A 144,179-nucleotide genomic window follows, 5' to 3' on the forward strand; every position below is an offset into this window, starting at 1 on the left:
CTGTCCTTTCCATTCTGTCTAATTGTTTTCTCTGGAATCCGTCTCATTCTTGTCACCCTAATCATCATCACAATCCATTAGGACTTGCCTGAGTAATGGCCACAACTCAGCAGTTCTCACTGGACTACTCATCTGTACCTTTATGGATACAAGAAGGATCTTTCAGGAATACAAATATAGTCATCACACAACATTCCTGCATTTAACATAAATTTATGGGAACTTACCTGGTGGTGCAGCAGTTAACACTTTGCCTTCTAATGCAGGGGATGCAGTTTTGATCCCTGGTTGTTGGGGAGCTGAGATCTCACATGCTTTGGGGCCCAAAAACCAAAAAAAAAAAAAAAAAAAAAGAGCAGAGAAGCAATAAAATAGATCTATAGTTTCTTATTACCTATAGCAATGTTCGGAGAAGGCAATGGCACCCCACTCCAGTACTCTTGCCTGAAAAATCCCATGGATGGAGGAGCCTGGTAGGCTGCAGTCCATGGAGTCGCGAAGAGTCAGACCCGACTCAGCGACTTCACTTTCACTTTTCACTTTCATGCATTGGAGAAGGAAATGGCAACCCACTCCAGTGTTCTTGTCTGGAGAATCCGGGGGACGGAGGAGCCTGGTGGGCTGCCATCTATGGGGTCGCACAGAGTCGGACACGACTGAAGTGACTTAGCAGCAGCAGTATAGCAATGTTGCCTGTTAAGCATAAACTTCATAAGTCTCACCCCAGATCAACTGGGTTAGCAATTATTTCAGAAACCACTCCCCAGCATGGTGTCACACACCTTGCATAATCTGGTTCCCATTTCACCTGTCATTACTCTTCTCCTTGCACCATAACACAGGCTATATTACAAACAGTTTCAATTTCCTAAGGATGATGCTGGGTCATGGGCTCATGTTGTTACCTCTGTAAGGAATGCCTTTATGCCCACCTTTGGAAAACTGAACCAATTCCCACTGTGCTGAGGGCTTATCCCCTAAAGCTTCTCTGTGAACGCCTTTCTGGTAGCATGTGGCACATAAACTAGTTATGATCTGTTTACCATACAGCTTTCCCCACTAGAAAGGAAATTGTGGGAGGACAGGGCTTTACCTAGACTTCTACCCATATGTTCCTAGCACCTAGCATATCCCTTGGCACACAGAAGATGTTCAGCAATGTTTATTAAATACATGTCCCCATCAGTGCAAGCCCCCTTCTTCTCTTTGCTGAGAAGGACAGCAAATCTCACACATATTTCAAATAAACACATCTTGCAAATGCAGTCGTTTTTTTTTTTTTTGCCCCTTTTATGCCCCTTTTATTTGAGACTCATTTTCTCTCTTGGCCTTTGGAAAGCCACAGAGCCTGATGCCAACATCAGCACTTGTTCTGGCTGGCATCCCTAAGCTGATACGTGATCAATGACTATGTGATCTTATGGGTAACACCATATCTAATTACCATGACAACAGCAGGATTACAAACTGGCATGGGATTCTGATTTATTGTTAATATCTCAATATTTAATTTTAAACAGAAGAAAGCACCATAGAACTTTAAATGAAATTTTATGTGATTTATATGGAGAAAGAGTATCAGTCAGATGAGTTATTTGTCATTGCTAATGAAAATAACTCAACCATTAATAATTATGGTAAAAGCTGTTAGATTTATGTGCTAGAGTCATTATTAAGAACTTTGAAATAGTCACAAATGGGGAGAAAGATTGACACTTAAATTTACTAAAAGTATTAATCTATTAAAGCCATTGACAGTTTATGCCCACCAGATAACTTTAGGAAATTTTTTAGTCTTTTTTTTTTTTTTAGCTAATAAATAGATGCCTGTAAAATTTTACAAATAATATAGGATAGAACATTAAGATATATTATCTTATAATTTAACATGCATAGAGTTGAATGGTAAATTAGATTCCAAAACTTTCACCAAAATAAGAATGAAGTATTACATATAATTTGATTATGGTGGCTTGACTCAATGTAAACCAGGAATCAATTTTAAAAAGGTGTTTGAGAATTTTCATCATGAATAAAATGTCAACTGTGCTGTCTTAGAATTTCAGTACTTGTAAAAGCTCCAAACTCAGTTATAAAAAATTTATGGTGAATCATAGTTCTGGCACTGTGTTTAAATATTTAAATGAAGTTTGGTAAAATAATTATTAAACTATTGTCAACTAATTTTGATGAAAACAGAGGCTTTTGGGGGCATTTTTCAAGGTACTGCTTATGGTCAATGTTATGGTCAGTACATGTATACCTATGTATCTATATATCACACATATATATATATATATGTATGCATAATCTATTATATGTATATATGCATGTATAGTCGCTTCAGTCATGTCCGACTTTTTGTGACCCTGCAGACTGTAGCCTACCAGGCTTCTCTGTCCATGGGATTCTCCAGACTAGAACACTGAAAATGGTTGCCATGCCCTCCTCCGGGGCATCTTCCCAACCCAGGAATCGAACCTGTCTCTGTTACATCTCCTGCATTGGCAGGCCAGTTCTTTACCACTAGCGCCACCTGAGAAGCCCTAATACGGTCATTTTTATCATTCTTTTTTGAAGACAAGCTATGAGCTTTTACCCTCCTCATAATATACGAATGTTTAACTAATGTGGAATGTTGGCTATTACATTTTTAAAGGCTGGTTAAACAAAAGAAAGCCTTAATATTGTCTCATGCAGATAACAATAATACAGGGCTTGCAGAGAAAGATCTTCATTTGCTGCAACCTGCTGAATAAGGAATCGAACCTCTGTGCTTCAAGAGTGCAAGTATTTTTACACAAAGTCTGCTGTAAAGATGTACAAATCATTCTACTCCAGGAAAGAGGCTGAAATTGGTATCATGCAAAGAAAGCCAAGATACAGATGGAAATGCAGAGGCAGTATTTTGTGTGCCAATTACCTTTTTCATCCTCATTTCTAGATATAAAGATTAAGGACAAATTTGTTTCAAGTCATTGTGAAGCAACAATTGCTTGAAAATGAAAGTGAAATTGAAGTCACTCAGTCGTGTCCAACTCTTGGCGACCCCATGGACGGTAGCCTACCAGGCTCAGAGGTCCATGGGATTTTCCAGGCAAGAATACTGGAGTGGGCAGCCATTTCCTTCTCCAGGGGATCTTCCCAACCCAGGGATCAAACCCTGGTCTCCTGCATTGCAGACAGACGCTTTACCATCTGAGCCACTAGAGAAGCCCCAACAATTGCTTACCCAGATATAAATAGAAAAATGTTAGAATACTAGTCTGAATGCTTCTGTAATATTCCAACACTAACTCTTTCCAAGCAGTGCTCAAAACCTCTATGTGTAACTTGATTTAAATGAAATCACATGACTACCACTGACCAAATCTTTGAACTGAAGTGTTGAGAGTAAATTTGTCTTCACCTTAGTCAATTGTAATTGAGAGGGTCTTATACCAGCAGTGCTGAACACCATTCTCAGACTTCCCACTGACCTCAGTGAAAACTCTGTTTAGTTTTTCTAATGTGCTGGAGAGATAACACAGGAGCCATCTAGCACTGACAGTGTTGATTAGTAGCAGCAAATACTGATATGAATGAATTTTGAAATTATGACAATAATGGTATTATGGTAATTGTTGTATACAATTTGGGGTTTGTCTTTGTATCCCAGAAGTTTAATATATGATGTTAATATGCTGCCTCAACCTCAGTCTTGAATTTGGCTGAATATTGATTTAAATACTCAAACAGACATTTTATCAAAATATCTAGTATTCTTTCTCCCCTTGCAACAGTTCCCTGAAATGTGCAAATATAGAAGTAAGAAAGCTGAATAATACTTTCAAATCAGCTCACCAGCCCTGTGCTCCTGACAATACTGTTAAATAGATTCTGTAAGTGACACAACATAAGGAACCCAATTAACCAAGGGAGGCTTGAGGCTATTGTCTCTTCTTCATCTCCTCCCACTCCATCCCATGTGTACTTCTCTGCTTTTTCCTTTCCTAAATCACTCTAATAAACTTCATATTTCTCTTGTTTTCAATTAAAATTTAACTATTAAATATTGCATGCAGATTGCAAATAATTTGGAAATATAACTTTTTTACGGTTTTATTTCTATTTCGTATAACCCTCACCTGTTTTGGGAAGTGCTTAACTACATATCATTAAACATACAGACCCATAGATCAGAGTTCTGAATGTTTGTATATTTTAGCTTTTTATTTTCAGCTTGTATAAAATTATCAACATAAATATTTCTCAATTCTTTTAATGTCTGTATACTTTTCCAATACTCACATATTTAAATATTATCTACTTTTAGACATTTGTTTTATTTATGATTACTTTTATCAACTAGATAATGCTGTCAAGAACTTCTTTTTGCCAAAAATAATAAAACAAACAAGTAGAAACTCAAAATAGAAACTATTTAAAACAAACAAGTAGAAACTTAAAATAGAAACTATTTCTAAATTTTCTCTTAGATTTAGAGCAATGAAAGGATAATCAAAGGATACAAATTTTTGAAATTATATTTATGTTTACTCTCATTTTGTTTACCATCATATATGCAACCAATAGTATATTAGAATGCACAGCTCATTAATCTTCAACATTAAAAAAAATCTTGTTTCCTGTTACTATTCCTTCTCTTGTTTTCTTCTGTCTCTCCCTCATGTTTCAGATCACAATTAATTTAGGCCTTGCAAATTTATCTCATGTTTTTCATGGCTATACCAGGCAGTTAGACTTTTAATGAGGGATAAAATATACATCACATGTTGCACTAGTCTAGATTCTCCTGACAGTGAGAGAGAGAGAGACTTATTTTAAAGAACTGACTAATGTGATTATAGAAGCTAGTAAATTAAAATCATCAGGGCAGACGGACATACTGGATGGTATGAAATCATGTTGCAGCTCAAGTCTGAAGACATTCTGGAGGCAGCATTCTCTCTTCCCCAAGCATTTCAGTCTTTATCTCTTGCCAGCATCAACTGATTAGACCCACCCCATAAACTCCGTTATAGAATGTATTCTATTTGAGTCAATCTACTGATGTAAATATTATTTCCAATCACAGTGACATTCATAGTGGTGTTTGACCAAACATCTGGGTATTATGGCCTACTCAAGTTGGCATATAAAATTAGCCATTATAAATATTCCAAAAGATCAAACAAAATATAAAATTAAAAAAAAAACTATAATTCAACTGCATTACTAAGAAAAATATCTTAGATATTTTTTTGAGAGAAGAATTTGCAAACTTGGCTATTGGGACATAATAAGTATTAGCAGCTACCGCCTGTAGAATCCCAGGGACAGGGGAGCCTGGTGGGCTACCGTCTATGGGGTTGCACAGAGTCGGACACGACTGAAGTGACTTAGCAACAATAGCAACAAATGTTAAAGATGCTCTATCCTAGAAGTGTCCTTACAGACCAACTTGTTCCGAAGGACAATCTGAGGTCTTCACCTAAAGTTTGTCTCAGAAGACAATAAAATCAATTGATTAACTGAGGGTCAGGAGTATTAAGGTGGCTGGATGATTTAATGGGGGTCAAGAGACTTAAAAAGATAAGATTGATTTAATGGGGTTCATGAGATTTAAGGTTGTTTGATTTAATTGGGGTGATGAGACTTAAGGGGGCTTGTTGATGTAATGGGGTTCCCATGATTTAGGGAGCCTGATTCATTCACTGAAGTCATGTGATTTAAGGGTGCTAATTGAATTAATGGAGAAGTCAAGGGACTTACTAAAGCTGACTGATTTAGGGTCTGGAGAATTAAGAGGCTCCATAATTTAATGGGGGTCAGGATACTTAAGAGATTTGATTGGTTTCATGGGGTTCAGAAGATGTGAAGAGGATGATTGATTTAATGGGTGTAAGAAAAATAAACTTTGTCTTAAATCTTAATGAAATTGAGCGACATTCTAATGACATCTACTGCCATAAAACCTTTGACCCTTCCTCCTGGGGCTCTTTGGGCCAGAAATGTAACATATTGACTTCAGGATCCTCAGAATAAATACAAGTTTCTCACATCTACCTCTTGGACTTCTCATGAACATTATGTCATAGAAACCAGATAAAGCATCTACTATAGTACCTGGCACAGAGTAGGTATTCAACAAACTGTATTTCCCTACCCCTCAGTGTTATTACTCTAAAAACATCGTACCTTAAAATTAAGTTGGAGGCAAACAAGATTCCCCTGTGGCTCAGCTGGTAAAGAAGCCACCTGCAATGTGGGAGACCTGGGTTCCATCCCTGGGTTGGGAAGATCCCCTGGAGAAGGGAAAGGCTATCCACTCCAGTATTCTGGCCTGGAGAATTCCATGCACTGTGTAGTCCATGAGGTTGCAAAGAGTCGGACACGACTGAGCAACTTCTACTTTCACTTCATTTTCACTTTCAAGCAAGATGATTATTCATAAAACTTGGGCTGAGTAAGTTTTCCCCTGCTTTGTCTTTACCCTCCTATGCTCAAATTAAATGATTAGAGAAATATATTCCCAAGAAATAGTAAATAGATTTACTATTTTATATAACAGTAAATAGTAAATGGATGAGATGTCTATATCATTCCTTACAACAAAAGTGGAATAAATGGGAAGCTATGTACTTTTTGTTAAAATATTTATTTTTTGTAATGCAGCTAATAACCGGCTACTGTTTAAGCTAACTCTTAACATATATATATATATACACTGATACATATGTATATACATATATAAATGTATATATATATATATATATATATATATAAACTGGTGAATGCATATCATAAATACTGTCATTGTTGTTCAGTCACCCAGTCATTTCCAACTCCTTGCGACCTCATGGAGTGCAGCATGCTAGGCCCCTCTATTCCTCACCATCTCCTGGAGTTTTCCCAGCTTCATGTCCATTGCATCAGTGATTCCATCCAGTAATCTCATCCTCTGATGCCCTCTTCTCATTCTGCCCTCAATCTTCCCCAGCATCAGGGACCTTTCACCTTTCCAGTGACTCGGCTGTTCACATCAGGTGACCAAAATACTGGAGCTTCAGCTTCAGCATCAGTCCTTCTAACAAATATTCAGGGCTGATTTCCTTTGGGACTGACTGGTTTGATCTCCTTTCTGTCCAAGGAACTCTCGGGAGTCTTCTCCAGAGCCACAGTTTAAAGGCGTCAATTCTTTGGTGCTGTGCCTTCTTTATGGTCCAGCTCTCACAACCATATGTAACCAGTGGGAAAACCACAGCCTTGACTATATTGACCTGTCATTATCCCATATCTTAATGGGATCACATAGTAATTATATTAAATTAGCTGTAGTAAATCTGTCTCTAGCTTGGAACATCATCCTAAATACATTTTGCTAATGCTCCTTTAGCAGTAGAAGGCCATTATCAGGGGACCAATGGTTTAATAATGGTGTGAACAGGGTAAATGGAAGTAATTGAAGAGCAAATCTTTTCATTGAAAAAGACAGTTCAGTATTTGACTTGAAGAACAAAAGTTATGCTTTGTTTATATACCCTATATTTACTGAAATGTTTTACTTTTTGCCTCATGAAGCAACTTCTACAAGTTATTGATAAACAGGGAACACTGAAGCCATCCAGATATTGTCCAAATATACTTTAGAATATATTTGATTTTTAAAAACTGCTTGCTGGCAAGTTAATAAGGGTAAGAAAATCTTGCATGTCGCATAGGTGCTTGGAGACCAGGTTGCTAATCTATTAAATTGGTACTCTAACAGAGCATGATTTTACTGAGGCTTAGTCAAGAGTGGGACTCATGGAATTTTAGGTTTCCATTATTAAATATTACTCTAAAAAATAAAAATCAAGTTTGACTTTCGCTGGTGGAGAAAAGAAAAAGTGTAATCATATTTAGCTATTGGTGTTACTAAAATTTAAAACAGATAAACAATTAGATAACTAGATAGATATTCATTGGAAGGACTGATACTGAAGCTGAAGCTCCAATACTTTGACCATGTGATGTGAAGAGCTGCCTCACTGAAAAAGACCCTGATACTTGGAAAGGTTACGGGCCCAAGGAGAAAGGGGTGACAGAGGGTGAGATGGTTGAATAGCATCACTGAATCAACAGACATGAATTTTAACAAAGAGATAGTGAAGGATAGGGAAGACTGGTGTGCTGCAGTTCATGGGATCACAGAGAGTCTTACATATCTTAGTGACTGAACAACAGCAAAATAGATAGATAGTAGAATGCATGCTGTTGGACAAAAGCAAACAAAAAATAAAAAAAAAAGGTTTATAGGCTATAGAGGTGTTATATGTCAGAAATCTGTAATAGACAGTCCAAGAAATTCCCTGATAAAGAGAAAGTAGCAAGGAGGCAATAGCAGCATCAGAGTCTCGTCCAAATTAGGAATGAACACAGATTAGACTTTGGAAAGGAAAGCTGGTGAATCAGGTACCAGGTGGCAAAGAAGCAAAGAAACAGAGGATGCTATAAGCTGGAGTGTAAGATAAGTATGAAATGATCTAAAGATCTAAAAAATGTGTGTAAATTATAAGGCAGTATGTGTTTCCATGCCTAGTCCTGTACAAGCATATAGTAGGTGCTTGTTTTAGATTTCAGGTCTCTTAAGTGTCTCATCTGCTTTCCTGGTGTTTGGCCATTTCTCAGCGCAGTCTGCAGTAAATGAGCTTGTATCCTCTGCGTTCCTACCATCTAAAGACAAAGGGCCTGAACTTCTGGCTTTTCCCATCAATTCCTTTTGTTTGTTTATCTTTTAGCGGTATTTTATTTTTATTGGAGGATGATTATTTTACAATTTTGTGAATATTTCTGCCAAATATCAAGATGAATCAACCATAGGTATACTATGTCCCCTCCCTTTTAAACCTCCCTCCCACCTCTCTCACCATCCTATCCCTCTAGGTTGTCACAGAGGACTGGCTTTAGGTTCTTTGTGTCATACTGCAAATTCCCACTGGCTATCCGCTTTACATATGGTAATGTGTATGTTTCAATGCTACTCCCTCAAATAATCCCATTTTCTCTCTCCCCTACTATGTCCAAAAGTCTGTTTTCTATGTCTGCATCTCCATTGCTACCCTGCAGATAGGTTCATCAGTACCATTTTTCTAGATTCCATATACATGTGTTAATATATGATACTTGTCTTTCTCTTTCTGAGTTACTTCACTTTGTATAATAGGCTCTAGGTTAGTCCGCCTCATTAGAACTGACTCAAATGCATTGCTTTTTATAACTGAATAAGATACAGTAGTTATGGTATACACAATTGAATATTATTCAGCTGTAAAAAGGAATGCATTTGAGTCAGCCCCACTAATTCTTCAGAAGAATTAGCAGGGCTGACTTCTCAGTGCCTGAGAAGCCATGTGACAACACTTAGAAATATGTTTATGTGTGTGGGTATTGGGCAGTATAGTCAGGAAACAAGAGGAAGCCCATGGATAAATTTGCTCTCCAATGTTCCCTCCATTGGATGCATCGTAAGCTTGATTTTCCAAATGCCATGTGTGTCTCTTGGTGAAATAATGACTTGCTTCAAGGCACAACATCTTGTTTGTTTGTTTTCTGTTATCTCTGACTTTACTTACCTTTTACCTCATTCTTGCTAATCTAGGATTGTCCTTTACAATAATGTGTTAGCACATAAGTTTTGCTTTGAGCTGTGTTTTCTATAGAACCTAGACTAACACAAAGTTCAAGAAGTAGGTCTAGAAAACACATCTTGGGATGATTTTGGAGTTGGATTACCTACTTAACTGAGATTAATGAGAGCACATTGTTGGTGGTCACCAGAGTAATGATTATCCAGGCATTTGGTAGCATCTAAGTTACTAAAGCTTTCACCTGTGGTTAATTGGGATGAGAAGCAAGTGAAGGGCCATTCACTGGGTGAACAACTAACTGTGATGTTTAAACAACATAGGATAATGTATATTTATCAACCTCTTTGAGACAGTGTCAGAATCTTGTAAAAGGAAATTGGCGGGCTTAACATGATTACTTGCCAATTTAAAACACACTCTGAAAGGCAGAGGTTTTTGATGGCAGCCTTTAAAAAGGTCCTATTTTATTTCATCTTCAGGAAACATAGAAGCTAAAAATCAAGTCCAGACTTTTACTTTAAAGGTAACAGAAAAGACAAACCAATGGACCTTCAACTTATCTCCTATATCAAAAGCAAAACTCTGATAGGAAAGAGTGAAAAACTTAGACCATGGGAACATTTTAGCCAATGAGCCTGACTTTGTTGAGAAGTGTAAATTGCACAACATCATAAGCTTTAGTTTATGCATAGGCTTATGAAACCATCACCACAGTCAAGAATATTGAAAGAAAACATCTTCAAATATTTCCTCCTTCTGTGATGCTTGGCTCCTGCCCCTTCCCCTTGTAATCAGTAATCTGCTTTCTGTCACTACAGATAAGACTGCATTTTCAGCAATTCTATAAAAATACAGTGAAATATTATGAACCTTTTGTCAGGCTTTTTTACTTAGTGTAAGTAGGTTGAGATTCAGCCGTATTTTTTATGTGTATCAATAATTCATTCCATTTTATTGTGGTGGTTTAGTCACTAAGTCATGTCCAACTTCTGTGATGCCATGGATTGTAGCCTTCCAGGTTCCTCTGACCATGGGATTTCCCAGGCAAGAATACTGGAGTAGGTTGCCATTTCCTTCTCCAGGGTGGTCTTTCTGACCCAGGGACTGAACCCTGGTCTCCTGCATTGCATTGCGTTTTATTGCTGAGTAGTTGCTTCCCTGGTGGCTCAAACAGTAAAGAATATGCCCACAAAGCAGGAGACCCAGGTTCAATCCCAGGGTTGGGAAGACCCCCTGTAGGAGGGAATAGCAACCCACTCTAGTATCCCTGCATGGAAAATCCCATGGATAGAGAAACCTGGCAAGCTACAGTCTATGGGGTCGCAAAGAGTTGTACATGACAGACCAACTATCACAGGATACTTTCTCTTGTACAGATAAGCCACAACATGTTTATTCATTCACAGCTTGTTGGATGCTTGCATTATTTCCAGGTTGGGGCTATTATTATAAATAAAATGTGATGAAAACTAATGTGCAAGTCATTGTATGGACACATGCTTTTATTTTTTCTTAAATAAGTGCCAGGTAATAGAAAGATTGGGCAATATAGTAGGAGTATTTTTAAACATTTAAGAAGTTAGAAATCTAGTTTTGAAAGTAGTTAAATCATTTCTCTTATTCTCATTATCAGTTTATGAGAATGCCAGGTTTTTTACACATTTGCCAAAACTTGGTAGAGTCAATTCTTAATTTTAGATATTCTAGAGTGTAATGGTATATCACTGTTATTGTGATTTGAATTTGAATTTCCTTAATGATCATGATGTTGAATTTTTATGTAGTTATTCATACAGCTATGAATATGACTTAAGAGTATCTTCTTTGATGAAAAATCTATTAAAGTCTTTTGGCCATTTGTTTTCTTATTACTGAATTTTGAGAGTTTTTCATATATTCTGGATACAAGTCATTTATTGGATATATGATTTGTAGATATTTTCACACCCAGTCTGTTGCTTATCATTTCTTTCTGTTACAAGTGTATTTTGAAGAACAAAATTTCTTTATTGTGGTCAATCCAAACTATTTTTTTTCTTTAATAGATAACTCTTTACTAAAGCCAAGATTACAAACATTCACTCCTATATTTTCTTATAGAGTTATTATAATTTTAGATTTTCATTTAAGACTGTGATCTATTTTAGCTAATTTTGATGTGTGCTCAAGATAGTGAAGGACAGGGGACTCAGGCGTGCTGCAATCCATGGGGTTGCAAAGAGTTGAACATGAATTATCAACTAATCACTAACAACAACAACAACATTAAGGGCCATGTTTATTTTTTCATGGAGTCTCCAAGTGTTCTAAATCTGCAGAAAAGATACTAATCGACAGAAAGCTATTTTTTTTTGTTAACAGTTGATTGTGTAGAATATTTCTGCATCTTCCATTCTGTTCCAGCAATCTATTTGTCTATCTTTATGTCAATACTACACTGTATTTTTATTGCTTTGTAATAAGTGTTAAAGTGTGTTATTTACTCAGTCGTGTCCAACTCTTTGCAACCCCATGGACTGCAGCCTATTAGGCTCCATTGTCCATGAAATCCTCCAGGCAAGAATATTGGAGTGGGTAGTCATTCCTTTCTCCAGGATATCTTCCTGACCCAAGGTTTGAATCCAGGTCTCCTGCAATGCAAGTAGATCCTTTACTGTCTAAGCCACCAGGGTAGCCCAATGTAGTTCTTCTAAACTTGTTATTTTTTATTACAATATTTCATGTTCTTTATATTCTTTAAGAATTTTGGAATCAGCTTCTTAGTTCTTATAACAAAATTCCTACTGCAACATGGAAAGTTATTATGTTGAAACTACAGACACACTTGAAGAGATATGACATCTTAAAAAATAGTCTTCCAATTCATAGAAATAGATTATCTCTTCACTTATCTATCTTCTTTAATTTCTCTCAGTAATATGTTTTAGTTATAACTGTATAGTTCTTAACCATGCATTATCAGGTTTATACGTGCATTGTCAGGTTCACTGGACTTCCCAGGTGACTCAGTGGTAAAGAATCTGCCTGCCAAGGCAGAAGACTCAGGAGACATGGGTTCAGTCTCTGGGCCAGGAACATGCCCTGGAGAAGGTAATGGCAAACAACTCCAGTAATCTTTCCTGAAAAATCCCATGAACAGAAGAGCCTGGTGGTCTATAGTCTGTGGGGTTGCAAAGAGTTGAACACGACTTGAGTGACTGAGGATGAACACATCAGATTTGTTATTAATTATTTAATAGTTTAATGCTTTGGAAATTCTCTGATTTTTATTTCAATTTCTGGTTGTTTTATTATATAAAAATACAATTGTTTTTCATGTTTGATGATCTAGTATCCTGTCTGCCTGCTAAACTCAATTCCAGTAGTACTTTTTTATGGAATCCATAGGATTTTCTACATAATGATCACATTATCTATGAGCAAGAACAGTCTTGCATCTTTCTGATTTGAAAGCTTTTAATTATTTTTCTTGCCTTGCAATAACAACTATAATCCTTGGCCCTAAGTTAAAGCTGTGAGAAGTGACATTTGTGCCTTTCTACTGATATTAGAGAAATAGCATTTACTCTCTCACCACTAAGTATAATGTCAAACTGCAGACTTTTTACAAAAGCCCTACCAGGTTGAGGGAATTTTCTTCTGTTTATAGTTTTGAAACATTTTTTATTAGTAGTGGATGATAAATGGTATCAAATATTTTTCCTGCATTTATTGAGGTGTTTTGTTAATGTCATGAATTACAGTGCAATGTTTTTAATGTTAAATTGATCTAGCAGCTCCAGAATAAGCCTCAGTTGGTGATGGTATATTTTATTTTTCAAAATAATTATATTCAATTAGATGAAATTTGTCAAGAATTTTTTAATGCGTGTCCTTCAATATTTTCAACTGTGGCTTTGATATTTATATGTACTTTATTTTTATTTATAAGGCTTTTGTCTTGCTTTAGTATCAGAATCATACTGACCTCATAGTAAAAATTGAGAAGTCCTCCTTATTTATTTTTTGGAAAAATTTCCATGATACTACAATTAATTATTCCCTAAAGTTTTAGTAGAATTACATAGTGAAACCATGTGACCTTTAAGTTTTCTTTGTTGGAAAGTTCTATCTATGCACTCAATTTCTTTAATATATTTGGAACACTTTAGCTGTCTCTTCCTGGGTAAACTTTAGTGGCTAATACCTTTCAAAAAATCTGATCCTTTCATGCAAATTGTCAAAGTTATTAGCATAAAAATATTCAGAATTCTCAAGAAAGTGGGCACAAAGCGAACATATCTTAATATAATACAGGCCATGTATGACAAACACACAGCTAACATAACCAAAAGTGAAAAGCTGAAAACTTTTACTTTAAGATCAGGAACAAGAGAAGGATGCTAGTCTCACCTCTTTTTTATTCAATATATTTGGAAGTCTATTCAGAACAATTAGGTAAGAAAAGGAAATAAAAGCTCTCAAATTAGAAAGAGTAAAACTGTCAATATTTGCATATGACATAATATGTGAAAAACCCTAAAGACTCAACAAGAACTAATAAGTGAATTCTGTTAGTTTGAAGGATACAAAATTAATATACAAAAAATCAGCTGAAATTCTATACACTAGTAACAAATTATAAGAAAGAGAATTTAAGGAAATAATTACATTTATATTTGCATCAATAATAATAAAGCACTTAAGAATAAATTTAACCAAAGAAATAAAGGAAGGAGTGTGTAAAGGCTATATATTGTCACCCGGCTTATTTAAATTATATGCAGAGTACATCATGAGAAACACTGGGCTGGATGAAGCATAAGCTGGAATCAGGTGTGCCAGGAGAAATATCAATAACCTCAGATATGCAGATGACACCACCCTTATGGCAGAAAGTGAAGAAGAACTAAAGAGCCTCTTGATGAAAGTGAAAGAGGAGAGTGAAAAAGTTGGCTTAAAAATCAACACTCAGAAAACTAAGCTCATGGTATCTGGTCCCATCACTTCATGGCAAATAGATGAGGAAACAGTGGAAATAGTGACAGACTTTATTTTGCAGGGCTCCCAAATCACTGCAGATGGTGACTGCAGCCATGAAATTAAAGGCACTTACTCCTTGGATGTAAAGTTATGACCAACCTAGACAGCATATTAAAAAGCAGAGACATTACTTTGCCAACAAAAGTCTGTCTAGTCAAAACTATGGTTTTTCCAGTGGTCAAGTATGGATGTGAGAGTTGGATTATAAAGAAAGCTGAGCACTGAAGAATTGATGCTTTTGAACTGTGGTATGGAGAAAATGCTTGAGAGTCCTTTGGACTGCAAAGAGATCCAACCAATCCATCCTAAAGGAGATCGGTCCTGGGTGTTCATTGAAAGGACTGATATTGAAGCTGAAACCCCAATAATTTGGCCACTTTATACGAAAAACTGACTCATTTGAAAAGACCCTCATACTGGGAATGAAGATGGGAGGAAAGGGGATGACAAAGGATGAGATGGTTGGATGGCATCACCGACTCACTGGACATGAGTCTGAGTAAACTCTAGGAGCTGGTGATGGACAGGGAGGCCTGGCATGCTGCAGTCCATGGGGTTGCAAAAAGTCGGACACAACTGAGCGACTGAACTGAATTGAACTGAACTGAAACATGTGTAGGGCATGTACACTGAGAAGTATAAGACAGTGGTGAAAAAAAAAATTGAAGGGGACACAAATGGAAAAATATTCAATGCGCATGGAATAATTAAGTAATAATTAATTGTTAAAATGTTTATACTACCCAAAGTAGTCTAGCAATCTTAAAATTTCTATGGGCACACAATCTTGATAAAGAACACTGAAGCTGGAGGCGTCACTCTTCCTGATTTTAAAATATATTGCAAAGCTATAGCAATCAAAATAGTACAGTGCTAGCATAAAAGCAGACATATTGATTAATGGAACACAGTAGAAGGCCCAGAAATAATCCCAAACATATCTGATCAAATAATTTATGACAGATGAGCCAGGAAAATACTGGGGGAAAGGATAATCTTTTTGATAAATGATGTTATGACAACTAGAGAGTCTTAGGCAAAAGAATGAACCCAACCACTATCTTATACCACACACAAAAATAAACACAAAGTGAATTAAATATTTGAATGTAAGACCAGAAACCATGACTCTTAAAGAAAAATATAGGCAATAATCTCCTTTACATCAGTCTTTGCACAACTTTTTGGATATGACAGCAAAAGTAAAGGCAGCAGCAACAAAAATTAAATAAAGTGAAAGAAAGAACTCAGACGTGAGGTAGCTCCTCTCGGCCGCTCCTATGCCATTGCAACCTGGCACTCTTGGCTGCCGCCATTGACCTCAGACATGGGGTAGCTCCTCTCTACCACTGGCTATCTGCAGAGAACTTACAAATAGCTGTGAAAAGAAAAGAAATGAAAAGCAAAGGAGAAAAGGAAAGATATAAGCCTCTGAATGCAGAGTTCCAAAGAATAGCAAGGAGAGATAAAAAAGCCTTCCTCAGAGATCAATGCAAAGAAATAGAGGAAAACAACAGAATGGGAAAGACTAGAGAGCTCTTCAAGAAAATTAGAGATACCAAGGGAACATTTCCTGCAAAGATGGGCTCGATAAAGGACAGAAATGGTACGGACCTAACAGAAGCAGAAGATATTAAGAAGAGGTGGCAAGAATACATAGAACTATACAAAAAAGATCTTCAAGACCAAGATAGTCATGATATTGTGATCACTCACCTAGAGCCAGACATCCTGGAATGTGAAGTCAAGTGGGCTTAGAAAGCATCACTATGAACAAAGCTAGTGGAGGTGATGGAATTCTGAAAGATGATGCTGTGAAAGTGCTGCACTCAATATGCCAGCAAATTTGGAAAACTCAGCAGTGGCCACAGGACTGGAAAAGGTCCGTTTTCATTCCAAGCCCAAAGAAAGGCAATGCCAAAGAATGCTCAAACTACCACACGATTGCACTCATCTCACACACTGGTAAAGTAATGCTCAAAATTCTGCAAGCCAGGCTTCAGCAATACGTGAACCATGAACTTCCAGATGTTGAATCTGGTTTTAGAAAAGGCAGAGGAACCAGAGATCAAATTGCAAACATCCGCTGGATCATGGAAAAAGCAAGAGAGTTCCAGAAAAACATCTATTTCTGCTTTATTGACTATGCCAAAGCCTTTGACTCTGTGGACCACAATAAACTGTGGAACATTCTTCAAGAGATGGGAATACCAGACCACCTGACCTACCTCTTGAGAAACCTATATGCAGGCTATATAAGACCCTAACTATAAGCAATAGTTAGAACTGGACATGGAACAACAGACTGGTTCTAAATAGGAAAAGGAGTACGTCAAGGCTGTATATTGTCACCCTGCTGATTTAACTTATATGCAAATTATATCATGAGAAACGCTGGGTTGGAAGAAGCACAAGCTGGAATCAAGATTGCCGGGAGAAATATCAATAACTTCAGATATGCAGATGACACCACCTTTATGGCAGAAAGTGAAGAGGAACTAAAAAGCCTCTTGATGAAAGTGAAAGAGGAGAGTGAAAAAGTTGGCTTAAAGCTCAACATTCAGAAAACGAAGATCATGGCATCCGGTCCCATCACTTCACGGCAAATAGATGGGGAAACAATGTCAAACTTTATCTTGGGGGGCTCCAAAAAATCACTAAAGATGGTGATTGCAGCCATGAAATGAAAAGACGCTTACTCCTTGGAAGGAAAATTATGACCAACCCAGATAGAATATTCAAAAGCAGAGACATTATTTTGCCAACAAAGGTCCATCTAGTCAAGGCCATGGTTTTTCCAGTGGTCATGTATGGATGTAAAAATTGGACTGTGAAGAAAGCTGAGTGCCAAAGAATTGATGCTTTTGACCTGTGGTGTTGGAGAAGATTCTTGTGATTCCCTTGGACTGCAAGGAGATCCAACCAGTCCATTCTGAAGGAGATCAGCCCTGGGTGTTCTTTGGAAGGACTGATGCTAAAGCTGAAACTCCAATACTTTGGCCACCTCGTGAAAAGAGTTGAGTCATTGGAAAATCTCTGATGCTAGGAGGGATTGGGGGCAGGTGGAGAAGGGGACGACAGAGGATGAGATGGCTGGATGGCATTACTGACTCAATGGACGTGAGTCTGAGTGAACTCCGGGAGTTGGTGATGGACAGGGAGGCCTGGCGTGCTGTGATTCATGTGGTCGCAAAGAGTCAGACATGACTGAGCGACTGAACTGAACTGAAAGAAAGAACTGTCATGAAGACTGATGTAAAGGAAATTATTGCCTATATTTTTCTATAAACCTCTGGACACCAAAGGAAACTGTGTATGAAATGAACAAGCAAACCTATGGAAAGGGAAAAATATTTGCAAGTCATGTATGATAAGGAACTGATATCTCAAATATATACAGAACTCAAAACTCAATAGCAAAAGAGCAAACAGCACAATTAAAAAGTGGGCAGAGGATCTAAACAGACATTCTTCCAAAGAAGATACGCAGATGGAAAACAGACACATGAAAACGTGTTCAACATCACTAATTAGGGAAATCCAAATCACAGTGAGATAACACTTTACACCTATTAGAATGACTATTATCAAAAAAACGAAATAAATAATAAGTGTTGCAAGGATGTGGAGAAAAGGGAACGCTTTTACACTGCTGGTAGGAATGTAAATTGATGCAGCCACTATGGAAAACATTATGGAGAATCTTTTAGAAAATAAAAATAAAACTACCATATAATATAGCAATTTCACTTTTTAGTGTTTATCCAGTGGGGGATAAAAAAGCACTAACTTGAAAATATATATGAAACCTCATTTTATTGCAGTGTTATTTACAACAGTCAAAACATGGAAGCAGCATAAGCATATATTGATGGATTTTTAAATAAAAAATGTAGTACATATACAGTGGAATATAATCAGCCATAAAAAGAAGGAAATAGCCATTTTCAACAACATGGATGGACCTTTAAAGTATTATGCTAGGTGTAAGGAGTCAGACAGAGAAAGACAAACACTATATGATCTCAATTTTACATGGAATCTAAAAATAAAAGCAATAAAATAGAATCTCAGATTCTTTACCACTGTGCTATCTGGTTAAATCCAGGAGACCTGGTTTGATCCCTGGGCCATACATAAATATCCCCTGGAGGAGGGAATGGTTACCCACTCCAGTATTCTTATCCAGAGAATTCCATGGTCAGAGGAGCCTGGAAGGCTACAGTCCATGAGGTGGCCAAGACTTGGACAGACTGAAGTTCTATTATTAGATACATAAACATTGTATTTGCTCTTCAAAAACTGAATCTTTCATCATTATGAAGTTACCTTCTTTTACCCTACTGGTATATTTTCCTCTATAATGTCTGACATTAATATATCTATATATCTTTTTTTGTTCATGTTAAAAATAACATGGAATATCTTTTTTCACCTCTTTGCATTTTTCTATTTGTGCCCTCATATTTTTTAAATTACTTTACAATATCTTATTAGTTTTGCCATACATCACCATGAATCCACCACGGGTGTACACGTGTTCCCCATCCTGAACCCCCCTCCCATCTCCCTCCCCGTACCATCCCTCTGGGTCATCCCAGTGCACCAGCCCCGAGCATCCTGTATCCTGCATCGAACCTGGACTGGCGATTCATTTCATATATGATATTATACATGTTTCAATTCCATTCTCCCAAATTATCCCACCCTCTCCCTCTCCCACAGAGTCCAAAAGACTGTTCTATACATCTGTGTCTCTTTTGCTGTCTCACATACATATTTAAAGTGAATTTCAAGTAAACAGTATATGGATTTTATCAAATCTGACAATCTTTATCTTTTGTTTAATTTTCTCTATCTGTGATGTTAAGTAGAACAGCTACCCATACTGGTCTTAAAGGCATGTCCCTGAGAGGGAGCATCCTTCTGCAGTCTGTGTGTGCCCATGACTTTGGTTTGTGAGCTGGATCTGAAGTGAACATGGATCATGTCTTCTCCCAGAATATGTTGGCAGCTACCATCTTAGTGGAGGTAGGACTGGGGATGGAATGGCTAGAGCCAGAGCTGGGTGTGAGCTGGGGCTTGTCTGTGTTCTATGCCAGTCTTACCTTATTAGAGGCAGGGGCAAGACCAAGGTGTTCTGGTAAAAACTCTGAGGGTCAGTTCCAAGCTGGCCCTTTTTTTCTCAGTGTGCACAGCTCCCCCACTAACATCACCTCTGCTCTAGTGGAGATTAGCACCAGAGCAACAGGAGCTAGAGCCCACACCCAGTATGGGCTGTGGTGCACACTGGGATGTCCCAGTAAGCCACTCAGAGCCCCATGTAGTTACCAATCTGCTGCCTCCCATGTTTGTGCTGACTCATGCACTAGGCTGGCCCTGGAATTTGGTTAGAAGCCTAGGCAGTTTTCAGTATACTGAGTTCATGGGCACACTGGTGATTGCTGCCTTTGTCCTGTTAAGAGGCACAGTTGGGTTTGAGCTGATTCTTCTCTCTTAAGTGTTCTAAGTGTGCACACTCTCTTTTGTAATGGCCTCTCTGCTCCAGAGGAGAGCTGTACAGGATCAAGTGAGGCTGAAGAAGATAGGAGCCAGTGCAGGCTATGAGCTGGGATGGTCATAGCAAACCAGCCAAGGCACCTGGCAATTTTCAAACTGCTTTATCTGCCTCGTCCCCAGGAGTAACTGAGTGTTGCATGTGATCTTTAAAAGAAAAATTCTCAGTTTCTTATAACCCTCTGGTATGTCCTACTGGTTTTCAATAGATAAGGGGATTCATCTTCCTGGTTTTTGGACCCCAAGGGTGTGGGTGTCTAATATATGGCTTGAACTGCTCACTTCTTGGGAGGACCACTGAGCCATGTAATGCTGCTCTCTTTCTGTATTGCCTGCTAGGGGCATGGGTCCCAATCTGATTGCTTCTCCTCTTTGCTTACCAGACCCCATGTGATTCTTTCTTACAGTGTTATAGAAGAGCTTTTCTGCCAATCTCCAGGTTGTTTTCAGCAAGAGGGTTGCTCCATCGGTAGATGTATTCTGAACATACTCATAGAAGGAGGCAAGCACAGCACCCTCCTACTCTACTACCTAGAGTTCCATTCTGAAACCTCTAGCTTTCTTCTAACTCACAATTTAACTTTGCTTTGTTAAATGTGATGTTTTTGTTCTCCACTAAATTTATTTCTTTGATTATTTTCACTTTCATATATGTATTAATTCTATTTAGTTGCTATTGTTTCTAAGGCTTTAGGGATTCTTGAATAGCTTCATATTAATATATTTTAAATATTCATTTATTAAATATTCCAGATTGTTTTACTAATATGTCAGGATCTTGTAATAGTCTATCTAATAAAACCTAATGTTATATATTTGTATAGGATTGTTTCTTAGATAATTGGCAACTATTTTCTCGTTTGAATTTCTCATCATTGGAGGTCTTCCTGTTGGAATACCATAGCGCATGGGTTGTATTTCTCTACAAAGTTACTTTTGCATCTACGAGGCATTACAGACTTGTCATAAGTGCAGAACTTCCTTATAATATTAACAATTTGGCATAGGTATTCCTCAAACTTCTGTGTAGTGAATATTACATGATAAATACAATTGCCTTCTACATTTTTTTTGCTTTAATTTATTAGTATATAATTTTGGATTGTATCAATGTATAAATTGATTTGTCAATTGACTGTACTAAGGTAAAATAAATATGCAATACTACTATTATTATTGACCTTTTAAATGTTTATTCAAACACTGGTAGATTTTTTCTTACTCTATTAATTTGAATTAAAAATATTTAGATGAAGACATAATGACTGTCCTAAATAAAACACATATACACTTAACTATATTCACCCAAATTAATACACATAAGCACACATAATCCAATATGGTAAAGGCAATGCTAGTCATTAAATATTAATGATGAAAAAGTGTGTTATAGATAATAGGGTAAATAATTTATTACTGCTTAGGGAATTCTTCCAAATGGAGGACAATACTGGATCATTAAAATTGACCAATACTTAGTTGGTGGTAATTTTACTTTTAAAAAATCAGCCTTAAAGGCAAGATTAAATGATCTAGGAAGGAAAGTTATGACCAACTTAGACAGCATATTAAAAAGAAGAGATATTACTTTACCAACAATGGTTAGTCTAGTCAAGGCTATGGTTTTTCCAATGGTCATGTATAGATGTGAAAGTTGGACTGTGAAGAAAGCTGAGGCCCGAAGAATTGATGCTTTTGAACTGTGGTGTTGGAGAAGACTCTTGAGAGTCCCTTGGACTGCAAGGAGATCCAACCAGTCCATCCTAAAGGAGATCAGTCCTGAATATTCATTGGAAGGACTGATGTTGAAGCTGAAACTCCAATACTTTGGCCACCTGATGCAAAGAGCTGACTCATTTGAAAAGACCCTGATGCTGGGAAAGACTGAGGGCAGGAGGAGAAGGGGATGACAGAGGATGAGATGGTTGGATGGCATCACCAACTCATGGTGTTGCATCACCATGCATCACCAACTAGACATGGGTTTGGGTGGACTCCAGCAGTTGGTGATGAACAGGGAGGCCTGGAGTGCTGTGGTTTATGGGGACGCAGAGTCAGACACGACTGAGCGACTGAACTGAACTGAACCTTATTGAAGCCTACCTACTAGACAATGTGTAGACTCTGAGATAAAAAGTCTATTCTCTCCTTTACACTATATGTTCAAATAGTTTTTGAATAATGACGGCTTTTTAAAAATGTGTATTAATTGAGGTATAATTGATATACATTTACATATTGTAGTGCAATCACTATGATAACATTAGCTAACATTTCTAGTTCATCATGTAATTATTGTTTATTTTCTGTGGTGGAAATAATTAAGATCTAGTCTATTGGAGATTTTGAGGTTTATAATACAGTATTTTTGTTTATAATCACTACATTGTGCTTTAGATCTTCAGGACTTATTTATCTATTAGTTTCTAGTTTTACCTTTAAACAAAAATTCCTCAATTCCCCCACTTCCAGCTCTTGGGAACCTCTCTTCTACTCTTTGTTTTACATGTTTATCTTTTATAGATTTCACATATAAATGATACCAGACAATATTTGTACTTTCCTGTCTGACTTATCTTACTTAGCATAATTCCCTCAAGGTCCATCAAGTGTGAAAATGAAAGTGTTAGTCATTGAGTCGTGTCCAACTCTTTGCAACCCTGTGGACTGCAGCCTGCCAATCTCCTCTGTCCTTGGAATGCTCCAGGAAAGAATATTGAAATGGGTTACCATTCCCTTCTCCAGGGACTTTTCCCAACACAGGGATTTAACCGAGGTATCCTGCATTGCAGGCAGATTTTTTCAATCTGAGCCACAAGAGAAGATGTTGTCACAAATATCAGGATTTCCTTCTATCTTGTGGCTGAAAAATACTCCATTGTAATATAAATGCCATGTGTTTCTTATCAATTCATCCACTGACACTTAGATTGTTTCATGTCTTGATATTTTTAATAATGGTGCAATAAACATGGAAGTGCAAGTCTTTGATGCCTTGTTTTCATTTCCTTTGAACTTCTATCCAGAAGTGGAATTGCTGGATCACATGATAGCCCTAATTTAATTTTTTTGAATAACTGCCATAACTTTTCGATAGTGGCTGTACCAATTTACATCATTAGGGCATCAAAATACATCTTGTTTATATGTATTTCATATTATTCAACTTTACTGAATTCCTTGATTAATTCTAACAGTTTCTTGGTTGAATTTTAGAATTTTCTACATATAAAAATTCTCTGCAAATAATGAGAATTTTACTTTCTCCTTTCTGATTTGGATGTCCCTTATTAATTTGTCTTTCCAAATCCCTTTAACTAGAAATTCAGTATGTTGTTGAATAAGAGTACTAACAGTGGGTATGCTTGACGTTTTCCTGATCTGAGAGAAAACCTTTTATTTTTTTCTGTGAATTATAACTGGGTTTTTTACATATGGTTTTTATTATGTTGAAGTATATGTCTTCTATGTGCAGTTTGTTAAGGATTTTATCTTAAAAAGATATACTTTGTCAAATTCTTCTTCATGATAATTATATGAATTTTATTTTTCATTCTATTACTGTGGTATGTCTGTCACATTTATTAATTTGCTTATGTAAACCATTTTTATATTCCAGTGATACATTCTACTTAGTCATGATGTGAAAGTGAAGTGAAAGTTGCTCAGTTGTGTCTGACTCTTTGCGACCCCATGGACTGTAGCCTACCAGGCTCCTCTGTCCATGGGATTTTCCAGGCATTAGTACTGGAGTGGATTGCCATTTCCTTTTCCAGGGGATCTTCCTGACCCAGGGATCAAACCCAGGTCTCCCACATTGTAGACAGACGCCTAACCGTCTGAGCCACCAGGGAAGAACCCTTTAAATGTATTGTTTAATTCAGCTTGATAATACTTTGCATCCATGGTAGTCAGATATATTAGTATACAGTTCTCTTTTCTTGTAATATATGTATTTGGTTTTGGTATTAGGGCAATGCTGGCCTTGAAGAATGAATTCAGAAACATTCCTTCCTCTTCATGTGTTTGAAATAGTTTGAGAAAGATAGACATTAAGTCTTCTTTAAGTGTTTGGCAGAAGATATCAGTGAAGCCACCTGGTCCTGGGTTTTCTCTCTTAGAAGGTATTTAATTACTGATTAGTCTCCTCACTTGTTATTGGTCTATTCAGATTTTCTATTTATTTTTTAGTTCAGTCTTGATAGATATGCATTTTTAGGAATTTATTCACTTCTTCTAGGTTATCCATTTTTTGGCATATAATCACACATGTAGTCTTTCATGATTTCATATATTTTCTTAATTTCAGTTGTAATATCCCTTTCATTTATGTTTATTTATTTAGGTCTTCTTTTTTTTTTCATCTTTGTTAGTCTAGTTAAAGGTTTTTCAATTTTGTTTATCTTAAAAAGAAACAGGCCTCAGTTTAGTTGATTTTTCTATTGTTTTTCTGATGGCTCTTTCACTTATTTCTGCTCTAATTTTTTATATTTCTTCCCTTCTGCTAGCTTTTTGCCTAGTTTTTCTCCAATTTCTAGTTCCTGGAAATGTAAAGTAGGAATTTTTAAAGATATTTTATTTTTCTCAATATATGTACTTTTTGCTATAGTGGTGGTGAATTTAGCTTTAACTTGGGATCAATTATCCTATTTCATGCATTTTTACATGCTATATATGGAGACAGAAAAAAGAGTGCATGTAAAGTAGGCACATATAAAAATGAGAACTGCTTTTACCACCAACATTTTTAATAATGGATTTAAATATGTATACAAGTGATATATTTCCTTCACAATTAATAAAATTGAGTAATTTTTAAGATTTTTTAGGATAAAATATATGCAGATTATATACATTTTTCCTGTTCTTTTTATACAATCTAGTATTCTTAATTTCTGAAACTGCCTAATTCTCCCTATTTTTCTCAGGACAGCATGAAAACTCTTCAGTATAAATTTAGAATAATTATTGAATACTTCTCAGATGCAAAACAAGCTGCTGCTAGAACACAAGTATATATTGCTCCTGACTCTTATCTCTATGGCCATTTCATACCCTTTGTTGATAAGTGAGAATGTGTGAGCCTGTGGGTAGGGATGTACATTGCATAAATTTTTATTGAATTCAAAAGTTTTTATGAATTTAGGAAATATTATTAGGTGACAGTAGAAGATTAACTGAAAAAAGTAATTAAGACTAGCCATGAATCAGAAATAGCTAGTAAAATTGGAAGATAAAAGTGAAAAAAAAAATGTGGTGATAAATAATGGTGAAACTTGAAAATTTTGAACTTAATTGCTAGAGAAACACACACACACACACACACACACACACACACAATAAAATTGACTCTTCAAGCAACCAAGATTCCTAATGGAAATATCTTATTTGAGGCATCACAAAATTGGAAACCATAAAATTTGTCCTGTCCATCAAAATGAACCAGTTTAATGGAGAAATGTACACATGATTCAATGCCTCTATTTACTGGAGAAGAGACAGGCAAGAATCTGAAATAATGCTCTAAATAATACTCTAACTATAGAATTATTTTTCTAATAAGTTCAGTCATTGTTGCACATACTTCATATTTTTATCTTCACTTAAATCAGTTCTGCCCCAAATATGACATGAGGAAAGACACTGAACATTAGTCATTAATGTGCAATGATTTATAGCAAATGGTTTTTAATACCCCTACAATTACTAAAAATCCTCTTTTATTTCATTTTTATAATTTTATGAAGAGAGCTAGAAAATCATAATGGAATTGCTTGTCTGGGTTATTTCCAAATTTAAAAATATAGTTTCTTTAATATTAACTTTCTTAAATTCTCTATATTTTACATCTTCAGTGTAAAAATAAAAGCAGAAAGAAAATATCATTGTGAAATTGCTTTTAATTTAATATTTATGAGATAAAATGTTATAGGAATAGTATGTTCCCATAGACCAACATTGCACAATTATATATTCATTTTCTTTGGGGTAAAATATTTCTTGAACTTCTTCATCTTTATGATGAACTAGGTTTCCTGGATTGTATATTTATTCAGTAAAACAGCAACTGTTTGAGAAACTTCATTCTAAGATACCTTCAAATCTTCACCCTTATCAACTCAGTTCAGTACTATAATAAATATTGACTTCAATTATGAGTAATGCAAGTGCATGTAACAGATAAAAATCTCACTCTACAAACAAAAAAAAGCAAATTTCTTAGTCTAAATTTTAATTTCTCTTTAGACCATCTTTAGACCACTCTTGCTCTTTGGGGTTAATCAAAATACAAAGAGTCTTCTTTTACCTAAGAGGTAAAGAGGCTTCCTGCAGAGGGGTAGGGCTTGACCCTGCAAGAGGCATGCAGTCCTTTTTTGTCATCTACCTTCCATGATATATCCTGAGATGTATAGTGTTCCCATCAGACTTCCATTGTCAGTTCACAGATAACCTTTCCTGAGTCCTTCTTCATTTCACTGTCACGTCTCCTCAGGTCTGAATTTCTTCAAGCAACATTTGCTTTTGCCCTTGGTGGCTACATGGAGTTTTTCTGGTGCTCCCTTGCTGCTCTGGGATCATCAGAAATGCTTAGAGGCATTTCTGCTCATTTACCTAGCCCATCCTTTCTCAACCAGGATTCCACAATCCAACTGTAATACATATCAATAAATGACTTGAGTAACTAGTTTCTCAATTTTCCAAGACTTCTATATAGTTAGTACAATTCTAGATATGTAGGACATTAAAGCTTAGTTCTCCAGTGGAATCAACTATTTCTAGACTCTTCAGGGATGTACTAGCATTTTCAAACCTAACTGGAAACAGCCTGACCAGTGATAAGAGGAGTGTACAGAGCCCCTACTCAGACCATCAGTAGCTAAATCCCCCTGGTGTTCCTTTGAATTTACCCCCTACACTCAACCAAAATACCATATGTAGTAGGGAAATCTTGCTTTGGTTCATTATTTATACATTCAAAGCTCTCTTCAATGTTTAAGTCTAAACTCGAACATGACAAGCCAACAACTTGACATTTTCTTGTATTTTTGTTCTGCTGCACAATTTTTTTTTCCTGTTACAAATGAATGCAAAATTCCAGGTCAATCAAATAGGATTAAGGATAATGATAACAGCAGAGAAACAGAGGGGGTTATGGAGTAGACAGTAAAGGTTAATATTTCAAAATTATTTCTAGACTACAGAGATAACACAAAGGTGAAGAGAAAGCACTCATTCTCATGAGTTCACAAGCTAGAAGAAATCATATAATTTAGTTAAGTGGCCCACATAGATTATTTTTAATTGCAATATGCAGGAAAGGAAAACAACTAATACCCATTGACCTCAGATCATTAGAATAACTTTTATGTTTGGTATGGTGTTTCTACTTGTTAGATTTTATAACCAGTATTTTATAAACAAGGAGACCAACATTCAGAGAGGTTAAGTGATTGAGATAATAAAGCTAGTTAGTGATAGGGACCGGTGCATAACACAGGTTGTTAGTCTTTCATATTTTATATGTAAATACAGAAAATATTTATATATGCTAAGGAAATCAGAACTTCAAAAATAAATGCTTAATCAACATTAGTAGCAGATTCAAAGATTGTCACGTGGGACAAAATACTTGGATTCCTTCCATGCCATCTATCAGTTTGTGCTGACTGACAGTGATTGACAGGAGGACACCAAGTTTTTTATGCAAAAAAGTAAGTAAAATAAAAGTTTCGATAATATAAATAAAAGATATAAAATGAACAAATCAGAGAGAGCAGAGTAAGTAGTGGCATATACCCATAGGTGTACTTGCCTTCTAAAAATGCCTCTAATAAATGTGAGTTTGTCATTAATGAGTGATAGAATTGTCTGGGTATCTCTTTACCCCTACTTTCCTCCTGCATTTTTGGAGTTTCAGGCTTTTTTTTTTTTTTTTTAAACACCAGATCTGAGCAATAACTGAAACTCATTTATGAGAGTATGCTGCCTAATGGAACAGACAGACTAGTTTCCCAGGGATAGCAAGATTGGTACTCATTGTTGCTTACAACATACTCCTGCAGTGCACCTAGCAAGTGGTCACTCAGGCTGTCCTAAATCACTGCCAAGGGAGAGAATTCATTTAATCTCTGGATCATTTTTTATTGAAAAATATTTTTGATATTCAACTGAAACCTATTTCCATATGATTTTACTGCATAGAGCCTGAAATGGGGACTACTGAGCAGCTATAATTTTTCAACAGTTCACAACATTATGGAGGATTCACATATGGACACAAGCTTAACAACCATCAATCTAAAACAGTAGATTTTAACCTTGATTGCACATTCTAATTACCTGGGGAGTTAAAAATGATGGTGTCTGGTCCCACTTCAAGAAATACAGATTTAATTGATTTGTGGTATTATCAGGACATCTGGATATTTAAAAAATCCCCCAGCCAATTCTAATGTGCAGCCCATATGGTAATTACTGATCTAGAAGAATAAATGAACAGTTTGTCCTTCAGTCCTATCCTCCAAAATACTGGGTTTCCCCCCAAAATTAATATTTTATTCACTCTTTTTCCACTACAAATTGGATCCAGTGTACCAGATCAAGTGAAATGAGATTCAATATTCTGATTGGATAGTAAGAATAATAAATTATAATAACCATTTTCCTCAATATGTAATACTGAAATTGATACATGACCCATCTACTTAATATAAATGTTCTTATATTTCAAGTCTCCTCTTTCTAGGCCTTTGGTAGAATTGTTACACTGAAAACTGGCTTTGTTTCTTGGCAGGTGTCAAGCCAATAGACACAACTGAAGCTGCACAACATGGACTGGACTTAAACCCATAGGCTGGAACTTGAACCCACTGTCTTTTAGTTGACATTACTCACCAGTCTCAGGACTTCATGAAGCTCAGATTCTTTATGTCACAACACAGAAAGAGTTTAGTAAGAGGCAAAGTGATAGGTAAGAAATGGATTTATTTAAGAGAGATGCACATTCCATAGACAGAATACAGTCCATCTCTAAAAGCAAGAGACCATGAAATGTGGGGTGGTTAGTTCTTAGGAACTGTGTAATTTCATGGGTTAATGAGTGGGAGGATTATTCTAATGATTTTGGGGAAGGAGTGAGGATTTCTTGGGATTGGGCCACCACCCATCGTTTGGCCTTTTATGGTTGGCCTCAGAACTGTTATGGAACCTGAGGGTATGTCATTTAGCATGCTAATGAGAGTTAACCACCACTGATGATTTAATCATGCATATGTAATAGAACTTCCACAAAAGTCATGAATGATTCAGTATTCTGAGAGCTCTGGATTGGTAAACACATGCACATGCTCTAAGAGTGGAATACTCCAAATTCAATGGGCACAGGAAGTTTCTGCCCTTGAAGTCCTTCCAGATCTTGGCCTTTGTGCCTCTTCTTCTGCTCTTTTTTTTTTATCCTTTATGGTAATTTTCATAATTAACTGAGATTAATAAGTAAACTAGAAAATTATTCTAGAAAATTTTTATTAGAATAAAATTTTTATAATTATTTTATAAAAGTATTATCCCAAGGAAGATGTATGGGAACCCCTGATCTGTTGGTTAGAGACACACATGCTGGGACTTGCAACTGGCATCTGAAGTAGAAGGCAGTTTTGCAGCACTGAGCCTAGAGGTTTTCCAAACTTATTCTTTCATCCTTTGTCCTTAATGAGAACTTTGTGAATCAGAGCCCCAAGCGAACTAGCTAGTACATTCAGCCTGAAAAAGAAATCAAACTTTTTTTTCACTGTAATACATTTAATCTATATCAATCATTTTGCAGATGGAACTTCTAGGTTAGAAGAGTATTATTTTATTGAATAGATTCTTATTTGTGTAAACATTGCACCATTAAACAATCTATCAGGCTACTCAATCTATTCACTGAGCCATTCAGCTTGACTTATCTGTCTTCTTTGCAAAGATATCATGAGACATTGTATTAAGTATTTTCCTGAAGTCCAGATCTAAAATTTCCCTTGCTTGAGTAATCTATGGGTCCCCTCAGAGAAAGAAACAAGCTTAAGTCTTTTCAATGAACTCCCATTAAGCCCCACTGATCAATATTTTTTTTTTTTAATGTAAATGGCTTCCAAACACTGCGATTTGGGAAAGTCCCCAGGTGGCAATATTGTAGTCAACTGAGGAATTTACTCACTGTACAGATTTCTAGTCTGTATCTCAGGGAAACTATTTCAATAGATCAGGGGTTACTTGGGGCTATATATGTTTCACAAGATCAAGCTTTGATGAAAGTTTAATGTGAACCAGATATGGGTGATAGATTTTGGTCAATGGTTGAATTATGCTGGCATATTGGAATCAACTGTTTACTCTTTTTTATCTACACAGGACTGTTGTATCACTGGAGGCTCTGGTATACAACTGGGTACAATAAATGTTGAAAGGAAATTTGGCAAACAATGAATGGTCATTTGAAAAATTTTCTCAGGTATCTCTGAAATCATCTTTCCTTGTTCACTAAGGACAAATGTTCTGAGTACTTAGAAACTAAACATCAGCTTAATAGAGTAATTAAATTAATAAAGGTTCTTAGGTATAAATGAAAAAGTATCATTGATTATATGAAAGAAAGATTTACATTATGGTATTTTGCAACTGATAGAATTTCTAATGAGTTATGGAATAAAGATTGGATACTAACTAGGCAAGAACAGTGTGAATAGCAAAAATGCTCTTCCACATTTTGGGACTTTGCTATTAAAAATGCTTCCTATCACTAACTCTGGATACATATGGTGCTAGGGGACCATAAGTAGAAACTCTACCATAACTGACCCAGAAAATGCTGTCTCTAGCCTAGATCTAGTAACACTGTTTCTGACACAAAGCCAAGCTACTCACTTTCCCCCTCTAAGTCTGCAGAGTATAATCTATAGGATTTAGATACAAAAGAATGCATAGCTATGTATTTCTTTCTCTGTAGTCCCTATAGCACAAAAATGAATACTGGAGAAGGCAATGCTTGAGTCAGTTTGTAGTGTCAATCCCATCAACCTGGGTCATAGAATAGTGTCTTAGATTGAAATCAAATAGATCACTTTAACATGTTGTATCTACTTTCAAAGATTGATTGCATGCATTCAGACTTTCAGTGTGTGTCTCAGTCTTCAAGATGCCTTAATATCTCAGTTTCCTAATTTTTTAAATCTCATATTCCTTGGATTATCCAATCATCTTTGTAATCAAGGAAACTCAAGTTGGAGAACTAAATAAAACAAAAACCTTAGTCTTTGTTCCTCCACAGTAAGGAAGTTTTCATGTGCTAATTTTTAAATATACATTCACTTACATATGTCAAATTGCATATAATTAGAACAGCAATCAGGATCCTAGAGGCTTGACAGAGTTGTCTCAGTTATTATTAACTCCAAAATCTTAATTATTTTTCTGATTTACATGGTAGGCTTCTTCTAATATAAGAAATAATTTTCTTGCTTAATAAATCTATTAAGTTGATGATTAAAGCTTCATGTGGGTCAAAATCAGCCCACAAGTGAGTGATTCAATACTTTGTTCATTATAAAAATAAAATCTTTAATAAACACATATGAAAGCAAATATGACTATTCTATTCAGAACTAAATACATAAATAGCTACACTAAAGTAAATAGGGCCACTGCTCTTTGGTCCTGGAATTGAAAATGGTAACAGGATGATGCAAATAAAGTGTGAGGTTTCCATGACAACCTACATTTCCTAAAGCTATAAAAACCACTTTTGCTTTAGGGGTTCTTTGGTCAATTTATAATAACTGATAACAGTTCTATTTCTGGAATGAATGAATAACTGCTAATTTATGAAGAATAATAATTTGGTTCTGATGTATGTGTTGGAGTCATCTAAAAAGTGTCTCTGATTTACATTCTAGGAAACTTAACCTGTGAAGAACAATTCACTTTACCATTTTGGAAATGATTATCCACTCAAGTGATTTATTTCCTAGATATAAATTTATTCAAATGCCACTAAGAGGAATAGTTATCTAATGTATTCATGGAAGCTGCTTCCTATGCCAAGCAATCATTTAATGTAAGAATTTACAGAAAAAAAAAAAAAGATGAAATGGATAAATAAGGTGATTTCCTTTTCTGATAATGCAAAGTGAGAAGTTGCTATAAAATTCACCATCTCCTTTGATTAAAATTTAATTGGCTGGGAAAGCAAAATTGAACAGCTCAAATGTGAAGGTCTAAATTTAGGAGGCTTTATTAGGACGGGTGTTTTGTCCTCCTAATGCCTCCTCCGAATTCAAATGAATCCAAGAATTTAACATCCTCAAAATGGATAGAGAATTACAGGGCATTACATCTGCCTTGCTTTTCAGAGACATCATGTTATTCTTACTTGAATGACACACTAAGCTGCTTTGCAATTAGAGAAAGACTTCACCAGCTAAGCCCTTTTGGAATGCATGTACCACACGTATTTCCCTCCAGCCTCATTTTGGTCCCTTCTGGATGCAATTTGATATTTAAACAATCAGCAGGATGACAAGTGTGGACAGGACAAGCAGGACCTCTTAAATGACAAAAATTTACAAAAGACTGTACTTAAGGTGATTTCTCATATTGAAACCAGCCTATTGGGATGATGAGAAAATAAGAGAAAAAAAGAGACTAGGGCAGGTTGAGACTAATAGACACAGAGATAGATGTTTGCATCTATCTAGATGTTTGCAGAGAGGATGAGAGGAATGAGGCAGCTGGGGTAGTCTACAAATGGAGGGCATGAAAAAGGCAGTGATTGACTGATGTCAATTGTGTGCATGATTTTTAGGTGCTCTCTTGAATTACTCAATTATTGATCATACACAAAATTTGTGTTGCTTAATGAGCCATTCTTTTGCATTCTTCAAGTTCATTGTCAATGTTTAATAACATGCGGACTGTTACCTGACATGCTGCAGAAGATGAGGTGATGTTATAATTGCCCTAGCTGACAAAATAAAACACAAACAGGATAAGTGAGATTTTAAAAGCCAAGTTTTTATTTCTCCCTTATTTAACTTTTAATTGGAAACATTTAGCTTTTATTTACTCTAAACAGTAATGATTTTTTGTCAAAGAGTGATATATCTCTTTAATGGCAAAGATAATACTCTACCTGCAGAAAAAAGGAAATATTGGATTTTGATGCTTTCATTTATTTATGAGATTCAATTGCTCACTTCTTTAAAGTGCACTATATTCCTGCTCTGCTCTTGGACATTTACATAAAATTCAAATGTCCATGCTAATTACATTTGTTAAATTTTCCTTAAGGCAAATTTAACAATTTAGTCTGAGACTAATTTCAACATTTCAAATTCCAAACTAGAGATGATCAAGCATTATTACATCAAGTATAGCGAACTGAAAGCAAGGAAGACCCTATATTGGTCCTTCTCTAAAAATCATTGCTTATAAATATGTCCATACATTTCCATCACTAATAATATGTTATTATTTACTTTTTCTTCATGAAAGGATAGTATATGACTTTTAGATGATAAATCTGAGATTTTGAGATAATAATGATGAATACATAGTTAGAACATGAGTCAGGACTTCCAATCCAGTATATTCTCTATTGCCTCAGGGCAGGATATGACTAACAACACAGCAACATTGCTTCACAAATTCATTAATGGTGGGTGATGGCTCACTTAGCTTGAATTCTGAACTTTGTTCCTCTAATGAACTCAGGTACATGCCCACCTTAATCCATCTAGTTCAGTTCAGTTCAGTCATTCAGTCATGTCTGACTCTTTGCAACCCCATAAATTGCAGCACGCCAGGTCTCCCTGTTCATCACTATCTCCCAGAGTTCACTCAAACTCACATCCATCAAGTCAATGATGCCATCCAGCCATCTCATCTTCTGTCGTCCCTTTTTCCTCCTCCCCCTAATCCCTCCCAGCATCAGAGTCTTTTCCAATAATCCATCTAAGAATCCTAGAATTCTAGCCTTACTTCTATTATGACTATAATATTTATGTTTGGAAATATAATTTGATATAACTCAGTCAGAGATACCAAGGGAACATTTTATTCAAAGATGGGCACAATAAAGGACAGAAATGATATGGACCTAACAGAAGCAGAAAATATTAAGAAGAGATGGCAGGAAGACACAGAAGACTATACAAAAAAGATCTTAATGGCCCAGATAACCATGATGGTGTGATGACTCACCTAGAGCCAGACATCCTGGAATGTGAAGTCAAGTGGGCCTTAGGAAGCATCACTATGAATAAAGCTAATGAAGGTGATGGAATTCCAGATGAGCTATTTCAAATCCTAAAAGATGATGCTGTGAAAGTCCTGCACAGAATATGCCAGCAAATTTGGAAAGTTCAGCAGTGGCCACAGGACTGGAAAAGGTCAGTTTTCATTCCAATCCCAAAGAAAGGCAAATCCAAAGAATGTTCAAACCAAACAACTGCACTCATCTCACGGGCTAGTAAAGTAATGCTCAAAATTCTCCAAGCCAGGCTTCAACAGTATCTGAACTGTGAACTTCTAGGTGTTCAAGGTAGATTCAGAAAAGGCAGAGGAACCAGAGATCAAATTGACAACATCCATTGGTTATTGAAAAAGCAAGATAGTTACAGAAAAACATCTACTTTTGCTTCATTGACTCCGCCAAAGCCTTTGACTGTGTGGATCACAACAAACTGCAGAAAATTTTTCAAGAGATGGAAATACCAGAACACCATACCTGCCTCCTGAGAAATCTGTATACAGATCAAGAAGCAAGACTTAGAACTGGACATGGGATAACAGACTGGTTCCAAATTGGGAAAGGAGTATGTCAAGACTGTATACTGTCACCCTGTTTATTTAACTTATATGCAGAGTACATCATGAGAAATGCCAGGCTTGATGAAACACAAGCTGGAATCAAGATTGCCAAGAGACATATCAATGACCTCAGATACACAGATGATACTATCTTTATGGCAGAAATTGAAGAGGAACTAAAGAGCCTCTTGATGAAAGTGAAAGAGGAGAGTGAAAAAAGTTGGCTTAAATCTCAACATTCAAAAAATTAAGATTATGGCATCTGGTCACATCACTTCATGGCAAATAGATGGGGAAACAATGTAAAAAGTGATAGACTTTATTTTGGGGGACTCCAAAATGACTGTAGGTGGTGAATGCAGCCATGAAATTAAAAGACTCTTGCTCCTTGGATGAGAAGTTATGGCCAATCTGGACCATCTATTAAGAAGCAGAGACATTCCTTTTCCAACAAAGGTGTGTCTAGCCAAGGCTATGGTTCTTCCAGTAGTCATGTATGGATGTGAGAGTTGGACTATAAAGAAAGCTGAGCACTGAATAACAGATGCTTTTGAACTGGGGCCTTGGGGAAGACTCCTAAGAGTCCTTTGGACTGCAAGGAGATCACACCAGTTAATCCTAAAGGAAATCAGTCCTTCATTGGAAGGACTGATGCTGAAGCTGAAGCTTCAAGACTTTGCCCATGTGATGAGAACTGACTAATTGGAAAAGACCCTGATTCTGGGAAATATTGAAGGCAGGAGAAGGGGACAACAGAGGATGAGATGGTTGGATGACATCACCGACTCAATGGACATGAGTTTGAGCAGGCTCCGGGAGGTGGTGATGGACAGAAAAGCCTTACTTGCTGCAATCCATGGGGTCTCAAAGTGTTGGACACGACTGAGCAACTGAACTGAATGAAATCACCCAGATTTTCAAGATGAGAAGTCTGAAGTCCAGATAAAAAGGAACAGTGATTATCCAGGTCAAACAGCTGTGTACATGAATGGCTGCTGCTGCTGCTAAGTCGCTTCAGTTGTGTCCAACTCTGTGTGACCCCAGAGACAGCAGCCCACCAGGCTCCCCCATCCCTGGGATTTTCCAGGCAAGAGTACTGGAGTGGGTTACTATTGTCTTCTCCCTACATGAATGGGCAGGCATTTAATTGTGGTTCTCTCATCAATGTAAGAACTTCCCTGGTGGCTCAGACAGTAAAGCATCTGTCTACAATGCGGGAGACCTGGGTTTGATCCCTGGGTTGGGAAGATCTGCTGGAGAAGGAAATGGCAATCCACTCCAGTACTATTGCCTGGAAAATCCCATGGACAGAGGACCCTGGTAGGCTACAGTCCATGGGGTCTCAAAGGGTCGGACACGACTGAGCAACTTCACTCATCAATGTAATGTTTCCTCTGAAAATCATCAGCTATTTATGTTGCATGGAATTAGTGTATTTCTGAAAATGTTACTTTCTATGGAGAAAATATTAATTTGGGATAAAAGCATAACTTTCCTATCTAACAGATTTTTACATGCATGAATTTGTTAGTGAAACAAATAAAAACTGTTTCCATGCAGAAGGAAGTTAAATTTGAGAAGAGTTTATTTTGGAAATACTTTAAATTTGCAGAACAAATTATCTATGAATGTGTTCATTTGAATTCCTGTAGAACTTTAAAGAAATCCCACCTTCTTTATTTGTGTCAATTTGTGAGAAGCAGGAAATAGCTTGTAAACATAAATCCTCAATAATTTTGCATAACAAAGAACTTTGCTATTTTCTGAACACAGCAACCATTACAGTACAAAGCATATACAGAAACAATTTATTTCACAAAGGAAAAAAAAAAAAAGACCCTTGGGCTTACTAAAAGCACAACTTCTTCACTCTTTGCCTTGTGATCTGTCAGCAGACATAAACCCATAAGCAAAACAGACAGAGATACTCTCCCTCCCCTTCCCCTTGTCTTTTTTGTCCTATTTTCCCCTAATGGAAGGGGTCTGAGGGGCTGTGCAGTAATGATATCACTGTTTTAATTTATGGCTGTAGAGCTAGGGCTTAACTCACAAGAGATAACCCATCACAAGAGCTAGACAAAACAGCCTCTGCTGCTGCTATCATTGCTGTTCACAACTGAGAATTTAGAAATTGATTTGGATGTCAAAAGAATTGAAGTAAATATTATTAACTTTAAATCATAGTAACCTAAACAACATCATATAAGCATATACATAAACATCATATAAGCATATCAATGCAGTTCAGTTCAATCGCTCAATGGTGTCCAACTCTTTGTGACCCCATGAACTGCAGCATGCCAGGCCTCCTTTCCATCACCAACTCCCAGAGTTCACTCAAACTCACGTCCATCGAGTCAGTGATATATATATATATATATTATTTGGAATATTATTCCTAATAAGCTCCTCTCAATCACACTTGGATTTATGCTAATCATAGGTGACTCCAGATGGGTTTATAGATAGCTTCAGGATGACCATTGTAATAGGAACCAACCATTTAACTAGAGGATTGCAATTTTCAATTCCACCACCTAGACCTTCAGAGAGTGAAGAGGAGGCAAAAACTGAGTTCACTTGCCAATGGCCAATTATTAAATTGTTGTAAAGAACAATATTGTATAGTAACTTCCAATGTTAGGTCCAATAATCAAGGGAAATTGAAGTGGTCAAACAGGAGATGGCAAGAGTGAACATTGATATTTTAGGAATCATAAAACTAAAATGGACTGGAATGGGTGAATTTAACTCAGATGACCATTATATCTACTACTGTGGGCAAAAATCCCATAGAAGAAATGGAGTAGCCATCATAGTCAGCAAGAGTCAGAAATGTGGTACATGGATGCAATCTCAAAAATGACAGAATGATCTCTATTCATTTCCAATGCAAACTATTCAATATCATAGTAATCCAAGTTGTTGCCCCTGACCTGTAACGCTGAAGAAGCTGAAGTTTAATTGTTCTATGAAGACCTATGAGATATTCTAGAACTAACACTCCAAAAAAATGTCCTTTTCACTGTAGGGGACTGGAATGCAAAAGAAGTAAGTCAAGAGATACTTGGAGTAACAGACAAATTTGGCCTTGGAGTACATAACAAAGAAGGTCAAAGGCTAACAGAGTTTTGGCAAGAGAATGCACTGGTCATGGCAAACACCGTCTTCCATCAACACAAGAGAAGACTCTACACATGGACATCAGCAGATGGTCAATACCAAAATCAGATGGATTATATTCATTTCAGCCAAAGATGTAGAAGCTATATACAGTCAGCAAAAACTAGACCAGGAGCAGATGGTGCTTAGATCATGACCATCTTATTGCCAAACTCAAACTTAATTGAAGAAAGTAGGGAAAACCACTAGACCATTTAGGTATCACCTAAATCTAAATCAAATCCCTTATGATTATACAGTGGAAGTGTATAATCATACAATCTAATTCAAGGGATTAGATTTGATAGTGTGCCTGAAGAGCTATGGACAGAGGTTCATGACATTGTACGGGAGGCAGTGACTAAGACCATCTCTGAGAAAAACAAATGAAGAAAGACAAAATGGTTTTCTGAGGAGGCATTACAAATAGCCAAGAAAAGAAAAGATGCAACAGGCAAAAGAGAAGAGGAAACCCATTTGAATGCAGAGTTCCAAAGAATAGCAAGGAGAGATAAGAAAGCCTTCCTAAGCAAACAATGCAAAGAAATTGAAGGAAACAATAGAATAGGAAAGACTAGAGATCTCTTTAAGAATATTAGAGATACCAAGGGAATATTTCATGTAAAGATGGGCACAATAAAGGGCAGAAATGGTATGGACCTAACAGAAGCAGAAGATACTAAGAAGAGGTGGCAGCAATACACAGAAAAACTATACAAAAAAGATCCTCATGACACAGATAACTGTCAGGGAATATTTAACAGTAGGATTAAATGTGTGGTGTTTCCTATTTCTCTTGAGCCCTCTGTTCCTTATCAATTCTTGATAAGAGCAAGTGGAGTGGCAAGCCACACCCAGGACTGAAGTCAAAGAGATGGGATTCTTGCATAGGATTTCCTTCATTAGCTTTTCTGTGTGGCGAAAGGGATTATTTATGACCCTCTTTTGATATGGATTGTCTTTTGGCCTTATGGCCTCTACTGCTCCTTGTTTCCTTGATAACTTATAAAGTCTGGTCTTTTGATCCCCTGGAGAAGGAAATGGCAACCCACTCCAGTATTCTTGTCTGGAGAATCCCATGGATGGAAGGTACACGGGGTCACAAAGAGTCAGACATGACTGAGCTATTTCACTTCACTTCACTTTGATCTTTATCTGAAGAAGCTACATTGTAATACGGTATATATTACTCACACAGAATTCAATAAAGCACCCTTGTTCCACCAGAGACTTGGGTCCCCATGTCCTTCTTTCTCTCTCTCTCTCTCTTTTTCTGGCTGATTCCATGGAGTGCCAAGGCCTGCTGAGCTCATTTTCCTGCCCGGGGTTCCAAGACTTCTTGAGAGGGTGCCCTGAGCCTACATGAGCCACACAAGCTCTGTCCAAGGGCTTTATTGGTTTTCTGAGTAACCCAAGGAATATTAGCCTCTTTCTTTCTTTCACTTTCTTATTGTAGACTCCAGACCACCAGGTTCCAGTCCATTAAAGGACCCCAACAGGTAACTATGGGGAAGTGATCACTCACCTAGAGCCAGACATCCTGGAATGTGAAATCAAGTGGGCCTTAGGAAGTATCACTATGAACAAAGCTATTGGAGGTGATGGAATTATAGTTCAGCTATTTCAAATCCTAAAAAATGATGCTGTGAAGGTCCTGCACTGAATATGCCAGCAAATTTGGAAAACTCAGCAATGGCCACAGGACAGGAAAAGGTCAGTTTTCATTCCAATCCCAAAGAAAGGCAAAGCCAAAGAATGTTCAAACTACCACACAATTGTACTCATCTCACATGCTAGCAAGGTAATGCTCAAAATTCTCCAAGCCAGGCTTCAACAGTATGTGAACTGTGAACTTCCAGTGTTCAAGGTAGATTTAGAAAAGGCAGGGGAACCAGAGATCAAATTGCCAACATCCACTGGATCATTGAAAAAGCAAGAGAGCTCCAGAAAAACATCTACTTTTGCTTCATTGACTCCACCAAAGTCTTTGACTCTGTTTGACTCCACCAAAGCCTTTGACTGTGTGGAATAACAACAAACTGTGAAAAATACTTCAAGAGATGGGAATACCAGACCACTATACCTGCCTCCTGAGAAATCTGTATGCAGATCAAGAAGCAAGAGTTAGAACTGGACATGGAACAACAGACTGCTTCTAAATTGGGAAAGGAGTATGTCAAGACTGTATACTGTCACCCTGTTTATTTAGCTTATATATGGAGATATATATATATATATATATATATAGCTTATATATATATATAGCTTATATACATCATGAGAAATTCCAGGCTGGATGAAGCACAAGCTGGAATCAAAATTGCTGGGAGAAATATCAATAACCTCAGATATGCATATGACACCAGCCTTATGGCAGAAATCAAAGAAGAACTAAAGAACCTCTTGATTAAAATGAAAGAAGACATGGGGAAAATAGGCTTATAACTCAACATTCAGAAAACAAAGATCATGGCATCCAGTCCCATCACTTCATTGCAAATAGATGGGGAAATGATGGAAATAGTGAGAGACTTCATTTTTGGGGGCTCCAAAATCACTGCAGATGGTGACTGCAGCCATGAAATTAAGACACTATCTCCTTGGAAGAAAAGCTATGACAAACCTAGACAGTATATTAAAAAGCAGAGATATTATTTTGCCAACAAATGTCCATCTAGTCATAGCTATGTTTTTTTCACATTCATGTATGGATGTGAGAGTTGAACTATAAAGAAAGCTGAGTGCTGAAGAATTGATGCTTTTGAATTATGTTGTTGGAGAAGACTCTTGAGAGTCCCTTAGACTGTGGGGAGATCAAACCAGTCAATCCTAAAGGAAATCAGTCCTGAATATTCATTTCAAGGACTGATGCTGAAGCTGAAACTCTAATACTTTGGCCACCTGATACAAAGAACTGACTCATTTGAAAAGACCCTGATGCTGGGAAAGATTGAAGGTGGGAGGAGAAGGGGATGACAGAGGATGAGATGGTTAGATGGCATCACTGACTCAATGGACATGAGTTTGAGTAAACTCTGGGAGTTGGTGTTAGGGAGGCCTGGCATGCTGCAGTCCATGGGGTCTCAAAGAATCGGACACAATGAGAGACTGAACTGAACTGAATCATTAAATTAATAACACCAGTGTAGTCATGCCTACATAAAATCGCCTACTTAAAAATTATTAAACATCAAGGTTCAGATAGTCTCTGAAATAATGAACCATGGCCAGGTGAGTGAATGCAATAAAGTGCTGGGAGGGTGATGTGCCTGGAGAGAGAGCATGGAAGTTCTGCTCCTTGCACTTTCCCACTGTACCTCACTCATGTATCTCTTCCATCTGGCTGTTTCTTAGTTTTATCCTTTATAACAAACTAGTGAGTAAAGTGATTCCCATATTTTTTGTGAGCTGTTCTAGCAAATTACTGAACCTGAGGAGGGGGTTGTGAGAACCTTCTGACTTTACAGTCAGAAATACAGGTAGCTGGTAATTATGATCAGTGTCTGGAGTAGGTACAGTTTTGTGAGACTAAGCTCTTAGCTTCTGGGGTCTCCAATAACTGAGTAGTTAGGGTCACATATGAATTAAATTGTAGGATACTAGTTGGTATCTGAAGAGGTAGATTATTAGATGGTATAAGGCAAACCCACACAATTGGTGACATAAGTGGTGAAAGGGAAAACTTTTTAGAGTCATGTGAAAGTGAGCATTCAAGTTACTCAGTCATGTCCAACAATTTGTGACCCATGGACTATATAGTCCATGGAATTCTCTAGGCCAGAATACTGGAGTGGGTAGCTGTTCCCTTCTCCAGGGGATCTTTCCAAACCAGGTCTCCCACATTGCAGGTAGATTCATTGCCAGCTGAGCACCGAGGGAAACCCAAAATTTAAGTAAAAACATTCTCACCCAGAAAGGGACTGTTTTGAAACATTTTTTAAATCCTCATGTCTTGACTTTTCATGAAGAAAAAAGGAGTAAGGTTCTTATGAAATTTAAATTAGAAGAATCAATGAAAATATTTTTTAAATATAAAATTAAATGAATTTTGGTCTATGAAACTTCCTGGAGACAATTATTATTTCATTTTATAGACTTAATTTCTTTATATCTCTTTATCTCTGTCTCTTTCTTGCTGTCTCCTACATTTAATGAGGAGTGGATGTGTATTAGTCACAATTCTGGAGAGAGTCTACAGTAATAAGTCTAGATCCTTCTAAGAGATTATAGGCTGAAAGACTGGTATGGAAACAAATACCTGCAATAGAATATAATTTAAAAAAATAGATATTATCTCTCTTCCTCTGAGAGATCACAGACAACAAGCCATTTGAGGAAGCAGGTGATATTTTAGATATTTATTTCATTTTGAAAAATGCATATCAGTGCAGTTCAGTCACTCAGTCCTGTCCGACTCTTTGTGACCCCATGGACTGCAGCACACCAGGCTTCCCTGTCCATCACTAACTCTGGAAACTTACTCAAACTCATGTCCATCGAGTTGGTGATGCAATCCAGCTATCTAATCCTTTGTTGTCCCATTCTCCTCCTGTCTTCAATCTTTCCCAGCATCAGGGTCTTTACAAATGAGTCAGTTCTTCACATCAGGTGGCCAAAGTTCTGGAGCTTCAGCTTCAGCATCAGTCCTTCCAATGAATATTCGGGACTGATTTCCTTTAGGATTGACTAGTTTGATCTTGCAATCCAAGGGACTCTCAAGAGTCTTCTCCAACACCACAGTTCAAAAGCGTCAGTTCCTTGGCACTCAGCTTTCTTTAAAGTCCAACTCTCAATCCATACATGACTGCTGGAAAAACCATAGCTTTGACTAGAGGGACCTTTGTTGGAAAAGAAATGTCTCTGCTTTTGAATATGCTGTCCAGGTTGATCATAAATTTTTTTCAAGGAGCAAGCATCTTTTAATTTTATGGCTGCAGTCACCATCTGCAGTGATCTTCAGATCAGATCAGATCAGATCAGTCACTCAGTCGTGTCTGACTCCTTGCAACCTCATGAATTGCAGCACGCCAGGCATCCCTGTTCATCACCAACTCCCGGAGTTCACTCAGACTCACGTCCATCGAGTCAGCGATGCCATCCAGCCATCTCATCCTCTGTCGTCCCCTTCTCCTCTTGCCCCCAATCCCTCCCACCATCAGAGTCTTTTCCAATGAGTCAACTCTTCCCATGAGGTGGCCAAGGTACTGGAGTTTCAGCTTTAGCATCATTCCTTCCAAAGAAATCCCAGGACTGATCTCCTTCAGAATGGACTGGTTGGATCTCCTTGCAGTCCAAGGGACTCTCAAGAGTCTTCTCCAACACCACAGTTCAAAAGCATCAATTCTTCAGTGCTCAGCCTTCTTCACAGTCCAACTCTCACATCCATACATGACCACAGGAAAAACCATAGCCTTGACTAGCCGGACCTTTGTTGGCAAAGTAATGTCTCTGCTTTTGAATATGCTATCTAAGTTCCCAAAATAAATTCTGTCACTGTTTCCATTGTTTCCCCATCATTTGCCATGAAGTGATGGGATCAGATGCCATGATCTTAGCTTTCTGAATGTTGAGTTATAAGCCAACTTTTTCACTTTCCTCTTTCACTTTTATCAAGAGGTTCTTTAGTTCTTCAGTTTCTGCCATAAGGGTGGTGTCATCCGCTTATCTGAGGTTATTTATGTTTCTTCTGGCAATCTAGATTCCAGCTTGTTCTTCATCCAGCCCTGTATTTCACAAGATGTACTCTGCATATAAGTTAAATAGACAGTGTGACAGTATACAGTCTTGACATACTCCTTTCCCAATTTGAAAACAGTTTGTTGTTCCATGTCCAGTTCTAATTCTTGCTTCTTGATCTGCATACAGATTTATCAGGTGGCAGGTATGATGGTCTGATATTCCCATCTCTTAAAGTATTTTCCAGAGTTTGTTGTGATCCACAGAGTCAAAGGCTTTGGCGGAGTCAATAAAACAGAAGTAGATATTTTTCTGAACTCTCTTGCTTTTGCAATGATCCTACAGACTTTGGCAATTTGATCTCTGGTTCCTTTGCCTTTTCTAAATTCAACTTGAACATCTAGAATTTCATGGTTCACTATTGTTGAAGCCTGGCCTGGAGAATTTTGAGCATTACTTTGCTAGCATGTGCTGCTAAGTCACTTCAGTCGTGTCTGACTCTGTGTGACCCCATAGACCAAATCCCACCTGGGATTCTCCAGGCAAGAACACTGGAGTGGGTTGCCATTTCCTTCTCCAATGCTGAGATGAGTGCAATTGTGGGATACTTTGAACATTCTTGTGTATTGCCCTTCTTAGGAATTGGAATGAAAAGTGACCCTTTCCAGCCCTGTGGCCACTGCTGACTTTTCCAAATTGGCTGGCCTATTGAGTGCAGCACTTTCACAGCATCATTTTTAGGATTTGAATTAACTGAGCAGATGCCCGCCTGTGCCACTGGCCGAGTAGTGGGCGGGGGACATCCAGCTCAGCTCCTGGGCTGTGGCTTTTCTCAGGTAGGCAGCCAGGGTGCCCCTCCTGGAGGAAGAGGAGGAGAAGAAGGAGAAAGGCGGTGGGAGGAAGAGTTGTGGAGAGGAGGACAGAGCATGACAGTCAGGCCGGTGCTGGACAAGGAAGCAGAGTGGCTGCCGCTGGAACATCACACTTGGAGACTATGTTTGGGGAGCGGTGGCTATTTCATTGTTCTTGGGAACCAAATCTTGAGTAGTAGAGAACAAGGAACAAAGAAGAGATCACATCTCTGAAGACCTGGGAGCCGAAGCTATCTGAGTGTCAGTAAACCCCTGCAGTAGTCAACATGATGTCCTGAAATCTTCCACCAGATTAATTCCATGTTTTTACCAGAATGAATTATGCAGCAGAAGTTTCCCATAGTTTAGATTAAGCAGATCATCTTGCCGAATCAGGGGTGTAGGCGAGTGCTGTGATCTCTGCCTCAGCTTCCCCATTTATACAGAGTGGGTATTACTGTTGTTCCTCCCACCTTTAGCTGCAAGCACCTATGTAGCTTTATCTGGGTGGCATTTTTAAGGACATCACTTTTATGAACATGTTGAAACCTCGCCACTAACTTGGGTGATGGACACCGATACCTCTAAGATCACACAACTGATGAAGATGGACCTGGGATTTAGGTGAGCCAGAGCAGTATGGCTCCAGACAGTGACTTCCAAAGAGGAAATAAAGCTGGAAAAACCCATGGATGCAGCCTTCCCTGCAGCCTACCCAGGTGTTCAAGGATAATATCCCGGAGAGAAATTGAGCCCCTCGGATCAGGTAACTAGTCAGAATGAAGAAAATCAGTCTGAAGACCTTCCGGAAATCTTTAAGCTTGGGTAAGAGCAAAGAAGATGCAGAACTCATGGTCGTACAACAGCCAACACTAGCCAGCAACTTCAGGAAAAAGGAGTCCTTGTTTGGGCACTGCTACGGGAAGGAGATGGCCGGCTGTGATCTCCAAGGCGAAGATGAAATGGGTAAGAATCCATCCAAGAGCGAGAGCCTCTTGGGCACGCTGAAAAGACTGCTGAGCACCAAGCAGAAGGCCAAGGGCAGGGGCGGCATGGCTTTGGGGAGCTCAGTGGACAAGGACAAGTTCTCGTTGTCACCGGCGCCCCCGGTGTTCAAGGACGTGCGGTCACCGAAGCCCATGCACTCCCCGTCGCTGTGCAGCCATCACTACAGCCCCATGCCCTGGCCGTTGCGCCCCACTTCCTCGGAGGAAATGTGCATCCGGATGGAGTGGCAGGTCAAGGCGCGGGTGCACTCGCCGGACCCGGGTCGGCCCTCAACGGCGTGCACAAGGAATTCAGAGACCTCTGCCAGGCTGATCCCGCATGGCCGGAGTTGCTGGACTCGCTGGGAACTCCGTGTCCCTGGTCCGGGGACCTGTGCCTCTGCCTGGGTAAACACGTGCCTGTCGTCCTTGGACTGGTGGCTCGGGACTACATCCAGTACACTGTGCCTTTGGATGGCTCCTCCCCCAGCCGCAGGGGGCCCCTTCCCCTACCACCACCATGAGGACTACAAGCATCCGGCCCACTGGGACCTCGTCGTAGCCCCCGAGCTCTTCACCGAGGAGCCGGTGGGCAGCCTGCTGATGGGCACCACAGGGGTCTTGCTGCAGTGCTTGAGGGTGGGCCCAGGTGGGCCCTGAACTGCCCCACCCCACCCCACCCTGCCCAGAGAAATACACACACACACACACACACACACACACACCCCGCTGCTACCTCCCCTGCAGACTGATCTGAGCCAAAGGAACTTCGCCAAGCTGACCTGCCCAGACGCCCACCTAGTGAGAGCATGTGCTGCCACTTGAATTTCGATCCCAACTCAGCCCCCAGGGTGGCCAGGGTATATGACTCAGTGCAAAGCAATAGCCCCATGGTGGTGACCAGCCTGACGGATGAGCTCAAGAAGCTGGCCAAGCAGGGCTGGTACTGGGGACCCATCACAAGCTGGGAGGCGGAGGGCAAGCTGGTCAACATGCCTGATGGCTCCTTCCTGGTGACGGAGAGCTCTGACGACCACTACCTGCTCAGCATGAGCTTCCACTCCCACCGCACAACCCTCCACACCAGAATGGAACACTCCAATGGCAGGCTTAGCTTCTATGAACAGCTCGGACGTGGAGGGACACACGTCCATCATGGACCTGATAAAGCACTCTTTTAGGGACTCAGAGAACGGGGCCTTCTAATACTCAGGATCACGCCTGCCAGGCTTCGCCACCTACCCGGTGAGCCTCACCAACCTGGTGTCCTGCTTCCTGCAGGTGCGCTCACTGCAGTACCTGTGCCGCTTCGTCATCCGCCAGTCCACCTGGATAGACTTGATCCTGAAACCGCCCCTGTCCAGCAAAATGAAGGATTACTTATAGGAGAAGCACTAATGAGAGAGGACCGCAACCCAGCATCTTGCACTTTAGGAGTAAGAAAGAGAGACTAAGATACAGTTTACAGACTTCATCGCTATCAGAATCTTTTGCTGCCATACTATTATTTCAGTTTTATGTGGAAAAGAGTATCCAGTTCATTTAGGGGTGGGGAACTGTCCGTTAGGTGTCTTGGGTTTATTTTGGTTCTTTAAAAAGGGAAGTCTTGAGGTTTGAGAAAGTGTGAAGTGTTTTCCATAAATATGCAGAATAATCACAATGTGAATGATCAGATTCTCCTTACTCACCCACCCCCGGTCCTTTGCTGCTATCCACTGTGATTTTATGCATTAAAAACACATTTAATGTGTATCCAATCCTGAGTAAAGTTGAATGAAACTTATGGAATGAACCTGTTATGTCTCTCTTTCAATGGACCCTCTTCAAAGATAGTGTTGAGTCAGCATAGCCATGTGATTAATCACAGAGTTTACACCTACACCAAAAATGATTTTTAATTTCATGCTCTACAAAGGTTTATTTAAAATTGTGAACTGACATAACCTGGGGTAATGGAATGCAGGCCTGCTACATATCTTTCTGCCACATTCATTTCTAAATTATGTTTGATGTTTTGTGTTCTTTTGGTTCTGAGAAGTTTGATTTTTCTGTTGACTTCATTTTCATCTTGTGGTTCTTCCGTTTTAATAAGTTACCTTACATTAAAAAGTTGTAAATAAACGTATACCAGCAATTTAAAAATTGTTGCCTTTTCTGTCATTAAACTCTGGTACATATTGGCATAACATATAAAGACCTATGAAACTAGAACTATTAAAGACATTATTAGATGATCTTAGTTTCCTGTGATAAGCAATTTTTTATTTATACTTTCCTCTGATAAAATGTTTTATCTATGATTTCTTTAGCTTAGACAACATTTTCTTGCATGAACTTGATGGAGAAATGCTTTTCATCAATGGATGAGATGCTCTTGCAACGTTAAAGTCTATAATGTTAAAAAAAAAATCTCAACTGGAATTCCATCACCTCCACTAGCTTTGTTCTTAGTGATGCTTCCTAAGGCTCATTTGACTTCATATTCCAGGATGTCTGGCTCTAGGTGAGTCATCACACCATCGTGGCTATCTAGGTCATTAAGATCTTTTTTGTACAGTTCTTCTGTGTATTCTTGCCACCTCTTCTTAATATCTTCTGCTTTTGTTAGGTCCCTACCATTTCTGTCCTTTATCAAGCCCATCTTTGTATGAAATGTTCCCTTGGTATCTCTAATTTTCTTGAAGAGATCTCTAGTCTTTCTCATTCTATTGTGTTCCTCTATTTCTTTGCATTGATCACTAAGGAAGGCTTTCATAACCCTCCTTGCTATTCTTTGGAATTCTGCCTTCAGATGCTTATATCTTTCTTTTTTTCCTTTGCCTTTAGATTCTCTTCTTTTCTTAGCTATTTGTAAGGCCTCTTCAGACTACCTTTTAGCATTTCTTTTGCTCAGGGATGGTCTTGATCACCACCTCCTGTTCAATGTAATGAACCTCTGTCCATAGTTCATCAAGCACTCTATTAGATCTAATCCCTTGAATCTATTTGTCACTTCCACAGTACAATAGTAAGGGATCTTATTTAGGTGATACCTAAATGGTCTAGTGGTTTTCCCTACTTTCTTCAATTTAAGTCTGAATTTGGCAATAAGGAGTTCATGATCTGAGCCACAGTCAGCTCCCAGTCTTGTTTTTTTTCTGATTGTTTAGAGCTTCTCCATCTTTGGCTGCAAAGAATATAATCAGTCAGATTTTGGTATTGACCATCTGGTGATGTCAATATGTAGAGACTTTTCTTGTGTTTTTGGAAATGGGTGTTTGCTATGACCAGTGCATTCTCTTGGCAAAACTCTGTTAGCCTTTGCCCTGCTTCATTCTGTATTCCAAGGCCAAATTTGCCTGATACTCCAGGTATCACTTGACTTACTACTTTTACATTACTGTCTCCTATAATGTAAAGGACATCTTTTGGGGGGCATTAGTTCTAGAGGGTCTTATAGATAGATCTTCATAGAACCATTCAGCTTCTTCAGCATTACTGGTTGGGGCATAGACTTGGATTACTGTGATACTGAATGGTTTGCCTTGGAAATGAACAAAGATCATTCTGTCATTTTTGAAATTGTACCCAAGTACTGCATTTTGGACTGTTTTGTTGACTATGATGGCTATTCCATTTCTTCTAAGGGATTCTTGCCCACAGTAGTAGATATAATGGTCATCTGAGTTAAATTCACCCTTTCCAGTCCATTTTAGTTTTCTGATTCCTAAAATGTCAATGTTCACTCTTGTCATCTCCTGTTTGGCCACTTCCAATTTACCTTGATTTATGGACCTAACATTCCAGGCTACTATGCAATATTGTTCTTTACAGCATCAGACTTTACTTCCATCACTAGTCACATCCACAGCTGGGCATTGTTTTTGGTTTTGCTCCATCTCTTTATTCTTTCTGGAGTTATTTCTCTACTCTTCTCCAGTAGCATACTGGGCACCTATCATCCTGGGGAGTTCATATTTCAGTATCTTATCTTCTTTCCTTTTCATACTGTTCATGGGGATCTCAAGGCAAGAATATTGAAGTGGTTTGCCATTCCCTTCTCCAGTTTACCACGTTTTGTCAGACCTCCCACCATGACCTGACCGTTTTCAGTGGCCCTACACAGCATGGCTCATAGTTTCATTAAGTAGACAAGGCTGTGGTCCTTGTGATCAGTTTGATTAGTTTTCTGTGATTGTGGTTTTTATTCTGTCATTTTTGGAAGGATAAGGATAAGAGGCTTATGGAAGCTTCCTGATGGGAAAGAGAGTGGGGGGGAATTGTTTCTTGTTCTGATGGGTGGGGCCATGCTCAGTAAATCTTTAGTCCAATTTTCTGTTGATGGGCAGGGCTGTGTTCCCTCCTTATTGTTGACCTGAGGCCAAACTATGGTGGAGGTAATGAAGATACCTGGCAACCTCCTTCAAAAGGTCCTTTGCACTCATTGCTGCACTCAGTGACCCCAATGCCGAAGCAGGATGCTGCAGGCCCACGTCTCTGCTGGAGACTCTTGGACACACAGGCAAGTCTGGATCAGTCTCTTGTGGGGTCATGGCTCCTTTCTCCTGGGTACTGGTGTGCACACGGTTTTGTTTGTGCCCTCCAAGAGTCTGTTTCCCCAGTCCTGTGTAAGTTCTGGCAGCTCTATGTTTGGGTTAATGGCGACCTCCTCCAAGAGGGCTTATGCCACACTGAGGTCTATTGCACCCAGAGCCCCTGACCCTGTGGCAAGCCATTGCTGATGCATTCCTCTGCAGAAGACATTCAAACACTCAAAAGATTGTCTGGCTCAGCCTATGTGGGTGTCTCCTGGTGCATGCAAGGTTTTGTTTGAGCCCTCCAAGCATCTCTGTTGGGTATGGGGTTTGACTCTAAATGCACTTTTACCCCTCCTACCATCTTGCTGGGACTTCTCCTTTGCCCTTGGGCATGGGGTATCTTTTTCTTGGTTGGATCCAAAATTCTCCTGTTGATGGTTGTTCAGCAACAAGTTGTAATTTTGGAGTTCTTGCAGGAGAAGATGAGTGCACATCCTTCTACTCCACCAGCTTGGGATATTTGAATGGCATTTAAACAATGCAAACTTTTTAAAATGAACAATAGAGATGAAAACATTCTCTGGGAAATGGGGAGTAATTGAGCTTCTTTGGAATTGAATTCATGGAAGTAGAATAGAAATGTATAAGCTAAGACAGATAGGGCATTTTGAAACTATATTGTGGAAGTTTTGATTTGAGTGCCAGTAACTTTGTACTTACTTCTTTAGGTAATGATGATCTTGTGTATACTTTTCAAAGAGAAGGTAGGTTAATCTAGTGTGTATTAGAAATCAGCCTCTAGATGGTAGAATGAGGAATGGAAAGGCAAGAGTTTGGGGAAAGGAAAAGAGGTGGAGAGATTTTAATCAATCATGAAGAGTACCCAAAGCAAAAGTGTTACAGTGGAGAAAGAATGGATATGAAGAATATGAAGAATAGTTTAGAAAGCTGGTTCATTCATTCACTTTAAAAAACTGTGATAAATATTAGGGATAAGATGTGACTTTCCTTCATTGCAAAAGAAGCTAAAAATATGAAGAGCAAAAAGCATGGAAATGAACAAAATATATCAATATTGTGACACTGTCACAAGAGTTTGGAGTGGAAAGAGATATTGACAATTAACCAAAGACTTGGTTTAAACATCTTGATATGTAATACTGAAGAATCTGAATTTATTCTGAGGTTTATGAGAGACGAATAAAGGTTTAAGTGTAAAATGACTTAATCAGATTTGTGTTTTAGTATGACTTTTTAGTGTGACTCAGACAGTAAAGAATCTGCAATGAGGGGGACCTGGGTTCAATCCCTGGGTTGAGAAGATCCCTGGAGAAGCAAATGGCAACCCACTCCAGTATTCTTACCTGGAGAATTCCATGGACAGAGGAGATTGGCAGGCTACAGTCCATGGGGTTGCAAAGATTTGGACACAACTGAACAACTAACACTCAACAACTCAGCATGGTTTCCCTGAAAGTAGCAAGGGGTTATATTTGCAGCAGTAATGACACATATCTTAAATTTATCTTTTTTTTTTTAATTAAAGAGAGTATGTCAGCCTATGCATACAAATTTTATAACCCTATATTACCACAATTATATCCTGAAAATTAATAAACTTTGTTTTGTGAGATACAACTTGTCACTTTCCAAGAGCTTTGCCAACAACTAAACTAGGTCCTTTGCCATCTGCCTCTGCAGAGACTGAACCCTGTGCTGCTGCAGCTGTTGACATTCCAACACCGCCTGGGAGTTCAGAATGGAGTGAGGCACTCTGTGCTCGAGGGAATCTAGTGGGACAGGTCTTTAGACAGTTGGGTGTTTTCAGAAAAAGGTTTTATGGTATCAATGGTTTAATCTCCTCATAAGTAGAAAAGCATTAAATCCTTTCATGGTGGCCTCAGATCCTGGGACTAGCAGAAAACGTTTTGTAAAATGAGTGCTTAATGGTCGGGAAGATCCACTGGAGAAGGAAATAGCAACCCACTCCAGTATTCTTGCCTGGAAAATCCCATGGACAGAGGAGCCTGATGGGCTACGGTACATGGGATCACTAAGAGTTGGAAAGGACTGGGAGATTAACATTTTCTTTTCACTTTCAATGGTATTGAACTCCACCTTCACCAGAACCTTATATATTGATCTTCCTCCCACTGACTCTTTGAAGCAGTCTCTCAGAGGTATCTGAGGTGCTGTGTCTCAGCCTGCAGTCCTCACTTTGCCCCAAATAGAACTTAACTTGTGACTCTCAAGTTGTACATCTTTTTTAGTTGACAGTCCTTATTGATAGTTTACATCTAAATATTGAATCTATTTTTGTAAAACAATAATTTTGAATTTTATCAATAAAATCTGACCATAAAAATGCAAATCAAAACCACTATGAGGTACCATTTCACACCAGTCAGAATGGCTGCGATCCAAAAGTCTACAAGTAATAAATGCTGGAGAGGGTGTGGAGAAAAGGGAACCCTCTTACACTGTTGGTGGGAATGCAAACTAGTACAGCCACTATGGAGAACAGTGTGGAGATTCCTTAAAAAACTGGAAATAGACCTGCCTTATGATCCAGCAATCCCACTGCTGGGCATACACACTGAGGAAACCAGAAGGGAAAGAGACACGTGTACCCCAATGTTCATCGCAGCACTGTTTATAATAGCCAGGACATGGAAGCAACCTAGATGTCCATCAGCAGATGAATGGATAAGAAAGCTGTGGTACATATACACAATGGAGTATTACTCAGCCATTAAAAAGAATACATTTGAATCAGTTCTAATGAGGTGGATGAAACTGGAGCCTATTATACAGAGTGAAGTAAGCCAGAAAGAAAAACACCAATACAGTATACTAACGCATATCTATGGAATTTAGAAAGATGGTAACAATAACCCTGTGTACGAGACAGCAAAAGAGACACTGATGTATAGAACAGTCTTATGGACTCTGTGAGAGAGGGAGAGGGTGGGAAGATTCGGGAAAATGGCATTGAAACATGTAAAATATCATATATGAAACGAGTTGCCAGTCCAGGTTTGATGCACGATACTGGATGCTTGGGGCTGGTGCACTGGGACGACCCAGAGGGATGGAATGGGGAGGGAGGAGGGAGGAGGATTCAGGATGGGGAACACATGTATACCTGTGGCAGATTCATTTTGATATTTGGCAAAACTAATACAGTTATGTAAAATTTAAAAATAAAATAAAATTAAAACAACAACAACAACAACAACAACAAAAATATTTTCTACACATTACAAAATATTTTTCCCTAAACAGGATGAAGAAGATTGTACCACTGCTATGCAGACTTCCTGCTCAGGAGAAGCAAAATGTCAGTGAACACTAGATTCCACTTTTGATGGAAGTACATTAAAAGGAGAGTAAAAAGTGACCCACACAGTTACTCAGTTATTTCATGTTTAAACATCCACATTATATGTCATTAACAATGAATTCATAGGTGTTAATAAATTTGCACTTGAGTTGTTTATACTTAAAAAGCTGTATGACCTTGGATAAATGGGAAACTTTTTCTTGTTGGAATTTCTTCTGGTGTGAAATAATGAAAAGGTCCATTCTTAATATGACTCGATTAATTATCAAAGTTGAAGAAGTTGAAGTCATATATTTGAGTGTTATAGAATCAACATGTATGCTTGATTGGTTCAAATATATTGTGCATACACTTTTAATTGTTTAATCATTAAAAAAACTCAACTACACATCCTTTACCAGTAATCTTAAATTATCTTATATTAAAAAAAAAAAAACCCTGAAGTGTAATAGAATAGACATCACATTTCTTTCAACTCTTCTTACAAATTACCCTTATAACTCAGCTCTGTTCTGATACTAATTGGCATTACAGAGTTTACAATTTTAACATGGATTGATAGACCAATCCCACAGTCAAAATGAAAGTATGAAAATACTTTATTTAAAATCTATTGCTCTTCATGAAGTAGCATGCCTAATAAAATAAACTGATTTTATGCCATAAAAATAATGTTCATCAGTGCCTTGAAAAGGATTAGGAAAAGCAAGCCATATTAAAAGTTAGAATCTTACATGGAACAACTGACTAGTTCAAAATTGGAAAAAGAGTAGGACAAGGCTCCATATTATCACACTGTTTGTTTAACTTATATATGCAGATGATACCACTCCAATGGCAGAACGTGAAGATGAACTAAAGAACTTGATGAGGGTGAAAGAAGACAGTGAAAAAGTTGGCTTAAAACTCAACATTCAGAAAATGAAGATCATGGCATCTGGTCCCATTATTTCATGGCAAATAGATGGGGAAAAATTGGAAACAGTGAGATAATTTATTTTTGGTGGCTCCAAAATCACTGCAGATGGTGACTTCAGCCAGGAAATTAAAAGATGCTTGCTCCTTGGAAAAAAAATTTATGACCAACCTAGACAGCATATTAAAAAGCAGAGACATTACTTTGCCAATAAAGTTCCATTTAGTCAAAGCTATGGTTTTTCCAGAGGTCATGTATGGATGTGAGAGATGGATCATAAAGAAAGCTGAGCATCAAATAATTGATGCTTTTGAACTGTGGTGTTGGAGAAAACTCTTCAGAGTCCCTTGCACTTCAAGGAGATCCAACAAGTCGATCCTAAAGGAAATCAGCCCTGAAAATTCATTGAAAAGACTGATGCTGAAACTGAAGCACAAATACTTTGGTCACCTGATGAGATGAACTGACTCATGGGAAAGGACCTGGTTGGATTGCATCACCAACTCGATGGACTTGGGTTTAAGCAAGCTTCAGGAGTTGGTGATGGACAGGGAATCCTGCCCATGGCCTGCAGCAGTCCACAGGGTCATAGAGTTGGACATGACTGAGCAACTGAACTGAACTGAAAATCACTGTAGACAGTAACTGCAGCAATGAAATTAAAAGATGCTTTCTTCTTGGAAGGAAATCTATGACAAATCTAATGTATTAAAAAGCAAGAACATCATTTTGCTGGCAAAGATCCTTATGGTTTTTCCAGTAATCATGTGCTGTTGTGAAAGCTGGATCATAAGGAAGTTTGAGTACCAAACAATCCATTCTTTTGAATTGTGGTGTCGGAGAAGACTCATGAGTGTCCCTTGAACAGCAAGGGCATCAATCAAATCAGTAATTCCTAAAGAAAATCAACCCAAAATATTCACTGGAAGGACTGATACTAAAGCTGAAGCTCCAATAATTTGGCCACCTGATGTGAAGAGCCAATCATTTAGAAAAGACCCTGATGCTTGAAAGATTGAAGGCAAATGGAGAAGAAGGCATCAGAGGGTGAAATGGTTAGATAGCATCACTGACTCAATGGACATGAATTGAGGCAACACCAGAAAATAATGAAGGACAGGGAAGCCTGGGATGTTGCAGTCCATTGGGTCACAAAGATCTGGACATGACTGAGCAACAGAACAACAACAGTTGATCATTTCAGGATTCAATATGCTTAATAAGAACACCATGAGACTCAAAAATAGGACATATCATTTTAAGGAAGTCCTTTTTCTCAAAAGTGTAGACAGTACATTTGGAATTGAAGTTTAGATTGAAGGCTGAATTTGAGTTTTATAAAATAAACACCAATGTTCATTCACCTTTTTCTACTAAACCCAGTTCCTACGGGAATCAGCAACTTGAATAAGTTCACAGGAAAATGAAGCAAAGTTGTTTTGGCTAATGGTTTGTGAAAGAAGTAAATTCAGGGACTCATCTGAAGCTTAGCTGTGTCAATTATGTAGGTGAATAGGTAACAGGCTATCTTTCAAAACACTATAAATGGTATCAGTGGACTAAGCAAAGAAAATTGGACTCCAGATGCTGGGTGATTTGCCAAGATTTTGATCAGAAGCACACACTTGCCAATTGGAATTTAGCATGGATGTGTGGTATTTACATAATAAAATTTAAATATTAATTTTATTCCTTGAGGTAAAAAGAAAATAATGCAAACAAAAGATATAAATGAAATAATTACATGGACATAATTAAATAGGGTTTAGTATATTTTTCTTTAACATTTTATTCTTAAAAACAGCAAAAAGATTGTCAAAAAGATTCAAAAGAAACAAATTCTAACAAATTCTACATGTATCACATTTTTTACCAAAAGTGCTAAAGTCTATTTTGATTAATTATGTATGGACTAAATACTTCAGCTCTAATAATAGACATTCTTGCTTAATATTTTGAAAGGCAACAAAACAAAGAGTCCAAAGATTTTGCATCAGCTCTGCCAAGTTTTAGATCTTTGATTTGAGGTAATCTGTTTAACCATTTTTGGTCAGCATTTTCTCATCTGTAAAATGGGAAGTCAGTGAAATACTTACTAGAAATCAGTTTAAGGATAAATGTCTCTCTTAACTGAAATAAATTTATTCATTTACAGAAGGTGACTTATTTGAGTTTTATAACAAAAGTCATCAAAAAATCACTGGTGTGGCATCAAAAACTGAAAGTTCAAATTGGTCATGACGACAAGCTGAGCGACCTTGGGCAAATCACTAAGTTGACTTATGGGCTCAGACCTCTTCTAATGTTTCATGTTTCTCAGTCCATAGACAGTGACAATAAAAGCCCTCTCCCTCTCTGGCACACAAACAGGGTTACTCAAAAGAGGAAAGACTATTTCCCAAAGAGAGCATTCAGTGTGAAGTTGTATAATTTTGGTTGGTCTGTATCAAGTCACCATAAAGGGTTTTAAAAGCAACATTCATTTGAGTTATAAAAAGTTCTTCAAAATATAATTAAACTTCCCCACAAAACACACTTTATGCACTATTATACAAGAAAGTCACCATCTTGCAATAGTTTTTGGATGTTTAAGTTTCTAAATATTTCAAGGTGTGCTCAGTTTTCAATGACTTCCCTTGTGGCTCAGCTGGTAAAGAATCTGCAATGTGGGAGACCTGAACTCAATCCCTGGGTTGGGAAGATCTCCTGGAGAAGGGAAAGGCTACCCACTCCAGTATTCTGGCCTGGAGAATTCCATGGACTGTATAGTTCATGGGGTCGCAAAGAGTCAGACCCGCCTGAGCAACTTTTACCTTCACTTTCAGTTTTGAATAGATGTGCTCATACCTTGTAATCCTTTATTTCTTGTTTGATCATGAAAAAAAAGTCTGTATAAGATAGCTGGATACATTAGATATTTGCATAAAAATTGCTATTACTATCTCAGGGTTAGAGTTTAGGGTTTCCACACTAACTGCAGCTGTCCTGTTAATTCACCTTTCACAAACCACCAGTCTTGGTTGCCAAGAGATAGTTTAAGAAATGCTACAGCAAGTGTGCACTTTTGATTCCCAGTTGGAGATTCATTAATGAACCCTTCTGCTTTCCAGCAAAGCATGTACATCACTTCATGGCAAATACATGGAGAAACAGTGGAAACAGTGAGAGACTTTATATTCTTGGGCTCCAAAATCACTGCAGATGGTGACGTCAGCCATGAAATTAAAACACGCTTGTTCCTTGGAAGAAAAGCTATGATCAGCCTAGACAGCATATTAAAAGTAGAGACATTACTCTACTCAGAGCCAACAAAGGTCTGTATATTCAAATCTATGGTTTTTCTAGTAATCACATGTGGTTTCAAGAATTGAACCATAAAAAAGGCTGAGCATTGAAGAATTTCTGCTCTTTATTTTATTTTTTTTAATTTAATTTTATTTTTTAAACTTTACATAATTGTATTAGTTTTGCCAAATATCAAAATGAATCTGGCACAGGTATACATGTGTTCCCCATCCTGAACCCTCCTCCCTCCTCCCTCCCCATTCCATCCCTCTGGGTCGTCCCAGTGCACCAGCCCCAAGCATCCAGTATCGTGCATTGAACCTGGACTGGTAACTTGTTTCATACATGATATTTTACATGTTTCAATGCCATTCTCCCGAATCTTCCCACCCTCTCCCTCTCTCTCAGAGTCCATAAGACTGTTCTATACATCAGTGTCTCTTTTGCTGTCTCGTACACAGGGTTATTGTTACCATCTTTCTAAATTCCATATATATGTGTTAGTATCCTGTATTGGTGTTTTTCTTTCTGGCTTACTTCACTCTGTATAATAGGCTCCAGTTTCATCCACCTCATTAGAACTGATTCAAATGTATTCTTTTTAATGGCTGAGTAATACTCCATTGTGTATATGTACCACAGCTTTCTTATCCATTCATCTACTGATGGACATCTAGGTTGCTTCCATGTCCTGGCTATTATAAACAGTGCTGTGATGAACATTGTGGTACATGTGTCTCAGACTCTCAAGAGTCCTTTGGACAGCAAGGAGATCCAACCAGTCAATCCTAAAGGAAATCAGTCCTTAATATTCATTGGAAGGACTGATGCTGAAGCTGAAACTCCAAAATTTTGGCCACCCAACAAAAAGAACTGACTCATTGAAAAAGACGATGATACTGGGAAAGATTGAAGGCAGGAGTAAATGTGGATGACAGAGGATGAGATGATTGGATTGCATCACCTACTTGATGGACTTGAGTTTGAGCAAGCGCCAGGAATTCTCCTTGATGGACAAGGAAGCCTGATGTGCTGCAGATCATGGGATCACAAAGAGTCAGACATGACTGAATGACTGAACTGAACTGAACCCTTCAGTGCAGGATTGCATAATATTTGTTTCTATCTCCCCAATAAGCAATAACTTAGAATATAAAAGAACAGATTTTGCAAACTGTGGATAATCCACTGGTGAGCTGCAAAATTCTTTTGGTGAATCCTGACTAGTAGACAGATTAAGGAAAAGGAAAAAAAAAAAGAGGAATAAAGAAGAAATAAATAGATAGATAGGAATCAGTTCAGTTCAGTCACTCAGTCATGTCCAACTCCTTGTGACCCCATGAATTGCAGCACGCCAGGCCTCCCTGTCCATTACCAGCTCCCTGAGTTCACTGAGACTCATGTCCATAGAGTCAGTGATGCCATCCAGCCATCTCATCCTCTGTCGTCCCCTTATCCTCTTGCCCCCAATCCCTCCCAGCATCAGAGTCATTTCCAATGAGTCAACTCTTCGCATGAGGTGGCCAAAGTACTGGAGTTTCAGCTTTAGCATCATTCCTTCCAAAGAAATCCCAGGGCTGATCTCCTTCAGAATGGACAGGTTGGATCTCCTTGCAGTCCAAGGGACTCTCAAGAGTCTTCTCCAACATCACAGTTCAAAAGCATCAATTCTTCAGCACTCAGCTTTCTTCACAGTACAACTCTCAATCCATACATGACCACAGGAAAAACCATAGCCTTGACTAGACGGACCTTTGTTGGCAAAGTAATGTCTCTGCTTTTCAATATTCTATCTAGGTTGGTCATAACTTTCCTTCTAAGGAGTAAACGTCTTTTACTTTCATGGCTGCAGTCACCATCTGCAGTGATTTTGGAACACAGAAAAATAAAGTCTGACACTGTTTCCACTGTTTCCCCATCTATTTCCCATGAAGTGATGGGACTGGATGCCATGATCTTCATTTTCTGAATGTTGAGCACTAAGCCAACTGTTTCAGTCTCCACTTTCACTTTCATCAAGAGGCTTTTTAGTTCCTCTTCACTTTCTGCCATAAGGGTGGTTTCATCTGCATATCTGAGGTTATTGATATTTCTCCCAGCAATCTTGATTCCAGCTTGTGCTTCTTCCAGCCCAGCATTTCTCATGATGTATTCTGCATATAAGTTAAATAAACAGGGTGACAATATACAGCCTTGACGAACTTCTTTTCCTATTTGGAACCAGTCTGTTGTTCCATGTCCAGTTCTAATTGTTGATTCCTGACCTGCATATAGGTTTCTCAAGAGGCAGGTCAGGTGGTCTGGTATTCCCATCTCTTTCAGAATTTTCCACAGTTTATTGTGATCCACACAGTCAAAGGCTTTGGCATAGTCAATAAAGCAAAAATAGATGTTTTTCTGGGACTCTCTTGCTTTTTCCATGATCCAGCGGATGTTGGCAATTTGATCTCTGGTTCCTCTGCCTTTTCTAAAACCAGCTTGAACATCTGGAAGTTCATAGTTCACGTATTGCTGAAGCCTGGTTTGGAGAATTTTGAGCATTAATTTACTAGCATGTGAGATGAGTGCAATTGTGTAGTAGTTTGAGCATTCTTTGGCATTGCCTTTCTTAGGGATTGGAATGAAAACTGACCTTTCCCAGTCCTGTGGCCACTGCTGAGTTTTCCAAATTTGTTGGCGTATTGGGAGAGCATAAGTCAGAATGTCAGAAAGTCAACATGCTCTCAATACTGTCAGATCAGATCAGATGAGATCAGTTGCTCAGTCGTGTCTGACTCTCTGTGACCCTATGAATCGCAGCACGCCAGGCCTCCCTGTCCATCACCAACTCCTGGAGTTCACTAAGACTCACGTCCATCGAGTCAGTGATGCCATCCAGCCATCTCATCCTGTGTCGTCCCCTTCTCCTCCTGCCCCCAATCCCTCTCAGCATCAGAGTCTTTTCCAATGAGTCAACTCTTCGCATGAGGTGGCCAAAGTACTGGAGTTTCAGCTTTAGCATCATTCTTTCCAAAGAAATCCCAGAGCTGATCTCCTTTAGAATGGACTTGTTAGATCTCCTTGCAGTCCAAGGGACTCTCAAGAGTCTTCTCCAACACCACAGTTCAAAAACATCAATTCTTCAGCACTCAGCCTTCTTCACAGTCCAACTCTCACATCCATACCATAGTCTTCAGCTTTTCCTTTCTCTTCAGAGGACAAATGATATAGATTGACTCATCCTTTCAAAATATGTATGTTGAAAACCTGCACAAGATTATGGTATTAGAAGGTTGGAAATTTACAGGTGATTAGATCATGAGGGCACTTCCCTCTTGAAAAGGATTAGTGCTCTTATAAAGAAAGTGGAGTTGCTCAGTCTTGTCTGACTCTTTGAGACCCCATGGACTGTAGCCTGCCAGGCTCCTCCATCCATGGAATTTTCAAGGAAAGAATATTGGAGTGGGTTGCTATTTCCTTCTCCAGGGTATCTTCCAAACCCAGGGATCAAACCCAGGTCTCCTGCATTTCAGGAAGATTCTTTACCATCTGAGCCACCAAGGAAGTACATTCTTATAAAAGAGATCTCTAATCTGTTCTACCATGTGAAGATACTGTAAGAAAACATAATGTATGAACCAGAAAGTGGACTCTCACTAGATGCTGAGTCTACATAAATGCTTGCTGTTCATAAGTAACCCAGTTTATGATTTTTTTTTTTTTTCTGGTAATACCAGCCTGAATGGACTAAGAAAAAGATGAGTCATTACATGATTCCCCTAGGCATTCTTCTGTTCCACCTGACAAGCACAAAAGTAGTTTTAATCTAGTGGATTGGCTAGTGTGGCAGAGCTAAAATAACTGGGTTCACGGATCTGGTAGTTTGTTGAAGATGACTATAAAGGATTCAGCTGGAACTGTTGACTAGACAGCCTACATATAGGTTTCCTAGTACAACAGTTTGGGAATAAATAAAGATATTTCAAGTTAAACAAAAACTGGGAGAGTTTATTTTTAGCAGACATGCCTTGTAAGAAATGCTATAAGGTGTTCTTGAAGCTGAAAGCAAGTGACACTGGGTGGTAAGTTGAATGTACACACCAAAAAAAAAAAAAAAAGCACTGAAAAAGACAATTATGTAATCATGAAGAAGCAAAAATACATAATTCTTCTTCTTCCTATGAACTAATTTTACAAAAAATATAAAGCAATATGTATATAATATTATTGATGTGCTTATAATATATGTAAATGTCACATATTTAATAATAACAGCACAAAGTTGATGGGTAGGAAGAAAGTTGTCTTGAAAGAAAGAATTAGCTCTATATGGTTAATCAAATACACAGGAACAAATAGAAAGAAGCAAAAATGATAAATAAGGAATTTATATTATAATAACCTCCAAAAACATATATTTGCTCCTTTTTCTTTTTTTCATTTTAAATAGATATAAAATTATGGAGTGTAATAATTATAAAATTGGTCTTATCCACATGTAATAATAACTCAGAAATGAGAGGAACATGGGGATATATGAGTGACATTTCTCTAACTCACTAAAATTGTCAGTAAAACCTCAATTTTGATAAGCTAAAATATTTAAGGTAAACCTTACAGCGATAAGTAAAATAAAAAACTTTTAAAAGAGCAACATTAATAATGGAATTAAAATACTACACTAGCAAACATTCATTTACTACAAAAGAAGGCAAGAAAGGAGATTTGTTGTTCAGTCACTCAGTCATATACTACACTTTGTGACCCCATGGGCTGCAGCACACCAGACTTCCCTGTCCTTCACCATCTCCTGGAGCTTGCTCAAACTCATGTTCATTGAGTCAGTGATGCCATCCAACCATCTTATCCTCTGTCGTTCCCTTCTCTTCCTGTCTTCTATCTTTCCCAGTGTTAGGGTTTTTTCCAATGAGTTGGCTCTTCACATCAAATGGCCAAAATATTGGAGCTTCAGCTTATACAAAGAAATAAAAAGCATTCATGTACTAGAGGAAAGTAAAGTAAAAAGATAAAGGCAGGAATAAATCAAATCGTATCAATTAAACATTGATGATGAATTACTTAAGCAATGCAATAAAAAGGCAGGGACGTGGGAGACAAATCCCTGGCCAGTGACTGGACTCAGTAGAGTTCATTTTCACTGTGACATGAGCCAAAGCTGGCTCCAGGATGGCTGGGAAGTCTGACAGGGAAAGTGGATATGAGGGGCTCCCCAATTTTTAGCTCACCCACCTTCAGTGATACAACCCCTGGCCAGCATGCTGGTTGAATCCTGGGTCTGAGGGAGCAGACAATTATTATTCTCTCCCCTGTCATGATGCCCTCCTTTGTGGAAACTCTTGTGTAAGAGTGTTCCTCAGCAAGAGGGAGCCCATCATAAATAACAACAGCAAAAATGCAGAGAAGGTAAGACTGAAAAAAATATGATCCAGTTGTATGCTAACTACAGGGAAAATATTAGATTCAATGATACAACTAGGTTAAAACTGAAAACATAGAAAAAAGATATGTAAAACACAATTGTGAGAATGTTGGAAGTGGTTACATTAATATCATAAAAAATAGACTTTAGGGCGGAAAGAAATTACTAGATTTAAAGATGGGTATTTTACAATAATAAAAGAAACAAATCATGAGGAAGACATAACAATTATAAATATTTTTGCCTGTTACTCCAAATATTTCTTGACTTCCTACCTTTGCATTCCAGAGGCAGATGATATACCCACTGAGTTATGAGGGAAGCACCTTGTAATGAAAAGGGCATCTTTTTTGGGTGTTAGTTCTAGAAGGTCTTTTCGGTCTTCATAGAACTGTTCAACTTCAGCTTCTTCAGCATTATTGGTCGGGGCATAGACTTGGATTACCGTGATATTGAATGGTTTGCCTTGGAAACAAACAGAGATCATTCTGTCATTTTTGAGATTGCATCCAAGTACTGCATTTTGGACTGTTGCTGACTATGATGGCTACTCCAATTCTTCTAAGGGATTCTTGCCCACAGTAGTAGATATAATGGTCATCGGAGTTAAATTCACCCATTCCAGTCCATTTTAGTTCACTTATTCCTAAAATGTCAATGTTCACTCTTGCCATCTCCTGTTGACCACTTCCAATTTGCCTTGATTCATGGACCTAACAGTCATGTTCCTATGCAATGTTGTTCTTTACAGCATCAGACTTAACTTCCATCACCAGACACATCCACAACTGGGTGTTGTTTTGCCATGATGGAGGTAATGAAGATAATGGTGACCTCCTTCAAAAGGTCCCGTGCAGGTACTGCAGCACTCATATCACATGCTAGCAAAGTAATGCTCAAAATTCTCCAAGCCAGGCTTCAACAGTACGTGAACCGTGAACTTCCAGCTGTTCAAGCTGGATTTAGAAAAGACAGAAGAACAAGAAATCAAATTGCCAACATCCGTTGGATGATGAAAAAAGCAAGAGAGTTCCAGATAAGCATCTACTTCTACTTTATTGATTACGCCAAAGCCTTTCACTGTGTGGATCACAACAAACTCTGGAAAATTCTTAAAGAGATGGGAATACCAGACCACCTGACCTGCCTCCTGAGAAATCTTTATTCAGATCAAGAAGCAAGAGATAGACTGGACATGGAACAACAGACTTGTACCAAATTGGGAAAGGAGTATGACAAGACTGTATACAGTCACCCTGCTTACTTAACTTATATGCAGAGAACATCATGAGAAATGCCAGGCTGGATGAAGCACAAGCTGGAATCAAGATTGCTGAGAGAAATATCAATAACCTCAGATATGCAGATGACACCACACTTATGGCAAAAAGTGAAGAACTAAGTAGTCTCTTCATGAAACTGAAAGATGAGAGTGAAAAGTTGGCTTAAAACTCAACATTCAGAAAATGAAGATCATGGGATCTGGTCCCATCACATCATGGCAAATAGATAGGGAAAAAATGGAAACAGTGGTAGATTTTATTTTTTACGGCTCCAAAATCACTGCAGATGGTGACTGCAGCCATGGAAGAAAAGTTATAATTAACCTAGATAGCATAGTAAAAAGCAGAGACGTTTTGCCAACAAAGGTCTGCATAGTTAAAGCTTTGTTTTTTCCAGTAGTCATGTACGGATGTGAGAGTTGGACTATAAAGAAAGCTGAGTGCCAAACAATTGATGCTATTGAACTGTGGTGTTGGAGAAGACTCTTGAGAGTCCCTTGGACAGCAAGGAGATCTAACCAGTCAATCCTAAAGGAGATCAATCCTGAATATTCATTGTAAGGACTGATGCTGAAACTCCAATACTTTGGCCACCTGATGCAAAGAACTGACTCATTTGAAAAGACCCTGATGTTGGGAATGATTGAAGGTGGGAAGAGAAGGGGATGACAGAGTATGAGATGGCTTGATGGCATCACTGACTCAATGAACATGAGTTTGAGTAAGCTCTGGGCATTAGTGATGGACAGCAAAACCCGGTGTACTGCGGTCCATGGGGTCACAAAGAGTCAGACATGACTGAGTGACTGAACTGAGCTGAACTCTACCACCTAACAAAAGAGCCCAAAATACATGAAGCAAAACTAAAAATTTAATGAAGAAACAAACAATTCAGCAACAATAGTTCAAAATTTTAATAACTCACATACAGCAATGGATTGAATAACTAGACAGGAGCTCATAAGAAAGTAAAACATAAGAAAACTTCAAAAATACTTGAAAAATAAAAGAAGATATTTGCATGTCATATATCTTGTATCACATTTGTATTTAGAAAATATAAAAAATACTTAGAATTTAATAAAAGAACATAATTTTAAAATGGGCAAAGGAGGAGGGAGGAGGGTTCAGGATGGGGAACACATGTATACCTGTGGCGGATTCATTTTGATATTTGGCAAAACTAATACAATTATGTAAAGTTTAAAAATAAAATAAATAAATAAATAAATAAAATGGGCAAAGTATCTGAATAGATATTTTTCCACAGAAGATATACAAATGGCCATAAGCACATGGAATTTATTCAACATCATTAGTCATTAGGAAAGTACAAAGCAAAGTCTCAAGAAGATACTATTCACAACCAGTAGGATGTAACTAAAAAAGAAACAATAATAAGTGATGCAAAGGAAGCAGAAAATTTAATAATTCATACACTTGTGATGGGAATGTTAAATAGGGCAGTTACTTTGGAGCACAGTTTTACAGTCCTTCTAAATGTTTAACAAAAAGTTTCCATGTGATCCCAAAATTTCACTCCTAGGTATACACTAAAGCTAAATGAACACATATCTCCACACAAAATTTTACACAGTTTTTTTAGTTCTATTTATAATAGCCAAGATGTGTCAATAATTCAAACATCTATCAATTGAGAAATAAGTGCATACAGTGTTTCATATCTGTGTAATTAAACATTCTTTGACATAACAGAATGTGCTCTGATATATAATATGGCATATATGAATTTTTGTAACCATTATGCTAGATTAAAGAAACCAGTCACACAAAAACATTCTATCTCCCAATTTATAGTAAATATCCAAAACAGGCAAATACATAGACAGCTGAAATAGATTAGTGATTGCCAAATTATGGTGAAAGGGACCAGGTAAAGTGTGGAATGTCAACAGTAAGGAAGATCACATTTTGAAAAAGTAGTTTTTCTTGAAGAAGAATAAACCCGAATTTTAATCTAAGCAGAAAAGCTGAAGGTATGCTACCATTCTCTATTTCCATACATATTTGGAGCAATACTCCTCATTTTTAAAAGAGAATAATAAGTAACATTCCCTATTACGTATAAGTAATAGAGAATATTTTGAATACTCTTTGCTCACTTACAACAAAGAACTACAGAATGTATTCTCTTAAGAAGCAGTCTAGCAAGGAGTCTCTGCTGCGAGTGACAAAGCTGCTACAGCTGATATCTGTATAGAGAATTGTAAAGCCATTGGCTTTCCCCAATTTTTGTAATTCACATAAACTGGTCTCTTAGGTATACCAAATTTAAAAACTAACTTCTGCCACTCAGCTCAATTGAAAAATTTTTAACTAAAAACAATATCTTTTTATAAAAATTGTAAATATAGTCTTGAGAAAATATTTTGTATGCATTCAACACCTCCCTTTCTTCCATTTTCCTTTAAACTTATAAATACCATCTCAAATTTATTTTCATGACTTCATAAGACAAGTGAAATGGAATGAGAAAATGATTTTTCAATCTTACTGAGAAATGTGTACTAAAACAAGTTAATTGCAAAGCCAAGAAAATTACTGTAATTTTATTTGATTGCTAACTAATGATAGAATGTGTTTCATAACTTAAAGAAATATAAATATATGATTATTTTCCTTCAATAGTAAGTGAAGGAAGATGGGTATAGAATGGCCAAAAATTATTTTTTTATTTTTTTACTTTACAATATTGTATTGGTTTTGCCATACATCAATATGAATCCGCCACGGGTATACACGTGGTCAATTTCAATATTTGAAAATACCTTAGTGAATTTTAGGATAGCTTGGTCTATATATATATACGTTTAGCCTCCTCTTTTAATTTTCTGCTTTCTGTAGATAAATTTTCATTAAGGCCACTGTCAGAGGGGATTATCAAAGCAGCAGACTGGCATGGGTACTCCATAATTTGATGTTCAGGGATACTGACAGTGTGGACCAACAGAGGTAAGTCCACAATCATTTTTGTTTGTTTGTTTTGTTTTGCTTTGTATTTATGCCTCTACCAATAAAAAGAATAAGAACATGCCATGTGTTAAACGACATTAAAAAATAAAGACTTATTTGCAGCCCTGCTACACTGACCCAAAGAATATTCCAGATATTGTTTCACTCACTGCCTTATCCACAATGAAACTTTACAGTAGTTTTCTTTATTTCTTTTTATTTTTTTACTCTTCTTATGCTGCCAAGTATCTTATTGATCGAATAGTTGCACTAGTCAGAGATATATTGAACTAATTCTATAAATTTATTCTATTTCTATAAACAAAATATAGTTTATGAGATGTTCCAAAACATTACCATATAGAACATCTTTTAAGATACAGTCCTCATACATATGACTTATATCAATAAATTTTCTCTATCTTAATATATTCATATGTTAAATTAATTCTATATTGATTAATAAGCCTCACTATTGCATATTTACAGTTTCCCATAAAAAAAAGGCAGTTGTCCAAAATTTTACTTAAACAACTCTATTTAAGCTGAAAATGTCACTAATATACTTCCCTTAAGAAGTACATTGGTCAGAAATTGGTCCAAGTTCTCATTTCAGGTAATGAGATATCTAAGAAGAGGTCATATTAATTGTACACCAGAGATATCGAAACTAATTTTAATGATCACAATAAGCCTTCCTCTTGGATCTTTCAGATTCTTAGCTTTAAAATTAAATGATAATAATAACAAGAATCATAACTCACTTATTATGGGTCAAACACCATTTCAAGAACCTGCTGCTGCTGCTGCTGCTGTCGCTTCAGTTGTGTCCGACTCTGTGCGACCCCATAGACGGCAGCCCACCAGGCTCCCCCGTCCCTGGGATTCTCCAGGCAAGAACACTGGAGTGGGTTGCCATTTCCTTCTCCAATGCATGAAAGTGAAAAGTGAAAGTGAAGTCGTTCAGTCATGTCCAACCCTCAGCGACCCTTTGGACTGCAGCCTTCCAGGCTCCTCCGTCCATGGGATTTTCCAGGCAAGAGTACTGGAGTGGGGTGCCATTGCCTTCTCCACTCAAGAACCTGAGACCATCTTATTTAATCCTCATGATGTCTCTCAGAGAGTAGTGATGATGTCGTACATTTTTTACTGAGAGACTGAGGCTTAGGTATGTGAAGAAGATTATTCATGGTAGAGTGCAGCAGACTCATGACAATATCCAGTTTTTCATCCACTGCACTATTCAGAGAATGAAATCTCATCTAACTTTAGAGGCCCCTGAGAGTTACAGAGATATCACCCAATGGTGGCACCTTAGAGACTGTGACAAACTGTGCAGGAAGAAGATGCCATTTGGGGTGAGGCCCTTTCACTCATACTTAACCAATGACTGCACACGGTTCTTTCCACTTAGACCAGCTCCCCTAAGACATCATCTAGGAGTCTTCACTTCTCACATGTGAACTCTGTGAACTCTGTGAACTTGAAGAAACCATAAGGCCTTGAGAAGGCAGAAGCAAAGAGCACCTGTCAATCATCCCTGCTATTGCTATTCTTTCATATCAAGAACCCACAGAGAAATTTATCATTCTATTGTAATTTGGGGAATCCTTGTAATACCTGGTCAATGTATTCTCTTAATTCATGGCAAGGCAATGTCACTGGAATGCCAGAGCTTGAAAGAGTGACATGTTGGAAAGAAGACACTATAGAATAAACCTATGATTTAATGGAAGTCACATATTACAATGTCTGTAAAGAATATTCAGTAGTGGAAAGAACATGAACCATTTGAGAATAGAACTTTAACTGTTTGATCACACACCACACTCATGATCATGGGAAATTATCTGAGCTTCGGTTTCCTCATCTGCACAATAGGGATTATAATAATAATGCTACACCCAAGCTTGTTAGGAGTGTGACATGACTTAATGGAAGAAATGAAAGTGAAATTGCTAGTCTCTTAGTTCAGTTGTATCTGACTCTTTGCAACCCCAGGGACTGTAGCTTGCTTCCAGGAGCCTCTGTACATGAAATCAAGAATACTGGAGTAAGAAATCAAGAATACTGGAGTAAGTTGCATGTCCATCTCCAGGAGATCTTCCCTACCTAGGGACTGAATCTGGGTCTCCTGCACTGCAGGCAGATTCTTTACTATCTGAGTTACCAGGGAAACCCAGTACATAGTGCATGACTAAGATGCTCTGCTTATATTAGATTTATTCTATCCCATTCACCCATAATATGCATAAATATGTTAATATCCTTTGGAGAGTAAGGCTTATGCATATGGATTGAGATCCATTATTCAAAAGAGAGGTATAATAATGAAGTGAGGTAGAAAGGCTTAGTATTAGAAAGGTCTTGAATAGAGTTTCTGTGTCCTGTCTCTTATATGTTACAAGGCCCTTTATTCACTGTAACAAAATTTATGATTCTTTGTTGCATATATTATTCCTATCAAGGCTCTATTTTCATAAGGTTCCAAGATAATAAATGCAAATGTTTCAATAATACCTGCTACATGTTATTCTAGTAGTTCAGTTAGGCTCTCTAGAAATGCTGGTTATTTTAGTTAACTATCTCAAGAATACAAAAAATAGAATTATTGTAGGTTGATAGAAGCAGAAATGGATTTATACTAGAAATAAGACAAACTAAGCATTGAAGGATTTTAAGCATTTTTTCTGATACAGAAGAATAAAATAATGTTGGTAAGAGGAAAAGCCTGTAAAAATGTTCATACTAGTCAGGATTCTCTGGAGACACAGAACCAACAAGCTAGATGGATACATAGATAGATACAAAGATAGACAGACAGATAAATAGATAGAGATTCTGCGGAATTAGAGCTCATATAATTATGGAGGTTGAAAAGCCCCACACTCTGTGTTTGGCAAAATGGAGATATAAGCCTCATTCTATAGTTCTTATCTGAGTCCATACTCATAACAACCAGGGGAACTGGTGTTATAAATTTCTGTCTGAAAACTGGGATGCTCAAAGTATGAGAAGAGCCAATTTTTTATTTCAAGTACAAAGCCTGGAAAAGACTATATCTTAGCTCAAACAGTCCAGCAGAAGGTGTTCTTTCTTAATCAGCTTTTCTGTTCTTTTCAGGTCTTTGACTGGATGCAAACCAAACCCATCAGAGAAGACAATCTGCTTTACTCACTTTGCCAATTCAAATATTAATCTCCTTTGGAAGTACCTTCACAGACACACCCAGAATAATGTTTGACCAAATATCTGGATACTTCACAAACGGGTCAAGCTGGCCCATAAAATTAAACATCATATCTTCAAATCCTCTGCGTATCACTACTGTCTCTAAAAACCTAGGGCTATATTCATTTTTTTAGGGGAAGCACACTGATTGAAACTGCCCACCCTGCCCAGGCACCATAGTAACTATTTGCATGAGTTATTTTATGACAGGAGATCCTGATAAGGAATATGGAACTAATAAGCCACCACCAACCAGAAGAGTTCGGGAAAGGTCTAAAGGAGACACCGCGTGTCCGTCCACTTCCCAGAATCCCTCTCACTAGCATCAATCTTGGCTGAGTGATGCCTGCACCACCAGGAAAGACTCTGAATTAGAGTGATTGGCCAAAGACCACTCGGAAACTAATCCCATCACCATAAAACCTGTGAGCCATTGGGCAGAGCAGTTCTCCTGGGTTCCCTTACCCTACTGCTCTCCACCCAGGTGCCCTTTCCCAATAAAATCTCTTGCTTTGTCAGAACATGTGTCTCCTTGGACAATTCATTTCCGAGTGTTAGACAAGAGCCCAATTTCGGGCCCTGGAAGGGGTCCTCCTTCCTACAAGAGTTTTATTCGTTTTAATTTTCATATGCAAAATGCTCCCACTGGGCTGTCAGCTCCATGGGTGTGCTGGGGCTGACATACCAGTTTGTGAAAACTGATTGTTAAACTTCCAGGAATTTTGCAGGCTAGTTGTTCATTTATTGGTAGGTTGATCTTGATCATAGTCAGTGTATTTATACTACAGAATTTGGCAAACACTGGAAATCAGATCTGTTAAAAAAAAAGAGAGAGAAATATAAAGATAATTGTTAAACATTATAACACTGCTATGATGTCTAGCGATCAGTGAAAAATAAAGATTTTTATGGAATATTTAAGATTTATTAAAGTTTTCAAATGTCCCATTTTGTTCAATATGTGGTTTTATAATACATAACTTACTCATTTATATTTCTTGTGAACATATATATCATTATTATTGCTATTATTGGAAAAATTACAAAAGATTCATTTTACCATGGAGGCCTAAATAAAATAAATGTACTACCTCGGTAGACATGGATCACAGTCAGTAGATGTCACAATGTAGGTTCATCTTGATAAAATGATTTAGTTTCCCTGCTCACAACCACATTTCTTCTTCTAAAAGTAATTTAAATCAGTCAATCTTTAGTTGCAACTTTGCATGAAGCAGGTACATATGCTGATTTCAATCGTCCAAAATGGTGTTTTTTACAACCACATATTCTCAAATAATTTTAAATAGGCACTTTCCTGCTTGTTTGAAGAATGGAATAAACTTGTCCTAAAATCAGGATGGCCATGTGGCATTATTCAAGTGAGCTTGGATTAGGAATCAGGTATTAGATGATCTGTATCCAAATCCTAACCCTGCCACTAACTTTCTGAGTGATCTTGAACAGCTCTGCTTTTTACAAAATAACAAACTGTACTATATCAGATCAGATCAGTCACTGAGTCGTGTCTGACTCTTTGCAACCCCGTGAATTGCAGCACACCAGGCCTCCCTGTCCATCACCAACTCCCGGAGTTCACTGGGACTCACGTTCATAGAGTCAGTGATGCCATCCAGCCATCTCATCCTCTGTCATCCCCTTCTCCCCTTGCCCCCAGTCCCTCCCAGCATCAGAGTCTTTTCCAATGAGTCAACTCTTTGCATGAGGTGGCCAAAGTACTGGAGTTTCAGCTTTAGCATCATTCCTTCCAAAGAAATCCCAGGGCTGATCTCCTTCAGAATGGACTGGTTGGATCTCCTTGCAGTCCAAGGGACTCTCAAGAGTCTTCTCCAACACCACAGTTCAAAAGCATCAATTCTTCAGCACTCAGCCTTCTTCACAGTCCAACTCTCACATCCATACATGACTACAGGAAAAACCATAGCCTTGAATAGACGAACCTTTGTTGGCAAAGTAATGTCTCTGCTTTTGAATATGCTATCTAGGTTGGTCATAACTTTCCTTCCAAGAAGTAAGCGTCTTTTAATTTCATGACTCCAGTCATCATCTGCAGTGATTTTGGAGCCCAGAAAAATAAAATCTGACACTCTTTCCCCATTTATTTGCCGTGAAGTGATGGGACCGGATGCCATGATCTTCGTTTTCTGAATGTTGAGCTTTAAGCCAACTTTTTCACTTTTCACTTTCATCAAGAGACTTTTGAGTTCCTCTTCACTTTCTGCATAAGGATGGTGTCATCTGCATATCTGAGGTTATGGATATTTCTCCCGGCAGTCTTGATTCCAGCTTGTGTTTCCTCCAGTCCAGCATTTCTCATGATGTACTCTGCATAGAAGTTAAATAAGCAGGGTGACAATATACAACCTCAACGAACTCCTTTTCCTATTTGGAACCAGTCTATTGTTCCATGTCCAGTTCTAACTGTTGCTTCCTGACCTGCATATAGGTTTCTCAATAGGCAGGTCAGGTGGTCTGGTATTCCCATCTCTTTCAGAATGTTCCACCGTTTATTGTGATCCACACAGTCAAAGGCTTTGGCATAGTCAATAAAGCAGAAATAGATGTTTTTCTGGGACTCTCTTGCTTTTTCCATGATCCAGCGGATGTTGGAAATTTGATCTCTGGTTTCTCTGCCTTTTCTAAAACCAGCTTGAACATCAGGAAGTTCACGGTTCACATATTGCTGAAGCCTGGCTTGGAGAATTTTGAGCATTACTTTACTAGCATGTGAGATGAGTGCAATTGTGCGGTAGTTTGAGCATTCTTTGGCATTGCCTTTCTTTGGGATTGGAATGAAAACTGACCTTTTCCAGTCTGTGGCCACTGCTGAATTTTCCAAATTTGCTGGCATATTGAGTGCAGCACTTTCACAGCATCATCTTTCAGGATTTGGAATAGCTCAACTGGAATTCCATCACCCCCACTAGCTTTGTTCATAGTGATGCTTTCTAAGGCCCACTTGACTTCACATTCCAGGATGTCTGGCCCTAGGTCAGTGATCACACCATTGTGATTATCTGGGTCGTGAAGATCTTTTTTGTACAGTTCTTCTGTGTATTCTTGCCATCTCTTCTTAATATCTTCTGTTTCTCTTAGGTCCATACCATTTCTGTCCTTTATCGAGCTCATCTTTGCATGAAATGTTCCTTTGGTATCTCTGATTTTCTTGAAGAGATCTCTAGTCTTTCTCATTCTGTTGTTTTCCTCTATTTCTTTGCATTGATCACTGAAGAAGGCTTTCTTATCTCTTCTTGCTATTCTTTGGAACTCTGCATTCAGATGTTTATATCTTTCCTTTTCTCTTTTGCTTTTTGCTTCTCTTCTTTACACAGCTATTTGTAAGGCCTCCCCAGACAGCCATTTTGCTTTTTGCATTTATTTTCTATGGGGATGGTCTTGATCCCTGTCTGCTGTACAATGTCACGAACCTCATTCCATAGTTCATCAGGCACTCTATCTATCAGATCTATATATAGCCATATTTCAGAATCATCTAAAACTTTCTTAGGGAAACAGATAGCAGCCTAAAAACTAAGCCTCTCTCCTGCATTCTCCTACCCTGGACACCAGTGGCAGCTACTGAGTAGAATTCTTTTTTCTGAAACTGTGCATGCACACACAAATATGCACATATATAAGTACACACAGGCAACATATAGATGTTTGGATAGAAAAGAATAAAGAGAAGGGAGAAAGAAATGGACTTGTCTCATCATTTACTCAATTTAATTATTTCCAAACTTATTTCATCTATATCTCTAAACACTTTTCTAGAATAGTTTGAATTAAATCTCAATTACCATATTATTTCTTCTATAAATATTTCAGTGTGTGCAGACAAAGTTCATGAAGATGTAGTCACAAGAAATCTACCTGTAGTGTGACAGTGTGGGGGTTCCATTAATTCTCTCTTCATTGAACACAGTAAAAATTATTACCAAAAATTACCACTTAAGGTCTTTGAAAAGGAAGGTCTTAAGGATAAACAGTGAACAAACAGCCATTCTAGAGCACTGGCAGAAATTTGGTAAGAAAGATGAAAGTTTGGATGAGGACTTCTTTCTCCCTCTCCTCTCCAATCTCAGTGAGACGCCGTTCTAGGTTGCTTTAGCTAGTAACACAAGGCTCCTTCTCCACTTGTCTCTCAGTCAGAGGACTTCATTCCTGGTAGGAGCAGGATGTCAGTGCTTCTCATCCAGGGCCCAGCTTCCTATTGTTGAAGCTAAACCCTTAAATTCTAAGCCTCATTAGACACCGCATAGTAAGAAGACTGGGGTCTTAATCATCCTTGTCTTTCATCATGAGACAGTGGTTTTATGCCAGGAGAAGCAAACTGAAAGGATTTTTTTCTAACCTGCCTCCTAGACCAGATGTGTCACTCAGAGAGAAGCTTGCCATTGTACCTACACCTTACTCCATAGTTCTGGTTTAGAGACTTTGAATGGAGAAGGAAGGTGTAAAACAGAGAGCTCTTTAAAAAAATATTGAAGTATAGTTAATTTACAGTGATGGTCAAATTATGTTATATAGCAAAATGACTCAATTATATGTGTGTGTGCATGTGTATAATAATAATCTCTATCAAGAAGACACAACAATTATAAACATGTGTGCTTAATAACAGAGAAGCAAAATATTGGGCTGGCCAAAAATTTTGTGTGAATTTTTCCATACAATTTTATGGAAAAACTCAAATGAACTTTTTGGCTAACCCAATACATCAAATAAATCTGACAGAAATGAAGGGAGATATAGAAAACAGTTATACTTCAAGCCTACAATATTCCACTTTCAATAGATAGAACAATAAACAGAAGATAAACAAGAAAATAGAAGTCTCGAAAAATGCTATACACCAACTAGAAGGAGTAGAGATCTATAGAATACTCCCCACAACAAAACATACAATTTTTTCATATGTTTGTGGAAACTTTTCCAGGATAGATTATATGCTAGGCTATAAAATAAACTTCAATAAATTAGAAATGATAAAAATATTGCAAAGTACATATTCTGACTAAAATGAAGTAAAATTAAAGATAGGGTGGGGAGAGAAGTGGGGGGTGGTTCAGGATGGAGGGGACACATGTATATCTAAGGCCAATTCATACTGATATATGGCAAAACTCATTACAGTACGGTAAAGTAATTATCTTCCAATTGAAATAAATTAATTAATTTAACAAATAAACAGCAGGGAAAATATTGGGACCAAAAACACATGAAAATTAGACAACACACTTAGAAATCACCTAACAAACAAAGACTCAGAAAATACTATTAGATGAAAGAAAAAGAAGATATAGCATAGCATTTGTTATGTGTCTGAAGCAGTCCTTAGAGGCAAATTTATCTATCCAAATATCAACACTAAGATTGAAAAAAGATCTGTTAAAAGCCAGTTTTAGGGAAGAGGTCAAAGTATTGGAGTTTCTGCTTCAACATCAGTCCTTGCAATGAACACCAAGGACCGATCTCCCTTAGGATGGACTGGTTGGATCTCCTTGCAGTCCAAGGGACTCTCAAGAGTCTTCTCCAACACCACAGTTCAAACGCATCAATTCTTCAGCACTCAGCTTTCTTTATAGTCCAACTCTCACATCCATACATGACCCCTGGAAAAACCATAGCCTTGACTAGACGGACCTTTGTTGGCAAAGTAATGTCTCTGCTTTCTAATATGCTGTCTAGGTTGGTCATAACTTTCCTTCCAAGGAGTAAGCGTCTTTTAATTTCATTGCTACAATCACCATCTGCAGTGATTTTGGAGCCCAGAAAAATAAAGTCAGCCACTGTTTCCACTGTTTCCCCGTCTATCTGCCATGAAGTGATGGGACCGGATGCCGTGATCTTAGTTTTCTGAATGTTGAGTGAATAGCCTATTAAGGATATGAGGTGGTTAAACAGCTACTATTTACTTAAGGTTTACCATGTCCCAGGTACTGTTTCCCAGTGGTGCTAGTGGTAAAGATTCCAACTATCAATCCAGGAGATATAGGAGTTGTGAGTTCGATAACTGGGTTGGGAAGACTCCCTGGAGGAGGGCATGTCAATCCACTCCAGTATTCTTTCCTGGAGAATACCATGGAGAGGAGTCTGGTGGGCTATGTATGCTCCACAGTGTTGCAAAGAGTTGGACATGACTGAAGTGACTTACAACCACACAGGTACTGTTTAGCTATCACATTGATAGTAAAAGAACTCTAAAAGGTATCAGTGATCAATTTAAAAAATTTATTTTTTATTGGACTATAATTCCTTTACAATATTGTGCTAGTTTCTGTTATACAATAAAGTGAATCAGCTATATGAATACATATATCCCCTCTGTCTTGAACTTACCCACCAACCCCTCCATCCCTTCCTTATGAGTCATCATACAGCACAGAGTTGAGCTCCCTGTGCTACACAACAGCTTTTCACTAGCTTATATTTTATACATGATAGTGTATATATTAGTCCTATTCTCCCAATTCATTCACTGCTCAACTTTTAGATGAGAAAGTTGAGACTTACAGAGACCAAGTGACTTGATCAGGTCATAGCTACAAAGTAGACAATGACTATACCTGGATCTTTGCTTTCTCTTGAATCTTTCAAATCACTTAAGAGTTTTTTCTAAGCAACTCCAGTAGAGAAATGCCAACTGTAGCCACTCTGAGGTTTTCTAATTTAACAGACCAAAGAGGATATTCCCTGAGAAGAAAATCACTACAAATGAATTCATTTTCCCATGTGACCGTTTAAGAACTATCCATCAGTTTTTTACACCCACATGTCATTTAATAAACTTTCCTTGGATATAATAGAGCAGGCACAACACACTCAAATGATAAGGAAGGATGGATCATAAGCCCCTTGGGATAAGCATTAGTTCCCTCAGGTGCTGCAACAAGGCATAGAAGCTATAGACTCAGGAATTTTAGCTTCTTGAAAAGTGTCATAACTTCTGCCAACAGCCCTGCATGTCATGTTTTACTGAGATTTTGAAATAGAATTTAGAAGTTAAAAATAAGGTATACAGCATGCAGTGCCACATGATGGACTTGGGCATGACTTGAATGGCAGCCAATCAGAAACTTCTATTAGGCAACACTCAGAGTTCCAAAGACAGTATGGCTATGAGTTTTGAAACATGTATACATAAAACTCTAAATGGAAAAGGAAACCTCTGGGTCTGAAATGTGCTTGTTCTGTGCCATGCAGCTATTAATTTGCACAGTAGATGTTTAAAAAGTCAAATACGTTTCAGATGGTGCCCATTTTATTAAAATTACACTGCAGTTTAACTGAAAATTCAATTAACAGAGAAGTATGCAGTTTGGGTCCAGATAATATGGTCAGTTGCGTCCCTTTACAAATAGACTTTAAAAGCATTGGCTTTCCCCATATCCTCAGGTTTGGCCTCCTTAGCCTAAGTCACCCCTTCCCCAGTTTCACAACAAGATCACCCCTCCTTGTTAAATACAAATACTGCATAACTTTCTGCCCAGGCCTGTCAGTATTTCAGAAATATTTAGTTCCATTTCTCACTTATGTATCTTCATCTGGGTTTTTTTTCTCTTGCTTGTGATTTTTATTCATCTTTTAAAATAAGTACTGAATGAATTAGATGCATATCAGGGCCTTATGTTTTTGTATTTCCTCTCCATGTATCTAAAACAGTCAATTTGTGCTTCTGTACTTCTAATGCACTCTCTTACCACTTTCTTCTTAAAACATGTATTCATTGATCTCTCTTCTAAATAAAGCTCTGTGGAAGGGAAAAAATGAATTTGAAAATACTTCTACTTCAAGGAGATTAGAGTCTAATGGACAATCATTCCTTTTTGAGTATTTTCAATGTGATAAAATTTTAGAGAAAAGATTTGGAATGCACAAGAAAGACTTAGAACTAATTTGTCTATTTTTAGTACTTAATTACACACGTTCTACTTAATCTGTAACCCCCTAGAAAGCAGAAACTAGATAGTGGTTCTCTCTATATACACATGACTGCATGCAGAAGTGGAGAGTAACAAATTATAATATTACACAATGAAATGCACTGATTAAATTAGAAACAGAGTTGTGTAGCTGAAGATCTGAGTTTTGAAGGAAAAGAAGAGAAGGAAATCGTCACTGGAACTTTGAAGACTACCTCATGCTTTGTCTGATGGGAAGAACCTCAAAGGTCATCTGTCAGTTCAAATAGGCTTAGAAAAAAATGTGGAGACCTGAAAATGTCTGTATGTTTTAAGGGCAATCTTCAGGGATTACTGTGGTCTGACAAAAGTAGACCATCCTTTTAGTCACTTGGTAATCTCACTGGTGTCTCAATCTCAATGCTTTTAGAAATGAATATATATTATTTCTTTTTCAAAATACATTCTGCCATCCATCTAATTATTCTTTCAGGCAGTATCCTGTGACACTCCATGGCTCAGAGTTTCAAAACTGTACATCAACTTGATCACTGATGCTCAGTTCCACGTTAATGAGCTACAGAGCCTCTGATTCCAACTTAAAATAATTATCTTTTCAGATCCTACACTTCTATTTTTTTTTAACCTCACTTTAGTGTAGATAGGTAAACTTCACCTAAAACATGTAAAATTAATGTTTAAAAAAAAACAAAACTGTATGGTTGTATGGATGACTAGCAAGGTAATGCTCAAAATCCTTCAAGCTAGGCTTCAACACTACGTGAACCTAGAACTTCAAAATGCACCAGTTGGATTTAGAAAAGGCATTTAGAAGAACAAGAGATCAAACTGTGGGATCTAATAAGATGTCAGTGGTCTTTAAATGTCCTTGAACAAGGATGTGAGAGAAAGTATGGTAATGTATCTATATTTGAAAATGTTAGCACTTGGAAAGGGAAGGAAATAAATTATATCCCTTGAAAGTATGACTTTAAATGGTTATTTATTCGCTCAAATTGCTTTATGATTGAAACAAAAAATATCAATCTGCTTGGATTCTTTTAATAAGCAAAAGTTATTTAACAAAGCTATAAATTACATTGCTGTGGCAATAAAATAAGATCAGTTGGGCTGAAATGATCCAGCTGTTTTTGGTTTTGTCTTTTCAAAATATGGTGGTTTTTTTTTTTTTTTCTATTTCTTCGAAATATATTTGTATTTATTTATTTTAAATAGAGTTCATTGTGGCAATGATTTGAAGAACACATTCCAATTCTTTTAACCCTGTGATTATGCAGCTTCTATGTTGAGTTCTATTTGGTTGTCAGAGTAGGCAAGACTTTTTATGCTGAGCTGTCTCTGTACTGGCAGACTTAGAAAGGATAACACGGATTTCATCAGCTCTAACAAAATGCCACACATTTCACATCCTAGAACTTGTCAAGATCCTACTGCATAGCATATCTTAACTTTCAATATATCTATATTACATTGTCTCATTTGTGTTCTTCAAAGTATTTCCATTAATTTTTTTCTATCATATGCATAGAGTTGGTTTTAGTATTTTCTGACGTGATTTGAAAATGATTAATGTATTCTGCCTTGCAGCAAAAACATATCACCAGGAGGGACTGTTTTCAAGGAGAATTCTATGGTTTATCAGACTGGAGCAATTTATTCATAAATAAGTAAGGTGTTCTGCAGTATCAGCTAGCATGAGTGTCCATGGTTGCTCTCATTAAATTATACATAGATAATGTGTTCCCAAATCTGCTTTTTTAATTGTAACTAATGACTAAGATCAGTTTACCCCTGCTGCTGCTGCTGCTAAGTTGCTTCAGTCGTGTCCGACGCTGTGTGACCCCATAGACGGCCTCCTACCAGGCTCCTCTGTCCCTGGGATTCTCCAGGCAAGAACACTGGAGTGGGTTGCCATTTCCTTCTCCAATGCTTGAAAGTGAAAAGTGAAAGTGAAGTCGCTCAGTAGTGTCTGACTCTTAGCGACCCCATGGACTGCAGCCTACCAGGCTCCTCCATCCATGGGATTTTCCAGGCAAGAGTACCGGAATGGGTTGCCATTGCCATCTCCGTCAGTTTATCCCACATGGATGGAATCTCAATATACTGAACTTTGAGGCTGTCATCTCTCTCTAGAGGAATGTGGTCCATAGGAAATTAATACTTCCATTCATAGCAATCTACACAGAACTTCTTAGAATCCACCAGCCCTATCATTTAGACTTCCCAAAATGATCGTTTCTATGGTGGGATCCATTAGACAAAAACTGGATGAGAAATTATCAAAATATAACTATAAAAATAGGTAATATTTGTGTACTTGGCAAGTGGGAGGTAAAGCCAAATATGGAAAACAGAGCTAGAGAGATAGGCTTTTTTAAAAAAAAGAAGAAGCAGTTTTCAGGAGAGAGGATGACATGTGGAAAAGTATTGATACAAAATAAGGAAAATGAGAACTCTCAGCAGAAAGATATAAACATAGAGCTTACAGCATAATTTTGCATTTATCAAATTTGGGGGGCATTGCTTTCAGAAGTTGAGATTAACTTGCAGGGGTGAGGTGAGGGTGACCTTTGAGTTTCTGCGCTCAGTTCAGTTCAGTTCAGGTGCTCAGTCATGTCCGACTCTTTGTGACCCCATGAATTGCAGCACGCCAGGCCTCCCTGTCCATCACCAACTCCCGGAGTTCACTCAAACTCATGTCCATCGAGTCGGTGATGCCATCCAGCCATCTCGTCCTCTGTTGTCCCCTTCTCCTCCTGCCCCCAATCCCTCCCAGCATCAGAGTCTTTTCCAATGAGTCAACTCTTTGCATGAGGTGGCCAAAGTATTGGAGTTTCAGCATTAGCATCAGTCTGTCCAAAGAACACCCAGGACTGATCTCCTTTAGGATGGACTGGCTGGATCTCCTTGCAGTCCAAAGGACTCTCAAGAGTCTTCTCCAACACCACAGTTCAAAAGCATCAATTCTTTGGTGCTCAGCCTTCTTCACAGTCCAATTCTCACATCCATACATGACCCCTGGAAAAACCGTAGCCTTGACTAGATGGACCTCTGTTGGCAAAGCAATGTCTCTGCTTTTGAATATGCTATCTACGTTGGTCATAACTCTCCTTCGCGCTGAGGTAAATGAAAATGATGATAATTTCAGCATCTCAAAATCAATTCAGGGTACTTTTTCTATAAACAAAGCCACCTCAGATACATTCTACACCTTTTGGTGAGATTTTAGCATTTACAAAATATTTATTGAAGGGAAGAGGTGCACTTACATTATCAAGAGTACTAAAGGCATCCTGATTCAGCTTTAACAGCACTTGGCCTAGAGTTTTCTTGTTTTAAATCTTTCTCTTTAAGAGCCAACCATGCTAATTTTCCATAAAATTATTTATCGAGGTAGTCTTACCAAGACTACTAGAGAAAATGGGTCTTTGATCTTTAACTGGAAGAGTCATGAATTAGTTTACAAGGAGGGGTGCAAGAAATAAATTATTACCTTCCTTCTCCCTGATTAGACCTTTTTCTACTTCCTGTTGCTGACATCATATATTACATTTAAATTCTAGAAAATAATAAAAAATGGAATTAAGAAACTAAGAAAAGTACACAACTATGGGTATTCATATATTTTCCTCTACTAGAAAACTATTTTCATATGGTTTAGAGATGCTGTCTAGAGTCCTTTCATTTCAACTTGAAGGGCCCCCTTTAGTATTTCTTTTAGAGCAAGTCTAGTGATTGTGTGGATCACAATAGACTGTGGAAAATTCTGAAAGAGATGGGAATATCAGACCACCTGACCTGCCTCTTGAGAAATCTGTATGCAGATCAGGAAGCAACAGTTAGAACTGGACATGGAACAACAGACTGGTTCCAAATAGGAAAAGGAGTATGTCAAGGCTGTATATTGTCACCCTGCTTATTTAACTTCTATGCAGAGTACATCATGAGAAACGCTGGACTGGAAGAAACACAAGCTGGAATCAAGATTGCCAGGAGAAATATCAATAACCCCAGATATGAAGATGACACCATCCTTATGGCAGAAAGTGAAGAGGAACTCAAAAGCCTCTTGATGAAAGTGAAAGTGGAGAGTGAAAAAGTTGGCTTAAAGCTCAACATTCAGAAAACGAAGATCATGGCATCTGGTCCCATCACTTCATGGGAAATAGATGGGGAAACAGTGGAAACAGTGTCAGACTTTATTTTTCTGGGCTCCAAAATCACTACAGATGGTGACTGCAGCCATGAAAGTAAAAGACGCTTACTCCTTAGAAGGAAAGTTATGACCAACCTAGACAGCATATTGAAAAGCAGAGACATTACTTTGCCAACAGAGGTTCGTCTAGTCAAGGCTATGGTTTTTCCAGGGGTCATATATGGATGTGAGAGTTGGACTATGAAGAAAGCTGAGCACCGAAAAATTGATGCTTTTGAACTGTGGTGTTGGAGAAGACTCTTGAGAGTCCCTTGGACTGCAAGGAGATCCAACCAGTCCATTCTGAAGGAGGTCAGCCCTGGGATTTCTTTGGAAGGAATGATGCTAAAGCTGAAACTCCAGTAGTTTGGCCACCTCATGTGAAGAGTTGAGTCATTGGAAAAGACTCTGATGCTGGGAGGGATTGGGGGCAAGAGGAGAAGGGGACGACAGAGGATGAGATGGCTGGATGGCATGGCTGACTCGATGGACATGAGTCTGAGTGAACTCCGGGAGTTGGTGATGGACAGGGAGGCCTGGCATGCTGCGATTCATGGGGTCACAAGGAGTCGGACATGACTGAGCAACTGAACTGAACTGAAATGAGTGGTAATGAACTCCCTCAGCCTCTGTTTATGTGGGAATGCTTTAATTACTCTCTCATTTTTAAAAGGATAGTTTTGGTGATTATGATATTCTTGATCAATAGATTTTTTTAAATTTTATATTTTAATTATATTATCCCATTGTTCCTTGACCTGGAAGTTTCAGCTGAGAAATCCAGATAATTTTATGGAGGATTTCCTACATATGAGTCATATTCTCTTGATGCTTTCAAGATTCTCCCTTTGGCTTTCACAGGTTGATTATAATGCATCTTGGTGTGGATTTCTGGATTTGGGGGGGGTTCATTAATCTTCTTTTATTTGTGTGTTCATGTCTTTCCTCAAATTTTAAAAATTTTTGATCATTATTTCTTCAAATAATCTCTTGGTCTCTTTCTCTCTCCCTCTCTCTGCTCTTTCTGGGACTGCCATAATGTACATACTGGTCTATTCAGTAGTTCATTATAAGTTTCATAGGCTCTAATTATTTTTAATTTTCCTCTATGCAATAATTTTATATAACCTGTTTTTAAGTTTATTGATTACTTTTTCTGCCCCTTCAAATCTATTGTAACATTCAATTATTGTATTTTTAGCTCCAGAATTATAGTTTTTTAAATAATTTATATTTTTATGTTTTCATTTTTTTATATATTATTTTCCAGAATTACTTTAGTTATTTTTCTGTGTTTTCTTTTAGCTCTTTGAGGTTATTCAAGACAGATGTTTTAATTTTTTTTTTTTTCAGTGAATCTGAATCCTATGATTCCTTAGACTCACTTTTGTGAGATTTACTTTTTTTTCCCTTTGAATGAGTCACATTTCCCTGTGTCTTTTTGTGCTCACAATCTTTAATAGAAAATTTGACATTTGAGAAAAAATCCAGCCACATCTTTGCAGATTGGCCCCATGAAATGGAGTATCACTAATTAGCTTATAATGGCTTTAGTTCTTTGCATGACTTTGTGGGCGTGTGTGTGTGTATGTGTATGCGTGCTTCCCAATTCATCCAAATACATATTCCTGCTTTTAAATGTCTTTTTAATTTTATTTTATTTATTTATTTTTTAATTTTAATTGGAGGTCAACTACTTTACAATATTGCATTGGCTTTACCATACATCAACATGAATCTGCCACAGGTATGTCTTAATTTAGCTCAAAGTCTCATTCTTGTTTCTTATCAGGGCCTTAGATATTTAGATCTTTGTATATAATCTTTTACTTCCAGACACCTATGGGTCTCCAATTCCCCTGAACTTTTTTACCTGCTAGAATACCTTCCACTACTTTTACTGATCTTCCAAAGCATACCCAAAAACGATGCTTTCATTCCTGTCTGAACTCCAAATTAAGTAAGACAGAAATAAATCCCTCGTGCAGCCCCAGACAAGCCAAGCATTCACTGCAAGATAGTGCCACTTCTTTCTTTCCCTTTTAATGGACAAATAGGCAATTTTGGACAGCTTCTTCCTAATAGTTCAAGCTGTATTCCACTGATGAGGTGATTGGGCAAGAATGAGATTTTAAAAAACAATACAAACATTCCTACCGTATTTGTGTTTCATTTTCTTTTCTTGATTGAGATTTCATTTGGTTGCCCCAGAAGCTTGAATGATTTCTGGAATGCCTACAAAGTTATTCCAGTTAGTCTGTTGTTTACTTCATTTTTTTCAGTGTCGGAACAAGGGCCTGGAGCTACATAGTTTGTCACGTTGCTAATATCATTTACTTAGTGAAAATTATTTCTGAAAGTATATGAGACTTTGGGAAATATAAGGCTATACTCCAAGTTGGCAAAAGACAACATTGGCTGGTTGCACTGCATTTGAGAAAAGATTATTTCCCATATAGCCTATGTAGCGGAGGAAGACTGAAGCGGAAAATACTCTTGGACAGAAAATAAAAGGAAGAATTAGAACTTCTTTTTCAGGAACTTCAAAAACAATGAAGAGGTGGAATTATCTGTGTTTCAGATGTAGAATGTGAGATTAAACTGCTGCAGCCATAAAACCCTTTCTATAAAAATAGCATATATAATTTAATAAGAAAAAAACTGAACTCCAATAGAAATTAAAACTGTTTGTGGTATTCCTGTTGATGATGTTATATGATGGAATGGGGTTCCCATTCACTGAAAATGGCAACATAAATTGGTATAAGCTTCCTTGAGAAACATTTTACTATCGTGCATTAAATACTTCCTGAGTTTTTGTTATGAGTTAGCCCCTATGCATAGTATATAGAAATACACGATTTCCATTCTGTCCTTATATATATTTTTACTTCATATGAAAGAGATAGATATATTTTAAGTAACCACACATTTTAAGTAACCACACAGTTACATATAAAATTAAAACAGTGACATGTAAAATGAAAAAAAGATACACCAAGCTGACAGAGAGTATAATAGGAGAATCATCTCTAAATTGGAAGATCAAAGAAAAATTTCTTCCCACAATTTTGAGTTGAAATCTAAAAGAAGAATACTAATCATTATAGTAAAAAACAAGGGGAGAATTTAGAGTGAAGGGAATTCTACAGTCAAACCCTTGAGACAGTAAACAGAGCAGAACATTTGAAAGATTCAAAAATACAGAGTATCTGGGAAACATATGATAGGGTTTTGGAAGAGTTGTTCTAAATGAAACCAGATTATTCAGGATATTGTTTGATATAGTAAGTGTTATGGAATTTATTCTAAAGCAAATGATTAAAAGGTATTAAATTAGAGAGGAAGAAAAATTTAGGAGTAGGAGTGGATCTAATATAATGAGATATTCATTTTACAAGCACTGGCAATAGAGTATAGAATGAATCTGATAGGATAAATAGCGAACATAAAAGAAGGTTGCTTTAGTATAGGTGAAACTTACTGATGACTTAGGTAGGGTGGGAAAGGAAAAAGGGTGGACAGTTTAGAAAAATATGTAAAAGGTAAAATGTATACTTGATGATAGAATAGATATGAAGTGAAGTGAAGTCACTCAGTCGTGTCCGACTCTTTGTGACCACATGGACTGTAGCCTACCAGGCTCCTCTGTCCATGGGATTTTCCAGGCAAGAGTACTGGAGTGGGTTGCCATTTCCATCTCCAGGGGTTCTTTTCAACTCTGGGATCGAACCCAGGTCTCCAACATTGCAGGCAGACGCTTTATCATCTAAGCCACCAGGAAAGCCTCAGAATGGATATAGGAACTGTTTAAAAGGAATTGTCAAGAATAGTTCCTCGATGTGGGATTTGTGCCACTGATTAGATGATGGTACTAGTTATCTAGATAAAACTGAAAGATTATCTGACTGGGATGAAGGTTTTAATATTTTACATTTGGTGGCAGGAGGGAGCATCTGAGACAATATATTTACATGTTTCCTTTCCCTCCTGAACAACTGAGAAAACTGCATTTTTCAGTTAACTAGGATCTAGGAAGTGCTACTTCTGGCCAACAGAATGTGAGCAGATGTAAAATAGTCACTTCCATTTTTGGTGATCTTCTACTCTAACCCTTTTTTCTTGTTTGGGACACAAGAATGAAATTACAAAATAGCTCAGGGATATTGTGGAAGGAGACTGAATCCTTAAGACATCACTTGGAGAACATCTGCCTAATCTTTTTTAAATTTCACTGAGCTATGAATAGACATGTGTAATGGTAAGTGATTATGATGTCTAAATGTGCTTGTTGCCTCGTCACAGACATAGGAGGACCTTTGAGACACTCTTGTCTTATGTGAATAAAATGCGTATATCAATGAGAAGTTAAGGCTTAATTAGTCAGTATGTAGATGATAATTAAATCATGAGCACAGGAGGGACTATCTGATAAGGAAATGTGGAGTGAAAAGACAGGAATTGATGTTTAGTATTGTTCAAAGATATTGAAAACTTAGTGAGGTGGAGTATAAAAAGTATTTAGTTTATGAGCAAGGAAGTAATCGGTGATCTTTGGAAAAGTTGTCCTTGCCTGGTAATTTGGACAAAAGCAAATGGGAATAGGTTGAAGAATGAAAGGTGAAAAAATAGAAAAAAATGCAGCAGTAAGTATAATGTTCAATGAATTTTTATTTTAGAGAGTATCTTACTTGTCATCTAAAAGAGAATCAAGGAGGTTTAAATATTTAAAATTTAAATTGAGTATAAAGAACATGGAATAGTCAATATTCACGGTACTGAGAATATAGAGAGTTAGGTGATGCTAAGGCTCTGCAGAAGAATTAACCCTGGATAGGAAGAAGGGAAGTTTCTCCATTGTAACCAGAAGAAAAAAATATGGACAAAAGCTTGAATCTTCAGTAGGTTGGTTATAAAAAATGGAAGATGTACTTCCTCTCTGTGCTCTAAAGGCATGAACATTTGCTGAGAGGGGATGAGAACAAAAATATGACTGAAGATATTGAAAGCAGAGAAATGATGAATTGACTAGAGAAATATGGTTTGTAACGGTCAAAGAGAGTAAAAACTTATATAACTTCTATAACTTTTTCTAGAAATTAATCTCCTGAGAATGAACTCTAGGGAAATAAAAAAATCCATAGAAAACCTTAATGACAATTATGTTTCTATTATGGTTATATAATATTGCAAAAAAGGGAACAATCTAAATGCTGAAGAAGTATGGCTCAGTGAATTATACTACATTTGAAGCATGGATGATCATACATTCATAAGATATGTATGAATATTTAATAACAAAGGAAAGAGATTTTATTAAGTGAAATGAAAGTTCAATGTTGAAATTTTGTATGAATGTGTATATGTGTTGTCATAAAAATATAAGATTGAATGTAATTTCTAAATTGTTAAGAATTAATCTGTGTTGGTGACAAGATATTGGATGTTTATTTTTATATATTTTATATATTTCAAGTTTTGACGATGTGCATACACTATAAGAATAGTAAAAATGTACTTCACCTGATTTTTTTAACTTTTGTTTAATGCAATTTCAAACTTGCAGAAAAAAATAGCAAGAATAGCAAAAATAATTTTCTTTATTGGGCTCTCAGATGCCCCAAAATGATCACAGCTTTTTCCATTTCCTTTCTTTTGTTATTCTCCATGTATATGTACATATTTTTGAACACATAATTTTCCTGAATCTAAATATTTTTGTTTGGTTTTCTAAAACAAAAACTTAACTAGAATAAGATTATCAAAATCCAAAATCAATATTGATATAATATTATATTTATAGATGATCAAAAGTTAGCCAGTTGTTTAACAATCTTTATAAAAGAAAATGAAATCTTAATTTGTTTTTCATTTAGATTCATGCATTTTTATTTTTCTTTAATATAGGAGAGACTTCTGGTGTTTCTTTACATATAATTTTTGTTATTTTTTTCAAAGTACAGATAAGTTATCTTATAGAATGTCCCTCAGTTTGAGAGTTTCTATTATTTCTTCATGATAAAACCAAAATTTGATATTTTGGAAAAGATGCTCTAGAAATGATGCTGTATCTTTCTCAGTGCATCATGCAAGGAGGTCCATGATGCTGGCTTAACAACTGGGTTAGGGCAGTGTCTATAAAGCTTCTCAATTTTAAAGATCCTATTTTCCATTTATGATTAATAAACATTTTATGAGGAGAAACATTGAGATGTTGAAAATACTCATAATATTTGTTTCTTCTCAAACTTTTATCTGTTAGAATAATCCACTGTTCATTCTTGACTCAAATTATTACTATGATTGTGGCCCAATCATGACTTTCTAATTCCATTATTTCGTACATACAATATGAAGTCCTCCATCTTTCAACTTACAGAAGTCCCATCAGCACTTCCACGATCTCTACTCTTAGGAAAATCTTAAATTGTCAGGATACTATCTGATGAATTATCATTTAAATATATATTCTGAATGAGCCAATGCTTTTATGAGGTACATTTTGCTTTGTGTTATGGGTTTGGTTTATGTGAAGAGAGGTAAGAAGATGTCTACAGTAATACCCAAGGTTTCTCTCTTGTGTTTCTTAGGTATCCTAACAGCCATCTGTGCTTTTGTCCTCACCATCTATCATTACAGTGACTTATCACTTGATCCACTAAGTTTGTGCTTTTCTCCACTGTGAAGTCTTTAAGTCTTTTTCTTCATCTGTAGTGTCTAACTTGGTACTGGGCTCACATTGGATGTTCAGGATATGTATATAGAAGGGATGGACAAATTAAGAAATGATTCTAGTACAGCAGTCTTTCCCACCATCAGGGTCTTTTCCAATGAGTTGGTTTTCTGCATCAGATGGCCAAAGTAGTGGAGCTTAAGCATCAGTCCTTGCAATGAGATTTCAGGGTCGATTTCCTTTAGGAAGGACTCTCAAGAGTCTTCTCCAACATAACAATTCAAAAGCATCAATTATTTGGCACTCAGCCTTCTTTATGATACAAGTTTCACATCCATACATGACTACTGGAAAAACCACAGTGTTGACTATAGATATTTGTCAGTAAAGTGATATCTGGGCTTTTTAGCATGCTATCTAAGTTTGTCATAGCTTTCCTTCCAAAGAGTAAGAATCTTTTAATTTCATGGCTTCAGTCACCATCCACAGTGCTTTGGAGTCCAAGAAAATAAAATCTGTCACGGTTTCCACTTTTTCTCTATTTGCTATGAAATGATGGGACTGGATGCCAAGATCTTCGTTTTTTGTATGTTTTTTTTTTTAATTTTATTTTATTTTTAAACTTTACAAAATTGTATTAGTTTTGCCAAATATCAAAATGAATCCGCTACAGGTATACATGTGTTCCCCATCCTGAACCCTCAAGCCAGCTTTTTCACTCCTCTTTCACCCTCATCAAGAGGCTCTTTAGTTCCTCTTCACTTTCTGCCTTTAGAGTGGTATCATCTGCATATCTGAGGTGGTTAATATTTCCCCCAACAGTATTGATTCCAGCCTGGAATTCATCCAGTCTGACATTTGCATAATGTACTCTGCATATAAGCTAAATAAGCAGAGTGACAGTATGCAGCCTTGACATACTCCTTTTCCAACTTTGTACCAGTCTTTTGTTCCATGTCTGGTTCTAACTATTGCTTCACAACCCGCATACAGGTTTCTCAGGAGATAGGTAAAGTGGCCTGGCACCCACATCTCTTCAATTTTCCACAATTTGTTGTGATCCTCACAGTCAAAGGCTTTAGCATAGTCAATAAAGAAGAAGTAGATGTTTTCTGGAATTCTTCTACTTTCTTCATGATCCAACAATTGTTGGCAACCTGATCTCTGATTCCTCTGTTTTTTCTAAATCCAGCTTGTACATCTGGAAGTTCTCAATTCTCTTGCTGCTGAAGCCTGCCTTGAAGTATTTTGAGCCCAACCTTTCTAGCATGAGAAATGAGGGCATTGTATGGTAGTTTGAACATTCTTTGGCATTGCCTTTCTTTGGGATGAGAATGAAAACTGATCTTTTCCAGTCCTGTGGTCATTCCTGAGTTTTTTAAATCTGCTGACATATTGAGTGCAGCACTTTTAGGATTTTAAATACCTTATCTTTTAGGATTTTTAAATAGCTCAGCTGGAATTTCATCACCTCCACTAACTTTGTTTGTAGTAATGCTTCCTAAGGCCCACTTGACTTCACACTCCAGGTTGTCTGGCTCTAGGCGAGTGACACCACCACCGTGGTTATCTGGGCAATTAAGACCTTTCTCATATAGTTATTCTGTGTGTTCCTGCCACCTCTTTTTATCTCCTCTGCTTGTTTTATGTCCTTACCTTTTCTATCCTTTATCATGCCCATCCTTGAATAAAATATTTTTTAATATCTCTAATTTTCTTGAAGAGATCTCTAATCTTTCCAAGTCTATTGTTTTCCTCTATTTCTTTTCATTGTTCATTTAAGAAGCCCTTCTTATCTCTCCTTGCCATTCTCTGGAACACTGAATTCAGTTGTGTAAATCTTTTCCTTTCTCCCTTACCTTTTGCTTCTCTTCTCACCTCAGCTATTTGTAAAGCCTCTTCAGATAAATACTTTGCCTTCTTGCTTTTTGCTTTGGCCTGATTTTGGCCACTGCCTCCCATACAATATTACAAACCACTGTCCATAGTTTTTTATGCACTCTGTCTATTAGATCTGGATGTATTCATGTAGATATTATGTTAGAATGGATAGTACCTACATTATCATCAGTTTATATACATTTCCAAGGCCGACTCTGGGGAGAGATCATGACATATTGTACAACAAAATTGTTTCACTTTAAATTAATGATATATTTCTAATAACTATTGGCCTTTCAAGTACCTTATTAGATGCATTTTAATGTGTACACAAATTGTCATTTAGAAAAAAAAAGGGGGGGGAGTAAAAGAGGAGTAAAGATTCCCTGATGCAATTATTATAGATGGGAAATGAGAATGTATTTAGCGTTACCCTGAAATGTTCTGAGACCTCATTCAGAAAGGCAATATCTTCCTCATTCATCTCATGAAACACCAGCAATTGAAACAGTGTCCATTTTAAAGGGGGAATGTAGACATCTGTCACTAATATTCTGTGGACAGGAATTCTAGTTCCAAATTAAAGCAAACAAGACAATGCAAATCACTTAAATCCTTGGTGTTTTGTGTTTACATATATCAGTTTCTTTGAATCATGAACTATCTTCCATGGATATGGAATAGGATATTACAACTAGGATGTGGATATTGATACAATCAAGATGCAGAACAGTTTCATCACCACTGATTTGTTCTCTATTATAAATTTGTACTTTCAAGAATGGAATCATGCAATGTGTAACCATTTAGGATTGGCTTTTTTCACTTTGCATAAGGAGATTCATGCAAGTTGTGTTGCATATTGAAGGTTCATAATTTTGTTTCAGGGAAGCATTCCATGATACAGATATACCACTTTGTTTTTATTTATTTTATTTATATAACTGCATCAGGTCTTAGTTGCAGCACACAGGATCTTTAGTTGAAGCATGTGGGATCTAGTTCCCTGACCAAGGATTGAACCCAAGCCTCCTGGCATTGGGAGCACAGAGTCTTAGCCACTGAACCACCAGGGGAGTCCTATTACTTTTTTAATCATTCATGTTGAAGGACTTGGGGGTTGTTTTTGGTTTGGAGCTACAGTGAATAAGTTAAGATGACAATATGGTAGTCGTATTTCAGATTTTATGAATTGACAAAAGTGTTTTCCATAGTGTTTGGATCATTTTACATTCTCACCAGCAATATATAGTGATATGTTTTTTCTGAATGCTCTAAGCATTTGGTGTTTTCACTATTTTTTTTTCTAATTTTTGTTTTCTATAGTGCTATCTCATTTTGGCTTTCGTTTGCATTTCTCTAAAGACTAATAAGTTTAATGTCTTTTCTCATGCTTATTCCTCACTTGGATATACTCTTTGGAGATCTGTCTTTTCATGTTTTTTGCTTATTTTCTAATCAGATTGTTTGATTTTACTGTTGAGTTTTGTATTCTTTTTTCTAGATACCAGTCCTTTGTCAGATATTAAATATTTTATCTCAGTTTTAAGCTTATATTTGCATCCTTTTAAGAGTGCCACATAAAAAATAAAGCTTTTTTAAAAATTTTGATAAAGTTTAATTTATCATTTTATGCATAGTGTTTTTGGTATTAAATTGAAGGGTTCTTTAGCTAACCCTAGATCCAAAACATATTCTTCTATTATTTTTCTAAAAAAATTATAGTGTAAAGTTTTATATTTAAGTCAGTCATCCATTTAGAGTTAAATTTTGTTTAAGGTGTGAGGTTTAGCTGAAAGTTCATTTTTGTGTATATGTGTGTCTAATTATTTCAGCACCATTTGTTGAAAATACTATATGCCTTCTGTTGAATTATTCTTTCATATTTGCCAAAAATTAGCTGAACATATATGTGTAAGTTTATTTCTTGGCTCTTAATTCTGTTCCACTGGTCAATGAGTCTATATGTTCCATTTTGTTCCGTTGATCTATGGATGTATGGGTCCATCTATCCCTCCATTAATACCAAAATCTCTTGACATTGTAGCTGTATAGCATTAATATCAGATACAGTGGCCCCTCCCACTAATTCTTTTGATAATTTTAGTTATTGCAGGGCCTATTCCTTTCCATATAAATGTTAGAATAAAATTATCCATTCCGTGCCACTGAAACTCCCATTGTTCACTTTTGGCAGTTGAGAACTGTCCTTTATGGCTCAAAAGGAATCTCCTCAGCTGAGCTGTATATTTCTTCCAGGTGGAGGAAGGAATTTCTCCAGGCTATGGGAATACTTCCTGCTCTAGAGAGCTTATTTTCATGGTACGCCTCCCTGCCTCTCCCCCCATGTGGAATAGAGAGAACTTTATGAGATGCACTTATGAGGCAGAATCCCCTAGCCATGCATTTCCAGATGGAAGAGAAGAGTCTCAAGTCTAGCCTAGAGTGATGTGAAGCCTTTTTTGATGGGTCAGTTTGTCTTGACTATGGTCCTTAGTTATTTAATCAAAGACTAATCTAGGTGCTTTTGAAAGTAGATTTTGCAGATATAATTAAAGCCCCTAATCAGTTAATTTTAAGTGATGGTGATTAACCTAGATGATCAGGTATGTCCATTTGAATCTGTTGAAAGATGTTAAAGCATGGCTATGATTTTCCTGGGAGAAATAAGAGATTCTACCTGTGAAAACCAACTTTTTTACAGGTCCATGGGATTCTAGTCCTTCTCATGATCTTTATTTCTTGTGGGTAACAGCTTTAGTTTGTGCTTGTGGGTGTGAACTTTCCTGTTATCTTCACTTCAGACTGCCTGCTTTATTGGTTCCTCTCTGGTCAAACCCTGACTGATATAATCAATTACTATAATTTAGTAGTGTAGGTAAAAATGAATCTTCACTGAGTCAAACATTCATCTAATGGCTTAAGAAGAAATTTATCTATGTTCATCAGTGATATTGGCCTGTAGTTTTCTTTTTTTGTGGGATCTTTCTCAGGTTTTGGTATTAGGGTGATGGTGGCCTCATAGAATGAGTTTGGAAGTTTACCTTCCTCTGCAATTTTCTGGAAGAGTTTGAGCAGGATAGGTGTTAGCTCTTCTCTAAATTTTTGGTAGAATTCAGCTGTGAAGCCGTCTGGACCTGGGCTTTTGTTTGCTGGAAGATTTTTGATTACAGTTTCAAGTTCCGTGCTTGTGATGGGTCTGTTAAGATTTTCTATTTCTTCCTGGTTGAGTTTTGGAAAGTTGTACTTTTCTAAGAATTTGTCCATTTCTTCCACGTTGTCCATTTTATTGGCATATACTTGTTGATAGTACTCTCTTATGATCCTTTGTATTTCTGTGTTGTCTGTTTTGATCTCTCCATTTTCATTTCTAATTTTATTGATTTGATTTTTCTCCTTTTGTTTCTTGATGAGTCTGGCTAATGGTTTGTCAATTTTATTTATCCTTTCAAAAAACCAGCTTTTGGTTTTGTTGACTTTTGCTATGATCTCTTTTGTTTCTTTTGCATTTATTTCTGCTCTAAGTTTTAAGATTTCTTTCCTTCTGCTAACCCTGGGGTTCTTCATTTCTTCCTTTTCTAGTTGCTTTAGGTGTAGAGTTAGGTTATTTATTTGACTTTTTTCTTGTTTCTTGAGGTGTGCCTGTATTGCTATGAACTTTCCCCTTAGGACTGCTTTTAAAGTGTCCCACAGGTTTTGGGTTGTTGTGTTTTCATTTTCATTCATTTCTATGCAAATTTTGATTTCTTTTTTGATTTCTTCTGTGATTTGTTGGTTATTCAGCAGCGTGTTGTTCAGCCTCCATATGTTGGAATTTTTAATAGTTTTTCTCCTGTAATTGAGATCTAATCTTACTGCATTGTGGTCAGAAAAGATGCTTGGAATGATTTCTATTTTTTTTTAATTTACCAAGGCTAGCTTTATGGCCCAGGATGTGATCTGTCCTGGAGAAGGTTCCATGTGCGCTTGAGAAAAAGGTGAAATTCATTGTTTTGGGATGAAATGTCCTATAGATTTCAATTAGGTCTAACTGGTCTATTGTATCGCTTAAAGTTTGTGTTTCCTTGTTAATTTTCTGTTTAGTTGATCTATCCATAGGTGTGAGTGGGGTATTAAAGTCTCCCACTATTATTGTGTTATTGTTAATTTCTCCTTTCATACTTGTTAGCATTTGTCTTACATACTGCGGTGCTCCCATGTTGGGTGCATATATATTTATAATTGTTATATCTTCTTCTTGGATTGATCCTTTGATCATTATGTAGTGACCTTCTTTGTCTCTTTTCACAGCCTTTGTTTTAAAGTCTATTTTATCTGATATGAGTATTGCTACTCCTGCTTTCTTTTGGTCCCTATTTGCATGGAAAATCTTTTTCCAGCCCTTCACTTTCAGTCTGTATGTGTCCCCTGTTTTGAGGTGGGTCTCTTGTAGACAACATATGTAGGGGTGTTGTTTTTGTATCCATTCAGCCAGTCTTTGTCTTTTGGTTGGGGCATTCAACCCATTTACGTTTAAGGTAATATCACTGATACCACTGATGAACATAGATGCAAAAATCCTTAACAAAATTCTAGCAATCAGAATCCAACAACACATTAAAAAGATCATACACCATGACCAAGTGGGCTTTATCCCAGGGATGCAAGGATTCTTCAATATCCGCAAATCAATCAATGTAATACACCACATTAACAAATTGAAAAATAAAAACCATATGATTATCTCAATAGATGCAGAGAAAGCCTTTCACAAAATTCAACATCTATTTATGATAAAAACTCTCCAGAAAGCAGGAATAGATGGAACATACCTCAACATAATAAAAGCTATATATGACAAACCCACAGCAAACATTATCCTCAATGGTGAAAAATTGAAAGCATTTCCTCTAAAGTCAGGAACAAGACAAGGGTGTCCACTTTCACCATTACTATTCAACATAGTTTTGGAAGTTTTGGCCACAGCAATCAGAACAGAAAAAGAAATCAAAGGAATCCAAATTGGAAAAGAAGAAGTAAAGCCCTCACTATTTGCAGATGACATGATCCTCTACATAGAAAACCCTAAAGACTCCACCAGAAAATTACTAGAACTAATCAATGACTATAGTAAAGTTGCAGGATATAAAATCAACACCCAGAAATCCCTTGCATTCCTATACACTAGTAATGAGAAAACAGAAAGAGAAATTAAGGAAACAATTCCATTCACCATTGCAATGTGAAGAATAAAATACTTAGGAATATATCTACCTAAAGAAACTAAAGACCTATATACAGAAAACTATAAAACACTGGTGAAAGAAATCAAAGAGGACACTAACAGATGGAGAAATATACCATGTTCATGGATTGGAAGAATCAATATAGTGAAAATGACTATACTACCCAAAGCAATTTATAGATTCAATGCAATCCCTATCAAGCTACCAACAGCATTCTTCACAGAGCTAGAACAAATAATTTCACAATTTGTATGGAAATACAAAAAACCTCGAATAGCCAAAGTGATCTTGAGAAAGAAGAATGGAACTGGAGGAATCAACCTACCTGACTTCAGGCTCTACTACAAAGCCACAGTTATCAAGACAGTATGGTACTGGCACAAAGACAGAAATACAGATCAATGGAACAAAATAGAAACCCCAGAGATAAATCCAAGCACATATGGACACCTTATCTTTGACAAAGGAGGGAAGAATATACAATGGATTAAAGACAATCTCTTTAACAAGTGGTGCTGGGAAATCTGGTCAACCACTTGTAAAAGAATGAAACTAGAACACTTTCTAACACCATACACAAAAGTAAACTCAAAATGGATTAAAGATCTAAACGTAAGACCAGATACTATAAAACTCCTAGAGGAGAACCTAAGCAAAATACTCTCTGACATACATCACAGCAGGATCCTATATGACCCACCTCCCAGAATATTGGAAATAAAAGCAAAAATAAACAAATGGGACCTAATTAACCTTAAAAGCTTCTGCACATCAAAGGAAACTATTTGCAAGGTGAAAAGACAGCCTTCAGAATGGGAGAAGATAATAGCAAATGAAGCAACTGACAAACAACTAATCTCGAGAATACACAAGCAACGCCTACAGCTCAACTCCAGAAAAATAAATGACCCAATCAAAAATTGGGCCAAAGAACTAAATAGACAGTTCTCCAAAGAAGACATACAGATGGCTAACAAACACATGAAAAGATGCTCAACATCACTCATTATCAGAGAAATGCAAATCAAAACCACTATGAGGTACCATTTCACACCAGTCAGAATGGCTGCGATCCAAAAGACTACAAGTAATAAATGCTGGAGAGGGTGTGGAGAAAAGGGAACCCTCTTACACTTTTGGTGGGAATGCAAACTAGTACAGCCACTATGGAGAACAGTGTGGAGATTCCTTAAAAAACTGGAAATAGAACTGCCTTATGATCCAGCAATCCCACTGCTGGGCATACACACTGAGGAAACCAGAAGGGAAAGAGACACGTGTACTCCAATGTTCATCGCAGCACTGTTTATAATAGCCAGGACATGGAAGCAACCTAGATGTCCATCAGCAGATGAATGGATAAGAAAGCTGTGGTACATATACACAATGGAGTATTACTCAGCCATTAAAAAGAATACATTTGAATCAGTTCTAATGAGGTGGATGAAACTGGAGCCCATTATACAGAGTGAAGTAAGCCAGAAAGAAAAACACCAATATAGTATACTAACGCATATATATATATGGAATTTAGAAAGATGGTAATAATAACCCTATATACGAGACAACAAAAGAGACACTGATGTATAGAACAGTCTTATGGACTCTGTGGGAGAGGGACAGGGTGGGAAGATTTGGGAGAATGGCATTGAAACATGTAAAATATCATGTATGAAATGAGTTGCCAGTCCAGGTTCGATGCATGATACTGGATGCTTGGGGCTGGTGCACTGGGACGACCCAGAGGGATGGTATAGGGAGGGAGGAGGGAGGAGGGTTCGGGATGGGGAACACATGTATGCCTGTGGCGGATTCATTTTGATATTTGGCAAAACTAATACAATTATGTAAAGTTTAAAAATAAAATAAAATTAAAAAAAAATAAATTAAAAAAACTGGAAATAGAACTGCCTTATGATCCAGCAATCCCACTGCTGGGCATACACACTGAGGAAACCAGAAGGGAAAGAGACACGTGTACTCCAATGTTCATCGCAGCACTGTTTATAATAGCCAGGACATGGAAGCAACCTAGATGTCCATCAGCAGATGAATGGATAAGAAAGCTGTGGTACGTATACACAATGGAGTATTACTTAGCCATTAAAAAGAATACATTTGAATCAGTTCTAATGAGGTGGATGAAACTGGAGCCTATTATACAGAGTGAAGTAAGCCAGAAAGAAAAACACCAATACAGTATACTAACGCATATATATGGAATTTAGAAAGATGGTAATAATAACCCTGTGTACGAGACAGCAAAAGAGACACTGATGTATAGAACAGTCTTATGGACTCTGTGGGAGAGGGACAGGGTGGGAAGATTTGGGAGAATGGCATTGAAACATGTAAAATATCATGTATGAAATGAGTTGCCAGTCCAGGTTCGATGCACGATACTGGATGCTTGGGGCTGGTGCACTGGGACGATCCAGAGGAATGGTATGGGGGAGGGAGGAGGGAGGAGGGAGGAGGTTTCGGGATGGGGAACACATGTATACCTGTGGCGGATTCATTTTGATATTTGGCAAAACTAATACAATTATGTAAAGTTTAAAAATAAAATAAAATTTAAAAAAATAAAGAGAAAAAAATTTAAAAAAGAACAAAGAAACAAACAAAAAGAAATTTATCCCAATTAAATAAATAAACGCAATTGATAGACAATGGATTCAATGACTGCATTTCTGTCAGTAACCTAGAAAAGACCATTGAATAAACAATCTGGCCATTTCAGTGTCTTAAGTGAAAATTTAGATCATTGTGCCATCAATCAAATTGGTAATGTGATAGGCAGGCAGCCTTTGGAACAGCTGAGGAACTAAATCAAGTACAATTGTTACACTGATGAATCATTGTTGTTGTATGTTCAGAATCTAGTTTCCTTTGTGAATCTAAGTATCAACTCATTCAATAAGTAATTGACCTTCCACTATGTGTCTATTATTTAATAGATGCTTCCCAGGAAATAGAAGTTAACAAATTTCTGGCTTCATGGAGATTTCCTTCTAACAGTGCACAAAGTTAAATGGCTTCATTATTTAGATTAAAACATTAATTTAGTGTCTGCACTGAAGCAAAAATGTCATGCTAAAAATGTAAGTATAATGAGAAAGGTAGAAATAAAGTTGCAACATATTTATGCACAGTTAATTACTATTTTTAGCAAGACAGCAATTTACTGGATTATTCATTCAGTCTTCAACAAACTGTTACCTCTCACAGCATAATCTTTGAATAGTCATGACACTTGGGGATTTGTGCAGTATAAAGTCAAAGAGATGATTCTAGGTTTTCAATAGAATGGGTATTTTAATTAGCCACATAATTTCTAGTGAAATCATGAAGACTTCATGGTTGCATCAAGCCTAACATAGCCTGCATCAAGATAAACAGACCAATGTAGTTTTAAAAAACTGCTTTCTAACTTCAGTGTTATGTAATATTTTTCCATTTTCTCATGCTTCTAAGATTTCCTCTGAAACCTTCTCATCATGATCAAATAAGTCATATTTATACCATATGACAAATATAGGGATATTGATATTACCAATAAAATCTTGGACCCCAGCTTAGCTGCAGAAATCTTATAGTTTTACACTGGGCTCTCAGTTAGTTTACTCAGCACTTTCCCCTCCTGAATAGTAAAAAGCCTCCCCTTGACTCAGTGTATGCATGCTCAGTCGCTCAGTCAAGTCCAACTCTTTGCAACCTCATGGACTATAGCCCACCAGACTCCTCTGTCCATGGGAGTATCCAGGCAAGAATACTGGAGTGGGTTATCATTTCCTGTTCCAGGGGATCCTCCTGACCCAGGGATCAAACCATGTCACCTGCAGCTCCTACACTGGCAGGTGGATTCTTTACCACTGAGCCACCTGGGAAGACATGTGACTCTGGGCCATACTTAAAAAACGCCATAAGACAAATGCACAAATTACACAAATCTACATAACAATCAGGGGGAAACAGTGAGTCCAAACAGCATGAGAACATGCTGATTTGCCTTGGATGGCCCTGGGAGGAGAGAAAACTGCAATTTTAGAAAATACAAAGATATGTGGATTAAAAAAGACTAGACTTCATATGCTGCCATATGCTTGGAAAGAACCCATAATTTCCCTAAGTGAAGCTATAAATATTTACAGAACATCTTTTCAAAGTCAAACATCAATCTGATGTGTAACACGTGGATTAATGATTCAGTTCCTGTCCTCAATAATCTCTTAGTAAAATAGAAAAAATGCTACTCTAAATTAATTTCTAAACTGTATAAATGCTTTTATAGGTATGTGTACAGTGGCAGAATAGAGCGCTCCTCTTGACTCTAATTGGAGAGGCCCTCAGAACCCACAGAGAAGGATCTGTCAGATCTGTGTTTTGGACGATTGATGGATTTTGTTGGGAAGATTGTTCAAGCAGAGGAAATGCATAAACAATTCACAGGGGTGGGAAGCAAGATATCTTTGGATTTTACAAGTAAGAGAAAAAACATACAAAATTTGGAGTCTCCTGCTTTCAAAATTTAAGTGAGCATTTTGAAGAGCTTCCACTCCTCATTAAATGTAACTGTTTTGGTGTATTAGCCTGATTTTAAATATTTCTCTTGGGAATTGTGGATTATATTCATTCATCTGCCAGCCCAACACAAGCGACAAATACATCTAGGCAAAAATAGGGATGTCTATGTTTACTCTTTGCACCTGAAGAAAAAAAAAATCATGAAGCATTGCTCAGGTTGTAATTCTCATTATTTTTTGTTTATTTTTATATTCATAAGTATATTTAAGAGATATATGCTTACATATTATTGATGCAAAGAAGTAATAAAAATAGGACAAAATCAATCCATAATATTTTAACAATCGTATTTAAAGGTGAAGGTTTAATGTGATTTAAAAGTCTAACAATAGTGATCTGATCAACTAAATTATTGCACATAGAATAAGCTAAAATGGGTGTATCAAATCGTGTCATTACTGTTTTTAACAAACTTTTCACTTGCTATGTACCATGGATTGTTATAAACATATCATGCACATATATACTACGTATCTATAATAATTAACCATCCCAATAATCCTATGAAGAATGTATTATTCATGCTTGCATTATAAAATGAGAAAATAAAATTTAAAATTATTTAAAATTCTGTCCAAATTCAGACACAAAGTGGATGAGAAAAACTCAGATTTAAACTAAAAATTCATGTTCTGGTGGCCTCTAATAATATAGCAGAAGTACTTTTGCTTCAGTTAGAGAAGGCAATGGCACCCCACTCCAGTACTCTTGCCTGGAAAATCCCATGGACGGGGGAGCCTGGTGGGCTGCAGTCCATGGGGTCGCTGAGGGTCGGACATGACTGAGCGACTTCACTTTCACTTTTCACTTTCATGCATTGGAGAAGGAAATGGCAACCCACTCCAGTGTTCTTGCCTGGAGAATCCCAGGGATGGGGGAGCCTGGTGAGCTGCCACCTATGGGGTCGCACAGAGTCAGACATGACTGAAGCAACTTAGAGCAGCAGCAGCAGCAGCACTTTTGCTTCAACAGGTGGAAAAAAACTGTTTGGGGAGGGTAGAATTATTGGTAATGTTTTTCTCCCTAACTTTCCTTTTCTCAGCATTAAAAACTTGTTCATTTTGATAGGAAAATATTGATTATATTTCTGTCAAAACTTGAAATTGTGCAATATCTATTAAACATTCCAGAGAGATACTCTGATTTACACTGCACCACGGGCACCACGCACATTTTTCACCCTGCTCATCTAGCCTTCCAGTGTTTTGAACCATTCTTCCATATACTTATCCCAAGATTCCTTTCTTTTCTTATTGTCAATCACTACTGCAAAGGCCCAGGTTCTAACCCATCAAATAAACTCATTTCTGAGCATTTGGGGCAACAAGGGTCCTTTGCTTCTTCAGAGAGTGAAAAGATTAATTTTCTTGCAGAGTTTTGGCTCAAAAGATCTCAGAATCTGCATTTTTCCACCTCTTTTTCTATCATGACTGAAGCTTTTCAAGGCCCTGGAATTAAATACAACTGGAGAAAAGTTGCTAGTGCTACAGGACAGAAAAATGTATTATGTTTTTAATTATGTGTGGAACAGGAAAGAATTGCCCTGTTCCTGCTATGTGTATATTTGTTTGTGTCCCATTCCCCTTTGCAACAAGGCTATCTCCAGAAAGTGATGAAATTTACTTTCATTAAATGAAATGAAATTTACTTGAGAAAAGCACACAAGAAATTAAAAAAAAAATGATCATGGAAAGGATTTTTTTTTTTTGCCTCAGAATCTAAAATGTTTTAAGAATATAAAGAATATATATATATATACATATCTACAAGTAAATATATATATATGTATTTGTGTGTATATAGACACATATACACATGTGTTAGGATAACACAAAGGCATACATACACACATGCAAACACATACATACAAACCAAAAGTTCTAAACACATTTTTTTTTTAATGAACAATGTACTATGTACTTGCACAGGATGGGGAACACATGTATACCTGTGGCGGAATCATTTTGATATTTGGCAAAACTAATACAATTATGTAAAGTTTAAAAATAAAATTAAATTAAAAAAAGATAATAGTAATAAAATAGTACTAGTTACTAAAAAATAAATAAATAAATAAATAAATTTGTGAGACTCACTGGGAAAAGCTGAATGAAAGGCTTCCTTAAATCTAGAATAGCAACAATAGCTTGAACGCAATTTTCTTGCTGGAGGAGACACTACTATACTAGCATGGGTGCATGTGTATAACACAAGCTCAATGATGCTATGACAAACATAGACAGCATACTATAAATCAGAGACATTACTTTACCAACAAAGGTCCATATAGTTAAAGCTATAGTTTTTCCAGTAGTCATGTATGGATGGGAGAGTTGGACCGTAAAGGAAGATGAGGACTGACGAATTGATGCTTTTGAACTGTGGTGTTGGAGAAGACTCCTGAGAATCCCTTGGATAGCAAGGAGATACAACCTGTCAATCCTAGAGGAAATCAGTCCTGAATATTCATTGGAAGGACTGATGCTGAAGCTCCAATACTTTGGCCACCTGATGCAAAGAACTGACTCATTAGAAAAGACCCTGATGGTGGGAAAGATTGAAGGCAGGAGGAGAAGGGGATGACAGAGAATGAGATGGTTGGATGGCTTCACCATCTCGATGGACATGAGTTTGAGCAAGCTCCTGGAGTTGGTGATGTGCAGGGAAGCCTGGCATACTGCAGGTCCTGCGGTCGCAAAGAATCGGAAATGACTGAATGACTGAACTGAACTGAATGATTCTAGGCAGGGTAGTTGGCTACATGGTGTTCGTAGAGAGAACCTGGAACCAGAACTGCAGCATCCAAACCAATAAGGGATAACCTTGACCTAGGTTACACTTTTACAAAATTAGAAGGGACCATATAGGCTTGTCTTTCCCTGGTGGCTTAAAGGTTAAAGTGTCTGCCTCCAATGCGGGAGACCCGGGTTCAATCCCTGGGTCGGAAGATCCCCCGGAGAAGGAAATGGTAACCCACTCCAGTATTCTTGCCTGGAGAATCCCATGGATGGAGAAGCCTGGTAAGCTACAGTCCACGGGGTCGCAAAGAGTTGGACACGACTGAGCGACTTCACTTCATATAGGCTTGTATCAGGGGTTTCTTAGCAGACACTAAGGAAAGAGTGATTAGTAAACTTATCCTCAACATCATGCTCAGCCTGAGACTGCAGAGATCTTCCTACAAACTCTGGGATTCATGTCTGTTCAATAATCTAAGACACAGAAGATTTCTTTGATTCTATGTAGAACAGTGGTTTTTAAATTTTAAATGAGGTTCTTTTCTGCTTTTATTCAAATAGTTTATTATTAATCTATAGAAAAGCAACACTTTTCTTGTATTAATTGTATATCCTACAAATTTACTGAATTCTTTATTAGTTCTTACAGTATATTTTGATGGAGACTCAAGGGTTTTTTAACATATAGTTTCATATCTTCTGCACAGAGTGACAGTTAAACTTCCAATTTGGATGCATTTTATTTCTTTCTTCTCTGCTTTATGTAGTTAGGTCTTTCAACACTGTTAAATTGAATTAGAGTGAACCTCTAACTTGTCATTATCTTGACAAAATCAAGATATTGTCCCTGATTTTAGAGGAAAAGATTTCAGTATTTCAACATTGAGTATAGTGTTTTCTGTGGGTTTGTCATAATGGACTTACCATGTTGAGATATATTCCACTGTATAAATTTTGATGAGAATTTTTATCATCAGTAGATGTTAAATTTTGTCAAATGCTTTTCATTTTCTATTGATATGATCATGTGACTTTAACCTTCATTTTACGAATGTGATATATCACATCGATTTATAGATATTTATAGATATTGGGGATTCCCTGGTAGCTCAGAGAGTAAAGATTCTGCCTGTAATGAAGGAGACCCAGGTTCAGTCCCCGGTTTGGGAAGATTCTCTGTAGCCAATATCACTGATGAGCGTATACAGAAACATTCACAAAAAAATATTAGTAAGCCAAATTCAGTGGCCAAATTAGTAAGCCAAATTCTGTCCTTGGAATTCTCCAGGCAATGGTATTGAAGAAGTATCCTTGCCTGGAGATTTCCAAGGACAGACAATGGGGTTGCAAAGAATCAGATATGACTGACTTTCACCTTATAGATACTGAACCATCCTTGCAAGTTTGGAATAAATTCCATTTGATTGCAACGTATGATCCTATTTACATATTATTGAATTTGGCTTAATAATATTTTTATGAATGTTTTCATCTGTATTCATCAGGGATATTGGCCTGAAATTATCTTTTCCTTGTGGTGTTTTTGTCTGGTTTTGGTATCAGGGTAATACTAGCCTTGTAGAGTGAGTTCATAAGCATTCTTTCATTTTAAATTTTTAAGTAACTTGAGAAGTATAGGTATTAAATCTTCTTTAAATGTCTGGTAGAATTAACATGTGAAATCATATTGTCCTGAACATGTGTTTGTTGCGAGTTTTCTTTTTATTATTACATTACTGATTCAATTTCATATCAATCTGTTCATATTTTCTAATTCTTCTTGATTCAGTCTTGGGGAATGGTATGTTACTAAGAATATTTACATTTATTCTAGGTTATTCATTTTATTGATGTACAATTGTTCATAATGACCACTTATGGTTCTTAATATTTCTCTAGTGTTATAACTTTCTCTAGTTATAACTTCTTATCTTTCATTTTTCATTGCATATACTTGGGTCTCTATCTTTCTTGATAAGTCTGGCTAAAGGCTTACTAATTTCTTGTTGCTGCTTACCTGTGGCGGATTCATGTTGATATATGGCAAAACCAATACAATATTGTAAAGTTAAAAAATAAAATTACCAAAAAAAAAGGAAACCACCATTAGTTTCATTGATATTTTCTAAATTTTTGTCTCTATTTTATTATTTATACAGAAAGCTGAACACCGAAGAATTGATGCTTTTGAACTGTGGTGTTGGAGAAGACTCTTGAGAGTCCCTTGGACTGCAAGGAGATCAAACCAGTCAATCCTGAAGGAAATCAGTCCTGAATATTTATTGCAAGGACTGATGTTGAAGCTGAAACTCCAATGCTTTAGCCACCTGATGCAAAGAACTGATTCATTTGAAAAGACCCTGATGCCGGGAAAAACTGAAGGCAGGAGGAGAAGGGGATGACAGAGGATGAGATGGTTGGATGGTATCACCTACTCTATGGACATGAGTTTGAGCAAGATCTGGGAGTTGGTGATGGACAGGGAAGCCTGGCGTGCTGCAGTCCATGGGGTCACAAAGAGTCAGACATGACTGAGCAATTGAACTGATCTGAGTAGCTTTCTGGTGGCCTCCTTAGGATTTTCTATCTCTAGTGTCATGTCATCTTCAAACAGTGACAGTTATGCTTCATCATCAATTTGGATTTCCTTTATTTCTTTTTCTTCTCTGACTTCCATGGCTTGAACTTCCAAAATTATGTTGAATAAAAATGGCGAGAGTGGACCTCCTTGTTTTGTTAGAGGAAATGCTTTCATATTTTTAACCATTAAGAATGATGTTTGCTGAGACTTTATTGTATATGGCCTGCATTATGCTGAGGTAGTTTCCCTCTATGCCCATTTTAAGGAGAGTTTTTATCATAATTGTGTGTTGAATTGTGTCAAAACTCTTTTCTGCAAATATTGATATGATCATATGGTTTTTATTCTTCAATTTGTTAATATGGTTTATCACATTGCTTGATTTGTGGATACTGAGGAATCCTTGACTCCTCAGATAAATCCCACTTGATTAAGGTGTATGATCCTTTTTAGCGTATTGTTGGATTCAGTTAGTCTTTTGCTGAGGAATTTCACATCTATGTTCATCAGTGATATTGGCCTATGATTTTCTTTTTTGTGTATGATATCTTTGTCTGGTTTTGGTATTGGGGTGATTGTGGCCTTGTACAATGAGCTTGGGAGTATTCATCCCCCTATAATTTTTTAGAAGTTTGAGAAGCAAGGGTCTTAGCTCTTCTATAAATGTTGGATAGAATACACCTGTGAAGCCACCTATTCCTGGACTTTTGTTTGCTGGAAGATTTTTAATCACAGTTTTAACTTTATTTCTTGTGAATGATCTGTTCATATTTCCTATTTCTTACTGGTTCGATCTTGAAAGGTTGTACCATGCTAAGTTTATTTCCAAGTTGTCTGCTTTTTTTTTTTTCCTGGCATATAGTTGCTTGTAGTAGTCTCTTATGAGCCTTTGCATTTCTTCAGTGACAGTTGTAGCTTCTCCTTTTCCATTTGTAAATTATTAATTTGAATCCTTTCTCCTGCTTTATTTATGAATCTGGCTAAAAGTTTATCAATTTTGTTTGTCTTCTCAAAGAACTAGCTGTTAGTTTTATTGGTCTTTGCTACTGTTTTGTTCTTTTTTATTTCACTTATTTCTGTTCCAATCTTTATGATTTCTTTCCTTTTACTAACTTTACATTTTCTTTGTTCTTCTTTCTCTTGTTGCTTTAGGTGTAAGGTTAGGTTGTTTATTTGAGGCTTTTCTTGTTTCTTGAGGTAAGATTGTATTACTATAAACTTCCATCCTACAACTGCATTTGTTGAACCCCACAGGTTTTGGGTCATCATGTTTTCATTGTCATTTATTTCTAGTAATTTTTTTTTAATTTCTTTGACTTCTAAAGTGAATTATTTGTTATTTAATAGTTTATTGTTTAGCTTTCATGTGCTTATGCTTTTTGCAGATTTTCTTTTCCTGTAATTAACTTCTAATCTCATATCACTGTGGTCAGTAAAGATGTTTGATATGATTTTAATTTTCTTAAATTTACAGAGGCTTGATTTGTGACCAAAGATGTGATATATCATGGACAATGCTTCATATGCACTAGAAAAGAAAGTGTATTCTGCTTTTTTCAAAATGAATATCCTATAAATATCAGTTAAGCCTACCTGGTCTAATGTGTCATTTAAGGTTTGTATTAATTTTTGTTCTTGTTTTTCTGACTGGAGTGTAAAAGTCCTCCACTATTATTGTGTTACTGTTGATTTCTCCTTTTTTGGTGTTAGCATTTGCCTAATTATTGAGGTGCTCCTGTGTTGGGTGGATAAATATTTAGAATTGTTAAACCTTCTTTTTGGATTGATGCCTTGATCATTATGTAGTGTCCTTTCTTGTCTCTTATAAAATTCTTTATTTTAAAGCCATTTTGTCTGACATGAGTATTGCTACGCCAGCTTCCTTTTAATTTCAATTTGTACAAAATACCTTTTTCCATCTCCTCATTTTCCATCTGTATGTGTCCCTTGGTCTGAAGTTCTCTTGTAAGCAGCATATATATGGGTCTTATTTTTGCATCCATTCAATCACTCTGTGTCTTTTGGTTGGAGCATTTAATCCACTAACATTCAAGTTAATTGTTGATATATATGCTTCTAGTAATATTTCCTTAATGTTTTTGTTTTTTAAAGATTTTTTATGTCGACTTTTTAAAGGCATTATTGAATTTTTTACAATATTGCTTCTGTCTTATGTTTTGTTTTTTTTGGCCATAAATCATGTGGGATTTTATCTCCATGACCTAGGATTAAACCTGCACACACTGTATTGAAATATGAAGTCTTAACCACTGAACCACTAGGAAAGTCCCTTGGGTTTGTTTTTAATAGGACATAGGTCTTTTTTTTTTTCTCTTGTGTTTCCCACCTAGAGAAGTTCCTTTATTTGTTTTAAAGTTTATTTGGTGATGCTAAATTCTCTTAGCTTTTGTTTGTCTGTAAGCTTTTGATCTCGCCATTAAATCTGAATGAGATCCTAGCTGAGTAATTTTGCTTGCAGGTTTTTGCCTTTCATTGCTTTAGATATATCTTGCCACTTCCCTTTTGGCCTGCCCAGCTGCTGGTGAAATATCAGTGGATAACCTTGTGGAGAGGGACTTCCTAGGTAGCTCAGCTGTTAAAGAATCCACCTGCAGTGCAGGAGACCCCAGTTTGATTCCCTGGATTGGGAAGTTCCACTGGAGAAGGGAAAGGGTAGCCACTCCAGTATTCTTGGGCTTCCCTGGTGACTCAGACAGTAAAGAATCCACCTGCAATATGGGAGAACTAGTTTCGATCCCTAGGTTGGGAATATCCCGTGGAGGAGGGCATGGCAACCCACCCCAGTATTCTTGCCTGGGGAATCCCCATAGACAGAGGAACCTGGCAGGCTACAGTCCATAGGGTTGCAAAGAGTTGGACATGACTGAGTGACTAAGCACAGCACACACAACACAACCTTTTGGGGATTCCCTATGCATTATTTGTTACTTTTCTCTTGCTGCTTTTAATGTTTTTCTTTGTATTTAATTTTTTTAACTTATTAATATGTGTTTCAGCATATTTTTCCTTGGGTTTATTCTGTATAAAACTGCACTTCCTGGACTTGGATAACTATTTCCTTTCCTACGTTAGGTAAGTTTTTGACTATAGTCTCATCAAATATTTTCTCAGACTGTTTTTCTTTTTCTTCTGGGACACCTATGATTAAAATGTTGATGTGTTTAATGTTGTCCCAAAAGTCTCAAACTTCCCTCATTTCTTTTCATTCTTTGTTCTTTATCTTGCTCCACAGCAGTTATTTCCACCATTCTATCTTCTAGCTCATTTATTCATTCTTCTGCTTTAGTTATCCTACTATTTATTCCTTCTAGTTAATTTTTCATTTCAGTTATTGTGGTGTTCATCACTATTTGTCTGTTCTTTAGTTCTCCTAGGTCCTTGTTAATAATTTTTTGTATCCCCTCAATCCATGCCTCCATGCGATTTCTGAGATCTTGGATCATCTTTGCTATCTTTACTCTGAATTTTTTCCATGTAGATTGCCTGTTTCCTTTTTATTTGGGCTCCTGAATTTTTACCTTGTTCCTTTACCTGCAACATATTTTTCTGCCATTTCATTTTGTCCTATTGTGTTTTTGGTCTCCTTTCTGTGGACTATACGATCATAGTTCCTTTTGCTGTTGGTCTCTGCCCCCGTGGTGGGTGAAGTTGGTACAGAGATTATGCAGGCTTCCTCGTGGTGCCCATGGTCTGACAGGTGGAGCTGTCCTGTCCCTCAAAATAACTAAAATTATGGCATCTGACACCATACTCCATGGCAAATAGAAGAGGAAAAGGTGGAAGAAGTGACAGATTTCCTCTTCTTTGGCTCTAAAATGACTGCAGATGGTGACTGCAGCCATGAAATCAGAAGACAATTCCTTCTTGACAGGAAAGTTATGACAAACCTAGACAGTGTATTGAAAAGCAGAGACATTACTCTGATAACAAAGATCCATAAAATCAAGGCTATGGTCTTCCCAGTGGTCATGCACGCTTCTGAGAGCTGGACCGTAAAGAAGGCAGAGCACCATAAAATTGTCACTTTCAAACTATGGTGCTGGAGAAGACTTCTGAGAGTCCCTTGGGTAGTAAGGAGATCAAACCAGTCAATCTTAAAGGAAATCAACACTGAATACTCATTGGAAGGACTGATGCTGAAACTGAAGCTCCAGTATTTTGGTCACCTGATGTGAATAGCCAAATCATTTGAAAAGACCTGGATGCTGAGAAAGCTTGAGGTCAGAAGAGTGTGTCAGAGCATGAGACGGCTAGGTGGCATCACCAATACAATGGACATGAACTTGGGCAAACTTCGGGAGATGGTGAGGGAAAAGGAGGCCTGGCATGCTCCAGTCCATGGGGTCACAAAAAGTCAGACACAACTGGGTGACTGAACAACAGCAACAATATATCTAAAATACCTATGACAGAGTCTGGATGTTGAGTAATGCTGAGTCCATGTTAGGTCCCATCCCTGGCTACCTAATATTAGCTACTTAGCTAATACATTTTCTCTTAGATAATTTTCAATTTATTGTTGAGTCTGTCTAATTTGGACCTCAGTTCAGTTCAGTTCAGTTGCTCAGTCATGTATGACTTTTTGCAACCCCATGGACTGCAGCACACCAGGCTTCCTAGTCCATCACCAACTCCCAGAGTTTACTCAAACTCATGTCCATTGAGTCGGTGATGCAATCCAACCATCTCATCCTCTGTCATCCCCTTCTCCTCCCGCCTTCAATCTTTACCTGCATCAGGGTCTTTTCAAATGGGTGAAAATGGGTCTTTTCATCAGGGTCTTTCCCAGCATCAGGGCCTTTTCATCAGGGTCTCTTTGCATCAGCTGGCCAAAGTATTAGAGTTTCAGCTTCAACATCAGTCCTTCCAATGAACATTCAGGACTGATTTCCTTTAGGATGGACTGGTTGGATCTCCTTGCAGTCCAAGGGACTCTCAAGAGTCTTCTCAAACACCACAGTTCAAAAGCATCAATTCTTCAGCACTCAGCTTTCTTTATAGTCCAACTCTCACATCCATACATGACTACTGGAAAAACCATGGCCTTGACTAGATGGACCTTTGTTGAAAAAGTAATGTCTCTGCTTTTTAATATGCTGTCTAGGTTGGTCATAACTTTCCTTCCAAGAAGTAAGCGTCTTTTTATTTCATGGCTGCGGTCACCATCTGCAGTGAAATTTGGACCTCACCCATCAATAAAGTTATTAAATTGTTATTACTTGATTTACTACAGCTAAAACAGTTTGCCTTTCACACACATCAGGCAATACACTAACATAACTCAGGAATGAGCATTAAAATTTTCAGTGGTCCTAAAAGTCTTTAATTATAAACAATGTGAAATTTCATTTTTAACTCATTTTGAAAAGTGGAGAAAGCATTGCATTCATTTTGTATGCATTACACTAAATCCCATGAAATACTCCATTGATTTTATTATCCTTGTCATTAGCAGCTAAATGTTTGTATTATTCTGCTCCCTTATAGTTAGAAAACTTGTTAAGACATTGTTTTCTATGTCTTTGCTCTGCCCCAAGATTTGCTGCCCCTTACCTATGTCTAGGTTTTAGTGGACATATTCTTTATTTATGACATTTTACCCTGGGGGTAAAACTGAGGGGGTAAAAACCTGAGGGTTCTCAAAGTGGAGTCCTGGGCCCTGTATGTTGCTTTTCCCAAGCATATAGCTGCATACACAGGGTCATTTTATTGAATCCAAATGATAAAATTGATATGCCCCAGGATTAATGCAGATCACCCATGCTTGCCTGCTACATGTAGCTCTTACTAAAGGTGTAATTTGGAAAAACAAAATATTTTACCTCTTTGATCTTCAGTTCTTTTACTGCAATATCTACCTTTTAGTATTGTTTGGGGATCAAATGAGGAATATCTAATATCTACTATTTGCCAGAGTTTTTTCTAAATGCTGTATTTGCTAGTTCACTTAATCTTTGCCAAAACCCTGTGAGACTGAAGCAGTTATCCTTCCCATTGTACAGATGGGACAAGAGCATGCAGATTGATTTTCCCTAGCTACACCACTAGAAAATGGACACACAGGATTTGAACCCGGGCAGTGGGGCTCTTGGAGTATTGACCTCTCATGTAGTCGCATGGTACAGTGCCCATGGAATCCCCAATCCTTTCCAGTCCTGCTGCCAACTGGGATTGGTATGGAAGGTGTGCAAGTAGTGCTTCTTGTCACTGCACATCTCCCAGATTTTGCAGGAGCCAAGCCACAGACTTGTCTTTGTTTTCTAGGTGTATTTTGTCCTGAAGAGCTGAGTATGCACTCATTCATGCCACCATAATGCAACTTTCTCTAGATTAAGATGAATTAAGCAAAGACAAGTCAATGACCATAAAGAGATCAACCATTAATATTAATAATCAGGGTAAAATCACAGAGTCTAAATTTGATGGAAATAATTACTGGAAATTCACTTTTAAGATGAATTAAAGACATGCTTTAGATACCATAGCACTTTCCAGGTCATAAATATGCTTTCCTCATATTTCACCAGCAAGACGGCTCTATCAGAAGGCATTAACAGCTCCATTATAGCTGAAAAAATTTGAGGTCCCTGAAGGGTGTAGAATTTGACAGAGAAGACAGGTTAGCAATGGAAAAACTTGGATTTGAAATCTGGATTCTTCTTATAATTCTCTAGAGACACCTTCAGTTAACAATGCATTCATGTTTTAACATATTTTCCCCCTATATAATCATGGCCATATAGCAGAGCATAAAGAAGTAGGGCTTTGGTGCAAAATGAATCTGAGGTCTAATATAAAACTTTCTATTGGCTTTCCAGTTGGCTTAATATCCTTATTCCTCTGGGTCCCAGGATCTCCTATTCATAAAGAAGCCTTTACACAAATAAATGCTTAAAGAACATGAAAGTTCAGAAATACAGCAAAATCAGTGGCAGTTCTATATTTATTATGATATGTTTATTTTACATTAAGTTTTCATCTGCTGCCTTATCTTTTGGAAAATCTGCATGTGACTCACCTCAGAGCTGGAGGCTTCAGAGACACTGTCTAGAAATGCCTTATACTAAGAATGGGCCACAATGAAAAACAGACTTAGTATGTGGTAAGGAAGGAATATGTTTGCTCCTACAAAAGCCAGGAATGTCATGTCTCCTTTCAGTTCAATTCAATTCAGTCGCTGAGTCTTGTCCGTCTCTTTGCGACCCAATGAACCACAGGAAGCCAGGCCGCCCTGTCCATCACCAGCTCCCGGAGTTTACCCAAACTCATGTCCATCAAGTCAGTGATGCCATCCAACCATCTCATCCTCTGCCATTCCCTTCTCCTCCTGCCCTTAATCTTTCCCAGCATCAGGGTCTTTTCCAATAAGTCAGCTCTTCACATCAGGTGGACAAAGTATTGAAGTTTCAGCTTCAACATCAGTTCTGCCAATGAACACCCAGGACTGATCTCCTTTAGAATGGACTGGTTGGATCTCCTTGCAGTCCAAGGGACTCTCAAGAGTCTTCTCAAACACCACAGTTCAAAAGCATCAACTCTTCGGCACTCAGCTTTCTTTATAGTCCAACTCTCACATCCATACATGACCACTGGAAAAACCATGGCCTTGACTAGATAGACCTTTGTTGGCAAAGTAATGTCTCTGCTTTTTGATATGCTGTCTAGGTTGGTCATAACTTTCCTTCCAAGGAGTAAGAATCTTTTAATTTCATGGCTGCAATCACCATCTGCAGTGATTTTGGAGCCCAGAAAAATAAAGTCAGCCACTGTTTCCACTGTTTCCCCATCTATCTATTTCCCATGAAGTGATGGGACCAGATGCCATAATCTTAGTTTTCTGAGTGTTGAGCTTTAAGCCAACTGTTTCACTCTCCTCTTTCATTTTCATCAAGAGGCTCTTTAGTTCTTCTTCACTTTCTGCCATAAGGGTGGTGTCATCTGCATATCTGAGGGTATTGGTATTTCTCCTGGCAATCTTGATTCCAGCTTGTGCTTCTTCCAGCCCAGCGTTTCTCATGATGGACTCTGCATATAAGTTAAATAAGCAGGGTGACAATGCACAGCCTTGACGTACTCCTTTTCCTATTTGGAACCAGTCTGTTGTTCTATGTCCAGTTCTAACTGTTGCTTCCTGACCTGCATACAGGTTTCTCAAGAGGCAGTCAGGTGGTCTGGTATTCCCATCTCTTTCAGAATGTCTCCTTTAAGATGGGGAAAAAGGTGCAGGCCTTCTCCAGGAGCCCATTTTACATCAAGCCTATGAATACATGGGTGGTATTTCAGACACCAGATACAAAAGTAAGGTGTTATGAGTCATCAGAAAATGATTTGAAGGTTGGAACAGCAAAATCTATTCTAATAATGGAAGACCTGAGAAAAGGTCATGTTTCTAAGTTATTTGTTTGTTTGATTTTCCAAAGTTAGGTAAGATTACTTAAGCACCAGCAGAAAACCTGAGTAGGAAGTAACTTGAACTGTTTTTACTTTCCCAAAAGGCCCACACATCAAGCAAAGAATGATGGAGGTAAAGATTGGGTACCTAAAGAATCAAAAGAAGGAACATGTATAAAATGAGGGCAGAGTCAAGGTATTGCATCCTGTTTCAAAGATCTGAGCACTTACTTGAAGCCATAACTTTTCCTGCCCAGAGGAAGAATTAGAGATTTTTTTTTTCTTTAACCACCGTGTAAAATGGCATTTACTTTTCTTTCTAAAGTGGATAAAATATTGGACAAAGTAGTTGAGAACCAGAAGGGAAAAGTAGCAGAAACTTTCAAAAGATGAGAAAGAAAATACAATAATAGAAAATAAACTCACCAGCAATCTTAATTTTTGAAAGGATTGAAGGAAAAAAAAACCTTCTGGGAAATTTCTATATGTATGCTTTTACTCAAAACCTTCTACAGAAAAATATGATGAGAGAGGCACTTATATACTTTGATTCTGAAAATGGGGAGAAAAATAGTAGAGGTTATGAGCTATAAAGAAAACCAAGTGCAAGGTTAAAAGACAATCTCAACTCACACAAAATAGCTACATCGCTTTAGCTAAATATCTCATTTATACAGTGTTGATTATAATGCTATCATTTTTTATCACAAAAGACTGTTCAAAGGATCATATTCTATACAAATACAGCCATATAATAATAACACTTGTAATTAGTTTTAATTGTATTTTCAATAACTTCTCAATTGACACGCATATGGGGTTTGGGGGATACAATATTGCATTTCAGAAAATGAAAGATGAAACTATCTTAATACATTATAAAGAAGCTCAAGCAAAATTCTTTAGCAAGTATTCATAATAAAAGTTGAATAGAGAACACAGTAATGTGAGTTTTGATTCAAATACAGAACAAAAGGTATCATTTTTCTTTGAATTCAGAAGAAATTTATTGCATAAAAACTACTTCATTAACATAAACTTCCAGAGAAGAATGCTCCCTTGTTCTCTTTGAAATACAATCCATGCAATTATTTTAAAAATTAATTAGAGCTGACTACTTTGGGCTAAGTGAAAGTTCTCAGAGATCAATATGAATCTAATTTACATTTTATTCATATATGATTCTTCAATTCTGAGTCTAAATTTCAATACAACAGATAGAAAACTGAATTAGCCAGTCAATTTATTGGTATTTTTCCCTTTTAAAATTGCTTTTGGAAAACATACATAACATGAAATTAACCATTTAATAATTCTTAAGTGTACAGTTTAGTGGTATTAAGTATATTCCTAATGCTTCTAATGGAACCATTGCAACATAGATCTCCATAACTTTCTTCATCTTGTAGAACTGAAACTCTGTACCCAATAAACAATACTTTATGACTACACAACAACTCAGTAATCATATTTTTATTTATTTACTTTTAAATTATGTTTATTTATTTTTGGCTGTCCTGGGTCTTTGCTGAGCGCAGGTTTTCTCTCGTTGCAGTGAGTGAGGGCTACTCTCTACTTGCGGTTGTGGCGGCTTCTCCTGTTGCAGAGTATGGGCCCAGGGCACACAAGTTTCTGTAGCTGTGGCACTTGGGCTCTGTAGTTGCAGTGTGTGGGCTTAGTTGCCCTGCAACATGTGGAATCTTCCCAGTCCAGGGGTTGAACGGTGTCTCCTGCATTGGCAGGAGGATTCTTAACCACTGGACCACCAGGGAAGTCCTATATTTTTAGCTGTTTGAGGAATCATCACATGGTTTATTATAACAGCTTGCCATTTTACCATTTTATATTCCAAACAGCAGGGCACAAAAGTTACAATTTCTCCACATCCTCATCATTACTTGCTATTTTCTGTTTTGTCTGTGTTGATTGTAGCCATCCTAATCAGTGGAGTAAAGTGATATTTCATTATAATTTTGATTTTAAATTCCCTAACAATTAGTGAAATTGAACAGATATATCATGTGCTTATTGGCCATTCATATATTTTCTTTGGTGATATGTCTTTTCATAACCTTCACCCATTTTTGAATTTAGTTTGGTTTTCTGTTGCTGCTGTCATTCTTAAATTTAAGGAGCTCTCTATATATTCTGCATATTAATCTCTGTAGCATAAGTATGCTTTATACATATTTTGCATGTTATAAGTTGCCTCTTTGCTCTGTTGATATTGTCTTTGATGCACAAATTTCTTAAAATTTCATGAAGTCTAATTTGTCTGTAATTTTTTTGTCATTATTGTTGCCTGTAGATTGGTCTCACATCCAAGAAGTCATTTGCAAATTCAGTTCTGTGAAGATTTTGCCCTATGTTTTCACTCTAAGAATTTTATAGTTTTAGACTTTACATTTAGATCTTTGATGCATTTTGAACTAGTTTTTGCATATGTTGTTGGTTAAGGATCCAACATCTTTCATTTGCATGTGATTATATGGTCTTATCAGTGTCATTTGTTAAAAATATTGTGTTCTCCTCAATGAATAATTTTGACATCCTCATCAAAAATCATTTAACCATATATGTAAAGTTTTATTTCTGGTCTCTCTATTCTATTCCATTTTTCTATATGTTAGTATTTATGCTACTACTACATTCTTTTGATTCCTGTAGCTTCAGAGTAAGTTTTGAAATCATCAAATGTGAGTCCTTCAAACTTGTTTATTTTTTAAAATATTATCTTGGTTAATTGGGGTTCTTTGGGATTCCATATGAAATTCCTGGTATAAGTCACCTTTTTCCTATGTGATTAAAATGAGTGCTTAGTCTGCACCCCATATTCCATATGCACATTTGCAGATATACACACAAAATAATGATATTGAGTAGTTCATATAAATGTATCTTAGGATGCATCTGAGGTAGGGTACACTAAGATGATGCAGGATATGTAAAAATGTCAAGGGTCTTACATACTATGCTAAGGAGTTTGTCTTTCCTCTAACTTTCTACTGCTTATTGTCCCAAAAACACCAACGTTTTCTGTGTCCTAAAGAAAAAAAAAATCACCTTCTCAAGGATAAGACACTGACAGGGTTGTGGGTGGAAAGGAGTATAACACATAACCATGTAAAAACTTCATTACCATTCTCACTTCCATGATTTCAACGTCTGTTTTTCTCTATTTAATCAGGATGACCCTCAAGTTCCAGCAGAGAAGTATATTTATTGTCTGTACTCCAGGATTGTGTCTAGTGTTCAACAGGTACTCAAAATATGTTTGTGGAAATAAGATGAGGAAAATTCAGGAAAGAACACATTGATTCAATTTGTATTTGAGATACCAAGTACTCTTTTTGATCAGGTATGAATTCAATTCATGCTAGGTGGTAAGTACAGTGAGGAATAAAATATTTAAGGAAAAGATATAAATCTTGCTGTCAAGAGAGAAAGGCAGACATCTTTAACCCCATTTTGTATATGAGAAACATAGGAGTAAGAAAGTAATGTAACTTGTTCAAGGTCACTGAGTTAAAAAGCATCAGAGGGAAATTATTTTTTTAAAAAGTATTTCTTATTCTTTTTACCTTTTGGTAGATTTTAAAAATTTGTGGATAACAAGAACTATATGAAATGATTAGAAAATGGTCATTATATAATATAATGATGGACCATCTATTTAACAATAGGAATTATTTCTAGATACCAGGAGAGGTAGAGAGAATTAGCATATTTTTTGATGTCTACCAACACCCTATCAGATAATTCTCAAGAAACAGAAAACTTATGAAATCCCCACAATCATGAGTCAGATTCAAGATCTGAAACAAAAAATAAATACATTTCCACTACATTGTAAGGTGTCTATGTAAACTATGGCAGAGGAAAGAATGCTGAGGTAAATCAATATACTTGTTATATAAATTACTAAGCAGATGATTCTGTGAAAAACTCAAAAGTAAAAAGCATAATAAATGTCTCAGTGTATCTTAGTGAAATTAAAGAGAGAGAACTCCAAATACCAAAATGGACATATATTTAGCATTTTTCATATTATAATGTTATAGAATGGATTGGGATAAATAAACACACACACACGCACAAACAAATATGGATTTGATTTTCACTAAGATTTTTGGAATGTCTTTAAATTATGATGGATTTCAACTAGTTTTTGTTCTCTCAAATTCTCTATCAAATGTTGCAGTTCAGTTCAGTTCAGTTCAGTCGCTCAGTCGTGTCCGACTCTGTGACCCCATGAATCGCAGCATGCCAGGCCTCCCTGTCCATCACCAACTCCCCTCGAGTCAGTGATGCCATCCAGCCATCTCATCCTCTGTTGTCCCCTTCTCCTCCTGCCCCCAATCCCTACCAGCATCAGAGTCTTTTCCAATAAGTCAACTCTTCGCATGAGGTGGCCAAAATACTGGAGTTTCAGCTTTAGCATCATTCCTTCCAAAGAAATCCCAGGGCTGATCTCCTTCAGAATGTTGCAGTTACTGTGAGCCAATAACAGTAACAAATAGCATTGCATTCTGCTTACCACAGCATATAGTAAGATTGCTTAGATAATTTGTTTTGAAACTGCTTTATCTTCATAATTAGAATGTAAAATGATTACCAGTTCAAATAGTTATACAGGTTTGAATATTTCCTATTTTGTTGCTTTCCTCTTTCCTGAAATGTATTCAAACTTTACTTATTTATGAATTGACTCTTATCTTTGAGCTGGATGTATAAACTTTAAACAGCTGACAAGCTCTTTATGAAAAAAAAATCTGCACATATACAGTTCTATGCTATTTTCTACTCACCTTCTAGTAGTAGGCACATACATACACACAGGCATATATCACAGATGAATCCTTTAAAATTCCATATATACTTAAAATTCAAATTCATGACAAATGCTATAATATTAGAATCCAGGCTGTTGATTAATGTAGGTGAGATATGAGGAACTGCTTATTGGTAAAGGTCAGGATAATAGGTTTGTGTGGGGTGATATTGTCTCTCTCTTGTTCTGGTTGATGCAAGAGCACCTTCACTTTGAGAAACTTACTGAACAATGCACTTATGATATATTGCAATTTTTGTATGCATGTTTCACTTTATTAGAAAAATGTTCAAAAATATCCAGAGATATTAGAGGAAATAAATTGACCACTTACCATTCTGAAGCTTCTCTGATAGCTCAGTTGGTAAAGAATCCACCCATAATGGAGAAAGCCCTGGTTCATTCCTGGGTAGGGAAGATCCACTGGAGAAGGGATAGGGTACCCATTCCAGTATTCTTGGGCTTTTCTTGTGGCTCAGCTGGTAAAGAATCCACCTTCAATCCGGGAAACCTGGGTTCGATCCTTGGGTTGGGAAGATCCCCTGGAGAAGGGAAAGGCTACCCACTCCAGTATTCTGGCCTGGAGAATCTCCATGGACAGAGGAGCCTGGAGGTCTACAGTCCATAGGGGCACAAAGAGTCAGACATGTCTGAAGTGACTTAGCATGCATGAAGAAGAGGATAAAAATGGGAGGAATAAGAAGGTAAGAACTTGAAGTCAATCAGGAATGCCATGCAGCAGATGGTTTCATCAGCCAAGAGCCAAAGACAGACGTAGGTGTTTCTGCTGCTGCTGCTAAGTCGCGTCAGTTGTGTGCAACTCCGTGCGACCCCGCAGACAGCAGCTCAATAGGCTTCCCTGTCCCTGGGATCCTCCAGGCAAGAATACTGGAGTGGGTTGCCATTTCCTTCTCCAGTAGGTGTTTCTATGACTACACATTTAGCATTGCATGATTATGAACTTTTACAGACAGAATAAAACAGTTTGTATAACTTTGTCTGACTTTTTTCATTTAAAAATGGTTTGAGATACACCCGTGTTGTATCATGCATTAGTATTTCTTTTTAAATCATTGAGTAGCATTCTTTTTTTTTTCCAGTGAGTAGTATTCTATTGTTTAAATATGTGTTTATTAATTCACCTCATGGGGGACATTTGAGTTTCTTCCAGTTTGGGGCTATTATAAATAAGGTCACCTTATACCTTTTCTACAAGTATTATTATAGATGTGTTTTGAATTCTCTTGAATAAACATCTACTAGTAGAATTATGTCAAAAGGTAGGTATGCTTAATTTTATAAGAAATTTCCAAAGACTTTTTCAGTGAGCAATATTTGATCTCATTTACATGAAATATCCAGAATATGTAATCCATAGAGATCACAAGCAGATTAGTGGTTGCTGGGACTGGAAGAGAAAGGAGTGTAGAGTGACAATTTAATGGGTACAAGCTCTCCTTTGGGGGTGATGAAAATATTTTCAACCTAGATGGAAATGATCATTGCAAATCATTGTGAATAAATATCACTGAATTATACAGTTTAAAATGGTTAATTTTATGTTATGTGATTTCTTTCTCAATAAAAAAGAAATGATGGCAGGGAAAACAAATAATCACAATAATTAAGAAAAAGAAAAAGATAACTAAATTTAACTTAAATGTCATTCATGGTGCAATTGGATTTTTAGTTATGCCTCTTTGTATTTTTATATTGTCTGCCATAGGAATTGCATTGTGCATTCTTAACTTACCAAAGCTTATTTCAAATGAATTTTGTATATCACTTTACTTATGATGCTTCTTACTGTACAAGAGTAAACTTGACTTTCTATCTAGATATTTTTATTATTTTTGACATATTGTAATTCTGTTTATATTGCAAATATCAGAGTAAAATAGTATTATTTTTTCCTGAAACAGTTATCCTTTATAGTGATAAAGAGAAATAAAGATCACATTTCATAGTTACTCAGATATTTATTATTTCTACTTTTTATTCCTTCTTTTTATGGCTTTCCAAAACATTTCCAACTTTATCAAGGTATTATTAACATATAATGTTGTGTAAGCTTAAGGTATACAGCACGATTTCACATCCATCACCTCACACAGCTCAATTTTTCTTTTCTTATGATAAACACTTTTAAGATTTACTCTCTTAGCAACTTTCAAACATGTAATTCTTAACTGCTGACTTAATGGTGTTTATTATATCCTCAGAACTTATTTATCCTATAACTAACAGTTTTACCTTTTAAACACTTCACTCAGTTCCCCTACCTCCAAACCCCAGCTCTGGCAACAAGCAATCTGTTCTTTGTTTCTCAAATTTGATGCCTACAGTATTTATCTTTCTCTGCCTGGCTTACTCCACTCAGCACAATATACACAAAGCCCTTTTATGTTGTCACAAATGTCTTACCTTTTTCTCATAACCAAATAATACTCCTGTTTCTTAATTCATTCATCTGTCAATGAAAACTTAGGCTGTTTCCATATCTTGGCTGTTGTAAATAAAGCTGAAATGAGCACAGAGATGTAGATATTTCTTCAGTGTAGCGATTTTGTTTCTTCCAGGTATAAATCCAGAGTAGACTTGTTGGTCATATAGTAGTTATATTTTGAATTCTTTGAGAACTGTCCATACTGTTTTCTTTAGTCTCTGTATCAATTTTGCCCCAACAGTATACAAAGATTTACTTTTCTCCACACCCTTAGCTAACACACCTCTCCACACTTCTCCCCCACACCTCTCCACACTTCTCCCCCACACTTCTTTCTCCCTTTCTCTCTGTAATAGATGTTCTAAAAGAGTGAGATGATTTTTCATTGTGATTTTGATTTGCATTATCCTGATCATTACTGATGTTGAGCACTTTTCATGGACCTGTTGGACATTTGACTATCTACTTTAGAAAAATCTAAACCTATATTTTCAAGTACTTTGTCCATTTTTTTGCTATTGAGTTATATTAGTTTTTTGGGGAGGGTATTAACCCTTTATCAGATGAATGACTTGAAACTATTTTCTCCCATACAGTAGGTGATCTTTTCATTTTTTGCTTGCTCCATTATTTTAAGAAGATTTTTAGTTTGTTGTAGTCTCACTTGTTTACTTTTTTGTCATTGTTGTTGCCATTAATGCTTTAAGAATCATATCCAAGAAAATCATTGCCAAGACTAAGAGCAAGGACCTCCTTACCTATGTTTTCTTCCAGGAGTATTATGGTGTAAAGGCTTACATTTAATGCATTAACCCATTTCCAATTAACCTTTTATGACTGGTGCAAGATACAAGTTTAAATCCAATCTTTTCAATTTATTATTGAAAATATTTAATATTTGCAGCACCATTTATTGAACAAACTGTCTTTTCTCCATTGTGTATTCTTGGCTCCCCTGTTACTACTACTTGGCAATATTCATGAATTTACTTTTGGAGTCTCAATTATGTTTCATTGGTCTATGTGTCTGTTTATAATGCCAGTGCCATAATGTTTTGATATCTGTAGCTTTATAATATAGCTTGAAATTAGGAAGTCAGATGCCTCATGCTTTGTTCTTCTTTTTCAGAATTGTATTGACTATTCAGGGTCTTTCATGGTTTCATGCAACTTTTAGGAATATTTTTTCTACTTTTGTGAAAAATACCATAAGAATGTTGATAGAGATTGCATTGAATTTGTAGATGTATTTGGGTACTATGAATATTTTTAAGATATTAATTATTCCAATCCATGAACATGGGCTATTTCTCTCCATTTATTTGTCTTTTCTTTCATTTCTTTCTTCAATATCTTACAGTGAAGAGATCACTGTAGATCATCAATGATCTCAGTGTACAGATCATTCACTCCTTGGGTAAATTTATTCCTAGCTATTGTAAATGTGTTTTTAAATTTTCTTTTTCTAATAATCCATTTTTGTCATATAAAAACAACACTGATTTTTGTATGTTGATTTTATATCCTTAAACTATGAAACTCATTGATTAGATCTAAGTTTTTGTGGATTATTCAAGATTTTTTATATTCTAAAATCAAGAAAAGTAAACGTGAAAGTCGCTCAGTCATGTCGGCCTCTTTGCAAACCATTGGACTATACAGTCTATGGAATTCTTCAGGCCAGAATACTGGAGTGGGTCTTCCCAACCCAGGGATTGAACCTAGGTCTCCTTCGTTGTAGGCAAATTCTTTACCAGCTGAGCCACAAGGGAAGCCCAAGAATACTGGGTTGGTTAGCCTATCCCTTTTCCAGTGGATCTTCCTGATCCAGGAATAGAACTGGGGTCTCCTGCATTGCAGGAGGACTTTTTACCAACAGAGCTCTGAGGGGAGCCATTATTCTAAAATCATGTCATTTGCAAATAGGAATAATTTTACTTCTTCCTTTCTTTTCTGATGCCTTTTTTTTTTTTTCCCTTGCTTTATTGCTTCGATAGCACTTTCAGTACTGTATTGGATAGGAGTAGAGAGAGTAGCAATCCTGTCTTATTCATAATCTTAGAGGAATTGATCCTATCCAACAAGTCTGAAGTTAGCTGTGGGTTTAGCATATATGGCCTTAAAATATTGATATGTACCACTTCCATATCTAATTTTTAAGCTTTTAGTCACTAAAGATAGATTTTGTTAGTTGATTTTTCTGCATCCATTGAGATGATCATGAATTTTATCTTTTATTCTACTAATAGGATATTCCATATTTACTGATTTGTGTATGTTGACTCATCCTTGTATTCTGGGGATCAATCTGTTTTGATCGTGGTGTCTGATCCTTTTAGTGTGCTGTTAAATGTTTCGCTAATATTTTGCTGAGAATTTTTGCATCTATATTTATCAAGAATTTTGGCCTGTAGTTTTCTTTTTTGTGATGTCCTTAGATGGCTTTGACATCAGTATAATGCTGGCCTTGTAAAATGTGTTTGGCAATGTTTCCTCCTGTTCAATTTTTTTTTTTTTTCTCTTGTAAGAGTTTGAGAAGGACTGGTGTTAATTTTATTTTAAATATTTGGTAAAAATCACCAGTAAAACCATCTGTTCTTGTGTGTTTGTTGTTGCTGATTTAGGGAGATGTTGATTACTAATTCAATTCCTTTACTTATTATTAGTCTGTTCATATTTTCTATTTCTTCATGATTCAATTTTGGTAGGCTGTGTGTTTCTAGGAATTTATTCATTTCTTCTGGGTTGTCCAAGGTGTTGACACATAATTCTTCATAACAGACTTTTATGATTCTTTGTATTTCTCTGATTCAGCTCTAGTGTATTTTCCATTATCTATAATTCTATTTATTTGTATCCTCTTTTATCTTGGTTAGTCTAGTTAAAGTTTTGTCAGTTTTACTTATTATTTCAAAGATGCACTCTTTGTTTTGTTAATCCTTTATAGTTTTGTTCTCTATTCTATTTATTTTTGCTTTAAATTTATCTCATTTCTTCTACTAACACTGGTCTTAGTTTTGTTTTCATTTCCTAGAACTTTGAGGTGTAAAGTTAGATTGTTTGAGAGTTTTTTTTTTTTTTTCCTTGATGTATATTTAATCATTAAAAACCTTCTTGGAACTGCTTTTGTTTGATTCTGTAAATTTAAGTATGTTGTTTTTCCAGTTTTATTTCTCTCAAAATGCTTTTGTATTTCTGTTTTAATTTCTTATTAGATCTATTTGCTGTTCAGAAGTTTGTTGTTTAATTTCCATGTATTTTTATTTTCTCATTTTCAGGTTATGGATGTCTAATTTTATGAAATTGTGGCCAAAAAGGTAATTGAAATAATTTTAAACTTAATAAATTCTCTCAGATGTGTTTTGTGCCCTAACATATAATCTATCCTATAAAACATTCTGTTCACACTTGTAAAGAATATATATTCTGGTATCACTGAATGTAATGTTCAGTATATGTCTGTTAGGTTTATTTGGTTACAATGCTGTTCAAATATGCTTTTTTCTAATACTCTCTGTCTAGATTATCTATCCATTGTTGAAAATGCATATTAAATTTGTCATTTCATTTCTGGTAGTATTTGCTTCATAAATGTCAGTTCAGTTCAGTTCAGTCGCTCAGTCATGTCCGACTCTTTGCGACCCCATAAATTGCAGCACGTCAGGCCTCCCTTGTCCATCACTAACTCCCAGAGTTCACTCAAACTAACGTCCATTGTGTCAGTGATGCCATCCAGCCATCTCATCCTCTATCATCCCCTTCTCCTCCTGCCCCCAATCCCTCCCAGCATCAGAGTCTTTTCCAATGACTCAACTCTTCGCATGAGGTGGCCAAAGTACTGGAGTTTCAGCTTTAGGATCATTCCTTCCAAAGAACACCCAGAACTGATCTCCTTTAGAATGGACTGGGTGGATCTCCTTGCAGTCCAAGGGACTCTCAAGGGTCTTCTCCAACACCACAGGTCAAAAGCATCAATTCTTCAGCACTCAGCTTTCTTCACAGTCCGACTCTCACATCCACACATGACCACTGGAAAAACCATAGCCTTGACTAGATGGACTTTTGTTGGCAAAGTAATGTCTCTGCTTTTGAATATGCTATCTAGGTTAGTCATAACTTTCCTTCCAAGGAGTAAACATCTTTTAATTTCATGGCTGCAGTCACCATCTGCAGTGATTTTGGAGCCCCCAAAAATAAAGTCTGACACTGCTTCCCCATCTATTTGCCATGAAGTGATGGGACCAGATGTCATAGTCTTAGTTTTCTGAATGATGAGCTTTAAGCCAACTTTTTCACTCTCTTCTTTCACTTTCATCAAGAGGTTTTTTAGTTCCTCTTCACTTTTTGCCATAAGGGTGGTGTCATCTGCATATCTGAAGTTATTGATATTTCTCCCAACAATCTTGATTCCAATGTAGTGCTCCAATATTCAGTGATAAATATTTTAAATTGCTACATATTTTTCATTGATTGACACCTTTGCCATTATATAATGACCCTCTTTGTCTCTTTTAACCATTTTTAGCATTAGGTTTATAAGTATAAAGTATAAGTATAGCTGATTATAAGTATTGCTACCTTTGCTTTCTTTTTCTTACTATTAAGCATATGTTTCACCCATCATTTTTTCTCAGTCTAGGTATACTTTTATAGCTAAAGTGAATCTCTTGTAGGCATCATATCATTAGCTCTTATTTTTTTTTTTTACTCTACATCCTTTGATTAGATAATGTAATTCATTTACACTTAAAGCAGTTATGGACTTACTATTGCCATCTTGTTAATTATCTTGTATTTTATAGAGCCTTTGCTCCCTGCTTCTTTTTCTGTTTCCTTTTGTGATTTGACTTTTAGTAACAATATGCTTTGACTTTATCATAATCTTGTGTTACTATTACAGATTTATTCTTTTTAGATTGCTATGAGACTTACCTAAAATACCTTTTTAATAGATTGTGTTTTAAACTGATAGAAGCATAACTTCAATAACACATGTTAACCTGATATTTTACTTCTCCATCCCCACACACACACATTTTAGGTTACAATTTACATATTTTTATATTATATGTCAAATAACATATTACAGTACTTAAGGTTATTTTTAATACTTAATTTATGAATTATATTTTAAGTAAAGTATGCACCACCATTTAATATTAGAAATTTACCCATTCATTCTTATGTTTTAAAATGTAATCAGCAATTTTTTTGTTTCTACTTGAAGAAATCCCTTTAGCATTTCTTATAAAGCGGGATTAATGGTGATAAATTCTCTCAGCTTTTGTACGTTCAGGAAAGTCCCTCTCACTTTCACTTTTGAAGCACAGCTTTCCAATGTATACTATTCTTTTGATTTGCAATCTTGCGTTAGTTTCTGGCCTATATAAAAGTGATTAAGTTTAGATAGATAGATAAAATGATAGATAGATAGAGGTAGATGTAGTTATTATTTTTCATTTTATTTTCCATTATAGTTTATAACAAGATATTGAATATGTTTCCCTGTGCTATATGGTAGGACCTTGTTTTTATCCATTCTCTATATAATAGTTTGCATCTGCTAATCTCAAACTCCCAATCCATCCTTCCTGCAGCCCCTTCCTTTCCCACAAATTTATTCTCTATGTCAGTGAGTTTGTTTCTGTTTTATAAATGTTCATTTGTGTCATAGTTTAGATTCCACATATAAGTGATATCATATGGTATTTGTCTTGCTCTAACTTACTTCCCTTAGTATAACCTCTAGGTCTTTCCATGTTGCTACAAATGGATAAGTAGCAACATTCATTTTTTCACTTTTTCTTATGGCTGAGTAATAGTCCATTGGAGAGATATATATATATAAAGGAAATGCAATCCACTCCAGTATTCCTGACTGGAAAGTCCCATGGACAAAGGAGCCTGGTGGGCTACAGTCCATGTGGTCAAAAAAGAATCAGACATGACTTAGCAACTAAACTAAACCTAGGTCTTCTACATTGTAGGCACATTCTTTTACCATAAGAGCCACCAGAGAAAGTTATATATATACACTTATATATATATATGAATACTATTCTTGGTTGACAGTTTTGCTTTAAGTATTTGAACGTATCATTTCATTCTATCCTGGTTTGCAAAGTTTCTGTTGAGTGATCTGCTTATAATTTTGTATAATATGTCCTTGTATATGACATGTCTCTTTTCTTCTGCTGTTTTTAACCTCCTGTCTTTGCCTTTAACTATTAACAATCTAATGATAAATTGCCTTGATGCAACCCTCTTCAGGTTAAATCTATTTCAGGTCCTTTGGTCATTATGAGTCTGGATATCCATTTATCTCCCCAGGTTTGGGAAGTTTTCAGTCATTATTGCTTTAAATATACTTTCTGTGCCCTTCTCTTTAGCTCCCCATCCATGGTTTCCATAAGTCATAGAGTTTCTTCACGACTTTTTATTCTGTTTACCTTTGGCTCCTCTGAGTGAATAACTTCAAGGTCATTGAGTCTTTCTTTTGTTTGATCAAGTCAGTTATTGACGCTCTCTAAATTTATTTTTAAAAGTTAGTCATTGTACTCTTCAGCTGCAGGTTTCTGCTTTTCTTTTTGGTAAAATTTCTATTTTGTGCCTTTTCCCAGAAATGCATTTATATTTAAGAGTATTTCTGTATGTATTCTGATGAAAAGCCTGATTTCAATGGTGGAATTTCAGGCATCACATTTTGCCAGGAAGGGGAGCATGGCAAGGAGAGAAAGAACTCTAAGAAGACCATCACATAACTATACAAATATCAATCACTATTATTTTCCTCATGTATTTTAGAGTTATGAATGACTATTTTACTGCTAAGTATTGGGAGGTATAAGGAAACTACATAAAAATAAATGGTTATGCTTTAGTTTAAAAAACAAGGAATTAGAATCAGTGATATTACTTAGTTTTACAAAGAATAATCACAAATTATGAAGTGCATCCATTTTGTTAATATGTAAAATATTTAGTCCAAATAAATGGAATATTATAGATACTTCGTAATTTAAAAATAATAAAGAGATAAAAACTAAAATTTAGAAGACTTTTAACAATTACCTATTTGCATATATAGAGGTGGAAAAGGGGGTTCTATTTCAAACCACCTAGATCATTATAACAGACTCAATATATAAGAGGATGTGTTATTAAATAGATAGCTATAAAGAAGGATAAAATTAATTTCACAGTACAGCACTCCTTCTAAATATGTGTGTTTGCTGGAAGAATTTGGTCTTGCTTTTTGAATAAAAAGTGACTTTTTATTCTTGGTTGTCTATCAAGTTTGGACCCTCAGGGAAATTAAGCAGACTGGTCACATTTTATCCATATGTAAATTCATGTCACCAGACACTTCTGTACTATCTCCCATAATTTGGCAGAAATATTAGTTTCAGAAAGTTGCATCATTGGGGGCCAGTAAAGTAAGCATAGGTAAGTTGATTTGAGGTTTTATGGGAGTCTTATAGAAATTCTTAATGTAGCTTAAAAATATCTAAAAGTCTTCCTTTTCTTATGTTTACTTTTGATTTTGTGAGTCCTTAATAAATAAATAATTACAATTCTAAATAAAATTCTAAATGTAAATTTAATATTGTATATTTATGTCTATATTTTTGGAGAAAATTGATAATTCTGTAATTTTTGTTTCTATCAAATGACAAAGATTATTATTTAGATTTCTGGAAATACATAGTTTATCCCTCCAATGACAAATATCCCCAGTGAAGATCATCTTTTCTCTGGCACTCTCTGGCTTTATAAATTTTTATATTATTTGTCATCATAATATAAACTGTGAGAATTGTATTAAATAATTCTGCAAATTGTAAAGCAAAATGCATTTGCTGTGATTAAGATAGCATAACTTCACTGAAAAAAATAAAGTGATGGTAGTATGTTAAATATTCCAAAACATTGTATACTGCTATTCTAGAAGGCTTTTTCCTCTTTCTACCTCAATTTCTTTTTTCTTCCTCTCACTCTCCTAGTCCATATGTTTTTTCTCCTCATTTACATTTTTTCTCCCTCATTTCTCCCCTCACTCTCTTTTCTTCTGTCTTTTTTTTCACTGTGCAAAGGTTTAGGTACATTAGTAAATGAAACATAGTTTGTGTCCTTAAGCCACAAACATATCCTAAAAAACAAAGAAGTTTATAACTTCAGGACAATCATTATTGCTCAGTTTTTTTACTATATATTGCTGAAAGTTTACATATTCTACTCTAATTAACTTCCCCATTGCAGATTCTCCACTCTAGAATATCACCTACTGTTTACTGAAGACTAAAATATTGTGTGTGTGTGAGTGTATTCCCCTACATACAAATATTTAATGGTTCTAATCTACTTTATAAAGATTATTCAGATCATAGTTTCCAATATCATTCTCCAGTAAAAGAAACCAGGGCTTCTTGGAGAAATGGTTGATTATAGTGCTTAAGAAAGAAATATACCAAATGAGTCCAGAGAACCCTGCGGTGCTAGAAAGTAAAGTGCTCAAAAAACAAGCCAATAGGGATATGTCAAAAGCACACAGCAGCCACTTGAAAGACCCTATAAAACCACAGCAGGAACAATTTGAGCAACCAAAATAAATAGCATAGTAGTGCATTTTAAACCAAATGTCTATACCGATGTAAATAAATGCTTGAATAAGCAAGTAATGAAAGAGAATATACATATTTCCTAGACAAAAATATTCCAGATAATTTATGTATATACTGCCTCCTTGAGAAGGTGAAATGTAACTCTCCAGTCCTAAAGTATGGAGTGAATAAGGAACTTCTGTACAGAATGGAAAGGGGGAAAGAGTAATTACAGTAGAGAAACCTGATAAACACTATTCAACCAGGTAATCAAGGCCAACATCAACAGTAGTAACTATAATTAATCAGTGTGTATCTTTAATATGATCTAATGGAAATGACACTCCACCTCTGTAGTCTTCCTTCAAAAGTCCATAACTCAGTTCTAACCATGAGAAAAAGTCATCAAAATGCAGACAAATTGAAGGACAGTCTATAATATTCAAATTGAGGCTCAATCTACAACATATTTGAGCAGTATTCTTCAAATGTATCAAGCTCATCAAAAAAAAAAAAAAAGTGTAAGAAGCTGTTATAGCCAAGAAGAGCTTGAGGAAACATGAAGTTTAAATGTAATGTGGTATCTTGGATGAAATCCTTGGACAGTAGGAGGAAATTAGTTAAAAACTAAGAAAACCTAAATCAAGTAAGGGCTTTAGTTAGTTTTAAAAGCTAACAAAATAAAATCCTCTATCGTATTTAAAATTACCAAAGTAATATGTGCTATTTTAAGAAGAGAAATGTCACAATAAAAATTATGTAGACATATATATTTGAGTGGGGTTCCCAGGTGGCTCTAGTGGTAAATGCAGGTAGGTGTTAGATCCCTGAGTCGGAAAGATCCCCTGGAGGAGGGCATGGCAACCCACTCCAGTATTCTGCCTGGAGAATTCTATGGACAGAGGAGCCTGGAGGGCTATGATCCATAGTGTCACACAGAGTCAGACCTTACTGAAGCGACTTAGCATGCACACACATATATATTTAAGTAAAGCTACTCAACCATTCCACCTTGTATCCTCAAGGTAATCAACAAACAACCAGGAGTAAATTAAATCACAATTTTTTTTTTCTTACTTGTAGATGCATATAAAGCCACATTTAAACACAAATATGTTTTACCAAAATAGAGTCATGTTTTACACATTGTTTTCCATCTTGCACTTTTCACTTTTCTTGCATCACTTACACATCATGAGTATTACTCTGTTTAAAGTGAAGTAGTTTTCTGAAGTAGTTTTCGCTTTTTATTTCCATTGCAACCTCCCCCTCCACAGCTCCCCTCTTCACCCTCAGGTAATACATGTTAACAATTCATATTTTTCTCCATACTCTAATAACTATATATACAACATATATGGATAGCTATAGAAACACACATGCAAGGGTCATTTTTCCTATTTCAGTCAGCATTTGTTTACAAAATATAATTTTTATTATAAGCTGCTTCTCTCTATATTACATTTATTACTTAGTAATACATCATAAAAATTCCTTCAAGTAAACTGGTAGCAGTATAGACAATATATGTTCATATAGATAACCATAATTTTTCTAACTACTTAATACATATTGACTTTATTTTCAGTAATTTCACACTACAAATAATGCTATAATAAATATAACTATATCTCCATCTATCCTAATACCCAATGTGTTTACTTCTACAAATGGAGTTGTTCAAAAAATTAGTAATAGATTTTTTCTAAACCAGTTTCATAGAAGGTTGTAACAATATGCGTGTGTTATCAACAATAGGTATTATAGACCTTCTCAGTTTTCCTAATGTGGTGGATTAAAAGTAATGGCTCATATTAATCTGGTCTGAATTTCTGCATTTCCCTGACTCCTGAATCTGTTTTTGTTTTGTTTTGTTTTTGTTTTTCATTAGTGTACTGGTTATTTCAGAAAACTAAGATCATGGCATCTGGTCCCATCACTTCATGGGAAATATATGGGGAAACAGTGGAAACAGTGGCTGACTTTATTTTTCTGGGCTCCAAAATCACTGCAGATGGTGATTGCAGCCATGAAATTAAAAGACACTTACTCCTTGGAAGGAAAGTTATGACCAACCTAGATAGCATATTAAAAAGCAGAGACATTGGTTTGCCAACAAAGGTCCATCTAGTCAAGACTATGGTTTTTCCAGTGGTCATGTATGGATGTGAGAGTTGGACTATAAAGAAAGCTGAGCACTGAAGAATTGATGCTTTTGAACTGTGGTGTTGGAGAAGACCCTTGAGAGTCGCTTGGACTGCAAGGAGATCCAACCAGTCCATCCTAAAGGAGATCAGTCCTGGGTGTTCATTGGAAGGACTGAAATTGAAACTGAAACTCCAATACTTTAGCCACCTATGCGAAGAGCTGACTCATTGGAAAAGACCCTGATGCTGGGAAAGATTGAGGCCAGGAGGAGAAAGGGACAACAGAGGATAAGATGGTTGGATGGCATTACTGACTTGATGGATATGGGTTTGGGTGGACTCCGGCAGTTGGTGATCGATAGGGAGGCCTGGCATGCTGCAATTCATGGGGTCACAAAGAGTCGGACACGACTGAACGACTGAACTGAACTGAACTGGTTATTTGAATTTGATCTATCGGCCTATTTATCGACTTTTCCCAATTTTATATTGAATTGATTATTTATTCTTCATTTTTGAAAGCTTTCTGAACTTTCTAGATATTAAAATTTTATTCTTTCAATGTACATTGTACCCCAGTACCCTTTTTTAATTTTAATAAGTAACCCAAAAACTAAGTGGCTTAAAGCTGCAACATCATCCTTCAGTTTGGGTGTAGCTGAGTATTCTTAGGGACAGCTCCTCCAGAATGACTCCTCTCCTAGAAATTCTGCCAATTAAAAAGGTAATTTACATGACAAAATTTTGCTGTTGTTGTTCTGTTGCTAAATCATGTCCGACTCTTTGCAAACCCATGGACTGTAACACACCAGGTGCCCCTGTCCCTCACTGTTTCCTGGAGTTCACTCAAGTTCATGTCCGTTGAATCAATGATGCTATCCAACTATCTGCCACCTTCCTCCTTCTCCTTTTGCCTTCAATCTTTCCCAGCATCAGTGTCTTTTCTAATCATTCAGCTCTTCGCATCTGGTGGCCAAATTATTGGAGCTTCAGCTCAGCATCAGTGCTTCCAGTGAGTATTCAGGGTTGATTTCCCTTAGGATTGACTGGTTTGATCTCCTTAGAGGCCAAGGGACTCTCAAGAGACAGAAATTTGTTTCTTCATAATTCCAGAGGCTGGAAGTTGGAGATGAAATTTTTCACAAATTTGGTTTCTTCAGAGGTATCTTCTTGATCTACAGATGGCCACTTTCTTCCTGAATCCTTACGTGTCTTCTGTTCACAAGCATCCATGAGATCCATGATGCTTATTTATGGGTCCAGATTTCCTTTTATTATATGAACACTAGTCATATTAAATTAGGACCCACCCTAATGGACTCAATTTAACTTGATTACCTCTTTATAGGCCCTGCCTGTCTCCAAAAAAAGGTCACATTTTTAGGTATAGTTATTAGAGTTTCAGTATATGAATTTGGTTAAGAAGCAATTCAGTTGATATCACTTGATTCCATTGCCAATTTTTATACTAATACTTTATTAAGTTTATTATAGTTGCATTCTAATATGTATGCCATCGATGAAGAGATCTTCCCCTTCAGTATATGTTCAAATATTTCAAACATGTTCAAACAGTGCTATACATAGTTTCCTCTCTATAAACTTTAAAATAATTTTTTCCAGTTAATTACAACTAAAAATACAAATTCTAATTTCAATTGCATTAAATACTTATATTAATTGAGATAATTTATATTTTTAATAACAATTCTTTCCATTCAATAACATAAATACCACTTGTTTATATCTTGATAATTTGCTTCTATAAGACAATCTAGTTTCTTCAAAAAACTTTTAAGAATATTATGTACACATGTTAATAAGTACATGTTACAAGACATCATGATACGGCATTATTACACAATAAGACTAGAAATAGGAGGTCACTTTCCCAAACTAATAAAGGTGTCAACAAAATACCTATAGCTGAAATCATACTGACAGAACAGTCAAGGATATTCTCTCTGAATACTCCCACTTAATATTGTGCCCAAAGTCTTTATCAGTGCAATATCATAAAAAAATGAATTTCATACAGATTGCAAAGTTAAATATAAACTTGCCCTTATTTACAGACAGCATGATTATATACACAGGAAGGACCAATCTTCCAAAAACAAAAACAAAAATCTCCTAAAACTATTAACTTTAGGGAGTTTAACAAGATTACAAAATATAAGGCCAACTCAAAAATTGTTTTTTAAGATTTTTCTTTTTATGTGGGCCATTTTTTAAGTCTCTTATTGAATGTGTTACAATATAGTTGTTGTTTTATGCTTTGGTGTTTTGGGTGCAAGGCATGCTAGAACTTAGCTGCTCAAGCAAGGATCAAACCCACACCCCTGCATTAGAAAGTGAAGTCTTAACCACTGGACCACCAGAGAAGTCCCTCAAAAAATTTTTTTAATATAATATTTTGATAAATTAGAAAAAAGAAAAAACCAAATTTTAAAATACAGTATAGTTTTAAGAAGCTGATGTTTAATCATTCCAAAATGATAATATTGTTGAAAATATTGTCATTTCTTCATTGAATTTTATTTTTTATTTTTTTTTAATTTTATTTTATTTTTAAAGTTTACATAACTGTATTAGTTTTGCCAAATATCAAAATGAATTTTAAAATTTTAAAATACAGTATAGTTTTAAGAAGCTGATGTTTAATCATTCCAAAATGATAATATTGTTGAAAATATTATCATTTCTTCATTGAATTCCTTTACATCTCCATCACAAATCAAATGGTCATATGTTTGCTGGTCTCTTTCTGGACCTTCTATTTCCTCCCATTGATCTCAGTGCCCATTTCCTCAAAAATGCTACACTATCTTGATTACCTTAGCTTTATACTAAATCATAAAATTGAGCACTAAGATTTCTAAAGATGTTATTCTTCTATTTCAAAATTGTTTTAACTACCTAGTTCCCTTGACTTTCCATGAAAATTTTAAAATTAGCTTGTGATATCTTTTTTAAAAATAAAACATTTAGCATATAACACAGAAATATCACACTAGATATTTATCCTAGGTCAGATGTTTTTAAACTCTTCTGTATTTTATTTTGGTGAATATTTTAAGGTTTATTGGCCATACAGTTTTCTGTTGCAACTACTCAACTGTTTTTATAGTGTAAAAGAAGCCAAAGACAACAATTAAATGGCATTGCTGTATTGCAATAAGATTTTATTGCATAAACATACAGTGGGTTGGGTTTTGCCTGAAGGATGTAGTTTCTCAAAACTTGACCTAGATAAATGTAAACACAGAAACCTACATACATAATTTGTAAAAATTTTGTTGAAATCACTATAAGCCACAAACAAACCAAGTATCTTATGATTGCTAAATGGATAAACAAAAATGTGGTTCCCCATACACTGTAATACTACTCAGTTGGAGGAAGAGTAAACTGTTGCCACATACAACCTGAATGACTCTCAAAGGCATTGTGTTGAGTGAAATATAACAATGTCAAAAGACTACACAGTGTATGATTCCATTTATATGATCTTACTGAAAGGAACAGTAGTAACATAGCCAGTCCATTCTAAAGGAGATCAGCCCTGGGTGTTCTTTGGAAGGAATGATGCTAAAGCTGAAACTCCAGTACTTTGGCCACCTCATGTGAAGAGTTGACTCATTGGAAAAGACTCTGATGCTGGGAGGGATTGGGGGCAGGAGGAAAAGGGGATGACAGAGGATGAGATGGCTGGATGGCATCACCGACTCAATGCACGTGAGTTTGAGTGAACTCCGGAAGATGGTGATGGACAGGGAGGCCTGGTGTGCTGCGATTCATGGTGTTGCAAAGAGTCGGACACGACTCAGCAACTGAGCTGAACTGAACTGAACATAGAACCCATCAGTGAATATGTTAGGGAAGGTGCAACAGTGTGGTTTATAAGAAATATACATCTGGTCACTCAGATGACAAAAATATGTCTCATATATATAGCTTTTGAACTCTTGGAATTTCCTTAGAGGTAAGAGAAATAGGAGTAGCTTTGTTACAATATTTGAACTTCATAGTCTCCCCTGTTCTGAAAAAAATGTTTCAGAGGTATTAAGGCTAAATGAGTGTTTTCTTATTGATAACTAACTTTCCAGTCCCTTTCCATTACAACTAGATTTATGCTAATAAGATGACTTTTGGAAAGCACCTAAGAATGAGAGCTGGTTGCCAGAAGAACCAACCAAGAATAGAGGGTTGGAACTTTCAATCTCACCCCTCATTTTGTGTTAAAGAGAGGGGCTGGAGATTGAATCAACCACCAATGCCAAGGATTTAATCAATTATGCCTCTATAATGAGGTCTCCATAAAACCCCAGAAACGCAAAATTCAGAATACTTCTAGGTTGGTAAACCAGAATCCATCCACATCCTACCATGCTGATCCTCAAACTTCCTGGGGACAGAAGCTCCTAACTTCAAGATCTTACCCTATGTATCTTTTTATCTGGCTGTTGATTCATATTCTTTAATAATTTGTATAATAAACTCATACACTAATAAGTAAATGGGTTTCCTGTGTTCTGTAAGCCACTCTAGCAAATTAATAAAACCTGAGGAGGCAGTCTTGGGAACCTCTGATTCATAGGTTGTTGGTTAGAAACACAGGTAACAACTTGGACTTGCCAACAACATCCAATGTAGGAGAAGTTTTGTGGGACTGAGCCCTTAACCTGTGAAATCTGATGCTATCTCCATGTAGACAGTGTCAAATTGAGTCAGGTTATAGGACATTCAGCTGGTGTCAAATAATTGCTTGAATGCATGGGGAGAAAATTCCACACATGCTGAAATTGTGTTTGGAATGGTGAGAAATAGAACAGCATGAATTTAAAGGAGAGCCTAAGGGAGGTTTTCAGGGATATGGAGCAGTCTGTATCTTGATGATGGTGGTGGACACAAATCTATACATATGTTCAATTTTATAAAGCTGTAGACAAAAAAATACATGGAAAGTAAAAAGATATCATTCAATTCATCCTAGATTCAAATGGAAGGTGAGCTTGCAGTCTTCTAATCCATCAGAGTCATTTAGATTTCTATGCACATGTACATTTCTTCCTTTCTGCTATATATATATATATATATATATATATACACATATAGAGTTTACACACACACACACACACACACACACACACACACACACATATACATGGGCTTCCCCAGTAGCTCAGCTGGTAAAGAATCCACCTGTAATGCAGGAGATCTGGGTTCAATCCCTGAGTTGGGAAGACTCCTGGAGGAGGGCATGGCAACCCACTCCAGTATTATTGCTTAGAGAATCCCCATGGACAGAGGAGCCTGGAAGGTTACAGTTCATGTAACTGTAACAAATAGTTGGACACGACTGAGCAACTATGCATAGCACAGCACATACATATATATGTATATACACATACATATATATAACTGCAGGGCTTCTCCCATGGCTCAGTGGTAAAGAATCTGCCTGCCAATGCAGGAGACATGGATTCAATCACTAGGTCAGCAAGATCCCTCAGAGAAGGAAATGGCATCACACTCCAATATTCTTGCCTGGAATATCCCATGAACAAACCTGGCAAGCTACAGTCCATGGGGCCATAAACAGCTGTACATGACCTAGTGGCTAAACAACAGCATACATATATAACTCTAAATGGAAAGTAACCTTTAAAAATTTAATAAAAACTTAAAATTTAATGGGGTTTATTTAAGAATAGTCTATAAGAATTAGACAATAACATTTTAGCTCTCTTCTTTTTCTTACTGTTAAAATGCATCTGGCCTTGACATAGCTGGTACAGAATTCGGTGGTAGTTCTAACCCATTTGTTCCATTCTGGGCTGTAATGGAGCTTTCTTCCTGGAAACCCTGGTCAGGACAGCTGCCTCATCGTAATTTATTCTGGTATAATAAGATTAATTAGACACACTGGACATGTTCTTTGTAGAGAAAGAAGCCCTGGGAGTGGTAAAAACAATAATCCTTGCTTTTTCCACTGCAAAAAGAGTTAATTTTCTGTCGCGATTTTTTACTTACTTATTTTGCCATATAGTAGTGAAGGCTTTGCTTGCTAGCAGTGATCTGCTGATTTTCATGTGCTGGTGGTCAGTTCCCATGGAGGTGCTAGCATTTCTTGCTTGGATAATTACTTAAAATACATTTATGGGAATTAACCAAACTGAGTACACTCGGCAGCCCATGGACTCACCTCAGCACCCCTGGCTGTGCACAGTCAAAGCAGAGCCCATTAGGAGCTGACAAAGGCACGAAGGTAAGATGGGAACAAGGAAAATGTTCTTTAGGCATGAAAATCAGCAAGAACCAAGTGCTCAAGTCCAGGGCCCCAAATAAATTAGAGTGGGCCTAATGAAAAGCAGGCAGCAGAGCTCGGGGAAATTGAATTTTCAGCTCCCTGCCTGCCTCTGTTTATGTGCCCCTCCGGTGATTGACCATTTAGGAGCTGATTTGAGTTTTACAGCTGTCATCACGGTCAAGTGCCGGGCAATCCACCATCCATTGCAGTCCACGCCAGTCAGATTCACTCTGGATGCTCTTGATTTGATGCTGCACAGACACGTTCTCCAGGGCCTTCTCTGGCCCTTCTCTGCTCAGCCTCCTCACATCCTGCAGCCCTATGAGCCTAACCAGGGCACAGCCCATTGTTGGAAAGGAAAGGAACAAGAACGCACAACTAGCATTTCAGATTGGGTGAATATTCAGATAAAAATGAAGAAGCCTAGAGAGATAAAAGGATAGAATTTTACTTGAGATGCTACGCCTATTCTGTATTTCCTATTTAGAGAAATCACTTCAACTTGTCTTTTTTCACATTTCTGATACTTAGGAATTCATATGAGGAGAGTTTTTACATTTTTCAGTGTTTCTCAAAGACTCTCAAGGCTGCAAACTATGTAAAAGACATCAAACTTCTTTAATTATCTATAGGTATATTCACATGTGGTACTTTCACACTGAAATGCCACTGTCATCTTTTCTCTGCCATGAGCTGCCCCAAAGCCATCCACAGGTCACCCCTTCTGGTACACAGTTATCTGGTACATCCCTTCCCCTGTCCTTTTCTACACATACATGCTAAACAGTGTAATCCACAGCCTTTCTACCAAAACATGATAATAATATTTTTATAGACTCTCTGCTCATGTCCAGCTACTTTAAACAAAATCTCCATCCAAACATTTCCCATTACTCCTTCCCTTACACACACACACGCACACACACACGCCCAATCTGTGTGTTCTTTGTCTCCTATGTGAGAGTTTGTTGCCAACATTCATCCAAGAGAGAAACTTGACCTTGTCTTACCTTACCCTTGGTTCCTCATATCCTTCAAGTCCTGTTCATTCTCCTTGACATCAATAGAATTATTTCACTTTTTCAGGAACCAGTCACCAGTTCCCACCTTCAGGCATTGTGTCTCCAGGGTACACTCTGCCATGACCTTCCTGCTGCAGGCTTGCCCCTCCATCCATAGGTACATCCAGGGATCTCTCTATGGCATAGATCTGGTAGTATCACCCTATTGGGCTTCGCCATGTTAGTCCTTTCCATGGTTCTGAGGATAAACATGAAGCATAGCTTATCTGATTTGTTGTAATCTTGATTCTCTTTGATGTCTTCTTAACTTCATGATACATCATGGAGAAATTACAATTTTACATTCTCAAGTTTTGTTTTCCCTTTTTAAAAAGAAATTTGTCCTGAACCTTTCTGCCTAGAAGGCACTTACTCTCTCTTTTTCTGACTTCTTAACTCTTTCTCATGTTCCAGGTCTCAGAGTTTGGAGGTAACACCTCTTGGAAGCCACCTTCCAAGTTCTCTAAGGCTATTTCTTGGATGCCATACTATCTACCCTAATATGACTCTATCTGTCCCCAGTCATCCTCTTCACTCATCAGTGCTTTGATTTCCTTCAGTGTCTGCGTCCCTCCTTGGCCATGCTTTCCTTGAAGATGAGGTCAGGTCTATATTATTTACTATTGCAACCCTAGAGGCCAGTACAGTGGCATATCAGGCCCTTAATTAATAGAGACTGCTATGTTTCCCTGTATTCTACAACCTTGCCAGGCATTATCTCTGTTTTACAGAGGGGAAGTCTGAGAATAAAGAAAATCAGAACTGCCCCAAATCAAGTGGCTCTTAAATAGTAAGAACTGGAATTATAAATGAATTATTTCTGATTCTAAATTACACACTCCTCTACTATGATATGGAGATGGAAATGGCACCCCAATCCAGTACCCTTGCCTGGAAAATCCATGGATGGAGGAATCTGGTAGGCTGCAGTCCATGGAGTCTCTAAGAGTCGGATACGACTGAGCGACTTCCCTTTCACTTTTCACTTTCATGCATTGGAGAAGGAAATGGCAACCCACTCCAGTGTTCTTGCCTGGAGAATCCCAGGGACTGGGTAGCCTGGTGGGCTGCCATCTATGGGGTCGCACAGAGTCAGACAGGACTGAAATGACTTGGCAGTAGCAGCAGCTACTATGATAAGCTGCCTTTTCAACCTGTAAAGTGATTTATAGTAAATAGCATGTGGTAGATTGAATTATTGTCTTCTAAAGATCCCACAACCTCATCTTAAGAACCCATAAATGTTACTCTATATGGGAAAAGAATTTTAGGATTGTGATCATTTTTAAGGATTAGAGGAACAGATCAGATCAAATCAGATCAGTCACTCAGTCGTGTCAGACTCTTTGTGACCCCATGAATCGCAGCATGCCAGGCCTCCCTGTCCATCACCAACTCCTGGAGTTCACTGAGACTCACGTCCATCAAGTCAGTGATGCCATCCAGCCATCTCATCCTCTGTGTTCCCCTTCTCTTCTTGCCCCCAATCCCTCCCAGCATCAGAGTCTTTTCCAATGAGTCAACTTTTTGCATGAGGTGGCCAAAGTACTGGAGTTTCAGATTTAGCATCATTCCTTCCAAAGAAATCCAGGGCTGATCTCCTTCAGAATGGACTGGTTGGATCTCCTTGCAGTCCAAGGGACTCTCAAGAGTCTTCTCCAATAGCACAGTTCAAAAGCATCAATTCTTCGATGCTCGGCCTTCTTCACAGTCCAACTCTCACATCCATACATGACCACTGGAAAAACCATAGCCTTGACTAGGTGGACCTTTGTTGGCAATGTAATGTTTTTGCTTTTGAATATGCTATCTAGGTTGGACATAACTATCCTTCCAAGGAGTAAGCGTCTTTTCATTTCATGGCTGCAGTCACCATCTGTAGTGATTTTGGAGCCGTGAAAAATAAAGTCTGACACTGTTTCCACTGTTTCCCCATCTATTTCCCATGAAGTGATGGGACCGGATGCCATGATCTTCGTTTTCTGAATGTTGAGCTTTAAGTCAACTTTTTCACTCTCCACTTTCACTTTCATCAAGAGGCTTTTGAGTTCCTCTTCACTTTCTGCCATAAGGGTGGTGTCATCTGCATATCTGAGGTTATTGATATTTCTCCCGGCAATCTTGATTCCAGCTTGTGTTTCCTTCAGTCCAGCGTTTCTCATGATGTACTCTGCATATAAGTTAAATAAGCAGGGTGACAATATACAGCCTTGAAGAACTCCTTTTCCTATTTGGAACCAGTCTGTTGTTCCATGTCCAGTTCTAACTGTTGCTTCCTGACCTGCATACAAATTTCTCAAGAGGCAGATCAGGTGTTCTGGTATTCCCATCTCTTCCAGAATTTTCCACAGTTTATTGTGATACACACAATCAAAGGCTTTGGCATAGTCAATAAAGCAGAAATAGATGCTTTTCTGGAACTCTCTTGCTCTTCCCATGATCCAGCAGATGTTGGAAATTTGATCTCTGGTTCCTCTGCCTTTTCTAAAACCAGATTGAACATCAGGAAGGTCACGGTTCACAAATTGCTGAAGCCTGGCTTGGAGAATTTTGAGCATTACTTTACTAGCGTGTGAGATGAGTGCAATTGTGTGGTAGTTTGAGCATTCTTTGGCATTGCCTTTATTTGGGATTGAAATGAAAACTGACCTTTTTCAGTCCTGGGGCCACTGTTGAGTTTTCCAAATTTGCTGGCATATTGAGTGCAGCACTTTCACAGCATCATCTTTCAGGATTTGGAATAGCTCAGTTGGAATTCTCTCACCTCCACTAGCTTTGTTCATCGTGATGCTTTCTAAGGCCCACTTGACTTCACATTCCAGGATGTCTGGCCCTAGGTCAGTGATCACACCATCGTGATTATCTGGGTCGTGAAGATCTTTTTTGTACAATTCTTCTGTGTATTCTTGCCATCTCTTTTTAATATCTTCTGCTTCTGTTAGGTCCATACCATTTCTGTCCTTTATTGAGCCCATCTTTGCAGGAAATGTTCCTTTGGTATCTCTGATTTTCTTGAAGAGATCCCTAGTCTTTCCCATTCTGTTGTTTTCCTCTATTTCTTTGCATTGATCACTGAAGAAGGCTTTCTTATCTCTTCTTGCTATTCTTTGGATCTCTGCATTCAGATGTTTATATCTTTCCTTTTCTCCTTTGCTTTTCGCTTCTCTTCTTTTCACAGCTATTTGTAAGGCCTCCCCAGACAGCCGTTTTGCTTTTTTGCATTTCTTTTCCATGGGGATGGTCTTGATCCCTGTCTTCTGTACAATGTCACTAACCTCATTCCATAGTTCATCAGGCACTCTATCTATCTAGTCAATCTGGATGGGGCCAAAGGATAATCATCAGTGTTCTTATCAGAATGAGGCAGAGAGAGATTTTATTGCAGAAGAGGAAGCAGGATACATATGAAGTTGGTGTAATGTGAAGAAGGGGTCACAAGCCAAGGGATACAGGCAGACTACAGAAACTAAGAAAGGCAAAGAGACAGAACTGCACTAGAGTCTTAAGAATTGACTAGGCTTGCTGATGCTTAGCCTTTAGCCCAGTAAAACTGATTTTGGACTTCCGACCTCAGAGCTATAAAAGAATAAATTATTTTAAGCCCCCATATTTGTTGTGACTTGATACAGCAACACTATGACAAACCTAGACAGTGTATTAAAATGCAGAGACAGCACTTTGCCAACAAAGGTCCGCATAATCAAAGATATGGTTTTTCCAGTAGTCATGTATGGATGCAATAATTGGACCAAAAAGAAGGTTGAGTGCCAAAGAATTGATGCTTTTGAATTCTGGTGTTAGAGAAGACTCTTGAGAGTCACTTGGACTGCAAGGAGATCTAATGAGTCAATCCTAAAGGAAATCAATA

The 144,179-nt window shown here is 37.0% G+C and overlaps 1 pseudogene; it reads left to right on the forward strand.

Annotated features, from left to right (window-relative positions):
• The first annotated feature begins 45,504 nt into the window (after positions 1-45,504).
• On the forward strand, positions 45,505-47,109 carry LOC129647784 (suppressor of cytokine signaling 6-like; annotated as a pseudogene).
• The last annotated feature ends 97,070 nt before the right edge of the window (positions 47,110-144,179 follow it).

The sequence above is a fragment of the Bubalus kerabau genome, chromosome 3, assembly GCF_029407905.1.
Source record: "Bubalus kerabau isolate K-KA32 ecotype Philippines breed swamp buffalo chromosome 3, PCC_UOA_SB_1v2, whole genome shotgun sequence".
Taxonomy (NCBI): domain Eukaryota; kingdom Metazoa; phylum Chordata; class Mammalia; order Artiodactyla; family Bovidae; genus Bubalus; species Bubalus kerabau.